The sequence below is a fragment of the Hyaena hyaena genome, unplaced genomic scaffold (assembly GCF_003009895.1).
Source record: "Hyaena hyaena isolate Hyena2069 unplaced genomic scaffold, ASM300989v1 scaffold_12, whole genome shotgun sequence".
NCBI lineage: Eukaryota > Metazoa > Chordata > Mammalia > Carnivora > Hyaenidae > Hyaena > Hyaena hyaena.
The window spans coordinates 4,334,697-4,447,002 of record NW_024080644.1 but is presented as its reverse complement, the minus strand read 5'-3'; the positions used below and the strand labels follow the sequence as shown (position 1 = coordinate 4,447,002).

The 112,306-nt window shown below is 39.9% G+C and overlaps 1 protein-coding gene and 1 pseudogene across 1 annotated transcript; both read left to right on the top strand.

Annotated features, from left to right (window-relative positions):
* The first annotated feature begins 19,940 nt into the window (after window positions 1–19,940).
* On the top strand, window positions 19,941–81,994 carry OTC (ornithine transcarbamylase). Its single transcript, XM_039255850.1, has 10 exons — window positions 19,941–20,129; window positions 32,739–32,877; window positions 34,590–34,671; window positions 43,670–43,757; window positions 62,517–62,670; window positions 64,535–64,657; window positions 70,210–70,263; window positions 70,346–70,495; window positions 73,934–74,071; window positions 80,659–81,994. The coding sequence occupies exons 1-10, from the start codon at window positions 20,053–20,055 to the stop codon at window positions 80,716–80,718; spliced, it is 1,065 nt and encodes a 354-aa protein (XP_039111781.1). The 5' UTR covers window positions 19,941–20,052; the 3' UTR covers window positions 80,719–81,994.
* Window positions 47,277–47,706, top strand: LOC120247886 (annotated as a pseudogene).
* Window positions 81,995–112,306: the final 30,312 nt, after the last annotated feature.

Here is a 112,306-nt window from a genome sequence, read left to right as displayed (position 1 = left end):
GGCCAGCCTCAGGAAGTCATGTAGGTATACAGAAGTCATCGTACGTCTGACGCTATGCACAACTCTAGGATTTCCCCTATTAATTTTAGTTGTTTTTCATTTCTGGAGCATTTTGTGTCAACTTAAAAACAGAGGTGTGTACAAACAAGGAAGACAGTTGATGGATCATGCTTCCTCACTGAACCAATTCCTTTCTTGGCAGCAGTCAACGAAACTTCCAAGGCTTGCATTTTGACTCAGAAATCCCATAAACATATGCATTTATGAATCAGATTTTAATAGCTTCTTTGATTTCTGAAACTTTGTGGTGCAGCTCCAGGATGTATTAAGTGAGGGCATTTGGGTCCAAAGCCAGGGAATTTGATTTATAAAAAAGCAGCAGAAGGCAGGTGGGAACTGCTATCTTATTACTCCAGGGAAGAAAATTTACACTTCTCTTAATCACCACCCAATCTGGTATTTTAAAATCTTTAATGCACATACAAATCAACCAGTGGTCTTGTTAGAATGCAGTTTCTGATTTAGCAGATCACGGTGGAACGTGGGGGGTGGGGGGTGTGGTGTGTGGCGCTTAGGAATCTTCCATTTTAACAAATTCCCACCTAATGCTGACACTCCTGGTTTAACTCATGGAAAAGCATAAGAAGTAGTACATAGAAGCAATAAATAAACAGGCTGGTAAATTATAGACAATTTGTTGGATAAAGGATCTAGTATTCAGACTGTGTATAGAATACCAATGAAGCAGTAAGAAAAAGACAAAATTATAAGAAATATAAAATAATCAAAGGATATTTCATTCACAATGATAAACATATAAGAAGTTATTCAACCTTATTGGAAATCAGGAAAATGTAAAAGAAGTAATAATGGCTTATTGGCAAATAAATAATGGCTCAGATTATTGGCAAAAATAATAACATCATTAACTTTAAGTGTGTTTGAGTATTTAGGAATACGGTAAGCTTGCTAGTGAGAATGCAAATTAGTACCATCACAGTATTTAAAATAATTTGCCAAACTAAATAAAGTCGAAAAGGTAACTATGCCCAAAGTGTCATACATGAAGTTGTTCCCAGCAGCACTGTTTATCCTAGAAAAAAGTGGAAATACCCTAAATGTCCACCAGTGGAGGAAAGGAAAGACTGTTTATTCCACCAGAATGAATATTATATAGCAGTTATAACAAATGAACCGGTTCTACATGTATGGACATGAAGAATTCTCAAAACTGTCATGTTGAGAAAAATAAAATTACAAAATGATATGCACTATATGATGCTATTTTATCAAAAATAATTTATTTTCTAAAATTTTATTTTAGAAAAAGGGAGGATGTATGAGTGGGGGAAAGGGGCAGAGGGAGAGACAGAGAGAGACAGAGAGAGAATCTTAAACAGGCTCTACACTCAACACGGAGCCCAACACGGGGCTCCATCCCATGAAACTGTGCTCGTGACCTGAGCTGAAATCAAGAGCCACACAGGCGCTCCTGTTGAAAAGAATTTAAACATGAAAAACAGAATATTTGTAGACAGACATATATACAATATGATCATTCATGGGAATGATGTACATCACATTAGGGAGAGTCATTTCTTCTGGAACAGGAAAGAAGGGATGAATGGTAGAGCAAGCGTTAGTAATGGTTTGCTTATTCAAAAAGAAAGGACATCTAAAGCAGAGATGGCAAGGGGCACCTGGGTAGTTCCGTTGGTTAAGCATCCAACTTTGGCTCAGGTCATGATCTCGCGGTTTTTGAGTTCGAGCCCTGCATCGGGCTCTGAGGAGCCTGCTTCAGATTCTGTGTGTGTGTCTCTCTCTCTGCCCCTCTCCAACTCATGCTCTGTCCCTCTCTCAAAAATAAGTAAACATTTTAAAAAAATGTTAAAAATAAAGCAAATATGGCAAAGTGTTGGCATCTTTTCTATCACATTGGTGGATATGTGAGTGACTTATATTATTTTCTGTGCCTAAATGCACAATTGAAGTTGTTTTTACTTAGAAACAAAACAATTTTTCCTTTTTAAGTCAACTTGATTGGACATCATTGAAATAAAATAAATGCACCCATTTAAGTGTACGCTTTGATGAGCTTTGGCAGATGTTTATACCCTATACCACGTGACCACCAGCCTAAGCCTGATGAACATTGCCTTCCCCCCACTCCCACCCCCTAGGTGGAAAAAAATAACCATTCTGATTTTTCATCAGTCGTAGGTTAGTATTGTCTTTTGTACAATTTCTTTCATGTCTGGTTTCTTTTGCTCAACATAGTGTTTTTGAAATTATTTTAAGTTGCTGTGTGTATTGGTAATTTGTTCACTTTTATGGATATACCTTTATTTATCCATTTAATTATTGATGGACCTTTGGGTCATTTCCAGTTTAGGGCTCTCATAAGTAAAGCTGCTACAGCTATTCATGGGCGTGGGTTTTTTTGGTGGACAAATGCTCAAACTTCTTTTGGAGAGATACCCAGTGTCTGTTGTCAGTTTTATGTACTGTGAACATTTTCTCCAAGCCTATAGCTTGCATCTTCCAAATCTTAAAGGGGAGAAAAGGAAAAAATAAATAAAAAGATCTCAGCCAAAAAAAACAAGCAACGGACAAAATAGGGAGTTTGTACCAAAAGTTTCAAATTTTAAACATTTGAAAAGATAGTTAACTATATTATTAAAAGTGTAAGTAAAACATAACATATAAATAAGTGTAAACATAAGTGTAAATAAAACATAAAAACTAACATTTATTTATTTTTCCTATTAAACTGGCAAAGATTAAAAAGATTGCCAGGATACAGTCAGCAGGAGTATAAGCACATTTATTCATGGTTTGTAGGAATTCAATAAAAATATGATCTTTTCAAAAGGTCATGTGGCAATATAAATTACAATTTTTTTAAAAAGGCATATCATTCTTACTCCTCAAAACTATTTCTATAATAAGTTCTTTCAGAGTATTTTCCTACAGAAATATAGAAATTTGCACCAAAAATATGTGCAAGGATATTACTCCAGGATTGCTTATTAGAGTAAAATAAATAAACAAATAAATAAATACAGCTAAATGACTTCAATAAGCTACTGAATAAGTAAATTACTGGGCTTCCATACAATAGGATACTATACGATCATGAAAATCAATATAATGATTTTACATGAACTTAAATGAAAAAATATCTAAGATCAAATTTTAAATGATAAAAACAAATTGCAAAATAATATGCAGAGTATTATCCCATTTCATAAAAAGTAAATTAACGTATATGCATATATGGTATGGATAGGTGTGATAAACACATAGGTAAAAGTCTGGATCAATATTTACTACACTGTTTAGGGGCATCTGGGTGGCTCAGTTGGTTAAGGTTCCGAATTCGGCTCAGGTCAAGATCTCTCAGTGCGTGAGTTGGGGCCCTGAGTGAGGCTCTGTGCTGACAGGTTGGAACCTGGAGCCTGCTTTGGATTCTGTGTGTGTCTCTCTATCTGCCCCTCCCTCGCTTGCACTGTCTCTCTCTCTCAAAAGCAAATAAAAATTTAAAAATTAAAAAATAATATTTACTACACTGTTTAATAGTAGTTCTCTCCGGGGTGTAGAATTAGAGAAGTCTTCTAATTTTTTTAAGTATATTTATCAATTTTGAGAGAGAGAGAGAGAGAGAGAGAGAGAGGCAGGAGAGAATCCCAAGCAGGCTGCACATTGTCATCATGGAGCCCGACCCAGGGCTCGATCCCATGAATCGTGAGATCATGACCTGAGCTGAAGCCAAGAGTTGGACGTTTAACTGACTGAACCACCCAGAAGCCCTATGGGCTTCTAATTTCTAAGTCCTACCTATCTGTATGGTTTAAATTATTTTTACAATTAACACAATAGCTTTTTTCAATGAAAACAAAAGGGTTCAAAATAAAAAATAAGAAATCTAACAACTAAAAGAAGCTGAAAATCATAATAGCTAACATTTAATGAGCATTTATTATGTGGCAGGCATAGTTCTAACTACTTTAGATACATTAATTTAGTGAATCCTCACAAAACTGTCTAGGATATATGTTATTGAGTTTCCTCATTTTACAGATAAAAACACCGAGGTATAGAGAGGTTAACTAACTTCCTCTAGGTCAAACAGTAAGAAGTGGAGCCAAGATCTGAACCCATATCTGTCTGGCTACAGAACCCTAACTCTCAGGACTATGTTACCTATTTGCCTATTGAAGAAAAATTAAAGTATGACAGGAAGGAAAAAATATAAGATTCTAGTTCATACCAATCCTGAACTAGCCATCCATTGATTATTGTATAATTTTTGAGCATAAAGTAGTAATGATTGTATCCCTTTATTGGTTTTATTGTATATCACATACCTGATTGAGATATATCTATACCTATATCTACATCTATATCTATATCTATATCTATATCTATATATCTCTATATCAAATACCTATAAACTCATTACATCTCATTACCTCCACATCCCAAAATACCATTACCTCTCATCTGGACCATTGCCATCATTTCCTAATTGGTGTCCCAGCATCCATCCTAACACTATTCACAACCCAGGAATCAGAACAATCCTTTTAACAGAAGGACATGCCCTCCTCTTTCTCAAGACCCTCCAATGGCTTCCCTGTTCACTGAAAAAAAAAAAAAAAAAAAAAAAGCCATAGTCCTAACAATAGACTACAGGATCTGGCTCTCTACGGCACTGAGCTCATTTTCCACCCCAAACCTACAGCAAGGAAGTTTTAAATCACTTTACAGATGTTAATGATCTGTAAGCGATTCTATTAGCATATATCGAACCAGGAATCAAACCTAGCTTTATTTGACGTAGATGATTGGACTCCCTATATTACACCATGCTCTAATAAAATGGTTAATTTTTTTTTTGCAGTAAAATGACCATTATTTTTGCTAGACATAACTAGGCATCCAAATGAGACATTTCCCCTTCTTTGGGAAGTTAGTCTAGCGTCACTGAAATTGTTGAGAACATGCTTTGGTTGTCTTGGAAGAAACTCCAGAGTTTGGGGCATGTTTCTGTAAAAAACTACAGAAATGTGAAATCTTTGCATTTGTATTAGATTTTAGAAAATAGATTTTTTTTTTTGAAAAGAATGTGAAACTTAAGTTGATGTAAAGTACAAAAAAATCTTGAAGAAGAAAAATATCCTTTGGGGTGACAAATAAAGGATGACTATTAAGAAATGGATCTGGGGGCGCCTGGGTGGTTCAGTTGTTAAACATCCGATTTCAGCTCAGGTCATGATCTCAGAGTTCGTGAGTTTGAGCCCCACATTAGGCTTTGTGCTGACTGAAGAACTTGCTTTGGATTTTCTGTCTCCTCTCTTTCTGCTCTTCCCACTCTCTTTCTGTCTGTCTCTCAAAAATAAATAAACATTAAACTTTTTTTAAAAAAAAAAGAAATGGATCTGATGGTCTCAGGTGGCTCACAAACTAACTCAAGAGCCAGTTCCTAAAGACTTGTAAGGGAAATAAGACAGTAGTTTGATGACAAGGTGCTTTCCTAGATGACTACTTTGAAGGATCATGTAATGTGATCATAATGGTTTCCACTCTTATTTTTGCCAGATATTGGTCAAAGCACTCTATGTTTTAATTATTTAAATCTGCATATTGTAGAAGAGGAAACTGAGGTAGAGAGTGGTTAAACATGGTAGCTGAGGCTGGAACACATGCAGTCTAGTTCCAGAATCCATGCTCCTAACAGCTACACTATGCCTTTTGAGAGAGTCCAGAGCAGTAGTCTTCAAAGCTTTTAGATCACACATCATTTATAGCCAGCCAGAAGCCAGAAGATAGAAGAGCTGCTCGATGCGGCCGATGCAAAGCAGTTTTCCTGGGTACACACCTAGCGCTTGAGGCCATCAGCTGGCATACAGAATCAGTGGGAAGTCTGAGGGATGAAGCTCAGAAAATATAAAGACAAAGATCAAGGAAAAGTACCCGACAGAAGAAATATACGTGTATTTACCTATTTGTCTGCATGTACTGCTGTACTCCTATATTATGTCTATTGTAAAACATGCACAAAAAGATTTCAATTCAGCTGATAAAAATTAAACAGAACTAAAAGTTCTAATGTTTGGTTTGCGCCGCCAAAACGGATTGTCTCAAGCATCCCCCTGGGGGCCCCGCACCTCAATTTCAAAGCTAGGCTTGGACTAGCATGGCTTTGAATTATCGCTATACCATTTGTTATATGAGTAATCTGGGAAAGTTGCTTACTCTGCCTCTGATTCTTCACCTGTTAAATCAAGAGAACCACTCCTAATGTGCAGGATTGTACGGTTTAAATGAGATTATGTGTACAAAATCTGTGGTGCCTGGCTTTCAGTAAGCTCTTCACATATTATTTACTTTCTCCCATAACTTTAATTCCCGGTTTTTGTTTCATGGTCTGTGCTTTTAGAATTTCATTACTTGGTACATAATGAAGCTGGAGACAGCCCTGCAGTTAGACTTAGTGCATCTAGATGGAGCTAGATTAATAGCTTTTTCATGCTGCATCATTGCAAACATGGCGCTGCCGTGTCTCTCTGACAGAAAAGAAAACTCTAGAGGACACATGTGAATGAACCTATGTGCATTTTCCTTTGTGTAAAACACCATAGGAATTGGGAGGGAAGGAGGGCGGACTTAATGACTGTCCAGACACTTAAAAATGAATGGCCTGACTATTCAGCAATTTTAGGTCTGTGAACAGAAGCTTCCTTTTACATCAACTGTTAGCCATTGCCCTTTGTGATTGGGGGTCAGGCTTGAAGACTCTAAGTGGAGTCCGAGCTATTTTTATCTATGCCTTTCCATGGGTGACTTTTTCCTAACAAGAGTCCCTTGGCCACATTCACACTCATTTACTACCATTCACTGAAAATGTCACCTTTGACCCCAACTCTAGGCTTTTGCTCCTTCTCTATCCTCTTGTCAGAACACTAAGTCTGTTGGGTTACTTTGGCACAAAGTTAACCAGAAAATGAATGTACTGGAAGGCATATCAACTTTCTGATAAACAGACGGCACTCTCTTATTAGGATAATTGGAGAAGGGTTTATTTACAAAGGAACTAATTCCAATGGTTGGAAGGGGGGTTGGGGCAACCACAAGGCATAGTGCAAGGACCCAGGGCTGACAGCAATAGAACTGTTACTATCCCTTGGCCCCAGAAGTTGAAGGAATGGTGAGTTATTCGAACTCGGGAGGATCTCTCTCTCTCTCTCTCTCAAAAATAAATTAACATTTTAAAAAATGTGGAAGGAGAGAGAATTATGTAGAGTAGGCCACCTTGAGAGGAACAGTTAATTTCTTTTGAGGAACAGCCAACCCAAGGTGACCTCATGGGAAGCCAGAAATATTACATATTACATATTTAAATACATAAATATTCTGACTTCATTCTACTCCCTGCTTCCATTCTCTAACTGGGGTTCCAATGGCCAAATCCAACCAGAAGCTAGAAGACAGGAGAGCTCACTAACTAGCCCATGCAAATCAAATTCCTGGGTAGATAACTAGCACCTCAGGCTCTCAACTAGCATAGAGAATCAGTGGGAAGATTGGCGAATGGGGCTTGAAAAAATAAAAAAAAAAGGCATAGATTAAGGAAAGCTACCCAGCAGAAGCAATCAAGCTAGGACATTACTGTTAGACAAAGCCATGGCTTTCACTGTGCTTCTAATCTCGTCCCTTTGTCTTTTGGTCACACTCTTGAGAGAAAAGTCCTGGGTGGAAGCATTCAGTTGGCTGGGGCTAGTTCACCTACTAGTTAACCCTTTTTGCCAAGGGGAGAGAGGATAGGGAATATGGCTTCCTTTGGCTTCTTTGATGGGAACCAGGCTGCTGCCTTCTTTCAAAACTCACACAAGTGGGGATTTCTAGGTGTTTGGAAAGAACTCACAAGACAATTCTGTCTCCTCTTTAAAAAAAAAAAAAGACAAAATAAAATAAAATAAAAAGACAAATCTCCATTAACAAATGACCTCCTATTTATCTTTTATTCATTTGTAACAGAAAGACTATCAGCAAGAGTAGAGATTTGGTTTCTACTTCTAGTTCTCTGTTCTCTCTCTCTCTCATTTCATTTCTTCCCCATTCCCTGATCTTAGGAAGTTCTCTTTATCTCTCTAGACCTTTACGAAAGAGAGCAGGAAAGGGATAAGAGTTTTAAATCTAGTTAGGGGTTCAAATGCTGGGAAGCCAAAAAATATGTATTAGTCCACCCAAAAGAACCAGTGTCTCCTTGATCGAACACCTAAACCTTTTGGGCTGTTAATACCTAAACTTCACATGTATTTCTCTCAGTACAGTGTTGGTGTTTTTCAGTTGCTATTCATGTAGAAAACACTTGTCTTCAGTTTTTATTCTTGTCCCTTCCATGTCCCTAATCATCTGGCCTAACCATTAACCACTGCTTATGAATGCGTATAAACCCTTGACTCAAGGCTCCTCTCCCTCCAAGTGAAATGCCGGTCAAGGTATACTACTTGAAGTTTTGACCACTGGGAGCATTTCCCTTCTTTATTCCTTGGATTCAATATAGCTGCTCAATCTACAGTGAATCTTGAACTGTTGGATCCAGACCAGTCCATAATTACCCTTCTCATCCTGGATCAAGCATCCTTTTACTCTATTCTCATATTCACTTCCCAGAGTTTTTCCGATATAAACTAGAAATCAACAAGTTCTTTGCCATACTTTGCTTCTGACTTTGCCAGTGCCACTCCCCTCCCAGAATTATGATGAGATCTGAAGATCTCGGGAATTGGTGGGGGTGGGTGAAGACAACCACCTTCATCTTACAAAGTAACTCCCCTCAGTAAAAGAGCATCTTCAGGGCACCTGAGTGACTCAGATGGCTAGGCGTCTGACTTTGGCTCATGGTTCATGAGTTTGAGCGCCACATTGGGCTTGCTGCTGTCAGTACAGAGCCTGCTTCGGATCCTCTGTCCCTCTCTCTTCCTGCCCCTCTCCTGTTTGTGCTATCTCTCTCTCAAAAATAAATAAACATTAAAAAAATTTAAGTCTAATAAATGCATGGTCTCAAATCTTTCCTTTTGTCTAATGAGTAGTTCTAAATGGCTTTTTTGACCTAGTTTCTCATTGTATGTGAAACTTCGACATATATCAGCAAGTCATAATACTTGTGGAATTCTTCCTATGACATTAGATATGGAAGCATTCTAACCCCACTTGCCTTTTGACATTTCATACTGATTTTTTAAAATATTTATTCATTTATTTTGAGAGAGAGAGTACAAGCTGGGGAAGGGCAGAGAGTGAGGGGGAAAGAATTCAAAGCAGCCTCCTCACTGCCAGCACAGAACCCAATGCGGGGCTCAAACTCACGAACCATGAGATCATGACCTGAGCCAAAATCAAGAGTCAGGACATGTAACTGACTGAACCACCCAGGTGCCCCAACATTTCATGTTGATTTTAATAGCTTCCTCAGTATCTCCAACCCAAGTTAAGAGGCATATAAAAATCAAGGTGAACCTTAGGGAGAACAGTGGTAAAGGAAGTAAATATTCTGGGAGGCCTTAGGGTCTTATCAGGGTTGATGCATCAGTTTTACTTTAAATCTCTTATCTATCTAATTATTTCACCACTTTGATTAAATGAAGCTAAAATTGGTATTGATGGAAAGAGAAAGCACAATCAAAGAAGCAGATAAGCAAATAATTGAACGTAAATAACTTTTAATTATACTTACTTAATAAAGTTAAGGAATACTGTCAGGTACCAACATTACTCTGTTAAATCAAAGGGTAGTGTCAGGATGAAAAAGAAAAAAAAAATAGCACAGAATGCTCTGAAAACTGTGGTCAGTTTCAAAACGGTTGTTGAACAATTGTTGAACTCCTTTCATAGGAGTTTTGTTCCAAAATAACCCTGAATCCTGGGTGGTGAATAGGTCCGGACCCTCCATTGAAAACTCAATTCTTTGGATCCTTTGCGATGTTTTAATCATTAATCATACTAAGGTCCCCAGGCTTCCCCAAACACAAAGAAATAGGTGGCCTTCCAGGTATGGCATTCACACCTAGCAACTCCAAAGTGTTGTCCCATTTGGAAATTACAATAGGAAAGCTAGAAAATAGCCTTCACTTTAAGTTGATCAAATAGTTTCTTCTAAACTCAATAATGCATTTACTCTTTGCCCCCTACCTAACCTAAGGTTACCTGTATTATTTATTCTCTCTGTCCAGTGCCCCGTGCTATAACACAAGGTGCATAAAAACACCTGGTAGTGATATAAAGTAACTCGTACAAGAGGAGATGTGAATGGCCCATTCACTGCAGAAAAAGAGCTTGTGGGTGGGGGAGGAGTCAGTCAGGTCATTGAAAACTGAAGGTGATCATGATGCGTTATTCTCATCTGAGCTTTGCAAAATGTATCGCTGATGTCTCCAGACTCATTTTGTGTTCAATTGATCGGGAACACCTACTTCAGAATATTGACTGGATTGTCTTCATGTCCCTCATTTCTTTCAACAAACAGGCAATAATTATACATTTTAACTGGCAGAAAATCCATTTTTGTTATGTTGTTTCATGATACTGGAAAGCAACACTGACTGTTGGCATTTATAGTCTTTTGTATTTTCAGAATACTTAATCATTAATTACTTTATCTCATTTCCATCTCAAATGGAATAGGTTGGTTAGCATGGCAGGGTACAGAAGGAAAATACTATCAGACAGTAAAAGATTAGAAACATGAAAAGTTAGTTGAAGTACCGAGGGAGAACAAGGTCCCTGGTTTTCCCATCATTTAAGGGGAAAAGGAAAAGAGAAGAAAACACCATAGGTCCTACTGACAAACACCGGTTTTGCTTCTTTCTTAATGTTGATTGGTTTAGAGGAAAATGGTGAAAAAACAAAACTGGGCACCTCTCTTTTACTTCTAAGAAAGTGACTATAATAAACCAACAACTGAGGTAGAGTGTGGGGGCTCTCACTGCATGCCCTAATACCAGTAATGAATAAGAGCTAACATTTATTGAACACCAAGCCAGGCACAGTATTGTAGTATGGTATACAGTAGCATATAGTATAGAATGCTGCTATAGTACTCTATATCCATTATCACATTTCATCTTTATCTTCATCTCTGGATTAATTCTCTTTGTATGGCTTCCCAGATGATTTGCTTATGTTTTTAATGGGAACACACTGGGTAACCATCAAGGATGACCTGGGAACCCATGAACTCATCGATTCTTTGGAAGAAAGGATGTTGAACTCCAGCTGAAGAATTCTGGAGAATGGTGTTGGTCATGGGGCATGCCTAATCCCCATGACCAGACTCCAAATAGTCAGCAAAACTCCAGGAAAAGGGCTTGTTTCTCACTTTAGACACAGGATTCTTGTAGTTTATCTTCTGGACCCTGGTTAGGTCCTATCTTTATAGGCCACGAAATTGTTACCAGGAGAGCTGGAAGAGAAGGCTGTTTCACCCGTCGCTGAAGGTGAGGGCAGAGCCCTTACTTAGAAGATGTGATCAAATAAAACAAACATAAGCAGACAAAGAGGACTTCACGGGTTGTGTCTGGAGAGAGACATCAACCACAAAGAATATTGTAGCTTTCATCAAGAACTAGATGGGGCCCCTGGGTGGCTCAGTCAGTTAAGCACCCAACTTCGGCTCAGGTCATGATCTCGCAGTTTGTGAGTTTGAGCCTCGCATCAGGCTCTGTGCTGACAGCTCAGAGCCTGGAGCCTGCTTCGGATTCTGTGTCTCCCTCTCCCACTCATGCTTTGCCTCTCTCTGTCTTTCTCTCTCTCAAAAATAAACATTAAAAAAAAAAAAAAAAACTAGAAACGGGTGGGGAAAGCATTCACCAAACAGTGATTTTGAGAACATCCAGGAAATCTGTCCTGAGCTTATGTGAGAATATTGCCATGGCTATTACTATTGGGACAGTGCTTCTAGACTGGGCAGCAGGAAGCGATGCCAATGGCCTCTCAGGGCCCCCATATCACTCAAACTCTAGAAGTATCTGGCAGTCCTAAGGAGCATCAGGGATGATTGTTGAAGCACTTAGTGAACTTTGAGCCTCTGTGATTTCCCTGTTTGCTTAATTCCCGATAGCCTTTGCTCTGTTAATAAATCTTCTTTATGCACAGATTGACCTCTGTGCTTGCAAGGGGAGGAACTGGAATCAGCCTATGGGGAAAGAGATGGCTCTAGGATTCTGGGTGGGAGCTTGAGCAAATAAAAGGGCACCCATAAAAGATAAACTCACCTTTTGTATCTCATGTGCTTCTGACACTAAGGTTGGATCATTAAGCATATTTATTCGTCCTTCTCCTAGTACCTCACAAATTGTGTGTACATTTCCTAACATTGCTTTTGAATGCCAGAATTTACCAGACCACAAAACAAAGAGCACCAGGTAGGAAAACTTGAGATTTTTGTCCCCATCTAAGCTCTTACAAATGCTAGGTCCTGCTTAAAATCACCAACTGCCAGAGTAAATGATTAACAAAAGACTGGCTTCAATGAAAATGTGATTTTATGACAAGAGAAAAGAGAGATTACACTTGAATTTGATAATCAGCATTTCACGCTCTGGTTCAGAATTTTGGTTTTCACGGAGGACCCTGTCTACCTTCCTCACATGCCTTGGTTGAAAGGATATGGTGGGAAAAGAGGTGGAGATGGGATCAGAGATAATCTTCACTGATTTCACAATCTCCCCTAGGGCCTGCATGTTTGAACAAATACTTAACAGTGGTGCAGCAAGAAAACACCCCTGAATCAATATTCTGACAAAGTCCTATTACTATCTGTTAATTAAAAAGTAATATTCCAAATTTTCTGTAAAGCAGTAGCTCTCGGCAGGGGGAGGGGACATATATACAAGTGGAGAGAAAAACAGTAGCCAGCTGACAGGTGATTTCGTTCACAATCATAATTCTAATTTATTATTTTTAATATTTAGTTATTTATGAGAGAGCACATGTGCATGAGTTGGGGAGGGGCAGAAAGAGAGGGAGAGAGTCAATCTTGAGCAGGCTCCATGCCCAGTTCAGGGCTGGATGTGAGGCTTGATCTCACGACCTGAGATGATGATGTGAGATCATGACCTGAGCCCAGATCAAGAGTCAGATGCTTAACCGACTGAGCCACTCCAGTGCCCCTCATAATTCTAATTTATTTTCTATTGTCAATTCCTATGCAGATCTAAACAGCATAAAAATATGTTCTTGCAATAGCACATAGCTTTGCAGTTCATAGAGCATTCCAGGGACATTAACATGAAAGGATTTTTTGGATTCTTCAGCAAAATGGATATGACCTAGGACATAGAAGACTTTCAAGGAAAGGGAAATTGGATATCTAGATGTGTTCCCACCCCCAAAACACCCCTCAACCTAAACCTCATACCTTAGACAAAACTTAGAATGGATCATAGATCTAAATGTAATTTGTAAGGGTGTAAAATTTTCAGAAGACATAGGAGAAAACCTTTGTGACCCTGGGTTAGGCAAAGAGCTCACAGACACAGCATCAACAGCATAGCCAATAAAAAGAAAAAACAACAAGTTGAACTTGATCAAAATTTAAAACTTTTGTTCTGCAAAAGACAACATCAAGAGAATGAAAAGACATGCAGCAAACTGAAAGAAAATATTTGCAAATCGATATCCAATAAAGATCTTGTATCAAGAATATATAAAGAACTCTCAAAACTAAATAAAAAAATAAAGTAGGCATTCTAAGTGAGATGTAGAAAAGTAAGAGTTCTTATCATGAAAAGAATTTTTTCCCTTTTTTCAATGTTTTTAAATTTTTCTTTTTTTTAAATGCTTATTTATTTATTTTTGAGAGTGAGAGAGCATAAGCAGGGGGTGGGTAGAGAGAGAGATGGAGGGAGAGAATATGAAGCAGGCTCTGAGATGACAGAGACCCAAACTCACAAACCGTGAGATCATGACCTGAGCCCAAGTCAGATACTTAACTAACTGAGCCACCCAGGCATCCCTCTATTTTTTTTTTTTTATTGTATGTATCTGAGAAGATGGATGTTAGCTGAACCTATTGTGGTGATCGTCTCACAACATATGTAAATCAAGCCATCATGCTATATTAAACACATGCAGTGATGTAGGTCAATTATTTCTTAGTAAAATTGGAAAAAAAAAAGAAAGGTTTGACCGATACTTCACCAAAGAAGATACACAGATGTCAAATAAGCACATGGAAAGACACTCAACATCATCAGCCTTTAGAGAAATGCAGACGAAAACCACAATCAGAAGTGACTACACACCTATCTGCATGGCAATGATGAAAAATACTGACAATAACAAGTGCTGACAAGCAGACAGTGCAACTGGCGCTCTCACACATTATGAGGGAAATAGCAAAGTGGCAGAGGCACTCTGGAAAGTGTTGTGGCAGTTTCCTCAAAAGTTAAATGTATACCTACCATCTAATCCAGCCACTTTACTTCTAAATATTTACCGTAAAGAAATAAAACTTACGTTCACACAGAAACCTAAATGTAAATGTTTGTGACAGCTCTAGTTGTAAATTCTAAAATGTGGAAACAACTCAAATGTCCTTTAATGGGGAATGAATAAACTATGATAATACATATCCATATGTATTTATTGCTGAATAGTATTCCGGTGTGTGTGTGTGTGTGTGTGTGTGTGTGTGTGTACAACAGTATTCCATATGGTATATACAATGGAGTGCTATTCAACAATAAAAAGGAACAAACTAGTGGTAAACACAGTAATACAATGAATCTGAAAGGCATTACACTGAGTGAAAGAAGATAATCTCAGAATATTACATGCTGTATGTTTCCATTTAAGTTACATTCTAGAAATGGCAAAAGCATAAGACAGAGAGAGAAAAGATCGGTGTGCCAGGGATTGGGGGTGAGAGGAGGGTGTGACTACAAAAGAATTTAGGGGAAATTTTGGGGGGGAGATGTTCTGTATCCTGATTGTGGTAGTGGTTACATGAATCTATATAGACACTACAACTCATAGCTCTGTGCACCAAAAAAAAAAAAATTAAGTTCACTGTATGCTAATTAATTTTTTTAAATTACAAAATATATTAAGTACATGCATTTAACCAAAATTAAAAAAGAAAAGAAGAGAAAAAGAGTATTGTTTCTGTTTGTAGATAAGGAAACTGACTCGCCCAAGGTCATTCCATAAATAAATGATAGGTTCTGAACTGGAACCCACATTTTTGAGGGACATTATTCTTTTCCTGTCGTTATATGAGAAATAAACCTTCAAAAACCTAAGCCAAAGTGTGTATTAGTTAGCATGCATTTGGTTGTAACAAAAATCTCAATTCAAAGTGACTTAAACAGTGGATGGCGGTAGAATGTATTTTCCAAGTGAAATAAGTCAATCAGTGAAAGACAAATACCATACGATCTCACTCATATGTGGAATTTAAGAAACAAAACAGATGAACATTTGGGAAGGGTTGGGGAGAGAAGAGAGGGAGACAAACCACAAGAGACTCTTAATGATAGAGAACAAATTCCGGGCTGGTGGAGGGACATGGGTTGGGAGATGGGCTAAATGGGTGATGGGTATTAAGGAGGGCACTTGTTGGGATGAGCACTGGGTGTGGTATGTAAGTGATGAATCACTGAATCCTACTCCTGAAATCAATATTGCACTGCATGTTAATTAACTAACATTTAAATTAAAAAGCAAAAAACAAAAAACCCCAAAGTGACCTAAACAAAAAGGGCATTGGGGCGCCTGGGTGGTTCAGGCGGTTAAGTGTCGGACTTCGGCTCAGGTCATGATCTCACAGTTCGTGGGTTCGAGCCCTACATCGGGCCCCACAGCTAGCTCAGAGCCTGGAGCCCGCTTCTGATTCTGTGTCTCCCTCTCTCTCTGACCCTCCCCTGCTCACGCTGCCTTTCTCTCTCTCTCAAAAATAAATAAAACATTAAAAAAAAAGCAAAAAGTACATTTATTATTTTATAGGACAAGGTGTCTAGTGGTAGGGAGGATCATGAGGTTGGTTGATTTTGCAACTCAGTGATGTCATAAATGACCAAGGTTCCTTCTTTCTTGCACTCTGGCAAACCACACTTCATTCTAATGCTGCTCCTCCTCACAGTCACATGATGGCTTCTGGTCTCAGACAGGGATACGTGCTTTTCTTGTTCTTATCTAGTGTAAGATAGTGCACCAATAACCATTTCATAGAGCTTGTAACTCAAGTGTGTTACTGCATGCAAATGCTTTGCATTTCTTAGGATCCTAAAGATTCCAGACAACCAGCTATAAAAGGTATTTATGTAATTACTAACACTGAAATAAACAGTTTCTCACTGCAGTCACAGCCATATGTCTTATTTGTACAGAACTCAAATTTGCAATAGGTCTTTGGCAATAGCTATGAAGAGGTTGTTAGACACGGTACTTCATGTTTGGTTAGCATGTTAAAGTTTCCCAAATAGTGTAATAGCTCATTTTATAAAACCTTTATTTAGACAGGTGAGGATCTGGATTGACTTGGCCAAATTCACTATCTGTCAGCAACCCAGACAGAGATGGCACTTGATCTTTAAGCATCCTTCCCATAATTCTTTATATCACATTGATTCTCCCTTTCGATGCCTGGACTTCACTAGGGAAATAGTAGCAATTTCAAAGGAATATTTCAAGTTCATACATGATGCTTGTAAGCTTGAAATGTCAAGAAACTAACAGGGGCACCTGGGTGGCTTGGTTGGTTAAGCATCTGACTCTTGATCTCGGCTCAGGTCGTGATCTCATGAGTTCGTGAGTTCGAGGCCCATATTGGGCTACATGCTGTCAGTGTGGAGCCTGCTTGGGATTCTCTCTGTCTCTCCTCTGCTCACATACTCTCTCTCTCTCTCTCTCTCTCAGAATAAATAAACTTTAAAAAATTCAATTAAAAAAAAAAGGCAAGAAACTAACATTCTTTATATCCCCAATGGTCACATTTGGCCATTTGGAATTTAAGACTCAAACGTCAAATGACAGGATAAACTTGAAATCCTGGAGTCCCTTTAACTTTACCATTTCCTTTCCTGCAACATCCTATCAGGTGTTCTGATAGGTGGATTCTAATCCCTAAATCTCTCTTACATGTGTCCTCTGTTTTCTATTTCCACATCCCCAGTATGTGCTCATGTCCTTGTTCTAACACAATCACCTTTATCTCTGCCTCTCTTTTCTCTCCACCATACTTCTTATACAATACTGCTGGATTAATGTTTTCACAATGCAGTGCGGATAATAACATATGTCCCCTTGTCTGCCCCAGCTCTAAAACTTTAATAATCTTCCTTATTTGACTATAGATTAAATTCTTAACCCCATAATCTGGATTTCAAGGCCCTCAACAATCTGGTCTCAATATTCCTTTCCAAAGCTCGAGAGAATCCTCCTTTCTGGATGGGAGCTGTAGGCAGTACAGTGCTCACAGTGGCTTGCAAGATCCCATTTTACACCTCTCCCCGAACACCATGATCAGTGGTGTCCCTTTGGTAGCTTGGATCTGGCCCTGGGGGGAGCATTTACACCACACAAATCCATCAGTGCCACGAAGCAGAGCTTTGTGTGTGCGTTTGTTTTCTTTTCTGAAGCGGGGAGGCAGAGAACAAGCCCCTCCCCCTTGGATAGAATGCCTGGGGTCAGAGGACAAACACAAAATGGTTGACTCCGTGCGGGAAAGGACTCATCATTCCTGTTTATCACTATTTCCCTCAGAGCCCACCTGGTAGAGACCCAGCCTGTGGTCACTGTACAACTTTTGGTGGTGGAAGACAAAAATGATTGAATGGAGGGCTGGGTGAACAAAGAGAAGTAGGTAGGGTGCCAAACTACGCAGTGGAAATGGAATTAGAGGAGTCATGATATGAACTCTGAGGATGACCGTGAAACCCCCTGTGGTGCTTTTCCACGTTACCCAGATATCGTCTTTTGAAATTCAATGAAATTGCCTCTAACCTCATCCCACGGGTGATGAACCTCCTCTCTTCCAATCTTGATAGGGGTTATGGGTGGTTTCAGTTTTCTTAGTCCCTGCCGGGGAACCAGCTCCTACATCCATAGAATTACAAGTGTTTCTGAATCGCTTTGGCATCTCAGAAATGCCTCCCACTTTCTACACCACAGCACTGCAGACACTTCTTGATTTCTCCCCAAGCATTGCTAATACGAGTTGTTTGTGTGGGTAGCACACTTGACTGAAGATATGGGCTTTACACTACCATGAGGTTTGACCTCTTCCTTTATTCTCACTGCAAACATTCAATTTCCTTCTTTGTATTACACAGAGCAATTTCACTGTCTGAAACCTGTCCAACAACTGGCCTCTTCTGCCTCTTCAAAGATGCTTTACAGTCTTTCCCAACAAAGCTGACTTCTATTCTCCCACTTGGAACATTCACTCTATACCTTCTTACCCTTGTACCCTTGCGAACACTTGCCTCTGCCTGGAATATTCTTTCCAGAACCGAAGATTTAGTAAAGATTTGAACATTTCAGCCTTTCCCTCTGTGTCCCGCATCATTCTTTGTAAGTAGAAGGGAACAGCAATAAGATTTATTTCCCTACTGATATTAATTATGACATCACAACCATCCCTGCCCCTGAAGTGGCCATAATTTATCTTAATTTTTTAATTTATTTTTGAGAGTCAGAGAGAAACAGTGCGAGCAGGGGAAGGTCAGAGAGAGAGAGAGATACAGAATCCGAAGACAGGCTCCAGGCTCTGAGCTAGCTGTCAGCACAGAGCCTGACGCGGGGCTCGAACCCACGAACTGTGAGATCATGACCTGAGCCGAAGTCGGACGCTCAACCGACTGAGCCACCCAGGCGCTCCCATAATTGATTTTTAAATAGCACATTTTTTTGCACTGCATAAACTTTTAGCCAGTGTTTACCTGGGTTTGCTAAACTCATATAAATTGATCAGAAGACGCAGCTCTTTCTTTCCTGCCTCCCACCCTTCCCAGCTTAGAGTACTTTTTCTTCCCTGTGATACGGTAGTGCTTTATCCGGCCCTCTCCTGTGGGCTTGTGTTATGTATGTTTATTTACAAATCTTATCACCCTTCCTGAACTGTAAACTCTGTGAGAGCGAGATCATCTTCCTTCACTGAAATCCCAGCCTAATCCAATATCTGACACAGAACAGAGTTTGAAAATATGTGATTTATAACTGTGGATGAATGAATAAATGTAAAGTATTGGATGACCTCTTAGTGATCTGGAGAGGCTACCGGGGGCATAGGGTACCCCTCTCCCCACTTCTACTGATTCTGGGTTCCTGATGGAATTAATAAGCAACTACTGGTTTATCGAAGACCTGCTATGTGCAAGGCACAATGAGAGCTTCGGGGCTGAGATCTTTTTATTATACCTCCCCACTCCAGCTTCTTGCCACCAAAAAAAAAAAAAAAAAAAAAAAAAAAAAAATGGAAAAAAAGAAAGAAAGAAGAAAAAAATAGCTCTGGGGCATTTCTTTCTTTTTGTTTTCGTGAGAAATCTGAGACTTAGAGTTACAAACGGACTGGAAGTCCTCTGGGTTGTCATGTCTACATCTGGGGTTTTGCACTGCGATTTACAGTTTCTCAGTGGGTTATTTCTACGTACCTTCACAGGATCCAACACTGCAACGCCTTGCATATATTATACGCTCAATGAGTACTTGTCAATTGATGTTGTACAAGTATGTGACAGCATAAATATATTATGAAAAATGAGGAGTCTGGTCACCAGAAGAATCAAGATTACACACACACACACACACACACACACACACACACACAGGTGAAGCTTGGCTTAAAGTTCAGGCGTTCCTGTACCCTGCCCTGCAGTATCTCTAACCAGAGGAATTTGATAAGGTAGTTAGTTGAAGAGTGATGTTACCTTTGCTCTCTCACGGCAATTGAAAGCATTCTTAGCTTTTAGGTGGAGCCCACTGTCTGTCGCCCTTGGTGAGGCGTTTTCAAGAGCATAGAGTCATCTTGTTCGTTATCAAAAGAAGATGCTGTTTAATTTGAGGACCCTGCTGAACAAGGCAGCTCTTAGAAATGGTCACAATTTCGTGGTTCGAAATTTTCGGTAAGTGATGGCCAGAGATTGGAGTCTGACTTAGGAACCATGGTGATAAATGAAGCTCTATTCTGCAAAGGAGCAGAGCCTCGAAAGGACTCGTTTGGGAGGGTGCAGTGGCAGGTTCTACCCTTATTTGAGGCAGCTGTCTCTAATTCCAGGTGAGCCTTCATTTCTCAGTCCCCTGTAATCAGATTTCAGAGCAGGCTGGGGGCAGGGGGGACGTCACTAACCTCCGCGGGTATAGCAGACTAAATGTTCTTGACATCTTCCGTTTGTGTACATTCTAAACGGGCTCCTGGCTGAAGAAAATTAGAAGCAATTTACACATGGCCTTCAGCTTGTATTTGGATTGGCTTGAAAATAATATATCATTCTAGGGAGTGGGGATTAATCAGTTCTTTAAAAGGAAAAAAACGAGACCCCAAATAACAACTGGATAAATATTTACAAAGCTGCTGCCATGGTGCCTTATGTGTGATGAGGATAATGATATTTCAAAAATAAAATCTACATTTGGAATCTATCCCTGAAATTCTTGGTAGCATGTGAAAGGCGGCTGTTTCCAGTGAATTCATTACACGAGCTACATCCTGCGTTATAGCTATTGAGCATGCAGAGGGGGTGGTGTGGGGTGTGTCTGTGGGGAAGGGGAGAGGGGCAATGAGCTAACTGAGGACGCAAGGCCATCAAATGTGCACATCGTTGCCAGAAAGCTTCTAGAGTAACTGCATGTTAATCACATAGAATTTTCCCAGAGACTCTTTCCAGCCAACCTCAAAACAACCTCACTGACTTCCTAAAAGGAGAAGCTTCTAGTATGAAGTTGTCTGAGGTTTTCTGTCACTGTTAGGAACTGGGTCTGTGGCAGTGGCCCCGAGTCCCTCCTCTGGGCAACCTGGCAGCTCTGAGCTCTCTGGACTGTACCATTAGCACCATTTCTTTGGTGAATAGAAGACTCCCAGAAGCCAGAATGACATTGTAAATGATACTGTAAATTGAGCTCATAGCATTAGACCTAGGTGGGTCCTCAGAGCCACAGAATATTAGCCTTCTCTCATTTTACGGAGAAGGTTGTATGAGGCCCAGAGAAATTATGGGGTTTACCAATTAGTACTAGAGTTAGACCACATAACGCAGGAATGTGGAGGAAATCTCAGGTCTGGGGAGTCTAAAGGACTAGAGTCAAGGCCTGGCACCACCACTTGCTGTCTCTATGACCTTGAGCAAGTCGCTAAACTTCTCTGTAATGTTGCCTCACCTATAAAATGGGAAAAGAGTAATACCTGCTCTGCTTTTATCACAAGGCAGTTTCAATCATTCATTTAATAAATATTTACTGAGCACCTACTTCTGCACCACGCCCCTTGCAAGGTGTTGGAGATACGGTGGCAAAGAAGGTAAAGGAGGCATTTCACACCAGACACATGAAGTCACAGTCTAGTGATAATCAATGAGACAATGCGTGTGAAAACTGTAAAGTGACAGACCAATGTTCATTATTTTATTATTCCATGTCACTGCGTTACATCAGATAACAGTTTGATGACATTTTCCCCCATAGTTTTTAACAAAGAATCATCATTGAGCTGAAAATGATCAACTGAGTAAATAGCTAAAGCTTGGAACATAGACTTCTCCTCTTCTTTGAAAAGTACAGGGATTATTGATTTTTAAGGTTTAGTTTTGAGAGAGAGAGAGAGAGAGAGAGAGAGAGAAAGAGAGAGAGAGAGCGCACACAAGCTGGGGAGGGGCAGAGAGAGAGGGAGACATAGAATCGGAAGCAGGCTCCAGGCTCTGAGCTGTCACCACAGAGTCCAATGCAGGGCTCAAACCCACCAACCATGAAAGATTTTTAAAATAGTGGTCACAAGTTAAATTTTTGGAACTAAAACATCTGCCAAATATTGAGGTTTCTTGGTGTTTACTAACATCCTATCATTTATATCCAGTAGGTAGACCGTAATTCTCAAAGTCCTGGCTAGCTGTCTCTCACAGTGAATGGGGGCTGAAGCTAAAGCCTGGCTAAATCAGCCCAAATCTGTATCTGCTATTTGAAAATATGAGAGCCTTGAATTACCCATGCCTTTAGAAACATAAGAGCACAGGGGCACCTGGGTGACTCAGTCAGTTAGGTGTCTGACTTCAGCTCAGGTCATGATCTCACGGTTTGTGGGTTCGAGCCCTGTGTTGTTGAGCTCTGTGCTGACAGCTTACAGCCTGGAGCCTGCTTCGGATTCTGTGACTCCCTCTCTCTCTGTCTCTCCCTTTCTCTCGGTCTCTCTCTCAAAAATAAATAAACTTTAAAAAAAAAAAAAAAACCTTAAGAGCATAAGCCTCTCGTGAAAATGGGACGACTTTGAAACGGTGCTGTTCTCATGTGGCGTGGGTATTTTTCTTTCCAACTCTTTTCATTAGGCACGCTACCTGCCAGCGAGGATGAATTCAGAATTGCTGAGGTCCAGTAAGACTTAGGCCTTTGATGACCTGTCAACAAGAGCGAAAAGCTCCCTGTCAACTCTGCCTGTATTGTAATTTGACTTTCAGCCTTCCGCAGGGCAAAGTTGAGCTCTTCCCCCCCAACATCCCGATCCCCAGATCTCTTGGGAAAGGTGGAGGGACCTTGCTACAGAACATAGCATGTGACCTTAACACCAGAGAGTGATAAGAAATGTGTGGTCAGGGTTTGGCAAGGCCGTAAAATGGGGACCGCATGGTTTTGAAGTGAGCAGCCATATTGCCATGGACAGGATAAAAATAACAGCTTAGGTGAGGCTGAAACCATTCATGCAGCCTCCTGAATCAATCATTTTAGTCAATTATTATTTCTTTTTTCCCCCCAAATCAATAGGATCAGACACCAAGACTGCCGAGAACACCCAATCCATAGGCTTTTCATCTCACAAACAAGGCTCTAGAGCCTGGTGGTGTTTGGATAATAGACAGTGTCCTGTGATTTGTTGCCTATTAGGGAAACCACTTAGAGCTTTTAAAGAAATCACTAAAAAAATCTCTTTCTTTATCAGAGAAGACCAATTTGTAAGTGCAGTTCAATTTCATCTCACAAATAGAAATTTCTTCAGAGAATATTGAGCTAAGCCACCCAATTTTGTGGAGGTTATGGATTGGAGTGGAGGTGACTGGTTTTCAGGTATTTCATTCCAGACCTCTCTAAGGGCTTACATAACTCATTATGCTCCCTGCATCCCACACCCATGCTATCTGTACGCGTGTGGACACACCGATGAAGTGATTACAGGCCATCCGTGCTCTTGCCTAGAGGAGAGAAAACAGTCCTCTGTGATTAGTCACATCTTCTGTCCTAACTGAAAATGAATAGCCTCTTAAAAACATATTTCCTGGCTTTGCAAAACTATACAGGGTCTGAGATCAGGCATGCAAGGGGGTCATGATGTTTCCCTTGGCCAACAATAAAATTTGGGTTATTTCTGGCTTATTATTTTTAGTAATGTAGTGATTTAACTAAGATCGAAGAAGTAGAGCAGCTACAGATTTTCAACAGTGTCTGCGTTCCAGCCCTATAATAGCAAGTCTGCCCAAAGCGAGCTGGCTTCGATTTTAAGATGAACGGAAGTTGCACCATTTTAGAAGGTTGACAATCGAAGATATCTTAGAAACCACCCAGTCCCCCTGTTACAATAGTGATTTATACCACATGTGAATGTGTGGCAACAGTGAGAAAGGTTGCAAGTCAATTTTTAGTAATAAACTATTATCGTTGTTAATAAAGTAAAGAAATTTGGAGATAATTTGTGCTTTGTTTTTCAAATCAGTAGGATGAGATTCAAGGGTTTTGTGAAGGTAAAGTCACTCTGCCTTGCATGCATTGCAGTACTGAGATGGCAAGAAAGGGAAGAAATTAAAGGCAGGCCACTGAGAATTGAAATGGCTCCAGGACGGCCTATGGGAAATACTGTGTGTATAAACTTCATGAATGCTGCGGAAGACAAAGACAAGACAGGCCACTGATTCTGAGTTCATTTTCTTAATTTTTCAGATGAGGAATTGAGGCCAAAGATGAGAAGTGATCGTCCCAAGGTCATAGTTGAACTAGGACTAGAATTTGAATAATTAAAACCCCTGCTCTTTTTATTCCACTGCTTTGACTACCTTGATCCTTTCAAACTGATCAAGTTGGCCATTCTACCCTTGCACAGTATCCTTTTTTTTTTTTTTAAATACAGCCAAGATATCCTAGTAAAGAAAGAAAAAAGAAAACCAAGAAAATACACCTCAATGGTTGCATCAATCTGCAACATTAAAGAAACACAAAAATCTCTGCCATAAGGCCCATTGACTCCCTCTTCATACCTCCAGAAGATAAAGTCTTCATCTCAAATTTTCCATGGGGATTAAAATATCACTGAACACTGAATTTTTCTCCTATTCTGGCAAAAGTCTGTTTCTGACTGACCACATTTTACTCAAATCAAGCACTTTCTCTTCCAACAAAATACAATTATACAAGGGAACACATCCAGGTCTCCTTCCATGCTCCAAACAATTTACCAGAGTTGGAAAACGCAGGCTCTTGCAATGAAAGGTTTTATTCTGCCAATACAGAATATGCCTCCATTTTCTAGCTGGGAAGACATTTGGGTAAAGCCAATACAAAGATCTACTATTACCTTGGCTTAACTTCTTAGCATTCAGTGATTTGGGGCTGAGAAATCTCTGTAATTATTTTTTTTTCCAGGGATACAATTAATGTAAGGAACTAGTCTTACCTTTTTCAAAAGCTCTGGCTTTAACAAGCCTGTAATGACAGTTGTGACAAAAAATCTGTACGTGGTTCCCATTGTTTTCTCCAATATTGAATCCTCCGTATTATGTGCTGGCTGAACAACAGTAGTGTGGTTTAGGTCTGGTTTACCAAGGAGACACACTGAAGTACAAGAAAGCCAAGTATTTTATGGGAACACGGGAATAGTGATTCTGGCCCTGGTTTGGGTGCTTGAGAACCAGAGTAGGCTGCCTCTAACTGAGGCATGAGGTCTCTATAAGAACTTAGTAGGGGCGCCTGGGTGGCTCAGTCGGTTAAGTGCCCAACTTCGGCTCAGGTCATGATCTCATAGTTTGTGGGTTCGAGTCCTGCCTTGGGCTCCGTGCTGACAGCTCAGGGCCTGGAGCCTGCTTCCGATTCTGTGTCTCCTTCTCTCTCTGCCCCTCCCCTGCTCATGTTCTGTCTCTCTCTCTCTCTCCCAAAAATGAATAAAAACATTAAAAAGAAAAAGAACTTAGTAGCCATTTATGCCAGTGGTTTTAGCTGGCTAATTTGAGTGTGGGTTTACCACCAGAAAGCCGAAATGCTTGATACAGACCGGGAAAAAAGGGGGAGAGGGGCTGGGGCAGAAGCGTTCCAACAAGGTACAACTGTGGGCCTCTTCTACTTTTCTCTACATTTTAAGAAGCTTAGGAAAGAGGTGTGGCAGCTCCTTTTCAGAGCCATGAGGAGACAGTAAACAGGATAGGAACTTAAACTTGAACCATTGTGTTTGCTTTCCTACCAGTGATAAATTTTCCTGGTTAGCTCTTGTTATCTATGAAAAGCAGCAATTTTTCCTATGGGAACATTTCCTGCCCCACCTCCTGGATAGAACTGAGAAAGGCGGTGACTACTCTAATGATTTTTCAATGGTGTAAACAGCATGACTCCCCTTCACTGGTTGAGATGCAATTAAAACAACATTTCCAGTTAACCACTCACATACCACGATAACCAGATGTACAGTATCTACCTCTCTACCCTTTTTGTCCCTAGGAGACCTGGGGACTTCATATAAAAGGGGCTCTTGGAGAGAGGGAACCAAAGTATTGGGATAGATCACTATTACCGTACTTTGGATTTGGCTCTCAGGGTGCTGTGGGCAAAAGTTTGTTCCACCAGGTCCTCTTGCCAGGCTTGCAGGTTTTTGCACTTGACTCAGACTGCTGTGCCTGAGATCCGAGGTTATAACGCTTTTGCTTCATGTGCATATGTCCAACAATTGTTCCCAGGAGTGCAGATACTATACCAGAGTCGTTGAGCCCTGGAGAATGTCAGCTTTACCAACACACTAGGCCACAATCAGTTTTCCTCCATGACCCTCAAGCCTTGTGCTCAGCCTGGGCCACGGCCCATACTTGCTCTTCCCTAAACATTAATTCTGTTTTGGGGGCTTTTGGTGTCAGTTTTTTGTCATCGGACTTTGATCAGGACACTGAAAACCCATCATGGCAAATCTCTCTAAATTCGTTCTTGGAAATCTGCTGAATTCATTCTTATGCAAATTGGTTTACTTTTGTCCAGACACGTAATATCATTCATTCATCCATTTACCTAAGAAATAATTATTGAATACCTGCTATATCCCAGACATTGCAATAAGCACTGGGTATATATTAATAAATAAGACAGACAGGATCCCTGCCTGCCATCATGGATCATATAGTTTAATGGGAAGATAAAAGGTAAGTAATATAAACAGACCCACAAATATGTATTTAAAAATTATGATAAGTATCATGAACAAAATGAAGGCAAAGTGATTACTCAATGCAGTCAGGGAAGGAATCTCCCAAGAGGTGGTATTTAAGCCGTTGGCCTAAGGCTGAGAAAAAGCCAACATCAAGAGCTGAGGGGACAGTGTTCTGGACAGAAAGAATGGTATGTGAACAAGTTCTACACTGAGAAAGTCTTTGGAGCACAGGCAGTCCGTCCTTTGCGTGCTCCCAATATGCAAGGATTTCAATGAGCATAATTGAGTCAAATAACACCAGTCTTTTGAGTACACAGTTCGTTTCCGCTGCCAGAATATATTAATTGGGAGCAGGTGCATAAAGGAAAAACTTCCCTGCAGCTCTTTTGTCCACAGATCACTATGTAAATAACAGCTGCACATCAGGATCAATGACCAGTCGCAGGACTTCTTTCAAAGTTTTGGTGGTTGCTCACTGGGCATCTGTTATTCAGTTTACGTACAAACAGCAAAGAGTGTCATTGTGATGCCTTCTTTGTTCCCAATGATAAGCTTATGTGCCACTTTCTAAAAATCAATAATTGAAAGGAGGAAAAGGAGGAATTGTCAGACAGAGATCAAAGTGCAGCAGAGAAATAAAAAAATAATAACACTGGCATAAATTTGAATCAAACGGGAATGCCTTTATAGAAGAAATAGCTGATGGTGGTATTGTTGACCCTGCTAACTGTTTGAGAGCCTGTACCTATGCAGCCAGAGGGACTTAGTGACGACAAACTTACTGACATCAACGAGGTAGGATTTGTGACACAGACTGTAAAGGTATTGCAGAGGAAGTGACACCAGCAAAACACTTTACATTAAATGAATTCTCAGGATATTTTATAATATTGAAAGTGCAAAGGAGAAAATGTTGGCAGTTGATCCAAACGTAGAGAGTACAGCAATTCACCAAAGCACGGACAAGATGTCTGCTCTATAACATATGCTATATAATAAGGAGATAGCATGCATGGTTCAAGCTACTCTTGACCATTTTTTACAAAAAATAAAACACTAATGTTTTAAATTATAGCATAATAAATATATTTCACTTTTGCTGATCTTTTCATTTCCCTACACATTTATAACTGACAAAAGGAGAGTATTTAAAGTTTTGACAAAAAATTAAAAGTCACAGAACAATTGTGATTTTTCCCACTTATCATTAAGGTTGCTTTGCATGGTTGCAGATTTAATGGTCATTTACAGTCCCACAGTACAATGCAAAGCCAGATCTGCATTTTTAATTTTTTAAAAAATGTTTATTTTGAAGAAGAGAGAAAGAGAGCGTGTGCGAGCGCGCACACATGAGTGGGGGAGGGGCAGAGAGAGAGGGAGAGAAGAGAATCTGTGCTGACAGCACAGAGCCCCATGCAGGGCTCGATCTAATGATCCCACGAACTGTGAGATCATGACCTGAGCTGAAATTAAGAGTCTGTTGCTTAACCTACTGAGCCACCCATGCGCCCCATCTGTATTTTTTGTAAAGCTTATATATATTAAATATAGTACATATATATTAAAACATATATTGGAGGTGCTATCCCAGGACAACAAAAGTGAAGGCAATATTATCAGTGACTGCCCTGTGGAGACTGGAGTCACAAAGGGTTATTCTTCTGATTACTTGTGGTCTAAGAAAGAGAATTTGAAATAAGGTTTCTGTTCCTAAATACATTTTTTAAATGTTCTATTTATTTCTGAGAGAGAGAGAGAGAGCGAGCGAGCGAGCGAGCAGGGGAGGGTCAAAGAGAGAAGGAGACACAGAATCTGAAGCAGGCTCCAGGCTCCATGCTGTCAGCACAGAGTCCAACGCGGGGCTCGAACCCACGAACCACGAGATCATGACCTGAGCTGAAGTCGAACACTTAACTGACTGAGCCACCCAGGCGCCCCTAAATACATTTTTAAATGAAAGGTCTGGACAGAAAGGAAAGATTCAAGCAGGATCTTGGTGTCTTCTTTTTCTTTTTAAACTTGAGTCTGTCAGTGGAGAAATAAGAAGAGCAGCATCTCACAATGCAGTCCCAACAGCAGAACATGTACCCAACCTTAATCCCAACTTCTTGGAGTATAAGGACAAATGTGAGAAGACCAGGAGATCTTTCACTTCTCCCAATCTATCTTCTACTTAGAAGACCATTATTTCCCTGCTTCCTTTCATGGGAACCTAGGAGAAAAATTAAGTTCCATGCATAATTTCTTGTCCTTTCTTTTTCAATTCTTTTTCTCTGAGACTCAACACACCACCAACCACTACCACAATTGCAAAATCCGTGATATTCTCTTGAGTGAAACTTGTAGTCCCGAGAGAATTTAGAAGGAAGTAGATACACAGAACACAAGCCTGCAAGGAGTGAGAGTCAGGGTGGGTATTCAATCCTTTAAGTCTTGCTGTTTGGAGACTCAGCTTTTGTGTACTCCAAAATTGCCAGAAGTCTGAGCTTAAGCTCTAGGCAAGAAGTAAATCCTCAAAATTCGCATATGAGTGGTTTCTCCTGTTGTAAATGGATTTGATTTCTAGACTATAGTCATGTTTCACACATTTCTTAAGTCCTAGGGAGCAGGGGTTTCCAGCAAAGTTTTTTTTTCCCTTTTTAAAAATAATACTGGAGGAAGTCTTCAGCCATGGAATATTAATGCTTTATTGTGAGACACAGTCAGGAGAGTTTATCTTCTGTTATTTTATCTTGCTTGGACCTCCTTCCAGAAAGAAAAAAAAAAATATTTTCAAACATGGCCTAAATGTGAATTGGGAAAGTTTAAGAGGCCATGACTCCATTCCAGGTCAGACATGTTAAACCTGTTTACAGACCCCAGATCCAGTTGGCTCTAAAGGGGTTTACTTAACAATATCAGTACTTGTATATTCCAAGCGTTGCTTAGTATTATCACTAATTAACATCAGAACCAGACATACACCCAAAATGCAAATGTAAAAACATTTTCTGCCTAAATGTCATGCTTTTAAAGTTCTCAAATTTCTGAATACTATTATCCAAGTCCTGGATATAGTTTTCTAAGATTTCACTGAGGTTCCAGTGTGAGGAAGAAAAATGAAGGTCTAGTCTAGAAACGTCTTTAGCCAGCAAAATATTTTTGTATATTTATGAATTTATTTTTAAAATATTTGGTTCTTTATCTAAACTTTTACATTCTTCATGTTCTGTTTTTTACACCATCTACCAGGGTAGTAACACATATATAAGTAAGCAAACATACATTATGGATCCATGTACAAAATGTTTTATGTTAAGGGTTTACAGTAAAAATAAATTGTGGACCACTGCCGTAAAGAAATTTCCATTTAGAGAGTAGATGAATGACATATTTTTACAAGTTGAAGACTATGGTACAACTTTGAAGCAGGAATGTTGACCAAAATTTTGATCTACATACAAGCTGAGAACAATAATTTCTATTGGAATTGAATATGTTATTGGTATCCTCTATTAAATCAATCATTCGACCATTAGCCAACTAACTCACAAACCTTTGATCCTTATGGAAGTTCCTTTCCTTGCTAACTAGAATCTCTGAAGGGCTTAATGTCACAAAAAATCAACTGAAAAAATCTATTCATCTATTAAAGACTAAATGAACCAATCAACTCTGACAGAAAGTTGGAGGTTTAGTGAAAGATTGTTTTGTCTAAGTTATTTGATGTCATGCAGAGGAAACAAGAAATTGAGTGAATTTGTGATTTTCCTGCCGATCCTCTTGTCACCATTGAGAAAGGACACAGAAATTCTACCAGAGAATTTACTCTTCACCTCAAGTAGTGCAAGCTCTTCTTAAGCTGGAATTCAAGCTTTTGTGACCATTGTTCTACTTCTAGTAAAATTAATGTTTGGCTCATGTGGTGAACCACAATTTGCCCTGCATTATTCACAATTTCTAATGGTATACAATATAATTGTTGTTAAATAGAGATAACTGGGAATAATGAAAGAATACACATTTTCAATTTTACATACTGATTACCCCAAATAAGAATTATTGCCATCACAATGTAAAAAAGTGTTAAAATGGGACTCTCTCCATCCCAGTTTCTACTTAGGCCCAATAGGTGTTGACTCTTCCCACATTCCAAAGTGAGATGCTATGCCACTAAAACAGGAGCAAAGGAGATACACAAGAATTAGTCTTGCAGCCCACTGGTGACTACCTCCAGCTTCTAAAACGGATTGCAGAAACCAAGAGATGGGGCATAGATTAGAGGAGGATTTTTTTTTTTTTTGTTTTATTTATTTCTAGGAGAGAGAGAGAGAGAGAGAGAGAGAGAGACAGCGTGAGCAGGGGAGGGTCAGAGAGAGAGGGAGTCACAGACTGAAACAGGCTCCAGGCTCTGAGCTGTCAGCACAGAGCCCAACGCGGGGCTCGAACCCACGAACCGCGAGATCATGACCTAAGCGAGAGTCGGACGCTTAACCGACTAAGCCACCCAGGCGCCCCTAGAGGAGGATTTGGAAAGTGTTACCATTGCATATGACAGGGAGAGGTATTCTTCCTTCATCTCAAGCCTAGGGAATGAGGCTCCAATGGACTGACAGCTTCAACAGGAGAGCTTGGGGACACCACACACCAATTTCAAGCCTCTACTTAGGAAATCTAGAGTAAGAGGGACAGCTCCCTAGTTGTTTTGATGACAGAATAAGAGATGGGTCCATACTGGAAAGAAATGGACTTTTGTCAGAACAAAGAACATGAAGGGATTCCCATGAACCAGTACAGACTGAGAAAGAGACTTAGCATGGTATTGTTTCACATGATAGCCAAGAGACCTCCTGGAGGGTGGGGAGATCTCTGCAAAAGGAGTCTGGCTGTGTCCCCTTGGATGGAAGGAGAAACGTAATTGTCTGCCACCAAGGACTGCTGTGAGAGATTTCCAGTAATGAGAGAGTTCTCCCAAGGGCCCTCAAAAACATCCCAGAAGATAAAGAGTCAGCCTTAAGCACCTACACCAATGCTAAATTGCTAGAACAGAACCAGAGTTTGCCTGACCCTTAACTCCTTACTTTCCCTTGGCTTTACTTAGAGGGACTAAAGGCGGGAAAATAGAGGAAACAGCTGATGGTCCCTCTTCCCTTTAGAGGAGGCTGGCCTGAATCAGGCATGAGCTGGAAGGAAGAAGGGTGTTAACCTGCAGTACATTTCTTAGAGTTTAAAAAAGTCATTATTGGGGCGCCTGGGTGGCTTAGTCGGTTAAGTGTCCGACTTTCGCTTAGGTCATGATCTCGCGGTTCGTGGGTTCGAGCCCCGCATCGGGCTCTGTGCTGACTGCCAGCTCAGAGCCTGGAGCCTGTTTCAGAGTCTGTCACTCCCTCTCTCTCTGACCCTCCCCTTCTCATGCTGTCTCTCTCTCTCTCTCCTAGAAATAAATAAAAATATTTAAAAAAAATCATTATTATTATTTTGCACTATTTTACTAAGACTCTTCGGAGGGAATAAAGTAAGCACAAAGTATTTTGTTTTTTTTTAATTTTCTGAAAGTTACTAGAAAAGCCACAGGCCCATTGTTATTTGATTAGGGACAAGTAAGGAACAAATCTCCAAAGAACAGATTTGAAGGGTGGTAGAGGAAAAAGAATGAAAATGTTTTCTATTGTATGGACATTATAAATTCTGTTTGTATAATCTAATGATTTCAATAATAATAGCTAAAATTTATCAAATGCTTATTATATGCCAGACACTGTCTGCTTTGCATGTATTAAGTCATACCATCCTCACGACCCTATAAGATTGTTCTACTCCTTTTCTAGGCGAGAAATCGAGCTGTGGAGAGAGGTTAAATAACCTGCCTGAAGCTGCACAACTAGTAAGGGGCCAGGCCACTGACAGGCTATTCCCAGCAAACAAGAATTCGACCTCTTTCCTCAAATTTTTCTTTTCTCTCAACATCCAAAATATTGGATATCAAAAATGGAAGCCACAGCCATATCAATGTTAATGCATTAGCACTTTGCAGGAACACACGAGGCTACATGCGATTTGCTACACTTCGTTTCAAGAATAAAACACTGAATCACCATGGTTCATGGGGTCTTTTTCTTAATATATATTTCTCTTTAATTTTCTTTTTTCTTTTGTGTAGATGTGGACAGCCACTACAAAATAAAGTACAGCTGAAGGGTCGTGACCTCCTTACTCTAAAGGATTTTACAGGAGAAGAAATTAAGTACATGTTATGGCTATCGGCAGATCTAAAATTGAGGATAAAACAGAAAGGAGAGGTATGTAGCGTTTTCATCTTACCTTCCACTACTACCAACCAGCCCTTTTAAAGACAGCCTTTCCAAAGAAAGAGGGGAAAAATATATTAAAATTCCTAAACAGTAGCTAAGTAATGAAACCACACAGTCAAGGTAATTGATTATCACTGAGTGTATAGGCGTATAAAAAGCATAAAAATCAGTTATTCAATGACAAGTCATTGCGCTTCCCTCATGCGGAATGTTGAAATTCATTATTAATTGGATCAGAAGCTAAGGAATCATTTCACTGGAAAGATTTTATTTTTATACCTTCATTCTTTTCTCTGTTTTCTATCAAGTTAAAAATAAGGACAATACTTTTTTTTTTCTTCCTGGTAACAAGTTTCAATTGTGGATGAATATCGGATATATGATTATTAGGATAATGCCCCAAAATTCACAGTGATGTTACGGTGTTAAAAATAATTCAGAGTAGCAAGGAAACAATTAAGTGGTAACCAAGTAGGAGAAGAGATGGGATATGGTGCTTAGCTGTAAACATTATTTTGCATTTTGAGCAATTTATGTTTGAAACATGCTTAATTAATGCAGCAGCTTCATTTAGAATGCTTAACTGTGAAAGCATATGTGTTCCAAGCTTGTTCAAAAGCACTTTAAAGAGCTGGTGTCAGGCCAAGAAAGGTTTACACAACCTTGATTTTCTTAATCTAGTTCACTAGCTCTCCAAGTTCTGAGAATAGGGATGATTCCAACTGCTCTAGGTTAACATTCCCATAGAAGACCTGAAATAAGGAGGAAAGGTCCCCCAAGATCCCAGGCCTGTTCTTCATACTTCGTGTGTAAGGAAAGTTAGCTGGCAGAGATCTATTTGTTCCAGAACTCATCCTATCGGAAAGTCCATCTACAGAAGAGGAAGGAGAAAAAGCCCCACCCCACACCCAAACTCTCCAGATTGTTTCCAAATGACTTCTAGAAACAAAGCCTTTGCATTCCCACAAGGATGTGTGAGAAAAGTATAGCTGGGGCTTCATCTTTAGGAGTCTTAATGCCCCATGTTGTGACAGAGTAGCATTGTTTCTAACTGAGAAAACACTGCTGAACCAAGCATCTTCAAGGTCATTGAGCATTGATAGGGCTTTCCATGGATTTAGGTAAAAAGATGGTTCCAGTAGGAAATATTAACATACTTGGGAACATGTGTTCAGGTTGAACCCAGAGCAACTAATATGTTGCAATTACATGTCCATAAGTTGTAGGAGTTCCTGTTCCCTTCCTCCTGTTTGTACAGAACATGAAAAAAAAAAAAAACCCATAACACTTTATTTTATTTTTTTATTTATTTTTTAATGTTTTATTTATTTCTAGGAGAGAGAGAGAGAGACAGCGTGAGCACGGGAGGGTCAGAGAGAGAGGGAGTCACAGACTGAAACAGGCTCCAGGCTCTGAGCTGGCAGTCAGCACAGAGCCCGATGTGGGGCTCGAACCCACGAACCGCGAGATCATGACCTAAGCGAAAGTCAGACGCTTAACCGACTAAGCCACCCAGGCGCCCCAAAACCATAACACTTTAAATGCACTTTAAAAATAGCATTTTGAGTGCTTATTTGGAAGTAGTGGTTAATTATTCCACATTTTCTGATAATGTAAGGAGTAACTTTTGAAACATCATCTTTGACATTGGATATAAAATGTATTTTTCATGTTAGCGTATTCTTGTCCTTAATTTTCAGTATCTGCCTTTATTACAAGGGAAGTCCTTAGGCATGATTTTTGAAAAAAGAAGTACTCGAACAAGACTATCCACAGAAACAGGTGAGTCCACCAACAAGCTCATACTTGTGTTGAAGAGGAGGCCAGGATCTGGGAGGAACCGTCCAGTGGGGGAATTTGTCCATCTCTTTAGCAACCACAAAGGGAAAACACTCACTGGGAGGAGCGGGGCAAGCCTCTGAATGCTCTGTTTCCAGTTCTCAAAGAAGCTGTAAGCAGAAAGGTTAGTGCCATCTTTAGGAATTCCATGAACACTTGGTTAGAAGTCCCTAAGCTCATTTTATACTGAGCTTTTCATGTTCAGTACAAAATGTGAGCGGACACGAATTCTTAGCCCTCAAACTCATGTGGGCAAGAAATGTGTATTTTCCCACCACGTAAAGGATTTTTTTCTTACTTGTACCAATTTTGCAGGATGGTAGAAACCTAATCTTCTCAATGTTAGGCAATCCTCAGTCATTTCAGGGTTTACTTTGTCAATTTAGGCTCTCCTATCCTTTTCCCCACGGTCATGGTTAAGTCCCAGAGAATATGTGAGTAAGACATCTAGGGCTCTGGGGCTCTGGTCATTGGTTATCAGGACATCATCATCAAAAGTCCACACTGGAGTCGGCTGAGACTTCTGTATCCCCATTGGACATTGGCTATCTCCCATTCACTGTGGAGTTTGCTTCACTCGTCTCACAATACCGGAAATATTTCTTGGTTTGACTCTCTCAACCTCTTGGCAGTCCTTCTTACCATACTGGGTACAGAGATACTTCAAGGCTTTCTCAATCCTTCCTTCCTCAATGTGGGTGCCACAGAGTTCTATAACATGTGTTGCCTCCTAGAACTCTATCTTAAAGGCAAGATACAGGTGTCATCAGCTCTGGGGTTCCCCGAACTCATCTGAAATTTCCTTCATGTTCCCACCCTTCAGTGTGTGGCCTGGAGGGGACAGACAACAGGGGACAGTGTCAAAGGTCCATCACTTTCTATTTCTTTTGCTGCCTCTCTCTCTTGCTCCTCTTTTCCGCCTTCCAGTTCCCAGTATTGGAGGCTAGGTGATAAAGCAGGAAGAAAAAAACTGGCTTTGACTTGCCAAGATTTCTTTCAATTCTACTGTTTGAGCCTGGGATGGCAAGCTATTAAAAGTCAAAACTTCTTTTTTCTCAAACTATTATCTCTGTAATGTTTCCAAAAAGTCCATTTTTAAACTCATAAGCCACACACCACCTCTTTTCTTTCTCTCTGCATTTCTGCTCTATCAGACCTCCCTTAAATCAATAACATGACTGCCCAAATGGACAAAGGGATAGGATCAAGAAGGAGGAACCACAAACAAAAACATTGGTTGATTCTTCAAATAGCTCATCCGATCTACAAGCATTAGGGCTTTCTAGGATTTAGAAGCAAACAACTACTTCATGCAATACTGGCCTTGTAATGGTCAGTAATGAGGTTCACCAAATATGTAACAAAATAAAGTTCAAAGGGATTAAGTGACTTGGTAAATTCACTTACTTAATGCAAATAGCACCAGGATTCTCAATTTCATTGTTCTTATTCATGCACTCCCCTTGCCTCTTGACAGGAGAAAGGAGGGTGAGGGGAAACATTTAAGGTGTCACCTGACCTTTAAGTCCCAGGAAGAAAACAGATGAGAACATTTTGTTCTTTTAAGATGGCCCCTTTAAGAAATATGTTGACATCTGACAGATAGTAAAGGAAAAATTAGTATTGCATAATCAAGTCAATAATTCTCAAATTCAGCTCCTTTTCAACAGCAGTCTTCTATAAGCTGGACAGAATTTTATTTTATCAGTACATAAGAAAGGCGTTCTTTTTTGAAGTCATCAAAACAATTGATTAGTACAGAGACATTTATCTATTTTAAGCTTTTCTAAAATTAATTTTTCTTAGTTGTCGGTGTTTTCTACAACTTTTCTCTGCTCAAATGCTATTTTTGAAATCAAATATCCAAGAATAAGTGATCAGTTTTGCCACTCACAGATATTATATGGTAGTTAAGATATTAATAAAACCAAGAGTGAAGACGTAATAAGCCTTTGGGTGCAGACCTTGTGCCAAGTGGTCTACATTAATTACATGGATTATCTCACTTAATCCTTATGACAATTCTATGAGGGTAAGACCATTGAAGAAAATCGGCTGAAACTGGTTCAGCAAATGGCCCACAGACACACAGCTAATAAATGGTAGGCCGAGGATTGGTAGCTATTATTAAATGTATTTTTTAAAATATCTCATTTAATTTGAACAGGTAATTGTCATGCTTTGTCCCAGCAAAATTGTTTCCATGGATGGCATTAATTGTTTTGTTAAATGATGGTTTTCTATACAGAAGCGCTCTGAAACGTGCACAAAATTGCAACCTGTAACAACAAATACATGAGAAAAGGAACGTGTGACCATAAAAAGTTATGGTTCACAAGTATTCCTCATTATCCTCAATAAGTATCCATTGCATCCAATTATCCAAGGGTCTAATTGCATACGGCATCCTGCCAAACTCAACAGTAGGAGAATCAGAGTAAGTCATTGCTTTTAGTGCTTCCAGAAACAGTAACCGCAACCTAAACCATAGCAGAGGATTTCTGTAATGCATACATGAATCTTATGAGTTGTCCTTTGGCACAATTTTCCATCAAAACCTGCTACCTTGGTATTTACATTTTTTAATTTTTTTTTTTAATTTTTGAGAGAGAGAGAGAGAGAGAGATGGGGGGGGGGGGGGGGGCAGAGAGAGAGGGAGCCACAGAATCCAAAGCAGGCTCCAGGCTCCGAGCTGTCAGCACAGCCCGACATGGTGCTCGAACTCACGCACCACAAGATCATGACCTGAGCCAAAGTCAGACACTTAACCAACTAAGCCACCCAGGCGCCCCATGTTACCTTCGTATTTAAAATGAAAATAGGATGTAATTAAAACTGTCTATTATTGCCCCGGATTTGTGCCAGTCTCCTCATAGGAAAGTCCTTGAGGATTCCATCCCAAGTCTGAGTTGCAGAGATACAGCACTATTTCTGCTGATGTCAGGGAACAGAATAAAACTCACCACCCAACTTAAGCCATATTAATTGCTTTTCACGTAGTATTTTTATTAAGTGTAACATGCTTATAGAAAAGTGCACAAATTAAGCATCTGTAGTTCAATGAATTCTTATGGTAAATACATCCTTGTAAGTAATAACCAGATAGAGAAATAGGACATTAATAGCACCCAGGAGACCTCCCTTGTACCTTCCTCCACTTGCTACTCCCCCTCCCCAAGGGTAACCATTATCTTGGCTTATAACAGCACAGATTAGCTTTGTCTGTTTTCAAACTTTATATAAATGGAATCATTCAGGTTATGCTCTTTTGTGTGTGGTTTCATTTGCTCAGCATTATGTTTGTGAGATGTACCGACATCGCTGTGTGTAGCTGTAGATCATTTAGTCCTCATCCACTCTTTTGTGTATGCCTGCCAGGCAAACTGCACGATTCTCCTGTGTGCCTACTGATGATTATATTCTTTTATTGCAAATTAATTGAGCAGATAGACGGATACGTTTATTAATCTCGGTAAGTGCAGTAGCTGATAGAAAAAAATGCAGAGGGCATCCTAAGAGATGGTTCTTTTCATTATTTAACTTTGGTATTTCACTTTCAAGGTGACATAGAAGCTGGCGCTCTCCAAGCTATTTCAAATGTATCATCTTTACAAAGGTGACAATATAAAAATTGTGATACTATTCTGAGGTATGAAAGTGAAGCACAGAGAGGTTCGTGACTGCCTTAGTTCTACCAGTGAGAACCCTCAGAGCACTCATATTTCCAGTATATGAATTCTAATTATACCTCTTCTTCCAAAGCTTGCAGGGATCTGTGAGGAAAAGGGTAAAATCAGATGTACTCTTATTTTCCCAGGAAGAAATTAAAATATTAACAGAAGAAACGCTTTGTCCAAAAATTTCCAACACGAATGCATGAACAAATGACAGATAAAAGCAGACTTCTCTGGATGAAGGGTGAAGAGGGAGGAGAGCCCTGTCCCTCTGCCCTGCTCTCATCAGCAATGGCAGCTCCTGGAGGCTTCTCCGAACCTCTGACCTCCTCCCAAAGCACTTATCACCAGCCGGGTCCGATAAGCGGGCAAATGCTTGACCTGTGCTTTTAAACTGGGGTCTGAGGCTCCTTTCTGACCAATGACCACAAGTGCTGAGGAAATTCCTTCTCAGAAACAATTTCGCTCCATCTCATCTCCTTTGAGAAATGCTGAAGGCTTGGACTCCTATTTCTTAATGTTTTCTATAACCCCTCTTCCTACCCCTACCTCATAAGTCCAGGCTTGATGCGAATCTTCTTTATAGCAGAGAGAGAGAGACAGATGAAAAGGCAGCAACCCGATCCTGCGTTGCTAACAGCAAAATGACTTCCAGTCACAGTATGACTTGGAGCAGACCTGCCAGGAGGTCTTAAACTTCGTCTGAAACCTCCCTCCATAGTCTCCAACCCTCAGTGACATTCATCTCTGTTCGAGGCACGTAGTAGGTGCACAAGGAATACTTTCTTGATGAGTGTGCAGGATTCACCTTTGTTTAGGTGATGCTCCCTATTTAGAAACAGATTAAATACTCAAGAGTGATTAGTGACTGTAATCATCACTAAATTCCATTAGCTCACTTCACACATAATAGGAAATTCCGTTCTTCCCGTTAACAGTATTAGGAGATGTTTGCAAGTAAACAGAACAGGCCCCTTCCCAGAGTCAAAATCCCTCCTGCATTCATTCAACAAGTATTTGTGGAGCACTTACTATGTACCAGTATTTATTCTAAGCTCTTGAGAGTGATACATCAGTGAACAAGACAGAGGCAAATTCCTGCCTTCGTGGAGCCTATGTTCTAGTGGAGACACAGACAATAAAGGAGAGACATAATAAATAAGTGGGTGATACAGTATGTTGGAAACAAGGAGAAGAATGTTCCTGGAACTGAGGGCAAAACATGTACTCCCTTGTTTGGACTTGGCTTTTACTCTGAGTGAAATGAAGAATTTTTGGAGGGTTTTGAACAGAGGGACATGATCTAACTTGCATTTTAAAAGGTTTAAGAATAACCTGCAGGGATTGGGGGTGGGGACAAGACAGAAGCAGTGAAATCTGTTAGTAGGTAGCTATAATAGATCGAGGCTAGGGCCAGAGTAGTAGCCGTGGAAGGGATAAGAGGGACAGATTCCGGGTATATTTTGAAGGGATAGCCAATAAGATTTCTGATGTATCAGGAAAGAGAGAGACACTAAGGATGACTTCAAGGTTTCTGCCTGAGCAACTGTGAGCAGAATGGACAAAGTGGAGCAGGAAAGAGGGGGGACATTGAGAGTTCAGTTTTGGAAGCATTGTGTTTGAGATGTCTATTGGACACATGAACAAAGCTGTTGAAAAGGCAGTTGGCTATTAGTTTGGAGTCTGGGAGTGAGATGTGCCCTTGAGATATTTGCGAGGCATCAGCATATAGATGGTATTTAAGGCCATGAGACTGGATACGATTATAGAGGCAATGAGTACAGACGGAGAGAAGAGGACCACGGACTGGCCCTGGAGCACATCAACATTAAGAAGTCCAGGAAAAGAGAAGGAACCAGCGGTGGAGATTGAGAAGGAGCAACTACTAAGGTCGATGTAAAAGCAGGAAGGTGTGGTGTCCCGGATAGTGGTTGAAGAAAGTGTATCAAGGAGGAGGTGGTGAACAACTTTGTTTCTCCTAATTCAAGAAAAATGAGAACTGAAAATGGCAACCAGATATATTATTGGTAACCTTGAGGAGAGAAGTCTTGGTGCAGTGTTGGGGGGGGAGGGGAGCCAAAGCCTTATGGGGACAGGTTAGAGGGAAATGAGAAAAGAGACTGAAGGGGTAAAGGAAAAACAAAGTTTTGTTGCAAAAGGAGCAAAGAGTTAAAGGGATACTTCGCAGGGGGAAATAGGGATGTGGACGTTTGCATTTGTTTTTTGAATGAGTGAAAAATGAGAATAGCATATTCATGATGAAGGTAATGTAAGGGAGAACGGGAAGAATTACTAGAACAATGTTCTTGAGTACACAAGGGGGTATGGCTTTTAGTATGTGGGGCATGACAAGTTCATCTGTACTTTAGAGGAAGGCAAGTAGAGTATATGGGTATAGATGCTGGCAGGTGGGGAAATGGATGGAACATAGAAGTTCTCTGATTGCTACTTTTTTCAGTGAGGTATCAAACAAGGTGTTCAGTTGACTGCTGGCTCTACTTTCAGAATAGATTAAGAACCCAATCACATTCTCATCATTTCAGCAGTTACCATCCTGGTCCAAGCTGCCAATTCTCACCCAGGTTTTTGCACACAGGTCTAGTGACTGGTCTCCATGCTTCCACCCTTGCCCCACTACAGATGTTACATTAACACATAAGCCCATCATGTGGCTCCTCCCTCTAACCCTCCACGGCTGTCTATCGTACTCAGACAAGAGTCAAAGTCGTTGCTTCCTCCCTCCCTTCCCTTTGCAGTCTCACCTCTTACTACTCTCCTCCTCACACACTGCACCCTCCATACCAACCTCTTGTTGTGCCTTGTACCCACCAGTCATGACCCTTCCTAAGGACCTCAGGATATGCTCTTTCCACCGTCTGGTAGGTTTCAGTGTGTCCTCCTTGACCATATTAAAATTACAACTCATCCTTTATATTCTCTATCTCTCCTCCCTGCTCTATTTTTCTTATAGCACTTCTCAACATCTAACATGGAACATACTTCATTTACTCATTCAGTTTATTTTTAAACACTTATTTATTTATTTTGAGAGAGAGCGAGTGAGCACGGGTGCATGAGTGGGGGAGGGGCACAGAAAGAGGGAGAGAGAGAATCCCAAGCAGGCTCGTGCTGTCCGTGCAGAGCCAGATGTGGGGCTTGACCCCATGAACCATGAGATCATGACCTGAGCTGAAATCAAGCGTCAGGCACTTAACCGACTGAGCCACCCAGGTGCCTCCTCATTCAGTTTATTATTTGTCTCTCCCCATTGGAATGTAAGTTCTATGTAAGCAGGGGCTTGTACCCTGTTGTTTATAATGCTTTTCCCAGTACCTAGAATAGCAGCAGGCACATTTTTTTAGAATGAATGCACACATTTCAGAACTATGCTGTGATGCCAAGGCCTATTGCAGTCACTCCACAGAGACAAAATGTGCCTTCCACCAAAATTTGGTTTGACTGTTGACAGTGAGGATGCCACACGTGCACCAAGAAGGTATGAAAGGTTTATTACTCACACAGTGTGGCTTCCTGGGTAGAGCAGGACTGACTCTGATGCTGGTCGCAAAGTGGCCATCAGAGTGTGGAAAAATGATACTGGCCTGGGCTTTTATTGTGGTTAGGAGGTGGGGCTGGGGTGAAGATTCCCATGCATAGGCCAGGCAGGTTTTGTTTAGTTTGAACCTCCTGCTAGTGCCAAAGGAAGGAGCGTGTGTACATTCTTACCACCTTGCCCAGATATAGGGCAGAAGGAGAAGAGAGAGCCATGGCTGGCTCGAAAGCTGGTAGCAGTTAAACATCATAAATTCAGTCAGCCTCTTTATTACAGGACCCATAGCAAGTAGGATTGTTAGTGTGTTTCTTGTTCTCTGATTCTCCCTGGGATGTAGCACATCACATCTGCAAGGATCTTAAGGACTCTAGGCAAACTGCCCCATTTTCCAGATAAAGAAGCTGAGTCCAGTTCCACTATGTGGCCTTGTCTTTGCACATTCCATTATAAGTTAGCTCCGGGGCTGGCTCCCCTACGGCAAGCCCTAGGGCTGTAGATAGGCTCTTACAAACAATCTTGAACAAGTTTTTAAACTCTTGACTCTCAGAACCCTTGTCTATGAAGTTCTTATAATAATATCTACTGTGTTCTTGTTAGAGGAAAGCTTTCAATGGAAGAATGTTTATAAAGTGCTAGCGCATGGTAGTGCTCTGGGAATAGTCATCGCCAGAGTCAGAACATAGTACCCTCTAGCTAAAAACCTAGTCTGGGCATATTTAAGTGAACACTCTTAACTAGCATAAAATAGGTAGAATAGAATTATTTCATTCCATTTCAGAAGCAACTACTTACTTTTCAATTTTTTTTAAACCTACTAACTCTATCAAGGTATAAAACACCCCCTAGTGCCCTAGAAAGTTCACAATGATCCTTCCTAACCAATCACCCTCTCCAGAAGCAACTACTCTTTTTAAAAAAAAATTTTTAATGTTTATTTATTTTTGAGAGAGAGAGAGAGACAGACATACACACAGAACGTGAATGGGAGAGGGTCAGAGAGAGACACACACACAGAATTCAAAGCAAGCTCCAGGCTCTGAGCTGTCAGCACAGAGGCCAACTCGGGGCTCGAACTCACAAACTGTGTGATCATGACCTGAGCCGAAGTCGACCCCTTAACCAACTGAGCCACCCAGGCACCCCAAAGCAACTATTCTTTTAATTTCTGCCACTCTATGGTAGTTTTGCCTGTTCTAGGTCTTCATATAAACATTATATAAATTATACATTATTATACATTATCTACTCTTCTGTGTCTAGCTTCTTTCACCTAGCCTAATGATCGTGAGGTTCATCCATGTTGTATTAGGAGTTCGTTCTTTTTTATTCCTGAGTAGTGTTCCATTGTAATCCATGAAATCCCACACTACAGTGTATTTTTCCATTTTCTGGGATGGACATCATTATATATTTTAAAGAATCAAAACCAGGCATAGCCTCCAGAAGGGAACAATGCCCCATTATTGCTAGGTTCTGAACAACAGGGTGGAGAAATGGGCCTCCATCTGAAGGAGAGTTGAGTGTTTTTACAGAAAATTCTATCTACCTCCCTCAGTTCCTCGTTTTGCTTTGCCTGGGAATTTCCTAGCAGGGACGTTAGAGAGTTTTAAAAATTTTGACTTTTCAATTGAGATGGTGCCAATTCCTTATAATTTTGTCTTCTACTTTAGTTCTTTTTTTTCAAAATGCTTTTCCCCCTTTTCTTTTATTGTAGGCTTTGCACTTCTGGGAGGACACCCTTGTTTTCTTACCACACAAGATATTCATTTGGGTGTGAATGAAAGTCTCACGGACACAGCTCGGTTTGTAAATCTTCTTCCCTTCAAAGCTCATTTCAGGATTGATGAATTTCAAAAAGAAAACATGCTTTTTTTGAAATAAGGTTTTCTCCTCTCAGTATTCTTTGTACTGTTCTCTGTTTTCCTTCTCTCTTTACCTGATGCTTTGAATGCCTTTCTCTTCATTCTTTGGTTAGTTTCTATGGGTTAAGATATTTTTTTTCTTAGCAATTTGAAGAGGTTTCTGATTATAAAATTTCAAACTTAGGGAAACTTAGAAAGCATCAAGTGTGATGCATTTTACAGTTGAAGAAACAGATGTACAGGGAAACTGACATGTTAGGTGACTCATAACGAACTAGTTAGCATCGGAGCAGATAATAATATTAACAGCTAACATTTACTGAGCATTTATTATGTGTTAAGCATTGTTCTAACTTATTTAATCGTATAACAAACCAAATAGATTGGCATAAAGAGGTGAAACAATTAGGTACGTACTAGCTACTATAACACAAAATCTCAAAATGTCAATGGCTAACGTAGTATGGATGTTAGCCATTAGTAAGTAAGTATTCATTATTGATGTGGCTTTTCAGGGACTCCAAATGAGAATGGCTCTACCATTTTCAACATGTAGTTTCCAAGGTCATTCTGGGTATTAACATCCAGCCAAGGAGCAAGGGGAAGAGAGTACAGAGATGGGATACTTGCTTCAAACTCACCTTAGCAGGGAAGTGACACAATCACTTGCACACATTCTATTGGCAAGTGGGAGTAGCTCACCCCTACCTAGATAAAACTAGATGTAGGAAAAGTCTCTTAACAATTATATTATAGTTAAAGACTGAAACACAGAGCCCCCCTACTCCCCATGCAATGCTGTCACCATTACAGCATGCTTGGATGAGAACTACAGAGCAAATGTCTTTGGTTAAATATTTCACCCTTGATATCAAAGACTAATGACTTTTTCCTGAAAATGATATGCCATAAACTAACTCCTTGTGACACTACTTTTTATGGAAGCTGCCCTAGTATATGCTAAAGAATCTACCTCATCTGAATTGCTAAAGAGATTTGAAATAACTCATCTTTACACCTTTTAGTGATATTATGTCAGATGGGACAATGTTAGTATTAAGCAATGTTTGTGTCCATCTTCTGGATGCATGGAACAAAAAGAATAAATAAACATATATGAGTTTTTCTTCCCAATATGCTGCCACTGACTGGGATTACATTTGCCTAATAATCCTGCTTCCACAAAAGTGACCTATACTTCATTCCAAAGCAAATATTACAAGCTGGTTAAGAAATAACACCAGGGGCACATCTGGGGTAGAAGTTTCAGTGGGACTCTTCCATATTGAACCAAGTGAATGATGGTGAATAAGTCATGTGTGAAGTAGTGGTTGGAAAAGGATAAAGTTGGAGGAACAACTAAGCATCCAATAAAGAGTTAAGGGGTGCAAATGGGCAGCCAGAAAGAGGTCAGCACCTGGAAATCAGTGGAGTGGGCAGGAGCCCAAAAGCAAGAGACAAATAACCAAGCATGGGTTAAAAGCTGAGAATGAGTATAAACATGTGCTTTGCTGTGTTTGCTCTCCACACAACAATTCCCATGCAAGTCCTTAGAGGAGCTCTACACAGATCCCAAGAACAACAATCTGCTCACAAGTTCCAACATAATCGGGACCTTTTAGTCCGTATAATTAGTTCCATTGCTACATGGATATATGGATACATAAAAGTGGAGCCATAGAATTCATTCTTACCCAAAAGACTCTGAATAAAAATAATGGCTCCTCCCTAATGGGTGGCTTTCTTGTATATTGTCTCTAAATCTTTGTAAAAGCCTTACAAATTAAGTATTATTGGCTCAATTTTATAGACAACAAAACCATGACCTAGAGAAGGAATGGAGCTTAGCAGCGAGGACAGCATTTAAATCATGCTTTTTTTAAGCCAGGCTATTTTGACTACCCCTACTGCCTCATATATAACCCATGAGGGGGACAGTGAAATACATTATGGAAAGCATTGGCTTGTGTGTCCTGAGGTCCCCAACACCACCCCCCTCTTTGATGATTCACCAGGAGGATTCATGGACTCAGCATATAGTCATACTCACAGCTGTGATTTATTATAGTGAAAGTATACTAAACACAATCAACAAACTGAAAAGTCACATGTAGCAAAGTCTAAGGGAAACCAGGTGCAAGATTCCAAGAGTCCTTTTCCCATGGAATCACTCAGGGCCCGTTTAATTCCCTTAGTAACAAGTTGTGACAACACGTGTGAAATGCTGCCAACCAGGGAACTGGCAACTCAGAGACTCAGTACCCAGGATTTTTATTGGGGGCTGGTCACATAGCATCCTCCCTTTGACATGCACCCAAATCTAGACTCTCAGAAGGAAAGCAGGCATTCACTTTAAACCATATTGTTTGTAAACAAACAAACAAACAACCCCAAAACATTCTAGGCCTAGTGGGCCACTCTTATCAGTCCTGGATACCCTCCCCAAATCGAAGCTCCCAGATGCCATCCAAGGGCCAACCTTATATGCAGGTCTTTAAAAGGCTAGCAGCCAGGCATGGTTTGGAAATCACAAGGGTCGAGATCTGGTCCAAGCTTTGCCACTTACCTCCTGTGAGTCATAGGTGAAAACTTCCCCAGATCGTAGTTTCCTTTTCTATAAAACGAGGGAATTCTGCTCCATAGGCCCAATTTATACTCTCAAGTGCATGCAAATATATTAGATTATGAAGTGGTAGTCCTTCAATAGAGGTGTGTCCCTCTGTGTGCAGACAAATGCAGAATTCTGGGCCCACCCTCAGAAATTCTACCTCTGCGGGTGAGAGATCAGATAGTTTTGAAGAATTTATATTTCAACAAGCTCCTCAAATGATTCTGTTGCCTGACTGGCTGGAGCACACTTTGCAAAACCCTGAATTGCAAGGCTGCGTAGCAATCCTGGGCTGTTGTGCTGTCAGTCTATGCTAGCGTGTGAGTGAAGGGAATGGTAAGGAAGGGATAGTTAATAAGATATTTATATGGTTTCATGATAACCGATTGTGAGGAGTATGTTGATAGTGGAAGCAAAATGATTTCCCATTGATTATTCTTAAAATATATGTGGATACATTAGCAGAAACGGAAAAATGAAAGTAGTTTCTGCTTTGGAGACAGGGTGCTAGATTAGGAATTAGACATATTGCATTAAAGGTTGAACTTCCAATACGAATGTCCACAGAGATAGACCTTGGGTGAAGTTGAACGCTGGATAAATAGAACTATAAGCTCACTGGTAGAAAATGAGCTCCAGAGTCTCACTGTGGGAGAACCTCAGAAGGCTGAACTTGTGGACAGGAGCAGTTAGGGAGGGGCAGGAGGGCATACTCAGGTGCAAGGAGAATAAGGCTAGTGCAATTATTCTCTTTATTATATACTCTTATTAGCAGAAGAGGCTGAAACGCGAGGTGGGGATGTCAGAAAGGGAGTCAGGGTAGCCACCGTGGAATCTGACTTTCTTCCGTATACCCCATTCCTGCTTCATCTGCCAAAATATCTGACAAACAAGATATGGCTGAGATTCAGAAATTCAATAAATCTAAATTGAAGAAGACAGGAGAAATCCACTGCCTTTCACAGAAGCAATTGAACAGGAGAAGCAAGGAAGTGCATCTTAATGACATCTATCCTGCCAATATGCACCATACGTACAATCCATAGCAAATGCCTCTCCTTGCTTTTTGTGGAAGTTAAACTTGGTAAGATGCAAAGAGATTGGATGATGTTTAAATGACAGTACTGGCCTTTTCAAATCAAGAGAATAGTGCACACCTGACACTGACTGATGGTGTTGCTTCTCCATCCGCCTGTCTGGCTACTTTGGGGACCCGGCAGAATAAAAACAAGTGACCTCCCATTGGTGAGAGAAGAACCAAAAAGGGAATAAAGTGAATGTGGCGACAATAAAAAAAAAAAAAAAAAAAAAGGCAAAACTGGACTGGCCTCCTAAAATCTGTTAAGTGCAATTTCCAAAGTGTCAATTATTTAGTCAAATGATTTAATTATTCATTTATTCAAAAATATTTATTGAGTGCCTACGTTTTCTTCCAGGAATTATTTTAGCACTGAGAATAAATTGCTGGTCAAATCAAACAAAATCCTTCTTTGCGTGGAAATGATATTCTAGAGGGAGGGGGGCTTTCACTGGACAAAGAAAGTGTGAAGAGACTATCAGGTTGGGATGAGTGTTAGGATGAAGCAAAAGCAGGGTGATCTGCGGGCGTTACTTTAGATTGGGTGGTCAGGAAAGGCCTCTCTGAGGAGGTAACAGCTGAGAACTGACTGGAAAGAAAGAGCCAGGAATGCAAAGCTGTGGGAAAAGTACCTCAGACTGAAAGAGCTGCTGTTACAAAAGCTTAAGATAAGAGCAAGTGTAATGTATTCAGGAAGAGAAGCAATGTTTTAGGATTTGCAAGTAAACATATTTTAGATCTTCAAATAATAAAAAGGACCCTTACAAGTTGGTCCGGTTTGAGCCACCAAAGGAAAGATAAATCAGACCGACAGGTACCTAAACACACAATCAACATAAAATGTATCGTTCTTTACTTTGTTGATGTCAGGAATAAAACCTGTCCACTCTTCACAAGATTGTGGGCAAATTCTCCTTGGCTAAGTCTGAGTTGAGTATTGTGTAATCTGAGGTGGCCCATGGGGAGTGAGGGGAGCACTGAGATGGAGCTCTTGACTGATACTGTGGAAGAGCTGACGTGTCGGGGTCCCCAAGGTCACCCTCAGGTTCGATAATCCATTAGGAGGACTCCTAGGACACAGCATATGGTCATACTAATGGCTAAGATCCCTTATCCTCCCCTTCCCAAAAAAGATACAAAGCAAAGTCAGCACAGGGAAAAGGTGCATGGGGTCAAGACGAGGGGAGACCAGGCACAAGCTTCCCAGGGTCTTCTCCAGCAAGGAGTTGTTTCAACACATGTAAAATGTTGTCTACCAGGGAACCTCCTTAGAGACTCAGTGCCCAAGATTTTTGTTGAGCGTTGGTGACATAGGCACCCTCAGCTTAGCATAAACCCAAAGTCTCAGACTCCCAGGAGGAAGGGAAGTGTTCAGTGTCATCCATAGTGTTTATACAGCTTAGGCAGTGAGCCATCCTTACTATTTCTAGGACTGGAAACCCTCTGGAAGTCCAAGTTCCCAGACGCCAGCTGAGTGCCAGCCCTGAAAGTAGGCCTTTCGAAGACAGCCATGTCCGGACTGCTGTGTTAACTCATTTTGCACAACTGGGCTCTCATCTCTTCCGGGTTTTGCTAAATGTCCTTTACCTAGATGCACTCTAACTGGCAAGGGAGCATATATTGCACGCATAGAAGGATAGCCTCAAAATCTGCACTGTTTTCTCAGTTCAGTGTGGATCCCTGTAGGGCCAAGCACCCATCAGATAGAATCAAGTGTTGCTCAATTCCCTCTTTTGAAAAGTCTCTCTTAGCAATTCTTTTCCACCCTGTAACATACCAGAAGACACAACAGTTACTTATGTTTTCAGGTAAATTTACTTCAGCTTTGAGGGTGTTTTCAGATTTTGTCAATTCTCTGGTGTTCTCTTGGGGTTAAGGGATGGATAGTCTATGTTTCCCTTCACTCTGGGCTTGTCCTTTCAGATGTGACACCAGAAGCGACACTTTAGCATGACTGAGATCATGGATCCTTCGGAAGTCTGAAATTGGATGGAACTTAGCATCAGCAGTGGGACATTATCACTCGTTTCAGGGCTTTCTGTTTCTTCCATAATGACAGCTGTTTATGCCTAATGCTCTGCATCCACAATTGAAAGGGGCATGATAGCTTCATAGTCACTTCACTGTAATACAGCACTTAGTCATACAGCTGCTGATTCGCCTCTACTTACTTTCCCTATAGCTGTAATTTACTAATGGTAGCGATTTCTAGAATGTGTTCTACCAATGGAAAAGTAGTAGAAAGGAAAAGTAGCATAAATCACTGTATTAGTCTCTTAGGGCTGCCATACAAATGACCACAAACTCGGGGGCTTAAAACAACAGAGATTATTCGCTCTCTCACAGCTCTGGAGGCGAGAAGTCCAAAATCAATGTGTCAGCAAAGCCATGCTCTCTCTGAAGGCTCTGGGTAGAATCCTTCCTTGGTGTTTCCTGGCCTATGGCTGCATGACTCCAAACACTGCCTCCATGTTCACCTGGGCTTCTTCTCTGCATGTCTTTGTGTATCCTCTCCTCTTCCGGGATATCGGTTATTGGATGTAGGGCCCTCCCTAACTCTGTATGATCTCATCTTAACTAATTACATCCGCAAAGACCCTACTTCCTTTTATTAAAATTTTTAAATTTTTTTAATAGTTTATTGTCAAGTTGGTTTCCATATAACACCCAGTGCTCATCCCCACAAGTGCCCTCCTCCATGCCCATCACCCCTCCTCCCCCCCAATCCCCATCAGCCCTCAGTTTGTTCTCGGCATTCAAGAGTCTCTCATGGTTTGCCTCCCTCCCTCTCCCCCAGTATTTTTCCCCTTCTTCTCCCCCATGTCCACCGTTAAGTTCCTCCTAATCCTCCTATACGTGCAAACATATGGTATCTGTGCTTCTCTGCCTGACTCATTTCGCTCAGCATAACACACCCTACTTCCAAAGAAGGTCACATTCTGAGTTTCCAGGTGAACATCAATTTAGGGGACACCATTATTAAAGATATTTATACCAGTAATATCAAGCTTGAAAAAGGCAATCTTTCTTAGGCTTCTTACTAAAATGTTTCAGGGGCACCTGGGTGGCTCAGTCAGTTAAGCGTCTGACTCTTGATTTCAACTCAGGTCATGATATCATGGTTGTGAGATTGAGCCCTATGTTGAGCTCTGTGCTGAGCATGGAGCCCGCTTAAGATTTTTGTTCTCCCTCTGCCTCTGCCTCTCCCCCCTAAAAATGTTTTAAAATATTGGTACCTTAGTAGGTATTAAGAAATTGGTATGTATGTGTGTATATCCATCTCAGGACAAGCTCTGATTTAATTTGAGATATCACTCACTGTGGTCCCCTAGTCAGCGTATGGTGACCCAACACTGAAATACCTATAGTACATTTTGAGGCAGTCATTCTCAATGCCATCGTGCCCTACCCATTTATCCCTGAGGTCCTCAATATGAGACACTAATATCCAAGTCAAAATAATCTAGCCATTTTAGAAGCTTTCACAAATAAATTGTGTGTGGCAATTATTCAGCATCTTCCAACACCAGCCCATTTGAGAGGAGCCCATCTAGGTTTGCTAAAGGTATTATTTTGTTTCCTCATTATTCTTATATTGATATAACTAAACTTATAACCTGGGTAGAGATATCAGAGCACATGGAATGTTCTGTCTCTTGGAGGAAGACTCAGTTAACAAGTCTATTCCTTAACCAATGTACATTGGGGATAAAGTCTATGTCTCCTCTAAGGCCTTGGCTTGCTTCACTAAAAAATAAAAATAGGAAATATCCATTTTGTAATAATTACAGCGTTCTTAGTGGTGCCATGCACAGCCAAAAATTCCTCCCACTGTTTGCCAGGCAGCTATTCAACTGATTGGAGGTGTCACTGGTAACAGACTGGAATGCTGGGAGCACACGGTCCGATTCACGGCAGGATAAGGACAAAAGGAAGAATGCATGGCAGGGCCCTATGAGAACACAAGTTCTGTTTGCCTGTGGCTTTTGCAGTGCATTCACCACGTTCCAATAGTTTAGGAAGAACTCAATTTCTAACAGCATCAGGATTGTTATGTGATTGTCCATCTCATCAATATCCACATTTGCTCTTAAGATCTGGCCCAGCACACTATGCATTAGTGGCTCCCCCCCCCCCCCCCCCCCCCCCCCCCCCNCCCCCCCCCCCCCCCCCCCCCCCCCCCCCGTTTCATTGTTGTTTTTTTATTAGGTTTGTTTGTTTGCTTTTTAGTATCTGTTCACCCAACCACACAGACTCCACATCAGGCTTTCCTGGGGCCATGAGGGACTTTGCTTATAATATTTTTTGTTTTGTTTTGTTTTGTTTTGGCCTTGGGGGTGTTTCAGTTAATTCCTTCAAAAGTTTGGATCTTATACCAAAGGAAAAAAATGTCAAAGAATAATAGAAATTCAAAGTCAGAAAGGTCTTTATGGGTTATTTCACGCCACCTCTACACCATTTCCTCAACACTGTCCTTGAGCTTGCATGGATATATCAGGGCATTCTATACACTGGGCTATCTTGTTTCATTCTGATGCAGGTCTCACTGTTCTGATGAGAGTTTATACAAACCGCCTGAGAGTTCTCTTCTACATTGAGTTGAAACTGGTCTTGTTATGACTCTTGTCTACATTCTTCCATTTTTTAGTATCTTTATAAAGTCCATGTATTTTAATATATTTGAAGGTTTCAATTTACTGCAGTTATTATTCTTACTGGTGCACAAATTATCCCCTATTTGGCCAATGTGATCTACCCTCAAATTGGCTACTGGGTCACTTTGACATAACGCTATTAGTCTTTGAGAACTCCTTTGCTTTCTGATATGGCAAGATGTTCCAGGCCCATCTTGCACATGTCTTTACCGAGGCCAAGAATGAGTCATTGCTCTTAGAAGCTCTAGTTGATTTTCAATTACTTGCAAATTCATGTTTGGAGAAGGTGGGAGGGTTTTTTTTTTTTTTTTTTTTTTTTGTAGTTATTACAGTAAGACTCCTTTTGGTAGAAAATACTAAAAGATATTTAAAAATATAGATAGAACCACCAATACTGCTGTCAGTCTGAATAATCAATGTTAACATTTTATCTCCTGAACAGTCTTTTCATTTAAAGCCCTATGCCATGTTTCTCCTTGTTCTACACAGTAGGAAAAGAGATGGTGGGGGTGGGGAGGTAGGTGGGGGAATTCCTAGATCTTAAACATTTAGGTAAAATCAAGTTGAATACATATTTTAACTTGTGGATTATTTTTTAAGCCCTAATATTGGCCATCAAACCTCCAGAGGAAACTGATATGTGTGAGAAAGTTTAACGCTGGGTGATGTGGATTTTGCAAAAGCTATTTTGCTACCATTGTTGACAGATGCCCAAGATTGTCTACAAAGCTGCAGGAATCCACCAGAAGGCAGACAGAACTCTGTGTATCCAATGGAAATGAAAACAGACAAAAATCAAGTCATTATAGAGCCAGAGAGTATTTTAACTTGTCAGCCTTTCATTTGTAGCACAGACAACACAGTCCTTACAACGTTTAAAGCTAGGGTTTTCAATTGATGGAGAGCCATTGAAAGCCCAGATTACTGTTAATGGGCCTATAAATCCAGCTCTAGGTATAGGTTTGTTATTGTTTCCAGTGAAAAGTTTTTGTTTTAAAGATCTTTAGTAGCCTGGAAGAAGAAAACTAAGAATGTTGATTTCTTTATGTTTTATAGCCACTTTAAACACAAAGTAGAAAACAGTATCATTGGCAAAATAAATATGAATTGTCCTACTTAAAGCTCTTAAATATCTTTATTTCCACAAGTGATCCCAATGTGGAAACAATCTGGGAGCTGCTCCTTTTGTGCCATATCATTAATTCTACCTCACCGTCAGCTTCTGTGGTGGAAGGATTGAAGTGGCATTTTCTTTCCTTTTTTTTTTTTAATGTTTTATTTATTTTTGAGAGAGAGAGAGAGGGAGAGGGAGGAAGGGAGGGAGAGGGAGGAAGGGAGGGGGAGGGGGAGGGGGAGGGAGGAAGGGAGGGGGAGGGAGGAACGGAGGGGGAGGGGGAGGGAGAGGGAGGGAGGGAAGGAGACAGGAGGTCTGAAGTGGGCTATGCAGAGAGCAGCAAGCCCGATGTGGGGCTCGAACCCACAGACTACAAGATCATGAACTGAGCTGAAATCAGATGCTCAAAGACTGAGCCACCTAGGCGCCCCTTTTAATTTTTTGAGACAGAGCACAAGCTAGGGAGGGGCAAAGGGAGAGACAGAGAGAGAATCTCAAGCACACTCAGCGTGGAGCCTGACATGGGACTCAATTTCATGACCCTGAGATCTTGACCTGAGCTGAGATCAAGGGTGAGATGCTTAACCGACTGAGCCAGGTGCCCCTAAAGTGGCATTTTCGACCAAGCTTTGTTGTACTCCCTTTTGCCCACAGATTCTTTAATTTTCAGGGGGCTTTTTGTGCCTAAAGGAATGGACCTTACTTTCTGTACTTTGTTTACAGTCCAATATATTAATCTTATGAATTTATCAAGCATTAAACATTCCTCAAAACATAAAATAGCTAACATTCCTTAGTGGTTCTTGAAATGTGGTCCCCAAACCCACAGCATAAGTAGTAGGTGGGAGTTTATTAGAAATGCCCCAAAATCTGGGGCACCTGGATAGCTCACCTGATTAAGTGTCTGACTTCAGGTCATGATCTCCTGGTTCAGGAGTTCGAGCCCCGCATCGTGTTCTTTGCTGTCAGCAAAGAGCCTGCTTCGGATCTTCTGCCCCATTCTCTCTGTGTCCCACTCACTCATTCTCTCTCTCTCCAAAATAAATAAGCATTTAAAAAAATAAATGCAAATTCTTTTGGGCCCCAATCCATACCTACTGAGTCAGGAACACAACCGGCTGTTTTCCAACTAGCCCTCATGGTGATTCTGATGCATGTTCAAGTTTCAGAACAAGTGCTTTAAATATTCACATACTAGTTAACCAATAAATGAAATACATATTAAATGAACAAAACAAGTCTCCTCAACCGTTTAAACACTGATTGCAAAAATAATCAAATGCTTTTATACATTTAACTTATTCATAAGCCTAGCATTTCGGATTTCCTTAAATACTCTAAATAGTTTAAAGAAGGAAAAGATACACATAAAATAGCATATTGATTACAGAGCTGATTAATATTTTAACAACAACACTGGGCACACCGCTATTGATCATAGAGGTTGTTTTACATTCTTATCCCTACCTTTATTCTTATCCTTATATAGTCCTGGAATTTAAACTTCTATACATTGCTGGTTTGTCAGGAATTCTACAAAAGACTACTTTGATACCTTTTCAGAACTTATGTATGTAATTTTACCAGGCTTATCTGGTAAAAAAAAAAAAATCATCTCAGGAGGCTAGGAAAGCAGGTTAAATGGATTGCTGAACATTCAATTTTGGTAGGAGTGTGGGAACTGGTTGCTGAGTTCAAGAGGAAATAAACTCAAGCTGCTAGGCACTAGGCTGAATATATTATTTTTATGACATAGTTTTCACTTTTTATCATGGGTCTATATTGGTTTCCTGTGGGTGCCTTAACAAATTTAGTGACTTAAAACAAAACAGATTTATTATCTTACACTTCTGGAGGCCAGATGTCTAAAGGTTCCACAGGGAAGCTCCAGGGGAGAACCCAGGTCCATACCCTTTCCAGCCTTCCTCCATCTTCAAAAGCCAGTAGCCTGGCTAGAGCATCTTCTCTCTTTTCTAACCTTTTGCCTCTCTCTTCTGAGGACTGCTGTAATTCTATTGGGCCCACCCCAGGATAATCTCCCTGTCTCAAGATCCTTAATTTAATCATATCTACAAAACCCCTTTTGCCATCTAAGCGAACACAATCACGAGTTCTGGATATTAGGGCAAGGGCATCTTTGGTGGGGGCGTTATTCTGTCTACCATAGGATCTCGATTTTAGTTTTTCATATAAATTCTGACTTTTTACAAAAACTAAAACTAAGGTATCCTTTAAGTTTTATTTTCTTTGTTTTTAATCTCTGGCACACCCTTTGTAATGTTTTCATGATATACTAACCTAGCCTGGTTTTGATATTTTAAAGCATATGCCTTTCTTAATGACATTATTTTAGAATTAGTTGGGTCATCAAGAAGTTTTTCATTCCCAGGGAGACAGGAAGGTGTCTGAAAATTTAGATTCTTCTTCAGGATAGCTAACTAAGTTATTTTGGAATGAATGGTTGTATCATCCTTCTAACTGGAAATTGAACATTGTAACTGGTGCTAGTTAACTGCTGGACTCTTCCTCACTTTATATAAAACCACAAATGCTGAGGGCATCGGTCCATTTATGTTATAGTTTCTGCTATTTCTAGGAATTTGTCTTATAAGTTAATGTAATTCTCTGTGATTTATACACATTAAAAATGGTACCCATCTATACTTTATAAACAGAAATATACTTAACAATAACCCACAAAATATCTATCTATATGTATACAGTTATATATAAACACTTTCTTAGTTAAGTAAATAAATTGAAGTGTGCATGGTAATACTCATTGTGCACTGATACTACAATTATATTTTTGTACATTTTCTTTATATTAACCCTTTTCTTAGCATCATGGACTTCTACAAGCACAACTTGTTTTATTTGATGATTTTTATTACTCTAAATGATCACAACTTGACAAATAGGACCTCCTTTAAGTAGATTCTTTTTCCTTTTGACATTGCCTCTGCCATTTTAAAACCACTTTTAGGGGTGCCTGGGTGGCTCAGTCAGTTAAGTGCCCAACTCTTGGTTTCGGCTCAGGTCATGATCTCCCAATTCACGAGTTCGAGCCTTGAGTCAGGCTGACAGCCTGGGGCATGCTTGGGATTCTCTCTCTTGCTCTCCCTCAAAATAAATAAATACAATTTTTAAAAAGTAAGAAATTTAAAGGAAATAAAAATAAAGAAAATTGCTTTTGCTTCCTGGAAACAACAGGTGTTACAGGACTTCACTGATTTTGTCCAGTGCAAGGACATGGAATTGACTATCCTCTAATAGTTTCTGTTCCCCCTCGCCCCCCTTTTCTTTAAACTAGAGCAATATTAAGACCAAATTCTAGGCACTGGGGATACTTACAAGTCTTGAGAGGGAAAAGATTACAGCCACTGTTGCTGCTGCCATGGGACTGTTCTTGGTAGTGACTGAGCTAAAAGGAAAATACTTCTATAAGTGTATGAGATCTTGTTCTTTCCAGTATAGCATATCATGCTGTTACCCGTTACTTATCTTATAGTTTGAGATTTCAGCAACCACTAAGACTTTCCTCCTCTACATCGATCCATTGTTCCATCCAGCAACAGAATATCCCACCGTTCCCCTCCTCCTCTCTCTATTTTTGAGGACATTGGTTCTTAGTCTTGTCTGCATACCAGAATAACTTGGAAAGCTTTTTAAAAATGTTGATGTGAATCCCCCACAACATCTTCTGCTTTAACTTTTCAAAGGGCAGAAGGTGACATCAGGATTTTTACAGCTCCATAGGGGATACTAACAAGTAGCCAAAGTCAAGAACCTCTTTTCTAGGAGGTGTTAGGCAACATCAGTAGAGCAGACGAGTTGCTTTCCCATAATATTAGACCGTACAGTTTCCAAGGATACCAACTCCACATCAAAAACAGGGCAAATAAATTCATGCTTCCCTTTTGGCTGCTTTGCTTCAAGAGCTCTTGGGATTGCTCAAGGGAGGGAACTACAGCCGTCCTTTTTTGATCTTCTTGAAAAATTCATGTCTATAGGGCATTGACTTCTCCAAGTGCCCCCCTCATGTCTCCCTCTTTCAGTTTCATCTTTCTTCATTCTTTTCTAACCTTGCTCTACTTACTTTGAGGTTTGTCAGGTCTTGGTTTCCTCATCTATGAGGTTGAGGTAGCATTTACATGTGATACCACACTAAATCTAGCAAAACTCAACAATACATTGTAAAGTTCTTGAAGCCATAAGAGGTTGGAGGCTCATGGCTCTAGCTCCCCAAAATTATTCGAGAAGCTACAATATAAGTAAAATCTGACTCTCTTTCCATGAGATTCCAGAAGGTCAACTGCAATGGTTAATCCAGATTTTTTTTTATCCTATTTGCACACACTTTTTAGGAAGGTATGCATATTTAAAGAAGTTTTTTCCAGTCATACACTCAGCTATCTCTCTCTCTCATAGGATTTTAGGTATCATAAAAGTAACCAATTCACCTAAAATAAGGAATTGATAATTATAGTTATAGACCTCAGTGGGATATCTACCTCCACCTAAGTTACTTCATCATGATAGAGTTAAAAGCCTGCATTCTATAGTATGAAACATCAGTATATCTGTACTGGGGAAGAAATTTGTATTAAGATCTTGAAGAAAAGGAAGATGATTTAAAATTCTTCTATATTAAATAGAAGCCTATGCCTTAGAACAGTGGTTCTCAATGTTTTTAAGGTTATCTGAGTTACCCAGAAAACTTGGTAATAGTACAAAGACCCAGATTCTCCCCTATATCAGGAACTTGGGTCTCTGTAGTTTATTAGTTCTTCATTTAGTTCTGATACACACCAAAGTTTGGGAACCGTTGCCTTAGGACATCTGATGGGAAAGGGCAGCTGGTTATTCTAATGAAGGAGGCCTTAGTGGAGTAGATTATTCATTTCTCAGGATTGGAGAAGCTTTTTTTTTCTTCAGTTGAACTAGAAAGTACTCCCTGCCACAAGATTATGGACAAAATTCTCGAGCTGGTTCTGCGAGCTGCCATCTCTTGATGATGATGATGATGATGATGATGATGATGATGATTATTTTGGCCTGGTTAGGGTTCTAAGAAAAGAATAGTACTTTTTTTTTTCTGAGAGAGAGAGAGACAGCATGAGCAGGGGAAGGGCAGAGAGAGAGAGAGAGAGAGAGAGAGAGAGAGAATCAGAAACAGGCTCCAGGCTCTGAGCTGGCTGTCAGCACAGAGCCCAATGCGGGGCTCAAACCCACAAACCGTGAGATCATGACCTGAGCCGAAGTTGGAGGCTTAACCGACTGAGCCACCCAGGTGCCCCAAAAGAATAGTACTTTTAAAAATATGGTAGCCTCACTTCTGTCTTTATTAGGCATCTCAAACCTTAATATGCAAATTAACCACCTGTAAACTTTGCTAAAATGCAGATTTTTTTTTTAAATTTTTTAAATGTTTATTCATTTTTGATAGACAGAGGTGGGCAGAGGCAGTGCAGAGAGAAAGGGGGACAGAATCCAGAGCAGCTTCCAGGCTCTGAGCTGTCAGCACAGAACCTGATGTGGGGCTTGAACCATGAGATCATGACCTGAGCCGAAGTCAGAGGCTTAACTGACTGAGCCATCCAGGTGCCCTAAAATGCAGATTCTGATTCAGTGAAACTGGGTGGGGCCTGTTACTCTGCAGTTCTATCAAGTTCCCAGGTGATGGCGATGTGGTTGATCTGAGGAGTGAGGTGCTAGCTTTGGGTGTCAACCTTGGATACGCATTGGAATCTCCTGGGAAGCTTTTTTTTTTTAAAAAAAAAAAAAACACCTATCCCTAGAGATTCTATTTTTCTGAGAAAATTGACAAAAATTAATGTCTGGGCACCTAGAATTTTAAAAATTCTCCAGGTGACTTTTATATGCAGCAAATGTTTGAAAACCCCCATCTCAAGTCAACCATCAACCATCGCCTGTTTTGCAAGAGAAAACTCTAGAGTGGCTCTTTCATTCACCTCTTTCATGCTACAATACACGATGTGATTAGATAGTTCAGAGCACTGGTTTCCAAACCTTGATGGCACTGATGCCCTGCCGTGAGAGGTTTTAATCAGAAGTGGTAAATTAGGGAAAATAACGACAACATAGTGAATTTCATAAGCTAAATTACTTCAATTCCAAGGATCATTCTTTGAGATTAGGTCATTTACACCTTTTTTGGTGTTAAAATGTCCTTTCTTTTACTAAATGAAGATATTAACATCTTATATGTGTATATTTGCTTGTTGTTTCATGCCCCTAATTCACTAAACAAAAAGTTGGGAATCTTATGTTGATTTCCATATTGTTTTGGAAATTTTGCTGATCCATGAAATCTGAAAATCTGGAAACTATGGGTATGAGAAATCCATGAAAAATCTGAAAAAAATCTGAGTCCAGAAGATATTGTATAGGAATGATTTTCAATGTTTGAGTCTCTAATCCCTGGGGGCAAGGAGCTCTTTTAGTGGTTCTTGAATTTTATAAGCACCAACAGTTTTCTAAGGATTGAGTAAAAATGTCTCAGATGTATAAGAGGGACTAATTCTCCAAATATATACGATAATTAAAATGCAAATTTATGAAGACTATGCTGAATATATGCTAGCTTTCATTTTTATGCATTTTAAACATTTTTATAATTTTTATTCAAGTATAATTAACAGTGTTATATTACTTTCAGGTGTACAATACAATGATTTAACAATTCTATACATTTCTTGGTCCTCATCAAGATAACTGTACTCTTATCCCCTTTATCTATTTCACCTGCCCCACCACCCACCTCCCCTCTGGCAGCCACCAGTTTGTTCTCAGTATTGGGTTGCTTCCATATGTCTTGGCTATTGTAAATAATGCTGCAATAAACACAGGGGTGCATATAACTTTTTGAATTCGTGTTTTTAATTTCTTTGGGTGAATACCCAATAGTAGAATCCCTGATTTATACAGTAATTCTATTTTTAATTTCTTTTTTGAGGAACTTCCATTCTATTTTCCATAGTGGTTGCACCAATTTGCATTCCTACCAACAGTTCATGAAGGTTCTTTTTTTTCCAGATCCTTACCAACACTTACTGTTACTTATGTTTTTTTATTTTAGCCATTTGGACAGGTGTAAAGTGATACCTCATTGTGATTTTGATTTGCATTTCCCTGATTGAGTGATTTGAGCATTTTTCATGTGTCTGTTGGCCGTCTGTATGTCTTTGGGAAAATGTCTACTCAGGTCCTCTGCCCATTTTCTAATTGGATTATTTGATTTTTTTTGGTGTTGAGCTGCAGTTTCTTTTGACATGGTAATAATATCTACTACTTTTTGATCTCTTACTATGAATAAGGCATAATACTATACACTTTAAATAGGCAATCTAATGTAATCCTCAGAATAACTCAATAGGATAGATATTATTATTATGGTTTTACAGATGAAGAAACTAAGTCACAGAGAAATTGAATAACATGTCTAAGGCCACATAGCTAGTAAGTTATAGAAACAGAATAGGAACCCCAAACTGGACACTCTATAATCATGACTAAGTTTAATCTAACTACTATCATGAGTGGCTTTCCAACGTTTTTGAAATTCAAAAGAATTCTTTAAAATTGAAATGGTTAGAAACCTTTGGATTTTTTAAATGTTTATTTATTTTTGAGAGAGAAAGAGAGAAACAGAGTGTGAGCTGGGGAAGGGCAGACAGAGAAGGAGACACAGGATCAAAGCAGGCTCCAGACTCAAAGCTGTCAGCACAGAGCCTGACGCAGGGCTCAAACTCACTAACCATGAGATCATGACCTGAGCTGAAGTCAGATGTTTAACCGACTGAGCCACCCAGGCACTCCTGGTTAGAAGCCTTTATGATGCAGGTTTCCCTTTAAATAATAAGAAACCAAGATTTTAAACCGAAGGCCATCCTTGCTAGTTTTGTAAGCCTGAAGCTTTAGCTGAGGACTAGCCATCACTCTGATGCATGGAAAAAAGTTAAAATCTGGATCCCAGGCTCTCATTTCAGATGATTTCAGGTGCAAAGTTGAGGCAATGTGTTGTAATAGACTCCAGAGTTAAACTGACTTTAGTCTGAATATGAGCTCCTCCAACTTGATTAGCTGTGTGATCCCCAGCAAGTTATTAACCTCTTTGTGTCTTAGGTTCTTCTACTCTAAGATGAGAATAATAACATCTATCTTTCTGTGTGTTGTTTGAATTCATGGCTATGACTTGGTTTGTCTTGCTTTCTTGGTGGATTTTTGTGTTTGCGATGTTGAGTGCTTTCTGACTTTTTCAGAGATGCCGATAGCTATGCAGAGTGCAGGGACAAGGGCTGAATGCCTCCTCAGGCTCAGCCCCTGCAGGAATTTATGGTGGGCTGTGTCAGTTCAAGTTCACGGAGAAGCAGACTGCAAGATGGAATGAGACATGCAAGAGATTTGTAGAGGGGAAACAACTGTGAAGAATGAAGGAGGGAGGAAGCAGGAGCAGGCAGGGAGAGCCTTCAGACCACGATGCAGTGCTGACCCCAGTGACAGGAGAAGAGGAAGGAGGGAGTAGGGTAGAAATAACTGGAGACTGCAGCACAGCTCTGAGAAAGTCTCAGCCGGGCCAATGGGCAACCTTGGAGCAGAGACTGCCCATTAGAGCAGTCTCATGTCAGGCAGAAGAGCTCAGCTCTTGTGCCCCCGCTGGGAACAGCCTGAGGGGAGTGTGGCCTTAGTGGGAACACTGCAGTGTATCCCCAAAGTGCAGCCGCTGGGGTCTGTCAGCCATTGGGACTCCTCCCCAAAGGTTCTCTCTTGTGCGACAGTCTGTGCGTGCACCTTCACGGCTGCCAGCCTGGTACTTTGAATTTTATAGTGAAAATGTGTATTTGCCTCTGGGATGATGCAAAAGCAAATTGGCCACATGTAAGGTCATTAATGTACCTTGTTTTTAGCCTTGTCCCTTATAGCTTTACCAACTGCCACTTGCCAATTATAATTCATAGTCATGATTTCCAGGCCCACAATTGATTGCTTTATAAAAAACAGTAAAACCAGCGGTCACTGGATAAGATCAGTGGAACACCATCTGGCTTCTGTAATGACTGTATGTTTAATATTAGCTTTTAAACCTGTCATGTTGATAGGTAGCATAACTTAGTAAAAATTCTAATTTATTAGCATTTCTTATTCCTGTTTAAGATCATATATTAAAGAAGGAATTATTAAGCATAATTAACTTAGATTGTCTTTTCTTGGTTTGCTACAGTGTGTTGTCTAGCATGACAGACGCAGTGCTGGCTCGAGTGTATAAACAATCAGATCTGGATATCCTGGCTAAAGAAGCATCCATCCCAATCATCAATGGGCTGTCAGATTTGTACCATCCTATCCAGATCCTGGCTGATTACCTCACACTCCAGGTTGGCTTATTTCTTTGCCTTCCACAAGAGCAAAATGAGTAAATTGTTCCTGACTAGCTCTAAATGGAACCATTTAAATAATGGTATTGATGTTTTGTTTTCAAATATCATCTTGGCAAAGAATTATAGCATTTGTGTGCATACCAGATATCCAAGGAAGACAGGACATTGTTGAAAACAGATCTGAAGATCCTTCTGTTCTCAACCCAACTCCCAACCTCTTTTAGCCCCCCTCTCATCACCTGTTCTCTCAATTATTTTGCTTTTTGGTGACATATTTAACGCAATGGATGAACGGAGAATGCTGGAGCGTGAGGCATGGAAAAGCTTTATGTAATCCTGCATACATCGGGCTCTATGGCTTGGGAGTGAAGACTGGTGGAGTATGCTTTGAATATTCAAAATGGTCAACTACTAAATCACTTTCTGAGAAGGAGGCCATTTTCTATCATTTTAATAAACTGATTGTTTAAGACTGGAGTTAAGGACATGTAGAATTTATAGAATGGAGGCAAATTTAGCTACATCCACTTAAATTAGAAACATGGATAACTTTGAAAGATTCATCTCATTTGGTTGGCCACAGCCAATCTACATGGGCTTGCCACCAGGAATCCTGGCAACCATGGTTTCCGTGTTGATGGACTATTCCGGGAAGTCAGGGAAAACGGGATAGGCCCATATTCCTCCTTATTTGCATAAGCTACACACATATGAATGTGAAGTTAATGAAATGAAACTCATTGGTGATGAGGATAAGACTCATGCAAAGATGATACAACAATGCAGGATACCAAGTGGCTGTTTGCAGGTGTGGCTTTACATATCTGCCAGATAATTTAATGCCACCCCTGGGGCTTTATCATTACTAGATCACAATGTCCTATTCATCATACTGTCTCCTGTAGGACCTGGTGCAATGCCTTCATATAGAAGATACTCAAAGCAGGAGTTGAACAAATAAATAGCAGCTTATTAAGAACACGGAATCTAAATCAGATGGGCTTGGGTTTAAATCCATCTAATAGTTCTGTAATCTCCAAATTGCTTAGCCTTTCTCTTTTTTAAATATTATCTTTCTAAATACACAAAATTTGTGAAACATATAGACACTTTAAGAAAAATCAAGCAAATGCCTTTGGGCCTATTACATAGTTTTGTCAAATCTAACTTTAGAATGTTTTTGTTTTTAAACAGAATATTTCAAATAGAGTGGAAGCCTACTGTATAACTCTCCCTGACTGCATTTCCTTTCACCCCACAGAGAAATTATTATCCTGATGTTTGTTTTTATAATTCCCAGACATGGGTTTATACTTTAACTACACATCTGTATCCATAAATAACCAAGAATATTCATGAGCATGTTTTTTAGCTTCATATAAATGGAAACATAGCCAGCTTGTTCCACTGTTCAAGGTGCATTGTATTTCCCCTTTCTAATATCAATGAATGAATGTAAGCTCCGTAAAGGCCGTGATATTTTTTTCGTCTCCTTTCTTCATTGTTCTATCTCCAGGGCCAAGGAAAGCCTCTGGACATTGAAGGCACTCAATTTGTTGAATGAATGAATGAATGAATGAATGAATACAATAAAGATTCAGATTTGAAATGGATGAAAATATGAGTCTCTGTATGAAATCATATGATGTTCTGGTTTAAGATATTAAGTTGTTTTGCTATTTTTGGTGATTGTACAGTCATGTTATTGAATTGCCCTGTATCATGCCAAAAAAATAGTTTACGCATTCCAACAAAGCATTAAAAATGAGGTGAAGACCGTTTCCTTCATTTTGGCCCTAATAATTGTTTCACATAGGTGGATTTCCTCCTGGATGTAATCTCCTTCTCCCTTGCCTTTTAGGAACACTATGGCTCTCTGAAAGGCCTCACCCTCAGCTGGATTGGGGATGGGAACAACATTTTGCATTCTATCATGATGAGTGCCGCAAAATTTGGGATGCACCTTCAGGCAGCTACTCCAAAGGTACGGAGAATGTCTTTGTTGAGACTAACTCTCTCTCAAATCATCCCAGATGCAATGACCCAGTGAAAACAAACCTCTCTTCTATTCAAGGAAAGCACAGGTGAGGCCACAAAATCTAGTTTATGTTAGCAGCCTTGCTATTAGAGCTATCTGGCCTCTTGAGTGCCCAATTTCCCATCTCTACAATAAGAGATCATCTTGGCTGATGCCTTTCATCATGTGAGTCTTTTTTAAAAGCCTGTCTGAATTATCCCTTTGAATGCCCTCAAACCGGCCATTATGATGACTGGCATCCTTGTGCATTGTTACCACAAAGACCGAAGAAAGCAGTGAAATCCAGATGACATAGAACTCCCAAGGCATGGGGAGGATGTTGTCATTTTTCTAATACTGCAATTTAGTAGAAAAATGTCAATCTAATGTGAAGGTCACAGTGATGGCATCTACATCAGTTTAGTGTTTCAAACTCAAATCCAGGAGCCCTTCAGCTTTTTAAATCTGAGTCTTGCATGGCTATGACAATGCCTTCCATATACTTCCTACCCTGCTGCTAATCTCACACAGAAGGTAGGGGAAGCACAACTTCCTTCATAGGTCCAAAGTAACCCTTTTGATATGTAAGAAGCTGCCTCGAAGAAGGGGAGCTGGGAGGTTCAAGGACAGAGAAAGGAGGAAGACTTTATTTTCATGGTATATCATTTTATATGGTTTGGTTTTCCTAAGATGCAAATGTTTTACCTACATAATGACATAAATCCATAAGTAAAGACACCCAAATAAAACAGTGTTGATCCCCCAGGAGAAGCCCTCTGGAAAGATACCCCCAGCCTCATACAAAATAAATAGGTCTTTTAGAGGGTAAAAATTAACCCTGCAAGAAACTCATACACAAACCAGTGCTGAAAGATCCCCACAGAACCTGTTAAATACCCCACCGCTACTGAATATTTTCACCATAACATTTCTAATTGGCTACTAATATCTTATCAGGAGTCTTAGAAAGGAAAACTCCCCAAAACAAAAAGCATTTCAGAAACAACGTAAAAGATAGAACTGGGCCTCTCATTAGGAGATGACTATTCACACTTCCTGTGCACTAGTGTTTCTGACTAGGCACGTGTTTGCTGTTTGTGGTCAGTGTGAGGGTTCACCGTGATAAGCTAAGACATACAGAGGGGAATGTGTGAGGCCTAAAAATTACTCCCTGCTTCTGCTTCTTGAGTTTGAGATGTTTATTTGCCAGTCACCGGGAACATGGATTACACAAGGTGGGTTAATAGCTGAATTTCTCTAATGGGAAATACCCAAATCCCCAAGGCTTTTGTGCCCTCTTCACTCCTTCCTGTAACCAGTGTCTTGGGCCTGGTTCCCCACAAGGTGACCCTGTGACGAGGATATGTGTACCGGTGACTTATTAAAGAAATATTCCAAAGGGAGACACGTAAGAGACTAGGAGAAGGACAGAGAAAGGAGAGAATCTAAGCAAGAGGGCCATTTATAGTGACCAATCCTTCCGGTTTGCCTAAGACTGAGGACTTTCCAGGGACACTGGACTATCAGCGCTAAAACTGGTAGCATGGTTTGCTCACTCTAGTGCCACGTCAGGCACTATCCCACAGAAGGAAGCTCCGGCCTGATCCCACCGGTGAGCTTGGGAGTGTAACTTATGCCCCAGAGTTGTCTCAACCCAAGCAAGGAAGGTGGGCTTTCATCCTTTGAATCAGTCATTGGTCAAAGGCAGCATGGGGAGGTAGGGTGGCAAATCCCCTGGTGTTTTTGGCAGGACAGGCAGCTGGGAAGCCAGAGGGCTGTCTTCTGAAGAAGGGCTGCAAGTGCTATTCCAAGCCCCCTGAAATGGAGAGAGGGAGGAAAGCTATAAAAAAGGATCCTAGGATGGCATCTGGTAGAGTGCCAGCATCATCTGCTGCATCCTGCCAAAGAAAAAGAAAACAAAATGCTTTCCCCCAGTGTTCTTGCTGAACCAGTTTGCATCAGTGCGCCCCGCTGCCTTCGTTTGCAAGAGCTGCCATAACAAATTGCAACAAACTGGTGTTGGGGGGGCGGGGGGAGCTTACAACAACATGGACATATTGCTTCATAGTTCTGGAGGCTAGAAGTCCAAAATCAAGATGGCAGCGCCACGCTCTCTGAAGCCTCCAGGAGAGGATCCTTCCCAGTCTCTCTCCCTGCAGCCCCAGGCTTCCTTGGCTTGTGGCTCCATCCCCTCAGTATCTGCCTCCAGGTTCTCCCCTTTACGTTCTCCGTACAGATGCCCCTCTTCTTACAAGGACATCTGTCATGTGAACTTTAGGGCCACCTGAATCCAGTACCACCCCCTCCTAACTAATTACATCTGCAAAGGCCCTCCTTAAAAAAGAGTCACATCCTGAGCTTCTGGCTGAGAATGAATTTTTGGAGGATATAGTTCTGCCCAATACACGTGTCATGGAAGTAATGGCAGGCATGGACAACAGCATGTATTAGAAGCCACCCTCTTAGAGTAAACTTGGGGACTCAGAGAGATGACTCTTACAACAGATAACTCTGTTTCATTCAGCCCAAACTGAAATAAAGGGTCAGAGCTGACATGTGCTTAAGGTGGTTCTTCTTCACGTTATGGAAAGAGCACACTCTCGCTACAATTCTAATTTGAAGAAAGGCTCTGGATTAATGCAAACAATTATTGCATTTGGTTTTTACAGAGAAAACATATATTAACAATAACTGTTCCCTGCTAGAAGATGTGTCTGGAAAAGCTTTATTCTGTTGGAGAAATAGATGATTTAAACATTTCATTGCATGTCGAAGATGTTTTATTAACACCAAAGGAAAAGACTCTAATATTACAAAGTGATTTCGGTATTGTTCTTATGCAGAAACTCATTTAAATGATAAAGAGTACTAAAACTTGGTTAAGTCTTGGTGGGAGTAAGAGTTTTAAAAAGTCTTCAGGAAAGTCTGATAGGGCAGAAGTTGTTCCATTAATTTATAAGTAGGCCTATTTCCGTTAAAGATAAAACTAGGAGACTTATTGTAAATTTAAGAAGCCCTGAAGTTTCCAAGGCCATAATTAATCTATTGCCCCATTCTTCAACCAAGAATAACTTACATGTTCAAGAAAACATAATTTTGTCCTTGATTGTAAAATTGCTCCATAAACTATTGATGGTAATGATTTTAACATTGTTCTAAGTGAATATTTAGACTGAACTGGGTTTGTTAATCACCTTCTTCCTCTGGTTTTAAGATTTATGTAAAAGCCAATGAGTGATTTAGTATTGAAAGCTGAGCTGTGAGTAAAGAATTCCTCTTTGTATTCTCAGTCATGGCCCAGTGCGTGCAAGGTTGGGTGATTTTCTAATTTCCAAACCTCTCTGTTGGTTCTCTAAGTACTTATTGATTCCTTCTGTAAGAATGATTATATGTAAGGAGTATAAAACCTGCTTTCTAAAGGGAAGGCTAAATTTTCAGGGCAGGAGGCACATGGGGTATTGGCTAAGTCTCTTCATTTACGTTTACCAGTATGAATGGTCACAATATTAGTTACTAAATTAGCCAAGCTTTATTAATTACCTCCCCCAAATCCTGACTTAAAAAAACCTCCAGAATTTATGGCGATGGAGGGTGGTAAAGCTTCTAAAATATCTGCAGCCATCATCATCAACATCATGCATAGTTGCTTTCATGAATTCCGTAATGAGGGAAGGAACTATGGTAGCCAATTATGTGCAAATAGACTTGGTTTCAAATGAATAAACCTTAATGTGCCTGCTGCAGGCTGAGGCTCCCAGAAGTAGACTCTGGGACAGAGTCTCAGACGGAGCTTGGTGTGCAGAGTGTTTATTAGGACATGCCCTGTAGATCAACATCTGTGGAAGGGAAGGGAAGGAAGCAGGAGTGGGCAAAGGAAGAAGCCGAGCTGCGGCGCAGGCCCAAGAGCAGCCTCCTCTGGCCTTAACGGAGACTTCTAGATCTGAGATGGCCATTTAGAGCTGTGCCAAGTTGGGAGGAGGGAGTCGGGTTTCCATCACCTCCTGTCAATCAGTCACTGAATGAAGGTCGCCCCCGAAAGGTACGTGACCTTGGATGAGTCTGCTATCTGCAGCTGAGGTTGAAAGCTACCTTCTGGCAGCATGCCCAGCAGCTGGGGGAATAGGTCCTTTATTTTTGAAGCAGGGATCCAAGTGGCATATCACAGTGTGCCCCACAATGGTCTACTGAGAATTTATAACCAACTCTTAAGAAGTGCTAAGAATTCAGGAAAATGAGAAGGATGCAGAAGGGCGAGAATAACTGTGGTGTTCAGACAGACAAGACCTCCATTGGGAGGGTCCAGAGTTGAGGCTGGGCTAGAGGTTTGATGAAAGAGGAGCTGACATGTTCCGATGAAGACGCCCACGAGGGGACAGGGCGAGGTGTTCAAGGGGAAAAGGCTGAGATGGCAGAAAAGGGCAAGGCATGTACAGGGATAACAATAAGATTGGCTTTCCTGCAGCAAGATGTTGAGAAGAATTAAAAGAGACAGAAACAGGGACTGTTGGGGTTGGGCTGGGGGGGAACCTAGATACTCTTAATCAGCTTCGACGTTGGAAACACGTAGTAAACATTGCAGGCTTCAGAGAAAACAATTCTTGCTGCTGTGTACGGAGCAGATGGGAAGGTGGGGGGGGGGCAGTAGGGTAACCTGTGGGGTCTGGAATAGCCTGGGGGGTTGAGTCCCAGGCTACTGCCCCCACAGTGTCCCTTCACCTGGAGTTGAGACTAGGCTAAGCAAGCAAGGCTCTTCGGGTGCACCATTCGTACCCGCAAAGACTCCGAAAGGCCTGCTTAGACTTCGTGTCCCAGGCACCTCGCTTGTCTCACGCAAGTCCCGACCCTGCTCTTGCCACACCGTCCCATTCACGTATATCTGAGCAAACGCAGCGTACTTGCTGTGTAAATGCCACTTCAAAGCACACGCCCTTCCCTCGGAACACTTGCTAGTGAGAACAGAAGAATAAGGCGTGTGCACTTCGCCCTGTTAGTGCTTCGCTGCGGTGCTCCGGAAAGGTTCTTCTGAGGAGGAAATATATGAGCTGAGACCCGAAAGCGTTCATCCATAGGAAGTGAGTGGGGAAAAGCACTCCAGAGGAGAAAAAAAAAAAAAAGGCATTAAAAAACCCCCACACAGCCCAAAGTGGAAAGACTGAGATAAAACTGTATTAGCATAATTAGTAGAATTATGTATCTAATCCTCTTGGGCTATTAGCGGAACAAGAAGAGGCACCACCAGGAGCTGGAAGGCGCCACACCTTGTTTACTTTGATAATTACAGCTGTCAAAGATGATAAAAGAAAGATGGGTTACCAATTCAGTTTACCAAGTTTTGTGGATCCCAAAAAGCACTGTTAAGCTTTACATTCTAGATGTAAATTCTACTGAATGCGGGTTGAGCTACAACTTAAAGCAACCAAGGGAAAGAAAGAGAAAACACTGTTGAAAGGAAAATAACGCATATGTAAGAAAGCCTCATACAATACAACTGCCTAACCATTGAATCCTTCACCCTGCAGGGTTATGAGCCGGACCCCAGTGTGACCAAGCTGGCAGAGCAGTACGCCAAAGAGGTATGCACCTTATACGCAAACTTATAATCGCCTTTCTGCGTCCCGGGAAGTTGTTTAACTGGCACGCTTGTGTATATGCTAGAACGGCACCAAGATGTCGCTGACGCACGATCCCTTGGAGGCGGCTCGCGGAGGCAACGTGTTAATTACAGACACTTGGATAAGCATGGGACAAGAAGAGGAGAAGAAAAAGCGGCTCCAGGCTTTCCAAGGTTACCAGGTTACAATGAAGGTACAAATTGATGCCTCTCGGAAGGTTCATTAATTCCATTCAAAAAGGCCAGCACCACCTAATCACTCATTCACTTTGGGGAGGGCAGACTGTTCTTTCATTCCCTTTATAAAGGACTCGCTGACTGTATCCTCCAGGGATTTCTCTCCTCCTTGAAGATTAGCTATGTCCTTTGGAAGGAAACTTTTGTCCTGGGTGAAGGAATCTGAAACCCAGGCAGAAGGGAGAAGCAAGCTTTTCCCTCTCACAGCAATGGAGGTACGGAGGCATTTTCCCTAGAGACACTGTTAATTCTTGTCGCATGTAGTTTCTTCTGATTTCTCCTCTAAGGGAAGCGGCATAATTATGTTCTTCAGGCTAGTCCTTGCCTCTAGTTGTTAAGGACTCTCAAGTCCAGTTTGGTTTTGCTTACTGCTTCCAGGGCATTCCCAGGGGAATCCTATCTACTCTGATGCCTTTCATTAAGATCTGAAGCAAGGCTTCTCAGTCATGAACATGCCTCAGAATTGCCTAGAGCTGTTACTATAGAGAGAGCAGGACCCCACCCCCCAGGGGGTTCTGAATTAGTAGGTCAGCATTAGGACCCAAGAACTGGCATCTGTACCAAGTTCCCAGGTGATGCTGCTCCAGGGTCACACTTCGAGAACCACTATTCTGTAAGAATACTCTACAAGGCAAGTGGACATTGAGATTCTGTCAGCAGAGCAACTAGTCTGTGTTGGTGGAGAAAGGGACTGAGCAGTTGCAATAGGTATTTTACTGATAAAACAATATATAAATATAAAAGCTTCTTATTTATCCATGTTAATAGAGTGAAGTTTGAAAAATAAAAACTGAAAATGTCTTTCCTTCATCCCTTTAAGTGACTATTTCCAGAGGTAGCCACTGTTCAACAATTTCATTTGCCTCTTGCAGACCTTTTCTGTGCATTAAAAAAAAAATTTATTTTTAAGTAGGCTCTACACCCAGCGCAGGGCCCAACGTGGGGCTTGAACTCACAACTCTGAGATCAAGACCTGAGCTGAGATCAAGAGTCAGATGCTTAAGGGGCACCTAAGTGGCTCAGTTGGTTAAGTGTCCGACTTCTGCTCAGGTCATGATCTCATGGCTCATGAGTTTGAGCCCCACATCCGGCTCTGTGCTGACAGCTCAGAGCCTGGAATCTGCTTCAGGTTCTCTCTCTCTGCCCCTCACCTGTTCACACTCTGTCTCTTTCTCTCTCCTTCAAAAATAAATATTTATTTATTTATTTATTTATTTATTTTTTTACAAATAGTTTATTGTCAAATTAGTTGATGGGCATGAAGGAGGGCACTTTGGGGAAAAATAAATAAACATTAAAAAAAAAGTCGGATGCTTAACCAACTGAGCCATCCAGGCTTAAAAAAATTTTTTTTAGTTATTTTCCTGTGTATTTAAAAAAAATTTTTTTAATGTTTTTATTTATTTCTGAGAGAGAGAGACAGCATGAACAGGGTAGGGTCAGAGAGACAGGGAGACACAGAATCCAAAACAGGCTCCAGGCTCTGAGCTAGCTGTTAGCACAGAGTCTGAAGCGGGGCTCAAGCCCACAAACCATGAGATCATGACCTGAGCCGAAGCTGGAGGCTTAACCAACTGAGCCACCCAGGCGCCCTGTTTCCTGTGTATTTACATATGTCTCCACATACGCACAAACACACACACCCCTACTGATTTCTCATGAATGGCATATTACACGTATTATTCTTACTTTTTCCACTTAACAAACCTTAGATTTTCGTGTCTACTTATTTACATATTTTTCATTCTTTTTAGTGGCTGCCTAAAATTCCAAGGTATGAGTGGACCATGATTTATGTTGATTAATTTATCATATTTCCAATGATCCCAATTACAAACAATGCTGCAATGAATATCCTTATGCAGATTTCTTTGTGCAAGTATTATTGGAGAATAGATCCCTGGAAAAAGAATTTCTGGCTAAAGTGCTATATACTTTTAAAAATATGATAAATGCTGCTGAAGAGCCATGCAAAAAAAAAATCAATGATTTATACTCTCTCTGCACTCTTTCCATTCTTAGTTGTTACATACATTTTTCATTTTTACAATCTGTAGCTCATGTTTTTAGAATTTTGCATTTCCCTGATTCTAATGAGGCTAATCATATTTTCATGTTTATTGGGCATTTCCATGTGTTTTTCTATAAACTGGTATCATATCCTTTGCTTGTTTCCTATTTTTTTAGCATCTTATTGGTTATAGGAATTATTTATATATTATGGTGAATCCCTTGTCATATATGTAGCAGTCAGGTTCACGGAGGAATTTTGAATTCCTTGTGGTTTACCTGGCACTTGCCTTGACCAGCCTCAGGCATTTTTGTGGTGCTGGGAACACAGGCTTGAAGAACACTGATCTGCTGATGTATGACTCGTTCCAATGTTATTCCTTTTCCACGTTCCTCTGCCATTATTTTAGAAATTCAGAAGGCTCTGTACCTGGAATAAGCATGGGAAGTAAAACAAAATTTTAGCATATAGGCAGTAATTTTGAGGTGAGAAATTATGAGGGAAGGCAGTTTTGAATCTGTAAGTGAATAGTGGAAATGCATGGGAAATTGCAGCTTTCAGGAATTAATGGCTGGAGAAAATTAAAACCGTTAGGACTTTTGCTCTAAGAAGGAAGCATCTAGTGCATAGTACTCATAATCATGATTCATGCACTCTTATCTCAGCACTCTTTTTCAAAAGTGTTTTAACCAATGATGAAATATGCTTCAACTGTTAAAAACTATAACTTTGAGATAAGCTCAAAATAGAACACAATCCCAAAAGGGTGACTTTAAAATATATTGGGGTATAATGGGTGACTTTTGCTATCAGCCACATACCGTACCAACAGAGCTCTTTACTGAAATGTCCACAGTCCCTCTAGACAGAGAGCCATAAAGCTGAGTGAGTGGTTTAATTTGAAGTTATGATCTCCCAAATCAAAGAAAATGACCATAAAATTCCCTACATTGAAAGTACCATTTACATTTTCCTTCCGTGTCTTGAGGTTAAACCATCACTCTGCCCCTTTGTCTCTACCTTTGCATTTGGACTCTGACTCAACGCCATATGTATATCTAAATACTGAAGAAGACAGGGCACCTGAATGGCTCAGTTGGTTAAGTGTCTGAGTCTTGATTTTGGCCCAGGACATGATTCCACAGTTCCTGAGTTCCAGCCCGGCATCAAGCTCTGCACTGGCAGTGTGGAGCCTGCTTGGGATTCTCTCTCTCTCTCTCTCTCTCTCTCTCTCTCTCCCTCTGTCCCTCCCCAACTCGTGTTTTCTCCCTCTCTCTCTCTCAAAATAAATAAATAAACTTTAAAATAAATAAGTAATGAAGAAGAAAAAATTGATAGCCACATATAATAGTCACAATATGGTCTTATCCCATCTCTTCTTTAGACTGCTAAAGTTGCTGCCTCCGACTGGACATTTTTACACTGCTTGCCCAGAAAGCCAGAAGAAGTGGATGACGAAGTGTTTTATTCCCCACGGTCACTAGTATTCCCAGAGGCTGAAAACAGGAAGTGGACAATCATGGTAAGCAAGAAATGGGGAACAGAAGCTAAGAAGGGCTTTTCTGTGCAGCCCTAACTTGGTCATTCATGCCTTTTGATAAGTCATTAGCAACCAAGATTATCCACCTACCTGACTTACTCAAAGGCAGCTATTTTTTCCCCCAGAAAGTTCATAATAGATTATTATGGCTTATTAGCATTTATATTGTATTTTTAATGGTGTATAATTGATCTCCTTCCAAATAGATCTGTTTTAATACAATTTCTGACTGCTTGTGATCAGCCTGAACATCAGCCACTGTTGGTTGCTAACCATTACACTATATAATGCTTATTTTACAATCCCCTCGCTAATGTTTACAGAAGCCTCTAATTCAGTCCCTGGAACAAAATGGGTATTCAAAGAAACCTTATTTCCTTCCTCTTCTCTCTCTTCCTTTCATGAGTTACCTAGATAATGGTTTGTTTCTCTACTGGACTTGGCCACGTGGATATATTTGTTTTAGGTATTGAACATTTCTAGAATTGCAGCAAAACTAAGCTTAAAAAAATACTGGTCCCTTTAACATAAGATGCATCTTCATGATGAATGCTATTCTAGGAAATATTAACCTCACATCTCTGCATTACAATACTCCAAACATCACCTTCTTCTCTGGAAAACTGAACATCCAAGTGCCATAATTTAGCACGACTTTTTAGTTTTTAGCGATTTAACTGATCTCAATTACTACAACAGGTGGGGTCTCACTGGCAAATAGAGTCCACTCTCAGAAAGATAAAAAGATAATACAGGAATTTATTAAAAGACATTAAGCAGTGCCCCCAGTCTCTGGGGAAAGAAGGTGCAGTGAATCTCTCTCGGATACCACATATTCAGAAACCACGCATGCAGGACAATCGCCCAACACTGTGGTTCGTTAGTAACTAAATACCACTGACACAGCCATCCCAAAGCAGGGCACCTAAGGCCCCTGAAATGAAGTGCCGGACACTCCATTATAGCCACCCCAGCTGAACCAGATCCCCCCACCTGCCTAGGTGCCAGAAGGTCCAATGTCCCAGAGAATGGCTTCCACTGCACATTGTACCCTTAAGGCTCTAAGACTTTGAGTAGATACAGTTGGGTGGCATACCTGCACCTTAGCTTCTGAGAAATGTAGTTTTTAACCTTTAACCTCTGAAGTAGAGAAAAACAGGCTGGAAAAGACTATCAGATAATTTTTTTTATCTGATCTACAAATGGGAAGAGATAGAGTTATTGTGAGCATTAACATAGTAACTGTAAAGCATTTATTATGGATCTAATACACTGTAAATACTATTATAATTATTATCATCAACATCATCCTCATTGTTGACCTAATACAGTGACCAGCAGAGATTCGAGCTCTACCGTGGTTGCTTAAAAGCCAGTTTTGACTCCCTTTGTGATGGGAAGTTATATATCAGGCCTAAATTTGTCATACCTAATAAGAGGGATGATTAGTTTTTTTTTATTGTGCTTTCCAGCTTACCACCTGAGGAGGCTAGATTTGGCCAAAATGGCAATTGCCATGTTATCTAGAACAGTGCTTTTAAGGCTTTAATATCTATTTGAACCACCTAGGGATCTCGTTCAAGTGCAGATTCAGATTCAGCCGGCCTGAAATGGGGCCCAAGATTCAGCATTCCTAACATGCACCGAGGTCACACACATGCTACACAAAAGCAAATGTGAGCTCTCCAACCATACTCATCCAAGTCTCCATCCAAGTCTCAGGAGGAGACACGGCAAGAAATGTTGTTCAAGCTCTAGTCTTTCTCAGAAGTGATTGAAGCCACAAAGATTAATCAACCTAAGTCTGTTAAAATATGACCTCTGTAGAAATTCAGTGGGAAGAAAAAACTAAAAGAAAGGTTTCTAAACTATCATTTATGGAGATGTTCTGCATTTCTGCATGTTTGAAGAGCTTAATAACCGCATCTTGAAATTGTGTTTACAGTACAGCTTCTGCTTAAAAATTTTTAAATGTTTATCTATGTTTGAGAGAGAGAGAGACAGAACATGAGCAGGGTAGGGGCATTCAGAGAGGGAGACACAGAATCCAAAGCAGGCTCCAGCCTCTGAGCTGCCAGCATGGAGCCCAACACAGGGCTGAAACCCATGAACCGCGAGATCATGACCTGAGCCAAAGTTGGACACTCAAGCGACTGAGCCACCCAGGTGCCCCTACAGTTAATCTTTAAAACTAAGTCAAGATCATGTCACTCCCTTGCCTAAATTGAATTTACTTAAAAAAGTTAAATGCATCTGTATTCACATGGTTGAAATGCTTATAAGGATACACACACACATACACACACACACACACACACAAAGTGAAATCTTATGCCCACCTATTTTCCATCCATCTAAGCGCTACCACCCTCTCTCCATAGCCCACCCTTATGAAGTGCCCATCATCATTAGGGGAAAGTATATTTTACAGCAAACAAGAGGCATAGCCATGTTAAAATGAATGCAGAGCATCTAAAATAGAAAGAGTACTCACCTGGGAGTGAGGAGCCTTGCACCCTGGCTGCATTCTTTATATACCGCATACTTTATATACGTTACATAGTCTTTCATACTAGTCAGCTGTGCCAGCTTGGATAAGTATTACCTCTCTAGGTCCTGGTCTCCTCACATATGAGATAAATAAGTCAAACTATATAGATGACAAGCGGTTTTTAATCTTAGGTCCTTAATCTCACCAACCGGCTATTTGGAGTCCTATGTTCAGAAGGTTCTAAGCCTGCCTGTGGTCTCAGAGAGAAAGTGGCATAATTGACTAGTGAAACTTGACACGGATTCTGATGGAGAGGTAGTGATACACATACTACACTCTTCAGGCCTCTGAGCTAGATGACTGGAGGCCCCACTGAGTGAAGCTCATTTTGGCAATCATATACTGGGTATCTACTGTGTGTGCCAGTCCTTCCACTGAGCATTGGAGATTGTTTAAAAAATGAATAGTGGGGGGCGCCTGGGTGGCTCAGTTGGTTGGGCGGCCGACTTCGGCTCGGGTCATGATCTCGCTGTCTGTGGGTTTGAGCCCTGCGTTGGGCTCTGTGCTGTCAGCTCGGAGCCTGGAGCCTGCTTCAGATTCTGTGATTCCCTCTCTCTCTGCCCCTCCCCACTCAAGCTCTCTCTCTCTGTATCAAAAATAAAATAAACATTTAAACATTTTAAAAAATGAATAGTGGGCAGCCCCCACTCAGCCTGTACGGTTCATAGGAGTATGCCATTTTCAAGAGAGAGGAGATCCTAGAGATTGTCTAGTCTAAACTCCTCTTTTACGTGCAAAGAAATTATTCTTAGATAGCTCATTTACAATATTGTTTAGGCTCAACACAGCTGAGATAGATTTCTCTGGGATGTTCTAAATGCACAATACTTGTTTTCCTCTAGAACTTAGCCCTATCCAAAGCAGTAGCCACTAGGCACAGGTGGCAATGTCAATTTAAATGTAAACTAATTACAATATAATGCAATGAGGGTACCTGGGTGGCTCAGTCAGTTGAGCACCAGACTCTTAATTTTAGCTTAGGTCATGATCCCAGGGTTGTGGGATTGAGCCCCATGTTGGGCTCTATGCTTAGCATGGAGCCTGCATAAGATTCTCTCTCTCTCTCTCTCTCTCTCTCTCTCTTTCTCTCTAGAATATATATAATAGAGGTGCATGGATGGCTCAGTCTGTTAAGCACCCTACTCTTGATTTCCGCTCAGGTTATGAGCTCATGGTTTTCTTCAAGCAGAGTTCAAGCTCTGCATCAGGCTCTGCATGCTGACCTCAGAGAACCTGCTTGAGATTCTCTCTCTCTTATACTCTCTGGCCCTCACCCACCTGTGCTCTCTTTGTCTCTCTCAAAATAAATAAACTTAAAACAAATAATAATAAAAATATATAAAATAAAAATAAACTATAATACAATGAAAGAGTCAATTTCTCAGACATAATAATCACATTTTAAGTGCTCAATAGGCACACAGGGCCGGTGGCTACACTGTCTGTATTTGACAGCACAGATATAGAACATTCTGCTGGACAGGACTACTGTCTAGAGAATGACTTCTACACACAATTTCATTTAAAATCCGGATGGAGAAGAGAGGAAAAATACAATCTAGCCTCAAGTTCTAACATGTCCATGATGACTGATGGCAGGTATATAACTAAATAGAATGGCAGGCTTGTTCTAGAAGCACAGGGCATTTTTAAAGCAAATGCATACTCTTTCAGTCCTTACTTAGAGGAGCTTTTCAAGGCCCCCATGCTGGGCGATTTGCAGCCATGCTGTTCAGAACACTCTAGTAATCACATTGTTCTCTCCATAGTGCAAAGGCCTTTGAATCCTTCTGTTTTGTTTTGTTTTTTAAGTGCACCTTCTCCTCCTCATGAAGCTGTTGTATTTTTCAATAATCAGTAAGGCTGTAGGACTCATAAAAAGTCAGGTAGCTGTCTTCCTCTGCCTACAGTTTTTACTGTGGAGCTAAAGGGACCAGGCAACAGAGTTGATGCTTCAAAGCACTGTCATCAGGGCAGTCCTTAGACAGACAACACCCTTGCAAATGTAGTTCACAGTGTGTTAGTCCTTTATTTCTCTCCACGTTCAGGGTGCCAGATCAAATACACGGCACCCAGTTAAATTGGAATTATTCCAATTTAGATAAACAACAAATAACTTTTTAGTATGGGTATGTCCCGTGCAATATTTGGCACATGCTTATGGTTTTTAAAAAATGCTGTTTTCTGAAATGCCAATTGAATGGTTATTTATTCATTTATTTATTGAACTAAATCTGGCAACTCTACTCCATGTTGACTTTCTAAGATTTTATATTTAAAAAGAAATTGGACATATGCAGTCACTATTAACAATAAAACACAACCTGAGACCTGATCCTAGAAAGCCATAGAAAAGCTTAAAATATTTGATCTGGAAGATGTTTTATCCCAGAGTTTGGCCTTCCTAGTTTCTTCTTGTCATTCAGATCCCAAATGTCACTCCTTTTATAAGGCCTTCCCTGGTCACCCACTGGTAAGAGGTTCTCCAGCCTCTTTTATCCCATTCTTTATTTTATTTTCTAATGGTATTTATCACTACTTAATATTTTCTTACTTGTTTGTTACCTGTCCCGTAATGAAACTTCTTCATAAGAGCATTTTTTCTTGTCTATATTATTCTTCCTTGTACCTAGAATGGTGCCTGACAGCCTAAATATGTGTTCAACACACTCTTGTAGACTAAAGACAATACGAGGTATTGCTTCTAGAACACGGACTTTGGAAATCAAGTTAAAATTCTGGTTTTCTGTGTGATCTTGGACAAGTACCATAACTTCTTTAAGTCCAATGTATTCATGTGAAAATGGAGATAAAAACAGAATCAATTTCATAAGTTTGCAAGGGTTAAAATGAGGTAAGAGTCATGTGACCATAGTGGTCAAGGTCTTAGCAATAGGCAGGTACAGATCCATCCCCTATTGCCATCACTCAGGACAAACCAACACTTTCCTCATTTGTATTTTGTATCTCTAACCACCTCATGCAGTAGGGAAAGATATTAAATCGTATGACGCTGACATAAAGCACTCAGTACAGGGCCCACCACGCGGTAACTGCTCAATGAATACCTTTGCTTGCACTTCTGGTATAGGCTATGGACACATAGTAAGTACATGATAATAAGTACCTGTAAGGCAGTAAAACTACCTCCTAAGAGTGGAGTCAGAGAAACCTGGGTCCCCAGTTGTGTACTACCTGTTGTTTCCAGGATTGATTTTCCCATCTACAAATGATAATAACAGAAGCTACCTTACAAGGTTGTGGCATTAAATGATAATGCGTTGATATTTCTAACTCACCTAGCAACACCGAGCACAGTGCCTGGCAAATATTTCTTAACTGACTAACACATGATAAGGCACTTAGTCTGGTACATAGTAAGCACTTGATAAGCATTTGTCATGGTTGTTTCTGATACTGTTACTATGGTCATTGTTATGAAAGTTAGAGAAAGTATAAGTAAAAATTGCCATTTGTGGGTGACAGCTTCAAGGGAAGCTATCCTCTTGGTTATAAATATTCCTTTATGAGGACTCAGATTCAGAGAGCCATTATTCATTAGCCTAAATGATTTACTCTTATACTCTACATCTGCTTGATTCTAAACTTCTCTAGGTTACAAGTGACCAAGCCACAGTGTAAACACTAGGACAAGAGGGATTATATTGCTCTAAACCCAGTCAATATCTAGGCTTCGCTTATGACTGGAAAATCTAATCATGGCTACCACCGCGGTATCTCATTTCAACTCTCTTACCCACTATTCCTGGAATGAGGCCTAAGTAAGCATGGTGTTTGTGCATATATTTGGGTCTGCCTGATCCCTCCTGACCTTCCTCTATCCCAATAAAAATGAATATTCGTTCAGAACTGTCCCTTTATCATTTCCTTGGGAAAACACATTTTAACCACAGGGCTTCAAAGCTGCAATCCAGTTCATCTTCCCTAGGTCCCTAAACAGACTCTTGCTAATGTTTGCCCATTTCTTTCTTTCTCTTCCTTTGTTGTGTCATCCCAGGCTGTCATGGTGTCTCTGCTGACAGATTATTCACCTCAGCTCCAGAAACCAAAGTTTTGATGTGGTGACGTTTGTCAGGAGAGAAGCAATGTTCTTCAGTAAATGAATGAGTCAGTTTATATGGAGGAAGAAGAAGAGAATCTAAGAAATAAACAAATCCTGACACATAGTATAGGTAAATGATATGATATTGCTTTGTCATGTGAAACCTTCCTGAAGGCCTTCATTTAAGGGCCAATGCACTATAATACATGGCTTGACTTGGTTTAAACTCTCTAATTCACAATGTCTGAGTTACATTTGGGTATCATATTAATAGTCATATACATTTGCTTCAACTCAATATAAAATACTATGTTCATAATGCATAATGTCTAAGCCATTAAATGTAATCTATGCTTATTACCTTAATAAATTATCACCCACGCTAATTTATAAGTAAACATTTACCAGGCAGTCAGCCGCTGGTAGATCTGTGGGCTGTGTTCATATCCCTCAGGACCAACAAGGAAGCCAAATGATCAATCTTGCTGATGTAGTACAGTTTTCAGGCAAATGAAGCAGACAGACAGTCACTTATGGAGGCAAATGATGAAATTCTCAGAAAACAGCTATAACAGGGCCAAAACTCTGGGGGTTTTTTCCAGGCATTTGTGGGAAGGAAGATTTCTCAAGAGAACACATCTCTTCTCTGTAACAAATACTTAATGTCAAAAGGCTAAAGAAGCCTTTGTGAAGAAGTGGTAAAACCATGGAAACCTAGCTAGGAATATAAGATCCATTAGAGAGTGGCATTTTGTAGGTTCAAATTATCCAGCAGGAGCGATTTAATTTTTTTCATGTGTCTGCTTATCATGCATCTGCTCACACTATACACTGGATATGTCTATAAACCCACTGCTTGCCACATCCTAGTCCATTCTTTTCTCCCCAACTTCTGTTCAAGATAGTAAAAATTTGCATTACTAGATTAGTATAATGTAATTAGAGCTACATGCTTTTGTGGGTAACCAAAATTTGTATTGTCCAATTATTATGATACTAATTGATAAATTTTCATTACAATGTTAATGTAAATGGAACCATAAGAAAATAATGTATTTTGCAGAAGACAAAAAAAAAGTAACTATCTTTATATTCCACCTCTACTATTAGAAGAATGTCTCCACGCTGTTTTGACAGATACTCTTCAGCAGAGAGCTAGGACTTAAATGAGTAAGAGATGAATTACAAATTAGACTTGCAATGAAGATGCAATAAAACATTTTTTAGGGGGAGAAAAGCATGGTAATGTTACAAGAGAAGAATCAAAGTTTCTAATAAATGTCAAAGTTGACTTTCTTGTCTATGGTAATTTCTTGGGAACACTTGAGAAAGAAAGGGCAGAGTTTAATAGACTATCCTCTTTCAGCAGAGAGTATAGGAACCATTTAAGCAGAAGGTGCCCTGTGGATTGTGGAGGCTCTCGCTCAAACTGCCTACATACAAAGGCCATAATCCTAAGTATACTTCCTCTCTCTAAATGGTTGCCCATGGTAATGGCCTCTCTTCTCTTTAGTGCTACTCTCTGAACCACACAGAAGGTATAATCTTCTTCCCTCAATCAGAACTTCTAATCATTTTCTTGTCAGAATATAGTCACTTTACCTCAAAGAGCCCCAAAGCACTCTTTTTTTGTGTGTGGACACACAATTTAACATCTTTCTCAACCCAAACCTATAGGAATTTGCATTCTTACCTTTTCATCTTAACAAGACATTTATAATATTAGGAATAATGAAAACAAGGAAGGTTGATTTAGCCTTAATTTTTCCAAAGCCATTTTTTTTTACCGCCTGTTTCTTTTTATGCTTTCCTCCCTCTTCACCTTTCCTATGTGACTACCCTGTCAACAAAGGGTAACAAAAACTCCAGCAATGATTATTGGGTCTCTGCTGTACATAATAGATCCTATCCACCCAATACAACTAGTCAAAGAGTTCCTTTTTCCGGGCTTTCTTCACTGCAACATTGGAAGTAAAACAAGAAGTAATTACACAGCAGTGATTTTAGTGTCAGGAAGAATCAACAGGTTTTTTTTTTTTCCCAATGAGAATTTTCTAGGGACATTTTTAAAAAATTTTGTTTGTTTGTTTGTTTATCAGAGTGTTAGTGAGAGAGGGGCAGAGAGAGAGACAGGGAGACTCAGAATCTGAAGCAGGCTCCAGGCTCTGAGCTGTCAGCACAGAGCCCGATGTGGGGCTCGATTCTGCAAGCTGTGAGATCATGACCTGAGCTGAAGTCAGACGCTTAACTAGCTGAGCCACCCAGGTGCCCCTGAAGTTTATAGGAACTTTAGAAAAGTAATTCAGTATCAGATATTTCTAATGGATTGTGCATGAATGATTTGACTATTGTCCAATCACCAGGCAGATGGGCCTAGATTAGCACGCTAATGCCATGTGTGCCATGTTAGACCTCCGACACAAGCAAGTGACCCTAGAACCTCAGTTAAAATGGCAAGGGCTCCAGTGCCAAAGTTTCCAGGCAAGTCTCCTCGGGTGACAAAAACGAAGGAAGAATACATACAGAGAAGGTGTCCAGAATATATTCTTACTTTGGGCCGGTTTTGGAAGCTCTCATCAACGCCTAGATTATGGAGATGGTTGAGACAGCACTCAGGAATTTTGATGTCTTCTGACAAGTATAAAAGGTCACATCAAAGAACAGAAAACCGCTTCAGTCACAATGGTCAGACCCCTACAACTAGGAATGCCATATACTGATGTGAAAGTTACACTCTGTGCAAAGGTCTCAGGTGAAAGGTGTGAGCAGGGCTGAAACCTGGTTTGCACAATTACTGAGTTGTGTGCTTCCTTACAGCCCAACAGCCAGGCCCAACAGCCAGGAGGAAGGAGTGACTTTTTGATAAGTTGTTCACTCAGAGGGGGACACTTTTTAACATTTCATAAGCCTGAACAGGTGTTTTATTTTAAGTCACACAGAGGGCCAGTATCTGGTAGGGGTGGCCCTACCATCAACTATTTACATTAAGAATTGTTTTCAATATAACCTTGGACTTGATTGGAAATAAGACACCTAGGGACGCTTCGGTGATGGTTTTGGTATCTTGCCTCATTTCTGCCACAGTTTCATTATGACTTCACAATGGAAGTGAGAGTGTCATTTATCTCTGGGTGGCAAATATGACAGAGATCACTGAAGCAGGAGTTTGAAATCAACTCTGCAATTCTTTAATCTTTTGAAAAAATTCATCCCTAATAATTGTCCAGTCAATTATTTTCAGTCAATTAATGGTAAAAGAATCTTGGTTGGAGCAAATGGAAGGGAATTCCTAATAAGGATGAAATCTTTTCACGCTTTTAATAGTGCCTGAATTATATCAGTGGCACCCGTCTTAATTTTTAATTAATGTTTTTGTAAAACTCATTCCCAAACAACGTAAGCACAACAACTGCCTTGGGGGGCAAAATCATTAGGCAAATGAAAACTTATGTATGTATGTATGTATGTATGTATGTATTTACATTTATTTATTTATTTTGAGAGAGAGCATGAGCAGGGGAGGCACAGAGAGAGGGAGAGGGAAAATCCCAAGCAGGCTCTGTACTGCCAGTGCAGAGCTCGATGTAGGGCTTGAACTCACGAACCATGAGGGGCTCCTGGGTGGGTGGCTCAGTTAGTTAAGGGTCCAACCTTGGCTCAGGTCACGGTCTCGTCGTTCATGAGTTCGAGCCTCGCTCTGTGCTGGGCTCTGTGCTGACAGCTGAGAGCCTAGAGCTTGCTTCAGATTCTATGTCTCCCTCTCTCTCTGCCCCTCCCCTACTTATACCCTGTCTCTTGAAAATGAATAAATGTTAAAAACAAACAAAAAACAACAAACCTCATGAACCATGAGATCATGGCCTGAGTTAAAACCAGGAGTTGGACACTTAACTGACTGAGCCACCCAGGTATCCCTAGGCAAATGAATTTTTCAACTGGAATGAGGCTGAGAAATAAGCCAGACTATCTTTTCATTTGACAGAAGAATATAGGAAATAACAACAAAATGTTCCTAGGATAGAAATATATTCTATAGGGAGGGATAATGCATATATTCAACACCCTCTGAAAATCGGCAGGGATCTCACAAATGTAGTCACTTGACTTGATTTACCTTTTAGGCTGAGTGGGGAACAGAAAGCTGGCTGGTCTAGGATTATGGTTCTGTGAGGGATAGAGAGGAGACTTCACACTTGAGGCAGGCATGGATATAGATACCCAGGGATGTAAACAGAGATCCAAAAATATTGATGTAGTAGATTCTGTTGGTGCCCCTTCTAGATCTCTTTTACCACCCCCCACCCCCCACCCCCCAGCTGCTGTCAGGGGTGGCTGCTAATGGCTTGCAGCTTCTCCTTTTTCTGAAGCGCCACCCTTGGCTACAAGCAAACTTAGCTCGGGAGATGAGACTCTAACCCTCATCCCACCACCAACAGCCCACAGTGAGTGGTTGACAGAGGGGTGTACAAAGTCTTGGCTCCCCTCCATCCAGGCAGGACCTAGTCTGGTGAAACTCATGCTCCAGAGCTCCCCATGGGATCAGGCTCAGGCCAGTATCCGTATAAGAACACATCCTTGGTCAGCTTCTCCTGCTGCTTAACCTGTGTCCCTTCTTCTAAGAGTGCTTCCTCAGTAAACTACTAGCACAAGAATCCCCATCTCAGGCTCTACTTCTAGAGAATCTGATCTAAGATAATCTCCAAAGTAGGTTTCTCAGAGGTCTGTACTGTACCACTCATCCTCCAGGCATCAGGGGACAAGTAGGGAGTTAAGAAGCCATTAGAAAAATAGTGAAGACCTCATGCTTAGTAAGCAGAAACTTTTCTGGTTATCTGGATCAGCCTTTCTTAAAAGGAAGCGGAACATTACACATAGCAGATATTCTCTTTCTGCCACATGTTCAAATTCGTAACAGGGAATTTATTAGCTGCACAGAATAGGAGACCAATTTGCTTTCCCCGGAGAAGAGTGGAGCTGAGTTAACGGACACAATATTTCTGGTTTATTTCTGTCATATTTTAGTCTCTTTATAGATTTAGTTTAGTTGGCTGTCCTTTCGTTTGCTTCTTGACTTCCCCCCAAGCTTATTCAGCAGGTCTGGATTGGGGCCTGAGGGTCTGTGTTTTTAACAAGTTCCCAGAGATGCTGATGGTGCTGGTCCAGGGACCGCACTGAGAATCATTGGTCTGAGGCAGTTATAAAGAGTTATTTGAGGTGTTTTCATCCCCACATCCATAAAGCACCACTATAAAGCATTTGACACAACCCCAATCCTCTGTTAAACCGTACTTGGAGCCATTGAGGCCTGGGTTTCATCTCCCATCTGCTATATAACAGCTATCTCCCTGCTCTCCTTATCGGTAAAAGAGAAATAATAATGCCCATCTCATAGCAGTTGGGAGGATTAGACGAAGTAAAAATATATGAGTATTTGGTTTAGAGCAAGGGCTAAATAAATATTATCCCCTTTTAATTTGATCTATTTGTTTCTAATACTTTATATTTTTCTTTGGCCCTTCATTACAAAATTATATTCTACTATCAGAAATATATTGAGTAGAACAGTTGGTGTCCAAAACGAATCGCAAGGAGTGAGCTTGCCTTCCGAAGTCTCCACGCTTCAGTTGAGCTATGTGTCTCTAGGAGCCGGTTTGTGAATATGTTACCCAGATGAGCGACCTGGCTCTTTGCCAAACCAAATCATTGACGCCCATAAGTTCAAACATCTAATCAAAGTAACTAAACTCTTTGCTTAGGAAAGCACGATGGGAATGTACATTTATGTGAAATAAACCAGAGGCATTTGGCAATCGTCAGACTTGGGGTCTAGGTGATAAAAGGAGAAAGGGATTAGGAAGAACTCATCAGGGTTTATCCATCTCTGAGGCTAGAACTCCTCAAAGAAAGAAGGTTTCAAACTTGTTAAGTCAGCAGTTCTTGAACATTTTGGTCTAGGCCCTCTTTATGCTCTCATAAATTATGAAGCTGCCAAAGAGCTTTTGTTAATGTGGGATACAAGTATCCCATATACACAGTAGTAATGGAAACAGAAATTTTGGAAACAATTATTTATCGATTCATTTTAAAATAACAATAGTAAACCCAGTACAGGTTGCCATACATAATGTATTTTTATTAAAAAAATCACCATATTTTCCAAAACAAAGTTAACAAATGGAATGGCCGACACTGTGTTATACTTCTGCACATGTCTCATGTCTCGGATGCCTGCCTTAATGAAAGACAGCTGAATTCTCATATCTGCTCCTGCAATCCATCTGTGGCACTATGTTCGTTTGAAGGACAGGAAGAACATCCAGTTGCACGCAGATAAGTAGTTGAAAAGGGAGGACTATCTTAATAGCATTTTCAAATACTCATGGGTATTCTTTGATGTTACGCTGAAACTCGTCAAGTGATAGCTCTTTAAAGATTAATTGCAATTTAGAATCCAAAACCACATCAATGAACTTTTCTACACTGTTACATTAAACTTCATGCCTATCTTGTGCTTTAAATAGACTTGTACCCATATGTGATTCCACATTGGTCATTTGGAAAATATCAGTTCACTGAATTGTGCAGCTCTTCCCAATGATGGTGTATTATATTACATAAAATTTTTTAAAAAATTACATTTGCTGGGCACCTGGGTGGCTCAGTCAGTTAAGCATCCAACTCTTGATTTCAGCTCAGGTCATGATCTCACAGTCATGAGACTGAGCCCAGCGTCTGTCTCCATGCTGAGCATGAAGCCTGCTTGGGATTCTCTCTCTCCTTCTCTCTCTGCCCCTCCCCTGGTCACATGTACTCTCTTTCTCAAAATAAGTAAATATTTTAAAAAATAATTAAAAAATCACATTTGTTAACATCAACACAGTATAGTCTGAATGTGTCCCCACAAATTTTATATGTTGAAGTCCTAACCCCCAGATTATGGTATTAGGAGGTGGGGCCCTTGAGAGGTGTTTAAGTCATGAGGCTAGAACCCTCATAAATGGAAGTAGTGTCTTGTAAAAAGAGACCCCACACAGCTCCCTAGGCCCCTTCTACCATTAGGGCACAGCCAGAAGTCAGCTTTCTATGAATCGGAAAGTGGGCCCTCACCAGACACTGAATCTGCCAGCACCTTCATCTTGGACTTCCCAACCTCCAGGACGGTGAAAAGTAAATGTCTGCTGTTTATAAGCTACCCAGTTGTGTGGTGGTTGGTTACAGCAGCCCAAATGGACTAAGTAACCACCTCTCTCATTAGAAATATCTTTAAGAATTGCAAAGCAGATACAGATTTTATACAAATCTAATTTTCTCTTGAAAGCTCAAATTTTTTTCTTTGGCAATAAATACTGTCATTTAGTTTCCTTCAAGTGACAGGTTTACCTTGTTCGTTTTCAAGATATCTGCCAAATACCCAAGACCTAATGACCATAGTTTGTCAGTTGTTGTTTTTTCCCCCCAATTAAAACTGGTGTACCATGCAAGTTCAACACACAACTACTGGAATTGCACAGGTGCTTTTCCTCAAGACAGTTACAATATTTCAATAATGCTTATGTCTCATGACATCACACAGAATATTAAAGAGACGTGTACTCAAGGGTTGAAACTTAATAATATTTACTGATTCATCAAGGACGTTCATAAGTGAATCTGGCTTTTTAAAACTGCCTGAATGCGCTAGTGAAGAATAAAATGACTTAGTTCTACTGCTTTGATTTGTGCTAAGGTTTCAGCAGTTTTACCCAGCGTCCCTTTTGTACCATCCCTTGATACTGCTGGTCCAGACACCACCCATTGTGAAGCAAGGCCCTATACTGCCTTTGGGGATCCAAGGGAGGCCAAATGGGAAGAACTCTGGAACACTGTCCCTGATTAAATCAGAACAGCTGACTGTAGTCTGATTTTATCTGTAATTAGCATCCCTAAAAAGATTCTGGTGGAAAATAATAAGTTTATGACTCACTTCTGTGAAGCAAGTCTTGGCTGTTCTAACTATGGGTAAAATCCACATTGAAATCTCTTCTTCTTCATCTTGTGCATACCAAGCCATCTATTGTTTTGAGCCCCAGGTTTCTGCCAGGCACTGTGTTGGGCAATGGGGATACAGTAATTGACAAGAAGGACATGGTGCCTGCCCACATAGTGCTTATAGTCTAGCAGGGGACACAGACAACCACATGTAAGTAGAAATTGTGATAAGAGCTAAAGGAAACAAATGGGCCACTTTAACAGAGAATAAAAGGATGAAAGGACAGATACATATTTGGATCAGTAGTTCTCAAGCTCTGGTGAGAATCAGAATGACCTGGAGAGCTAGTAAGAATACAGAGGCCCCAACTTAATTAAATAGGGAGAGCTTGGGCCTCTGTAGTTTTACCAAGTGACTTTCTAAAATTAAATACAGTGCCCAGAGACGGCCTCTCAGAGAACGTGATGTTAAAACTGAGCCCTGACTGATGAGAGTAACTGGCTGTGGGGGAGGGGCACAGGCTTTTCATTGGATTTGAATCAGATTTGTCCAAGATGATGTCAGTTCTAGAGCTGCAGGTTGAGCATTAAGGCTGGTAAGTTCATTTATTGCTTAAGTGAGTGCATTCCATTTCTTATTACAAAAATATGTTAACACTTTTAGTGAGCTACAAGTTCCTATAACAGTTTTATGGGCAGAAGTGGTTGCACTAGACATTTTGTATTTACAAGCCTTGTCATGGAACATCTCACTAAAGATCTTATCCCATTAACAAGGGACAGAGCACATATTCTTATTTTTAATAATTTACGCCCCTACTGGCTATTTTCCAATAGTGCCTCTTGACGTGGTCACTGGAATGTAAATGTCCTCTGACTTCTTTTTGTTATCTTCCTGAGACTTGCACAATCATCATGACACTTTGAATTAATTCTCAAAGTACTTATGCTAATAAGATTATCTCCCCTCAAGGCTTTTCATTAAATATAATTGTAAAAATTACATTTCTTTAACTAAAATCAGTAAAAGAAATTAAGGTATTTAATTTCTGATCCTCATATAATTAAGTGGAAAATGGAGGATAAGAGTATTCTAGCTAGAGGGAATAGTATACAGGTTTGGCCCTGAGGGGAAAAAAGGCTTGGGTCCTTCAAGGAACTGGAAAAAGAGGAGTATAGCTAGAGTGTAGTGAGCAAGGGAGAGAGCACAAGAAAAGTCTGGAAAGTTTAACAGGGGTTAGCCCGTGTAAGGCCCTTGAGGCCAAGGCAAGGATTTTGGTTTTTGTTCTAAATGCAATGAGAAGCCAATGGCAGGACACGTCCATTAAGAGTGTTCTGTGATGACAGTTATGTGTTGAATGTATTGTAAACTAGTGTCATTGTACATGAATACACTATTATCTGGTTTAGCTACCAATCTCTTAGATATCTGGCAGGTAGGCGTTAGTCCTTAAAAGTCTACTCAACTATTGCCAAACCAACAAGATGGCGATCTACAGCTTTAAAGCTAAGAACTAAATATCTGACAGAATTTGAGCCATTGAAGAATCTACAACAGATCTGCTTCTAAAAAGAGGGCCCTGGAAGACAAATGTTGACAGAACCAGCTCCAGGATCCGAATCTCCATTTTCTTGGCTTATGGGTCACTCCATCTTTTTATTTCCCCATTGTTAATTCTCACCCTCCTCTGCTTCTCTGTATTCATCTTCCTATTAGTGTTTCAATGGGTCACTTCCCCCAATCTCCCTTTCTCCCTCCTTGAGAACACATCTTAAGTGCACTATAGCCTAAGGGATAAAATATGGCTTATTCAAATTCTACCTCCCCTCTTATTGGCTGGATGACCTTGGCGAAGTCCTATAACATCTCTAACCCTCAGATTCCTCTTCTGTAAATAGATGATAATAATAGTGCCTACTTATAGATACAAATGTGCAAATTCAGGGAAAACAGTGTATGGCCTGTTGCATAGCACATGCTCAAAAATGTTACTAATATATCTTTAATTGTTTAATTACATTTTCTATCTATATTGTCACCTCACATTTGGAGCTCTTTCTGTTCAAGGAGTATATAATCTATTCTCCAATCTACCATGCCACCTTTTATTCTGTTGTTACTTTGTAAATAATTTGCTGTCTGTTTAACACAACTGTGCAATGCCACTTCAGAGAAGGGAAAAAAATACCTCCCTTAGGACGAATAAGAAAATGTTCAGGTCAGTAGATGGATATGACTCCATCACTGAAGGATTGGCAACATTTGGACAAAAGAAAAAAAAAAAAGGCATTCAAGTTGGCAGGACTGTGATTGAATGTGTGAGATGGGAATGTGTGAGATGAGAATTCTTATTTGATGGTCCATGAGTAGTCCACATTGTCAGACATGGAGGATTTGTGTGTGGAAGTGTTTGGAAAAGTATGTTGGTAGAAAACTGAAGAGCCCCTTCATCAATAAGGTACTAAGTTTGAAATTTTTCCTGCAGGTTTTGGAGAGCCATTGAGTAGTATGACATGAGAGGCAGACATAATGAAAGCATTCATTCATCACATAATGAAAGCATTCATTCATCAACAGGGATCTGATGATATTGTGTAGAGATTTACTTGAGAAACTAGTTTCATGGCTATTTTACTCCCTGAACTGCAGTAGGAGTTGGGGAAATGGGAGATTTGATCCAGGAAAAAACTGACAGGACTTAGTAATCGAATCTAAAAGTTAAAGAAGAAAAATAAACACTTTGAACTTGAAATTGTTATGAAACATATAAAAGCAGGGTCACTTTACCTCTTTGCCTCTATAATTCTATCTTTAAAGTGGTGTTAATAACATATAATCTCTTAGCTACTCAGGATGAGAAGAACTTAAGCAAGATACTCAGTTTGAAGCATGAATATAATAATAGGTGCAAAGAGACATAGCCCCTTACCTATCACAAGGAAAGCAATTAATAAACACTTGCTCATTTTTCATTATTTTGATACCTTGGAAATAGAGTCCCATAGACATATCAAGGCAGTTTGTAAAGTTAACACTAGATAAGGGAAAGGGTTAAAGGAGGTGCTGGATCTATATTTCTTGTCTTCAAATCTTGATTTACAGATTAATAGATTAAACAAACATATTTGCTGCCCATGGGCCGAAGAGTACAATAAAGTAGGGAAACTACTTTGTTATAATCATTAATGGCTTCCCAGTCCTTCCCCTTTAGTAAAAGCTCAGTAACAGCTGAAGCTTATGGATGTAAACATCTGTTGCTCTGACCTAACAAAGTCCAATTTCTCTGATAATTAAATTATTAACCTTTAATTACCATTGAGAAGAAGTTGTACATGCTTAAGTAAGAGTGGACAGTTATCCTCAGTAATAAAGGACAGGATCCATTCCTTCCTCAGAAGTCAGCCACTTCTCTGATCCCTGAAGTGGCCATTTTCCCCTCAACCCACTTCACTTGGGGGCCATACACTTGACTTTCAGTTTCCAGGAATCATTTTCCAGTGGCTTTTCTAAGGGCCTTTGTCATTGTAAAACTCTCATTTCTAGTGGCCTGCTCCCAAAGAACCAAGAATGCTGTAATAAATAGTAGCCAAGAAAATAAATCCACATCAAAACCCTGTGTATCTACCAGGATGAAACCATGCCAACCTCTCTAAGAGGTTCTGAGAACACTGACATGTTTTGTTTTGTTTTTTTTAACCAGGTAATAGCCCAGTTAGTCTTACTTAAAAGTGGACGAGCTCTGCCAGAATGACAAAAATTTAAAAGAATTACAATACCTATTGTCTATGAGGCTAGGATAGGAGAAAGAATAACTAAAACTCTCATAGCTCACTGATGAGTTTGTGCAACCGCATTACAAAACTATTTGACAATATCTAGGAAGGCTGAACATATATATGTCCCATGACCCAGCAACTTATAACACTCAAGAGAAATGAGTGTTTGTGTCCATCAAAAGACATGTTCAACAATCCATAGCAGCTTTGTTCATATTAGCCCCAAACTGGCAACAATCCTAATGCCTGTCAACAGTAAGATGGGTCAGGAAATGATAGTACATTCATGAAATGAATGAACTGCATTGTTTACACAACAATGAAAATAAATGAAGTATGGTCACCCATAAAAACTTAGATGAATCTCACAGGCATAATGCAGAGCTAAAGAACCCAGGCACTAAAGAGCTCATAAAAGGACAGGCAAAGTTAATCTATGGTTACAGAAGTCAGAATAGTGGTTACTTTTACGTGGATGGGTACTGACTGGGAAGGAGCATGAGGGAGCCTCGGGGGTTTTGGAAATGTTCTTTATCTTGATCTGATTGATGGTTACATAGCTGTTACATAGCTGTATGTAGAAACTCACTGAGTCATTCCTTTGATAATTGTGTACTTTGAAGTATATAAATTTTATCTCAATTACAATAATAAGAAATAAATAAATGTACAGCATGTATATTTTTAAACATTAAAAAAGGTCGGGGAATCTGACCAGGGGACTCAGTTTACAGCAAAGGAGGGGTGGAAGTGAACCCATGACCATGGGATCCAGAGGATACAGGAAGGGTCCCACTAAACTCTAAGCTATGGCTAACACCAGGACACTTTGGACTTCTTGTGCCCAGGGATCAGAAAGCAAGAAGAGGAGTCACAATCATGGCAAGAGTAATTGATGCTGATCATCAAGAGGAAGCAGGGCTGCTTCTACATAATGGTAGTAAGGAGTAATATGTGCTACTCAGGTGATACACTTGGGTACCTCTTGGTATGCTCTTACCCAAGTATAACTATGAATGGGCAAGTATAGCAATTCTAGCCTCAGAAGAGTACAAATCCCAAAGGCATAGATATCTCAGGAGTGAGATTTGGTTATACAATCAAGTAAAGCCAAAGACCCAGAGAGAAGATAATTGAGGGTGAGAGAAATTCAGAATGGATAGAAGAGGAGAGAGGTGATTAATTCTAATTGTAGCTCCAAGACCACCTATAACAACAGGGGTTACAATTTGCCCCACTAATCCTACTTCTCTGCATTTTCCCCTCAGGAAAAGAAGCCTATGATAACCATTGAGTATCTGTTCCCTGAATTTGTGTGAGGTAGATCTGTACAGCACAAGAAGTAGACAGGCAGCCATAAGAATGCCCCTTTTAGACCCTCTGACTATAGGGAGTGTAATTTACCCCATAGCCCAGTGGCTCGCAGCCAATGAATGAGTATGGTAGGAATACAAAAGCATGCATGTTCCTGACAGATGTAGGATTCCTATGGCCACCCAACTTTCACTCAAGGACTCCTGGAGAGCCTTTTGAATTCTCTGAAAACCGCACTGAAGTCTAAGACACTTCCACCTAACCTTCCTACCCTTCCTCTCTCCTCTACAGAGGTTGAGATCAGATATCTTCCATCTGAAAGCTCTCCTAGCCTCCCTTTTTCTGCCCTGTCCCCTCATATTCCCTCATAAGCCTTTCTCTCAATAAATCTCTTGCACAGCTAATTCCACCTTAGAGGATTTGAATCAACATAACTTCTATCAGATACTCAAATGTTTTATGATCTAAAAAAGGTTATGACTCATATGTCAGATGATGAGTTTGCATTCTGGCCTTGGAAGAACCAGGAACAGGATTTGGAAGAGTTCTTGATTCAGATCAATGTTCTCATTCTTGCCATATCAAGGTGAGTAAGATTTTGCTGATGCATCTGGGAAGATGAGTCAACACTGGGAATAAGTTTAAGCCAAACAGCGATTTCTATTCTCTTTGGCCAGGCAGGTCACCCATCCAACAGTCAGCCTTATTGCATAAACTACAGGGATTCAGTGGAATGTCACAAAAGCAATTAAACTAGAGAAATAGTCTGCTTTAAATTTACTTATTAAAATAATATATTAAGGAGAATAAAATCCTTCCCAAATCATCCAAGTTGCAATGGTATCAGTCATTCCAAGAACTTGAAGTGTACCACAAACACAATGGCTTTCTCCATCCTGAAAAATGCAGTGAAGAGGGAAGATGATCACAAACCATTTCTGGAGAAAATTAAATTCATACATTTTAGGTTTCAGACAGTTAGCTTTTTTAGAAAATGTGTGCTCCCTAGCCATACTTGAGCTTTCTTTATGATATTAATCATGTTTTGTTGGCAGGGAGGGGGACAAGATCTACTTAATAGATCCATTACCCATGGGGGAGTGTTTCAGAGTCTGGCAACATCTTCCTCTCTTAGTGACAAGACTGATTCAGAGTACGCTTTCCTGATCCATTTATTCATGGGTATGCTGTCAAGAATAATCTTAAGCTTTCTACTTCAAAGCATAATAAAAAACAAATGAACCCAAGCAAAATTCACACTCTGATTTCTGTTCCACTCTTGTCCTGGTAATATTTCCTCTGTCTTTGCTCCTCAAAAGAGCAAAATAAAAACTTTATTTTCAAAGATTTCAATGTCTGAAATCTCTTGAGATGTCAGCCCAACTTAAAGTAGCTGACGGTATGACTCTTCTAGGGTAACATGAGGGGAGAGGAGAGGCTGAAGGTGGGGTCCAGGATATAGGTGGAGTGGAGTCTTTTTCAAAGCACAAAATGTCCTGGGGTGCCCAAGTGGCTCAGTTGGCTAAACGTCCAGCTTTGGTTTCAGCTCAGGTCATGATCTCATGCTTCGTGAGTTCAAGTCCCATATCAGACACTGCACTGACAGGGTGGAGCCTGCTTGGGATTCATTCTCTCTCTCTCTCTCTCTCTCTCTCTCCCCCTCCCTCCCTCCCTTCTCCTGCCCTGCACATTCTCTGTATCTTTCAAAATAAATTAAAAAAAAAAAAACTTAAAAAATATTCCACAAAGCACAAAAAGTCCCAAATGACCCTTCCTCAAGAGTAATGCCTCTGGGGGAGCATCCTGGGGTTCATAGCAGGATATTAGGATAAAGAGACTGTAGGAGTATCAGTAGCTTGATCCGTAGCTGGTCTAGTTGCCAAAATCAGCTGGGCATTCTCTTAGGGACAAAAACACACTGGAGGTACATGCCATCTCTGCAATTTAATTAATTAGGAGACCCAATTCACCAAGTGACCCTAGGGAAAGCATCTAATCTCTTGCTCCTAAACTCATCCATATGTAAAACTAATATAATATTACTTATCTCTTCCTCATTCCATAGTTTCTCATGAAGGGGAAAGATACCTTGATTTTAATTCAATCAGGATATGATGGCAAAATAGGGTGTCAAACATGATTCATGGCAATCGTTCAATATTAACTATGTTGGCTTTGTATTCACCAAAAGAAAATCTTAGTATCCCTATCAAAGTACCAATAGTATTTTTTACAGAATTGGAACAAAGAAGCCTAAACTTTGTATAAAACCACAGAATACCCTGAATAGCCAAAGCCATCTTAAGAGGAACAAAACTGGATGCATTAAAACTCCAGATATTACAAAGGGGTATTAATAAGAGCAGTAATGATACTGGCACAAAAATAGATAGAAAGACCAATAGAACAGGATAGAAAAATCCAGAAACAAACTGATACTTATATTGTCAATTAATCTGTGACAAAGGAGGTAAGAATTTACAATGGGGAAAATATCTCTTCAATAAATGGTGTTTGAAAAACTGGACAGCTACATGCAAAAGAACAAAATTGGACCATTCTCTTACTATATCCACAAAAATAAACTCAAAATGAATTAAAGATCTAAATGTGAGACCTAAAACCATAAAACTCCTAAAAGAAAACATAGACAGTAATTTCTTTGACATCAGTCTTAGCAACATTTTTCTAGTTATGTCTCCTCAAGCAAGGGAATAAAAGCAATAATAAACTATTGGGACTGCAAAAATAAAAAAAAGCTTTTGCACAGTGAAGGAAACTATCAACAAAACCAAAAGGCAACCACTCAATAGAAGAAGACAGTCATGAATGATATATCTGATAAGGCACTAATATCCAAAATACATAAAGAACTCATACATCTCAACACCAAAAGAACCCCTAATAATCTAATTTAAAAGTAGGCAGAAGACTTAAATAGACATTTTTTTTTCCAAAGAAGACACGCAGATGGCCAACTGACACATGAAAAGATGCTCAGTATCACTCATCATCAGTGAAGTACAAATCAAAACCACAATGAGCTATGACCTCAGACCTGTACAGAATGGCTAGTACCAAAAAGACAAAAAAATAACAAGTGTTGGCAAGGATGTGGAGAAAAGGAAACCTTGTACACTGTTGGTAGGAATATAAATTGGTGTTGCCACCAGGGGACACAGTGTGGAAGCTCCCCAGAACTTAGAAATACCATACTATCCAGTCATTCTACTGGGCATGTATCCAAAGAAGACAAAAACACTAATTAAAAAATATGTGTCACATCCCCAAAAGCAAGGGAATCAAGAGCAAAAATAAACGATTGGGACCTCATCAAGATTAAAAGCTTCTGCACAGCCAAGGAAACAACCCACAAAACTAATAGGCAACCAACGGAATGGGAAAAGATAGTTGCAAATGACATATCAGATAAAGGGTTAATATCCAGAATCTATAAGGAACTCACCAAACTTCACACCCGAAAAACAAACAACCCAGTGAAGAAATGGGCAGAAGATATGAACAGACACTTCTCCAAAGAGGACATCCAGATGGCCAACAGACACACGAAACGATGCTCGGCATCCCTCCTCATCAGGGAAATACAAATCAAAACCACACCGAGATACCACCTCACGCCAGTCAGAGTGGCTAAAATGAGCAAATCAGAGGACTCTAGATGCTGGCGAGGATGTGGAGAAATGGGCACCCTCCTACACTGTTGGTGGGAATGTAAACTGGTACAGCCCCTCTGGAAAACGGTGTGGAGGTTCCTCAGGAAACTAATAACAGAACTCCCCTATGACCCAGCAATAGCACTGCTAGGAATTTACCCAAGGGATACAGAAATGCTGATGCATAGGAGCACATGTACCCCAATGTTCATAGCAGCACTCTCCACAATAGCTAAAACATGGAAAGAGCCTAAGTGTCCATCAATGGACGAATGGATCAAGAAGATGTGGTTTATTTACACGATGGAATACTACATGGCAATGAGAAACAATGAAATCTGGCCATGTGTAGCAACATGGATGGACCTTGAGGGTATTCTGCTGAGCGAAATAAGTCAGGCAGAGAAGGACAAATATCATATGTTTGCACGTATAGGAGGATTAGGAGGAACTTGATGGAGGACCATGGGGGAGAAGAAGGGGGGAAATGGTGGGGGAAAGGGAGAGAGGCAAACCATGAGAGACTCTTGAATGCTGACAAAAACTGAGGACTGATGGATGTGGGGGGGGAGGAGGGATGGGCATGGAGGAGGACACTTGTGGGGATGAGCACTGAGTGTTATGTGGAAACTAATTTGACAATAAATTATTTGTAAAAAAAAAAAAATGTGTCACTATGTTCATTATAGTACTATTTATAGCCAAGATATGGAAGCAAGCTAAGTGTCCACAGATCGATGAATTGATAAAGAAGTGGTGTACACACACACACACACACACACACACACACACACATTGGGATATTATTTAGTCATAAAAGAGAATGAAATCTTGCCATTTGCAACAACACAAATGTCCCAGAGGGTATTATCCTAAGTGAGACGAGTCAGACAGAGAAAGTCAAATACCATATAATTTTACTTGTATGGAACAAACAAACAAAAAATAAACAAAAACAGAAACAGACTCATAAATACAGAGAACAAACTGGTGGCTGCCAGAGGGGAAGAGGGTAGGGGGAATGGGCAAAAGAGGTGAAGGGGATTAAGAGGTACAAATCTTCAGTTATAAGATAAATAATCAAAATAAATAATCGCAAGAATGAAAAGTACAAAAAAAAAACCCATAAAACATGGTAGCTTCGACAGACTCTAAAGATGCAGCTTAAAACATTCTTTGAGAACCTTGAGGGGGAAAGGGACAAAATAAAATGTTACTAGTTAATATTAGTAGTTTGAAGATGCCAATGTTAGTGTCATAGAACCATTCTCCACATGGTGTTGTTCTCAAAAGAATATAATTCATGCAAGTCAAGGTAAATTTTAAATAGGTTAAATTTCTTTTACTTATATTTAAGCAACTCCATAAAAGGAAACACATAGTCCTCAGCAATAAGCCTTAACATTCCCTTTTCTATTCCTTTCCCATACATTCTCATCACACACTACAGGTGCTGCCTTATCGCTCTCCTTCTAACCAACACTTTGACATTAGCAACTAATGTTTACATGGATGACTTGTCCACATTTAGCAACTCACGAATGCATAAAAGTCTTATCTACCCACTCTGCTTCACCACTTTCTTCTGACTGCAGACAGAGGCTCTCAAGCCAGCTTGTCATCAGAAGTCCTTCCTTGGAGGGCAGAAAAAGGAATGAACAAGAAAAGAGTTCATTTTAAAAGGCACGGGGAAGGGAATGGCCATAAACTCTCAAATATCAAGAATTTTTACTCCATTGCACTATAATCTGGTTTGCACTTACCATATTACATATTTAAAAATATTAAAATATTTCCTGAAGGGTTTTCACTACTAGCATATGAAGAGTAATGGTTCTCATTGGAGGAAGAAGCAAGCCATTTGACACGGAAATAACAATAGCCTCTGTCTCTAGTTGGCCAGCTGTGGCTACAGTAGTAATTGAGTTGGATATTTTCCAAGTCTTCATTCACTAAGAATTATTCATTATGACATCTATGAGTTTTTCCTTCTAAATTTCACAGAACACCTTTCAAAATAAAAAAAGAAAGGCTATATATAGATATATACATAATGTATAATATATACATAATGTATAATCTATACATAATGTATAATATATACATAATGTATAATATATACATTATATATATACACAGAGATTATTATCAAATAAAAAAGTCTTAATAATAGTTGGTATACATTAAATAACTTCTTTGGATATGGCATACGTGTGTGTGTGTGTGTGTGTGTGTGTGTGTGTATAGTACAATTGGCCATTTCAGATAGTTAGGTCAAGTTTAGGGAAAATATGTTCATGTGCTGGGAAATAGTTTTTATATTAGGGCACATATGGTATTCTACTTATTATTATTATTTGTTAACAGGTTTGTCTCCATTAGCTCATAAACCTCTTAAACACAATGGCAGTATCTCTTCTTTCTTTGCATCCTCTAAAGCAGTGCTACATAAATGATAAAGGGAAAAATCCAACAAAAATATAATAATATAAGTATAATAATTAATAATATATATATACCCAGCATGGACACACTCAAATACATAAAGCAACTATTAACAGACACAATGGAAGAAATTGATAGTAATACAATAATACTATGAGACTTTAACATCCCACTTATATCAACAGATAGATCATCTAGACAGAAAATCAACAAAACAGTGGCATTAATGACACACTGGAATAGATGGATCTAATAGATATGTTCGGAACATTCCATCCCCAAACAGTGGAATATGCATCCCAATGTTAATAGCAGCATTATCAACAATAGCCAAACAATGGAGAAAGCCCAAATGTCCATTGACTGATGAATGGATAAGAAAAATGTGATACACACACACACACACACAAGAATATCGCTTAGCCATCAAAAAGAATGAAGTCTTGAGGTACCTGGGTGGCTTAGTTGGTTAAGTGTCAGACTCTAGATTTCAGCTCAGGTCATGATCTCGTGGTTTGTGAGATCAAGCCCTGCACTGGGCTGATCTCCTACTGTCAGCGCAGAGCCTGCTTGGGATTCTCTCTCTCTCTCTCTCTCTCTCTCTCTCTCTCTCTCTCTCCCCCCACCCCCACCCTCATGCCCTCTCTCGCTCTCTCTCAAAATAAATAAATAAACCTAAAAAAAGAATGAGATCTTGCAATATGCAATGACGTGGATGGAGCTAGAATGTATTACGCTAAGCGAAATATGTCAATCAGAGAAAGATAAATACCATACGAATTCACTCACATGTGGAATTTAAGAAACAAAACAGATGAACATATGGGAAGAGGGTAGAAAAGAGAAGGAAATGAACTACAAGAGACCCTTAACAACAGAGAACAAACTATGGGCTGACAGAGGGTGATGGGTGGGAGATACAGTAGATGGGTGATGGGTACTAAGGAGGGCACTTGTGATGAGCACTGGGTGTGGCATGTAAGTGATGAATCACTGATTTCTGTTCCTTAAACCAATATTGCACAGTATGTTAACCAACTAAAACTTAAATTAAAAAAATAAAATACACATAGAACATTCTCTAGAATGGATCACATTAGGCCATAAAACAAGACTCAACAAATTCAAAGACTGAAATCATATCATGCATCTTTTCCAACCACAATGGTATAAAACCAGAAATGAATCATAAGAAAAAATATAAAAAGGACATAAATACATAGGGGTTAAATAACATGTAACTAAACAACGGAACAAAAAGACAACCTATTGAATGGGGGAAAATATATGTTAATGACATATCCAATAAAGGCTAGTATCCAAATATATAAGGAACTTCTATAACTCAACATAAAAGAAACAAATAATCCAATTTAAAAAATAGGTAGAGGAACTGATTTCACATATTTCCAAAGAAGACATCCAGATGGTCAAGAGACACATGAAAAGAAGCTCAGCATCACTCATCATCAGGTAAATGCAAATCAAAACCACAATGAGAAATCACCTCATACCTGTCAGAATGGCTAAAATAAAAAAAAATGCAAGCAATAACATGTTCGCAAGGGTGTGGAAAAATACAAACCCTTGTGCACTGTTGATAGGTATGCAAATTGATGCAACCATTATGGAAAACAGTATGAAGTTTCCTCAGAGTTGAAAATAGAATTACCATATAATCCAGCAATTCCACTACTGGGTATTTACCAACCCCCCCCCAAAACAAAACAAAACAAAACAAAACGAAAGCACTAATTCAAAGCGATATATGCACCCCTGTGTGTAATGTAGCATTATTTATATAGCCAAGATATGGAAGCAATCCAAGTGTCCATAACTAAACGGATAAAGAAGATGTGGTGTATATACACAATGGTATATTGCTCAGCCATAAGAAAGAATAAAATCTTGCCTTTTTGTAACATCATGGGTAGATCTAGAGGGTATAGTGCTAAATGAAATAAGTCAGTCAGAGAAAGACAAATACTGTATGATTTTACTCATATGTGGAATTTAAACAAAACAGATGAACAAAGTAAAAAAGAGACAAACAAAAACCTAAACTCTTAAGTATAGAGAACAAACTGGTAGTTGCCAGAGGGAGGTTGGTGGAGGGATGGGTGAAATAGGTGAAGGGGATTAAGCGTACCATTATCATGATGAGCACTAATATAAAGAATTGTTGAATCATTATATTGTACACCTGAAATTATTATGCCTTACTATAACACTGTATGTTAATTATACTTGAATTACATATTACATACATACACACATACATGCAATAAAGCAGTGCTACTCAAAATGTGCTTTATGTACCAGAACTGGTCCCTGGCCTGTGAACTGTTTTGTAACTGGTCTGCAACAAGTACACAAACTGAGAATATGCATTTATAATCTTTTATAGAAGTTCAACATTGCCATATTGTTTAAGCGCATGACCACTGTATTCATCTTGTTGAACAAGGCAAGACCAGATTGGGTGCTGAGCTTGTTGGGATGAGCTGTATATAGTATGAACTGTACACCTGTCCTGGGCACTAATAAACACAAATTAAAAGCTGATATTTTACCATAGAGAGTTTGAGAAGCAATGCTCTAAACCAGGAGTTGGCAAACTAAGGTCTGTGAGTCAGAAGCTACTGGTCATCTATCTGGTTTATATAACTTTTATTGGAACAAGCCTTGTCCATTCGTTTACTTATTATCTATGCTGCTTTCATCCTACAGAGGCAGAGTTGAGTAGTTGTAGCATAGAATCATGGCCCTCAAAGCTGAACAAATTAACTACATGATCCTTTAAAGAAAAGGTTCAGTGATCCTTGCTCTAAAGCTATGTTTTCTTGAACTTTATTTGACTATAATCAACAGAAAGAAATCCATTTTACTCTGGAAACAAGTAGACATATACGTATCTACATATCTGAGACAAAAGTTTTACAAACAGTATTCACTCACACTACATTTGATGTACTCTTATATTTGTATTCTATTCTGCTTTGCTATTTTTTAGATGTTTACTTATTTGAGAGAGAGAGAGAGAGAGAGAGAGCGAGCACACAAGCAGAGGAAGGACAGAGAGAAAGGGAGAGAGAGAATCCCAAGCAGGCTCCACATTGTCAGTGCAGAGCCTGACACAGTGCTCAATCTCACGAACCAGGAGATCATGACCTGAGCCAAACTCAGATGCATAAGCGACCGAGCCACCCAGGAGCCCCTGCTCTATTTTATTTAAAAAACACTGGACAGACATAATAAATTAGTATTACAATCTATTATAGATTTTCACCCATAATTTGAAAATTACTGCTTGAAATCCTCTAGCACGTGCCTGGCACAAAGATGGCACGTAGAAAACATTCATTGAATAGTTCATTGGTATTTACTCATACCAGAGTTATTTTCCCTCCATGTCATATAGGGTTTACTGATATTTGATATTCCACTTTCTAAGTTCTCCCTCATATCACACAGGACGCAAAGCCTGGAAACTGTGTTTTCCTGATTCCTTTGTCATCAAGGTTCCAGTTAGATTTTGCTATTACAGAAATTGAAGGTGGAACGAAGGAGGAGCTATAATTCACTAAGACAGGCACATGGGGATCAACAGATGCAGGGGGTTAAGCATAGGATTTTGCCACACTTCCAGTCATCCACCTGAGAATTATTCTCTCCAGTGCTACAATCACTGCCACCTGATTTCATATACACTGTTGGTTCATTAACATTGAACTAATGGCCGAAGCACTACAACTCCTGCTTGAATGAAATTTATCCAACACAGGTATTTTCCCCATAAAGCACATCACAGCCTTCTTGCACTTTACTAGCCAGAACTTCAACACTATGCTTGGAGGCCATTTTAAACAGTGAAATCGCTAACAGAAGCACAGAAATGGGAAAGACATGACATTACATAGGCTGAAATAAGGATGCCTCTTTATAGTATGAGATCTGAAACAAGAAGGCAGAGCACTGCCATATTCAACCTCAGCTAGGAACACGTACGCCGAGCGAGCGACTCAATATTTTCACTGCTCTGCACATGTCTGTGAATGACAGCAAATGTGCCACCAGAATTCATTTTGGTGTTACAAATAAATTTTAGTGAGCAGGCAAATTCTTTCATTCTTTTTAATGTTTACTTATTTTTGAGGGGGGGAGGGGCAGAGAGAGAAGGAGACACAGAATCCAATGCAGGCTCCAGGCTCTGAGCTGTCAGCACAGAACCTGACGGGGGGGGGGGGGTGGTTTGTGAACTCACAAACCGTGAAATCATGACCTGACCCCAAGTCAGACTCTTAACCGACTGAGCCACCCAGGCGCCCCATGAGTAGATAATTCTTAAATCTGGAATTGTGAATCCATAATAACACTAGTTATTAAGTGACAAAAATAATTAGGTCTTTTCATGGATAGTAAGAGCAGTTCTGGAAGAATTAGTTGGAGAGGAAAAAAGACTTGGAATTTAGACAAGATTTTGTTGAAGAAGATCGTTTAAAATCAACTTAAAGGAATTGCAAGGGGCTAGACAAATTAGATTTGTTACAGGGCTTATCTTTCTCTAGAGCCCCAGGAGCTCAGAATTCTAACCACATCTAGACTCTTACCAAAGATGTTTTATTTAGTCTGCCAGTTGGCAAATGGGATGAACAACAGGGTCACTACAGCCTTCATTCTGAGGACTTTATTGGAATTCATTGCAACATCAGCCTGCTTCTTATTGGTTTTCAAAATGAGGGAGAATTTGAGAAATCCCAAATTCTGGGAACATCCTTATGAAGTCCAGTCTTTTGTTCAGGTCTATTAGAGAATTAGACTGGTGCCTCTGGCTCTACTCTCTACTTTTCTGCATCCTGCCGTCTGCCCTAGGAGCCAACTTTTATAGACTGCATCAACAATTTTCTTTGTTCTCTGGCTCCTAGTTATCCAATGATAGACACCCGTAGATCATAGAATGGTAACAGAGTTAAGTCAAGGTATTTATTCCTCAGATTGCTTCCCTGCTGAGTTGCCACAGGTTGGCAGTGGTTACATTTCTTTACCATATGCCCCTGTGTTGGTTTTCTTTAACCATGCCCACACCTGGGTAAATAGTCCTTTCATTAAATCATCCTCATTATCTTTTTTGGCTTGTGTGACAATAAGGTCATATTGTTTCCTTCTGTGACTTGACTGATGACAGTGGGTTCAGGTGCTGTCAGCCTGAGTCTTTCATTTTCAAGGTCCCTGTTGACTTCCATCTAATGATTTCTTACAACTTTGGATGACTTGCTGCTAGAAATGCTCTGCTTCAACTATATAGTTACCTTAACATATAGCTAGTACAAGAAACTGAATACTTGATTCTTTCTCTTTATCAATTTTTATTTTATTATTATTTTTTACAAATAGTTTGTTGTCAAGTTGGTTTCCATATAACACCCAGTGTTCATCCCCACAAGTGCCCTCCTCCATGCCCATCACTCCCCCTCCACCTCACCCCCATCAGTCCTCAGTTTGTTCTCAGCATTCAAGAGTCTCTCATGGTTTGCCTCTCTCCCTCTCCCCCACTATTTTCCCCCTTCTTCTCCCCCAGGGTCCGCCGTTAAGTTCCTCCTAATCCTATACGAGCAAACATATGGTATTTCAATTTTTAAAATAGTCACTTGATATTTCACTATTTTCAAATATTGTAAGATCATGGGTGTTTATATATTTGGTGTGCTTCATTATTCTTTCTGATGCTCAAATTGTCCCATATTTCACTAGCAGGAACCTTTTTGTCATGACTCCAATATACTTTGATAACTTTGATAGCTTCTTTGCTTTCTAGAACAACATGATGTCTCTGATTCCTTTTATACATTCCTGCTCCAGACTTGGAACTAAACATTACTCTAAGGAACTCTGATTCCTTTTTGTGGAAAATGCTATTTAGAGATCATAAATGGAACTTTAGGGGTACTCATTCCTACTAGGTTTTCATTGTTCCTATCCTTTTTCAGTGAACAGAATTAGGAAATATATGCATTTTTAGAAAGTGAAACACAAATCATGAGTTTATACCATTTCCAAGTCAAATTTAAGGTTACAGGGTTCTTAACTTATTTGATCTTATATTTGTATCCATTTTCTCTTACATGGAATGTATTTATTCCTAATTAACATATTTAATAATTTGATTTAAACTATTTCACATATCATTGTCCCCAAAACAACAATAGTTTAAAAAATAAGTCTATTGAGTGCAGTATAAGATTTCTTTGGGGGTTATTTGGTCTTTAGAATATATCCCTCAAGGAATGTAAAGGGATATAGAAGAAATGCATTTTAAGTCACTTGAAATATTTCTGTGGTTAAGCTACCATATTAATCTATAACTAAATTCCATCATTAAAGTTTGTTTTATATTTTTGAGGTATTTGCTTTTTATTTTAATTTTGGTTTTTCTTTGTATAAAAAAAGTCTATGATTCCAAAGTCAAAATGATAGAATAAGGTACATGCAGAGAGTTCTAGCTTCCATCATGGTTCTTGCTCACATATTCCTTCCCTCCTCCTGTAAGCAATGCTCTTCATTAGTCCCTTCACTGAGGGACATTGGGTTATTTCCATTCTTTTTGCTATTACATGTAGCGATAAAAGGAGCAGTTTTTTTTTTGTTTTTTTTTAAATCATGTCATCTTGTTTTTGCTAGATCTAGAAGTGGGACTGCTTGTACAAAGGGTAAGTGCATAGGTAATTTTTTAGAGATGTTAGAAATTCTTCTCCAAAGGAACTGCATTTCCAATAGCTCTGTAACAAGAGCGTCTGTTTCCCCACAGCCACATCAATGGAGTTTGTTGTCAAACCCTGAAAGACTCTGCCCCTCTCACTGGTGAAAATAGTATCTCAGTGTAGTTTTAATTTTCATCTATCTTATCATCATCAAGTCAGAGCATCATTGCATATACTTGGGGGCATGTGCATATCTATTTGTATATATCTCTGTCTTTTTGAGAGAGGAGAGATATGGACGCTCTTTACATTATGGAACATGTGTGTCTTAGGTTAGGTTGCCCAGATGTAGGCCTTGAGACAAGGATTCATGAGTAAGTGAATTGTTAGGAGGTATTTCCATTAGGCAAATGGAGAAATAGTACAGGTAAGGAAAGGAGGCCAAGCCAGGGTGTGATAGCAAGCAAAATTCCAAGGATATTTCTTTGGGTCAATCTCAGAGGGGAGTTAATGGAGACAGTGTAAAACACATCTAAGAATTGGCCCCATCTGGGGGCCAGGTTGCTGTAATATTAATTCTCCTCACTGTTAGTCACTGGTTAAGTGCTACTCTCAGGGGATATAGATTCCCAGGCACTTCCAGCTTTCCATGTGTCCAGGAGTACCTAGCTCCAGCTGCCTAAGGGTAGTCCACCAAATAAGAGCATTAGCTGCCGACTGCTGGGAACAAAAGCCTGCATAGGGACAGAAAGCATGAAAATGGTAAAGGGATTGCCGGAGTTATGGGCAGAGCACTGGCAGTATCTACTTCAGTCAATGACTGCCCATCCCACATTCATGGGGGGTGAGCATGTACAAAAGGGACATTTAACAGGCATGATGTCAAAATCAACACTGGTGCCTATGATAAATGAGAGAGCATCACTGGCATTTTATTTACTTGATGTGACTTTATAACTGTTGCCTAATAATATGTGTTAAAAGAAAAACACAGTGTATTTTTGTACACCCAGTTTTCCCTAGTCACACAGTGTTGAGTCAGGTGGCTCCTATGAGGCTGGCTTAGAACTTCCACAGACACCTAAGCTAATCCCTTTGTGTGAAATCAACTCTGAGACCTGTGTTGGAATTAACCTAGGGTTCCCCTGACAGTAGCATGAGAAATAAACAGAGCCTTGTTTTCCAAGCTAATGAGAGCAAACAGCTCTATCCCAGGTGGCCTTCCTTAGTGGTTTTGCAACTATATGATAATCACACACAGGCCAGAGGTACAGTTCAACAATCCTGAATGAGAAACCAGGAAAAGAATAGAACAAAATGTCTTGCTTGACACTATCTAGTGTATTAACCTGTGGCAAGAAGTTTACTGACAAAGCAAACAGAGTTTGCTTAGGACTCTGACCCTGGACTCCACGTTTTGATTCACAGGAGGATATAAAGAGCTGTGAGGTCTCAACATCTCAGAGAGCAGAGAGATGTTCCTAGTTCATCTATTTTCTTAGAGCTTAAAATTAGTGAGTTGAAACATAGTAATGGACTCACAGTGTAATTTCTCCACACCCATTTTTTTTCCTCATCAATTCTAATGTTGGACCTAGGTCAATTTTAGGATGACCAATCTGTCTCAATTTGCCTGGACTTTCTTGGTGTTAGCACTGAAAGTCCTAAGTCCAAAGAAATCCCTCGGTACAGAGTAGAATGGGATAGCTCGTCACTCTAGCGATTCCTTGAATAATTTTGGTTACATTCATGGTTTAAAACTGGGCTTCTCAAACTAAAGTGCATCCAAATTCCTTGGATATCTTGGTAACATGCTGATTCTGATTCATGAGGGCTGGGCTGGGGCCTGGGAGTCTGCATTTCTAGTTCCCAGGTCCTGCTGATACTACTGGCCTCTACAATGATACACTGGGACCACAATGAATGGCAAGGGTCAAGAGCCGGCATAACACTGATGCTAAAGTTTTGCTACACATCTGCAATATTGGAAACAATTTTAGTTCATCTCTGCTTTTAACTTAAGGAAAGAAAAGTGTGTGATAATGTTATTCCTTTATGAATATTTGTAGTAAAGAGAAAGAAGTTACATTACTTGCCCATAGTGTAGTTGTACCTATGAAAAACAATTTAAAGGAAGGGTATTCAACTTACAAGAAAGTAAACTTTAATTGAGACACACATGAGAGATGATGATTGTTATTCTACTTTTTGTGCTATACTACTCATCTTCTATTTAGTTCTGTTTCTTGGATTTTGAACAAATTTTAAACATGATATTTTTAGATAATTTTAATTTCATTAACATATCTGCATTGCCAATTCCTATCACAACCCCATGTGGGTATCACCTGTACCTTCAAATGGTGTTGTGTGTTTTTTAAACTGATTTCCTTATTCTTACTTTATGGGGACATATTCCTTTATAAATCATATACATTTCATATATAAGATTAAAAAAGTGCTTAATAAGGATTATTCCTAGATTTATTTCATCAACTGCCTAAAACTTCATTTATTTACTTTTCTTTGGGGACACTTCCCAATGATAAGTCTCCTTTGAACAACACACTTCATCGATGTCATGAGACAGCTTTGATTCCAGGAAATAAAAGCTGATTTTGAGAATTCCTAAATATCACAGCAGCAGGGCTTGCTGGTACTAATCTCCACACCCATCCTTGACATGATAAACAATACCTAAATCTACACCATGCTTTTCCAATGAGTTGTCTAGAATTATTTCTTGTCAGCTTTCTCAATTACAGGGTAGTCATATTTGGTCAAGTTTCTATTTATTTTAAGAGAGGATTCATAGAAAACCATAAGCATTTCATTTATTAGCCCCATCACAGTTAAGAGATATACTCTCAAATACACCAACTTTATTGGTCTTCTAAATCTATTAATGGTTAGTAATTGTGTGTGTGTGTGTGTGTGCGTGTGTGTACTAATATGTGTACAAGTATAGTGAAGTAAAAATACACATTACTCTGACTTATTTCACTTAGCATCATACATTCTTGTTCCATCCACGTTGTTACAAATGGCAAGATGCCATATGATTTCACTGATATGTGGAATTTAAGAAACAAAACAGATGAACATAGGGGAATGGAAGGAAAAGTAAGATAGAAACAGAGGGAGGCAAACCATAACAGACTCTCAAATACAGAGAACAAACTGAGGGTTGCTGGAGGAGAGGTGGGTGGGGGGAATGGGATAAATGGGTGATGGGCACCAAGGAGGACACTTTCTGGGATGAGCACTGGGTGTTACATGTAAGTGATAAATCACTGGATTCTACTCCTGAAACCGATAAAACACTGTATGTTAACTAAGTTGAATTTAAATAAATAATTTTTAAAAAATACACATTAGTTTTGTCTATAATAAGATAAGCCCAAAGACATTTAGTTTAATTTTAAAATTTGTACTCTACCTCGTACTAGAAATGACTTCATATAACTTGTATGGGTGCATCGCAACATAAAAAAATAGCAAGCATTAAAAATGGAGTGAAAAATATGTCAGAGGATAAAATGAAACTAGGAGTAAATGCAGAAGATATCCTAAGATTCCTATCTACCCTTTTAGTTTCTAGAATCAGATATAATAGTGTCCAAGAGATAAAAGCAAGCCAACTGACCTATATCTTGCACAGGACTAGTTCAATGTAATATTTCATCTTGTTCCACTGGCATCAGTGCCAAAAACCAACTGTTTGGCCTAAGAAAACGAAACTTTTCAATCAACTAAATTGACATGCTGTTTATACCTACTAAAATGTACCTATTTTAAGTGTTTATTTTGATGAGTTTTGACAAATTCACAAATCTGTGTAAACACCACCACAATCAAGATGCAAACATTTCCCAAACCCCTAAACATTCCCTTGGACCCCATTCTAGTAGAGCCTCCCCACCTCCAGCTCCGGGCAACTAGTAATCTGCTTTCTGTTAGTGTGGATTAGGTTCACCTTTTCTAAAATGTCACATAAATGAAATCATAGAATATATGCTCTTTTGTGTTGGGCTCCTTTCCTTCAGCATAATATCGCTCAGATTCAGCCATGCTTTTGTATGTATCTAAAGTCTATTTCTTTTTATTACCGAACAGTATCCCATAGTGTGGATATACACTGTGTTAGTCCATTCCCTAGTTGATAGACAAATGGCTTTAAGAAAAGCAAATATGAAACAAACAATACTGCATACCTGTCACTTTCGCTTTATGAATAACAGAAGATACAAAGAGAGTAGGGATCTTACTAAAATATTCTTTAACTCAACAACTAAACTTCTGCCTCCTTTTCTCTCTCTAGGCCTGTTGCTTTTCTAATAATTAATAATTTCGTTATACAAACATAAAATACTTTATTTAGATTTATGTAAATTATCACTGGCAGAAATCAAAGCATGTCATACTGATCAACTGTGGCTCACATATCATCCCGGAGTGGCAGGCAGATGGTAGAAATTATTATCCTCTCTCAATGGAAAAGGAAACTCCTGGAAGTAGACTAATATTTTGGGCTGTAACAGAAATTTGGGACCAAAACCAGGTCCACAATATCCAGTTCCCAACCCCAAAATTATTCCTCTACTCTCTTCCTGCACCTGAAATGTCAACTGAGAAAAGAGGCAGAACTGAAATCAAACAAAAGCATTTATTTGGGGTCTCATTATTGCAATTCAGGAGCACAGATTTGGGTGGCACCCCAAATTGTGTCCTACTAGGGACACAAAACACAAAAGTCAGTTTTTAAAGACAGAAGAGAATGCTTGTATATGCTGTTTACAAAGAATTCTGATTGGTGTTGGTGGCAGAAAACTAATCTTGCTTAAACATAAATTGGCTGCTAAGGCTATCACTAAGCACATGTCTGTTACCATAGCAAGGTACAGGTGTTTGTGCAGAGTCCTTGGAATATCTGCAGTTTGGCCCAGTTCAAAAGTTCATGGTTCCACCCAGTGCGGACGAGCATAAGGCCCACCTCCTGGCCTCCTGGCTCCGTCTTAAAACCCCACTGACAGAAGTGACTCCATTTTATTTCACCTTATACATTATCCTGAAAGGGGTGAGGGATTGGACTGAACAGGTAAGGCATGGCCCCCTTCCCCTCATCCTCACTTTAATCACTTCTTCTCACCTCAACCCAAGCACTGGTCTTTAACTTGTTTTATCTACTGAATTACCATGTAAGATTTCATATGCTAAAATGGTTCTCTGGTGAAGAAAAACTGAAAACCCATTGAACCAAATCATCCTAGGAAAATAAGGATTCTATCTTAAAATACAAACTCTCAGTGATATCATAATGCCTTCCACTTATATGATACTTCTACTTCTTTAACGACCTTGCACAGACATTTCATTTGGCCAGAAGAACAACGTTAATCAATAAAGGCAATCAATTAAGAGTATGCATTCACAAATGTGTTAAGTCCAGTTAACATTTAATTATCCTTGTTAATAAGAAATGAACGCCGTATGTGCATGCAAAATCCACACACAAACTAAAATCTTAATTAGAACAAGTAGTTTCTAATGTCTTTCTCATTAAACTTGGCCTGGAAGTCCTAAAAAGTATTCACAGTTCCCACCCCACCCCCTACACACAAAAGGCAATGTATGTGGGTTTCATTTCCTGCCTCTCCTGCAAGAGCACGGTGGTGGAGAAGTGAAAGAAGAATCTTGGGAAAGCAGAAATTTTTTAAACCCTCAAAA

Coding starts and splice junctions, on each gene's coding strand:
- OTC (XM_039255850.1), top strand. CDS start 20,053: ATGCTGTTTAATTTGAGGACCCTGCTGAACAAGGCAGCTCTTAGAAAT. Junction 20,130..32,738: donor TTCGTGGTTCGAAATTTTCG/GTAAGTGATGGC, acceptor TCTTTTGTGTAG/ATGTGGACAGCCACTACAAA. Junction 62,671..64,534: donor CTGATTACCTCACACTCCAG/GTTGGCTTATTT, acceptor CTTGCCTTTTAG/GAACACTATGGCTCTCTGAA.